This window comes from Primulina tabacum, chromosome 7 (assembly GCF_025594145.1).
Source record: "Primulina tabacum isolate GXHZ01 chromosome 7, ASM2559414v2, whole genome shotgun sequence".
NCBI lineage: Eukaryota > Viridiplantae > Streptophyta > Magnoliopsida > Lamiales > Gesneriaceae > Primulina > Primulina tabacum.
The window spans coordinates 36045587-36189330 of NC_134556.1; the positions used below are offsets into that span (position 1 = coordinate 36045587).

A 143744-nucleotide genomic window follows, 5' to 3' on the forward strand; every position below is an offset into this window, starting at 1 on the left:
CTAAAAAGTAATATTCTCAGTATAAAAAGTAATATTTTTTAATAGATGATCCAAATAAGATATTCGTCTCACAAAATACGACCCGTGAGACCGTCTCACACAAGTTTTTGCTCATTTGATTTAATATTTTTTTAAAAAAAATCGAATAATATCCTAACTGAACCCGATGTAATCGGGTGGGCATGGATAAAGTTTTTCGAATTTCAGGTTTTATTTTTTAGTACTCGACCAATCATTAAAACTGGTAAATATTTCTTCATTGTCAACTTACTTCATGGTGAAGGGTTCCTCAAACTAAGAATAATTAAAGTGACGTTTCTTTAAGAAAATAATTAAAGGAGGAGGATATGTTTTTGGTTCATAGTGGTTTTTGTTCAAATTAATTTTGTAAATAAAAATTTGGCTTTTGAGATTTTCAAAATACCGAAATGAATAAATTAATGATTTCCAATTTATTTTGGTATAAAACATAATTAAAACGGTTCTTCTTTAATTTTATGATTTCAATTGATATTATGGCTTGTGTCATGTGTGATTTTAAAAGAAAGAACTCCATAAATAGTCCTATAAATTTATGTGTCTAATTTTCGTTGGGAAACTAGTCAGGTGACATTGGACATCATTATACCAGAGAGTTTTAAGTCCAACCAGAGAGTCATTGTAATCAGGTATGTTTGATAAACATACAAATAATCCACACCTTACTTCATTGGTTATTACACGATTATTACGGGATTCAAGCACATAAACTAGCTCCGGATGTTCACACGTGACTTACTAATATATTTTACATGACTGATGTGATTTACAGACTATTATGTAAGTTCAAAGGTTTACCTAATGTATACCAGTAGTCCAGTAATTTTTTGGAGCCCACCTACTATACATATATATACAGTCTATTATGCCAGCGGGCAAAATCAACCTTTCACCAATTGCAAAATAAAACTGAAACCCAGCCCAACAATCAAACTCCCACAAATTGCAAAACCAAGGTCTTAAGAAAAATAAAAGACACTATTACTTTAATTCCTCAATATACAGTTCTCAAAACATTTCGCACAGTAACTCTCTTCAGGTATGATTTTTTTTTTAAAGAATATCATTATTGTGAGTTATTAAATTCTTTTGATTTGGGTAGAAATACAACAAATTTGTGTATTTTTTTTCTTTTATTTGAGGTAAAAATTTATTGTTGGAGAAAATTGATATTTTATAATTATGTGATGGTTATTATCAAAAGTTTTTTCTTCTTGTGATTAAGGATCGAATTGAATTGCAAATTTAATATTACTTATTACTAACATAATTTATAATCATGATTAATTTTCAAGGTAAAAATTTATCTATTTGGTTCGAATATTATATGCTTTTTTAAAAAATTTTCAAATGCATTGTTTTATGTATTTGTTTATTTTTATTTTTAATTTTATTTTTTTTAGATTTATTGTCATTCTTTATCATTCATTAGCGCTTTCTTATGTTCTGATTACTTGTGATATTTTACTTGAGTTGTAACAAATATATATCACATTTTCCATAAAATGTCTTGATGAATTCTGGTGATATAATTCAAACTTCTTAGCTTAGAATTTGAATTATATAAATTTGTTTATTGATTCACGAGCCTTTGAGGATATGAAAAGTCATCTGGCCCGGTTACCTATCCTGTAAAGCCCGAGCCAAAAGAAAAGTCACTGGTTTATCTATCTGCAACCGAGCATGCTGTCAGTTTAGTCCTTATCCGAGAGGAACGACCTGATCAAAAGCTTGTCTACTATGTCAATCACGCCTTCAGAGGATCCGAGTTCAGATATACTGAGCTCGAGAAGGTAGCCCTGGCCTTGGTAATCACCGCAAGAAACTTAAGATCCTACTTCTTGTCTCATCCTATTATTGTTCTCATCAACAATCCATTCGGAAGAATCATGACCAACCCGGATATCTCGTTAGATTGGTAAAATGGACGGTGGAGCTAGGAGAGTATGATATTGAGTACCATGCAAGAACTATTAGTGTCACACTTCTTGACCGAGATGTCTCAGCTCGGGCTGAAAAAAGTATGGATGATATTTGTCGACGGTGCCGCCAACAAAGAAGGCAATAATGCAGGAGTTGTTCTAATCTCTCCGAGCGGGGAGAAGATTAAGGGTTGCGGTGAGGTTGGATTTCCAAGCTTCAAACAATGAAGCTGAAAATGAATTTGTTGTAACGGGATGAAAACAACTCGAGAAACAGGGGCATATATGTTTAATCTTTACATATATCTCTAATAAAACGGGTTGATGGATGATGGATCCTTCAAAATTCAAAGCCTTTATTTTCTTTATTGATAAAATATTCTCCTAAAAAGACTGGTTTAATATCTTTCCTTTTCTTCTGAAAACTTGTTCTGTGAGTGGGGTATGTGCCCTTCTAAAATTCCACTTTGTACACCTTTTTTCAGTACGTCCTAATGGAATAAGACGAATAGATGGGTGTTGTACATATCTGTGGATTTTGTTCTGGAATCCATATATATATATATATATATATATATATATATATATATTCTCTGATAAAGAAAGTTACTTCACTACACAAATATATTCCTTTGTGGGTCAATAATAAAAGTCATGTGAATGTCAGTATCAATAATTAAAAGGTTACATGTATGTATCCGATGTAATGGGCAACTCCATAATTTTGATGAGACGTGACTTTAGTTCATGTACTTTGTGCCAAGCCCTTCATATATACTTGTATCTTTTTACATAAATATTGTTAGGTTTACGTAAAATTTCGGACTAGCTCTCGATTTAGTTCAAGCCATTAGCGTGCGGACAGCCGGACTTGATTGAAAGTTAGCTAGTTAATTTTAATCGAGACTCGACTCAACTCAACTCGGCTAGAAAGCACGATGGCTAGTGGCACTGGCTCAAGAAATAACACACGAGGTAATGTGGCGTGATCACTATGTATATAATATGTTGGATCATTAAAAGCGCCGAGTGAATGCTATTAAGATGGAGCACGTGAGTTGCATGTTGGGATTTGGCTCCCTTTACATCACGAGCACTGTGGTGTTTTTATAATCTCCTTCATGCACCATAATATTATCCAATTTACGAAATAATTAAAATAAGCTTGACTGATTTTGTTGTTAAACGTCGTGTCGGATATGTTGTATTTGGATGAAAAGATTTGATTTGGAAAAATAGATTTCGAATGACACTCTCTCAATTAATTATTACTAAAAATGTTAATTTAATTGATAGAGAGTGGATTTGTAATCCACTTGAATTTAGACCTTCTAAACAAGTTAAGTAATTTAAAATCGTTAGATAAAAAAAAATACATCAATTCAAACACAACATTACTTATTTAAATAGCTAATTTCATGAAATAGAATAGACTTTATATTACATACATACATACATGATACATATATACACACACATTTCGATTAATTCGTTGTAGACTTGAGGTAGGTGGAAATCGTCAAATGAATAGCCGTAGGCAGCTTGATGCATACATATAAAAATGTTTAATTTATGAAACATGGCTTTTCGCTATCACGAAATTGAGTGAAAGTATATATGGTGCATGCATGTTAAGCCATTCACTCATCGCTTTTAAAGCCATGATTTTTGTGTGTTAATTGGGCTTAATCAGTACAAGAAATGACCACTTAACTTCAGCACAAATATTAATTAATTTTAATTAAAACTATCAAAGAGTTAGATATTGAAAAACAATATTGATGCTCACTGAAAATTTAGGGTCCGGTTCCAACAAATGATACTAATCCAGACGTAAGTTTCGAATTTACCCTTAACCTGAAATCACGAAAAAGGCTGTTCAAAGGGGGCTAGGAGGGTGTCCCGGCGTAGTCCTTCCGACGCTAAGTCAGAGACTGAGGATATAAGGGAGGAGTAGCTAAAGGTGCTGCTGAAAAATAATATAGTGAATATATATGAGTTGGACAATCAAATCTGATATTTATAGGAGAATACTTGGGTCTGTCATGGGTCTTCTACCTTGGTTGGGGATGGGCCAGGGGTCCAAAATCTGGTTTGAGCCTAATCTTAATGGACTCATCCATGGGATATCAAATATCATATGTTTAGTCTCGGTCTGATCCAGACATTGTTGTTATTTCAAATGGTATGTCATTTTTAGTTCGCTGGATGAGACGATGAATGATCTATAACATAAAATAGATAAATATATCTTTAATCATTTGTAGAATTTGAACCAAACGTTGGATACGTAAAACGGTTAATAAAAAAAATATTGAACCATTGTTGTAACACAATAAACTACTGATAAAATTTATGAAAACCTCGGATATGATGAGATATTCATTGCCCAATCAATGAAAAATAAAATAAAATAAACCGAGAAACTTGCACCTTCCGATCGTATTCTTCGATCATTTGGTTGAAACGACAATTCAAATAATAAAGCTTACCTTTAAGTATGCTTTGGAAGTAAAATGGACGTGAGAGGTGGGCCTCTAAATTGCATGAAATGATGAAGAAGATATTGATGGAGGGACCCCTTTTTCACTATTACAGATTATGGGAATATAATCCCTTGGTTATTCCCCATGAATTTACTTCTTAAACATAACTATAACCATGTATAATATTTATTCGATCAAAATCTAGTCTCATGTCAAAAATGTATGGTGTCATATCAGTATTTCGACGTAATTCGGACCAACTATACTATTTAATCCTATGGATTTATAGTACTCCAAAAAAATACTTTGGTTCTTAAATGAATGGGATTATAAATTTGCACTCATGAGGTGTGGGCTCCAGGTTTAATTACAACCATCTTTTTTTTCTCACTTTTCTTTCACTCAAATGGTTTATCAGCCACAATATAAAAAGAAGAGAAGCAGAAGGATATCTACAAAGGAAGGTGATGTGCATGTGATCCAACAGCCTTTATGTTCCACTCTAAATTCTTGACATATACTGATAAATCTTCTTTTCTGCTGAATCATATATGGATCGATCGTACGTTATAAAATTTCATGCACATGTAATAAAAAGCAACACAGACAAAAAAAAATCTATAATTAAAATTAAAGGGGAGGTGGGGAGAGAAAGGAAGCAATAAAGAAGATAAAAGAGAGAGTAGCCTTGGTTGAGTTGTTGCCATCTCTCCTTTTAATGCATCTCTAATCAAAAGAGTGTGTTAATATATTATATGAGCCATGCAAAACTTTAAAACTTTTACTGCGGAAAACTCCCTTTTGAACCTAAACATTATACATATATCTCGATTTTCACCTGACGATGAATTCGCTTTTTGTTGTCTTTGCTAAAGGAACTTTTGCATGGAGACAATATCTTTAATTTTATTATCCCAATTATTATTTCGATTGCTTTCGCGTCTAATCAAGCAATAACCAATTAAGATGGATTATTGGAATTGTCAAGAATGGAATTTGGAGCTAACTCAACCCCAAAAGCTAGCTCAAGGGGGGAGGATAGTCCAAGCTCATATATACAACTTCCAAGTTATTTATCCAACCAACCGATGTGGGACAATTAACACACCCCTCTCGCGCCCCAGGAATGAACATCTGGAGCGTGGAGTTTACAAATGACCCAATTATGGGCAGAACGGGTGGCCTAATTATAGGCAGTCCAACACATAACGGTGGAATCCGGGCTCTGATACCATGTTAAGATTGGCACTTGGACCTAACTCAACCCCAAAAGCTAGCTCAAGGGGGAGGATTGTCCAAGCCCATATATACAACTCCTAGGTTATTTATCCAACCGATGTGGGACAATTAACACACCCCTCTCACGCCCAGGAATGAACATCTGGAGCGTGGAGTTTACAAATGACCCAATTATGGGCAGAACGGGTGGCCTAATTATAGGTAGTCCAACACATAACGGTGGAATCCGGGTTCTGATACTATGTTAAGAATGGAACTTGGAGCTAACTCAACCCCAAAAGTTAGCTCTAGGGGGGAGGATTGTCCAAGCCCATATATACAACTCCCAAGTTATTTATCCACCGATGTGGGACAATTAACATCGTAATCATGTCGTGATTATTTGTTTAAAAAAATCATTAATGTTTATGCACAGTCATTAAAAAGTTAAAATTTCATGAATTTTTTGTACAGTTGTATATGAATCCTGATCATTTCAGTTTAAGTTTGACAAATTTTGAGTAAAGTTAAGTTGATATTTTCGGATTCTGTTTAGAGCTAGTCTTGAATTTATATTGGCAAATTAAAATTTCGATTTCAAATCAAGCAAATCCTTTGCTTTATTAAATATATAAATAAAAACCAATTTTTAAATAGATTCAAATTAAATATAGAGTCAATCTATATAGAAGTCTAGAAAAACAAATATAATTTTAACGAATATATTATATTTTGAAACCAAAGAATTATTTTTTATTTCACAATTGAGCGTGATGCATAATCACATCGGTACTCCGATAAATACAACTAAAGGCGAAAAGGAAAAAAACAAAGTTTTTGCACTGAGATCAAACTTCGACTATATAGAAAGTCAAAATTGAGAATCGAGAAATTTGCGGGTCCAATTTAGATATTTTACCAAATTAATTTACGACTCATATTATATCAAAACTAAAATCATGCGTTTTTTCAAAAAAGATCAACAATGTATACAAATATTACCTTGCTAGAAAAATATAATTAAAAGCAGCCATACACATTGAATGCAAGTGGCGAGGCATGAAATACAGAAGTCTACAGAACCACGTACTGCAGCAATAACAGAGTACAAAACCCACCATTTCATTTATTCCCATTTCATTTATTCACTCTAATATATTATAAAGTAATTATTTTGATGCTAAATTTATTTCTTCTCAAAAGGTTACCATGAATGGGAAACTCTTTATATGGGTCAAGATCTTTTAATCAAGACAAGATGATAAATTGAGGGATGTGCACGAGTAAGTAAAGATCCGAGAGAGGACGGTAAACACCGACTCCCAGAAACATACCAACACAATTTCATTGGACAATATGCTTCAGACGAGGATCAAACGGTGTCGGAGAACATTTTTCTAAGTCATTCAAAGTTTTACCAAATCACTTATATCCATGTTCTCCGTTTATTTCGCTTTGCGTATTCCTCGTGGCCTCACTCCCTAATGTTATAATTAATACTCTCACCAGTGGACACCCCTCGTGACCATCCAAATCTTGCCTAAATCATAAGACAACCTATATTAATTTGACCATCGGTTACATTAAATTTTCCAAAAGTTGTTATATTCAATGTATCATCAAAACAATAATAATCCTTTCAGAAAAAAAAATATTAAATAAAGATTTCATATCATTCGAATTAGTAACGGTTGGAAATGAAACTAAAGTCTCACATTGAAAATACAAGGAGGAAATCATGAGTTAATAAAACGGAATGATATCTCCATTGGTATAAGATCTTTCGGGTAAAGACCAAAAGTAAATCCATAAAAAGTGAGACCCAAAGCAAACAATATGACATGTAACTTCCATGACACAACAATAATAGATTAAGGAAATTTTAAAAAAAATTCAAACATATAAAAATCGTGGCTGGCAATAAAAACAGAGACTAAATTGGATCAAAAATCGTAACATGAGAGACAATTATGGTACGAGACAAACAAAAAGGACTGAATCGAGAAAAGTAATGAATCTTCTCGTACCAAATTTTTTTCAAAATCCGAGACAAACCAAAATATGTTTATTCGGAATTCAGAAACCTATAGCTGGCGCCCATATCTCCAGATTAACCATGCTTTCTTGTACTAAATATCGTATCATTCCGAGATTTAAAAGATTAAACAAATATTATTTGATGTTATTAAAATAATAAGCTTCCCCACTGCAGCAAGAGTCCAACAGAATGGACAAAAGAGAGTGTGAGAAGAGACAGCCCGAAGAACCTTGTAGCTTCTCGTGCACCATAATCTCTTTGATTCTTCCTCTCGTTTTTTTTTTTTTTTTTGCCTTTAGTCGTGTAGTTAAACAGGGAAAGCGTGCCTTTAATATATTATTAATATATATTATACAGAAAATATATTATTATACGGTGATACACACACACAAAAGTGTATATTTCTGTGACAGATTTTTCTAGGTTTAAGAGTGTGATCATGTATTTTAAGCTGTCTTTCCTAGAAAATATCGCTATGTTATTATATAATTATGATAAGCATTATATATATATATATATGTATGTATATATATATGCATCCGCAATGGTCGTGCATGTGAGGACTGAGGAGGTGGTGGGGTTCTTCGAGGACGGATCACAAAGATATACGTGGAAATTAAATTATGAAATTTTTATTGACGTACATGCATTCTATCCCAATTTTTAGAGTGATCAAATTTAAAAAAAATGGTTGGTGTGTGTGTATATATATGTATGTAAATGAACAAAAATTCATTTAATACATTATTTGACTTTGAAAATATATCCATTTTAAATAGGTTGGCAGTCTTAATTTTCTTTATATCATATATATTATTGCATTTAGAGTCATTTGTAGGTTTTATTTTAATTTTTTCCACCTAAATCTGAGTTAGTAGTCAGCGAGATAGACATATATGGTTGTGCCTCGTTCCTATTAAAGAACATAAATTCTCACATGAAAAATCTCAAAAATGCCCTTTTAGATATTATTATTCTTAAAAAGTCACATGGAAAAACATCCCCCAAAAAAATTATCTAAAATTTTGTAAGCTGATATTGTGATGGGAAAATTTATTCGTCTGATTTTGAACTTGCGCATTTTTCGTTTTTAGTTTTTCAATACGTCAATTCACACTCTTAGTTCACTAATATGCACTCTCTTCAATTTTATTCATTTTTCTGTCGGAGTGCTTCAGACACATCAGCAATGTTGATACCACGTTAACAATATCCGGTCACACATCAATACATCATCATTTTCTGAAGGCATACAATTATTTTCCGTGTCATGTTAGCACTCACTAAAAAGGACTAAAAAATACAAATTAGTAGACTAAAAATGTGAATTGACCATATAACATGAAAATCTTAAACTAGATTTTATCTCGATGACTAAGCTATCCTGGGTCATTAACCTACTGTTGGACTTGAAACATTCTTAATTACTATTCATATCACATTATGTTGCAGCACTACAACACAAAACATTGTTTAAAATATGGAAAATTGCATTTTTCATCTGTCTCTTTTCAATTTTGATCATTTAATTGTATTGTGAAAATTGAGTTGTACTTTTGTATCTTTCAATTTTCACAATTTTGGTCATTTTCATCGGAAGTACTGATGTAGCATTGAATACATTTGGGTCATTTCGGCACTATGTTTGTGTTACATCGACGCTGTGTCGGGAAAAAAAAACAAGGATATCATACTAAAACTGAAAGTTTAACGTAAGACGACCAAAATGGCAAAATGACAAATATAAAAATATACATGACAAGTTGAAAATTCCTTAAAAATTTTGTTAGTACACAAAATAAAGTTAAAAATATTCACCAAGTGTTTTCTCTGTAATTAAATTTCTTCTAAATTTTGAATTATAATGAAGCAAAAAAATTACAATTTTGGTTCTATATATTATCCAATTTTATTGTTAGTTATGCATCTTTCAATTTCATAGAAGTTTCAATGTCATGACACTTACACAACAACGTCATGTCAGAGGCACATAGGCGTTGCATAGATATCACATCAACGTATGTTGGAAAAAGAATTAAATTTAAAAAATAACAAAGCTAACAAACCAAAACATAAATTTGATAATATAAATAACATTAATCACATAAAACAAACATATAAAACCAACAATATTACAGATTTCCCTTAAATAAATGCATACAAGAACTATTTATATCAATGATATGCACGTAGTTTGTGCTTTGGTATCAGTATTTATTGGAAATTAACAACTCAACCGCTTGTACATTTAATTGGAAATATATTGATGAAGTATATTCAAATTACACACAGTATCCCACCCGAAATAATAATTAAATCTTCCAAAGTCATTTAAGAAATGGACAATTTTGTAAGATGAAAAATAATATCTATCAGTTCAATTGTGTTAATAAATCTCTAAATTATCTTCGTGCCCAAACCATCATTTCTTAAGACAAAGCTTCTAAACAAATCTATAAAAAGAAGCTGCTAAATTTTTAAATTCAGACAGATTTAATATAATTAAGACGGTCAGACATCAACTTTATTTTAATTAATGATACATTCATGGGCGACACTTTAATAAGTAAAAGCTAGTCTAGATACCTAGCTATATGGAATATTTGGACATTTGACTTCAATCACAAAAGCAATAGTCCCACTGCTAATCACATGACAAGCGCGCATATACGCATACATATACATATATGAATCATGATCGTGATCATTAATAAATCGATTTGATTCATAAATTTTTTGTTGTAGTTTTTAATTATTATTTGAATAAGGATAATACAGTTATATTAAACAAGTGATTTGTAAAGATAATTTTTGAATTTTTAAAGTGGATTAAATATTGTAGTTATTAGGGGTGGTATACCGTACCGTGCCGCACCGAAAATCTTATATCGTATACCATATCGAAAATTACGATATAATAAAAATCATACTGATACCGTACCGAAATTTCAGTATACCGAAAATTTAGGTACATATAACTAGCATATCGATTATACCGAAATTGTACGGTATACCGAGATTTCGGTATGGTATCGGTATATACCGTTTTATAACGAAAAAACCTTACATTTTAAATTTTTATAAATTTATTGTTTTAAAATATTATATATTTTAAAAAATTTGTATATTTTTTCGGTATTCCGGTATATACCAAAATTTTTAAATTGAATACCTTCACAATACCAAAAAAATTCGGTATGTTACCATACCGTACCAAAATCTTCGGTATACCGAAAATTCGACATTTTCGGTACGATAATCTCGGTATACCAAAAATTCGGTATTTTTCTCACCCCTAGTAGTTATGAGTAAATTATATAAAAACATTACTTATTTAAATTAATAAAATATTTTCATAAAAACTAATCGGTGTCATAAAGTCGGACCACTAAAGACCTCGACCTTTATAATATATAAAGTCGGACCACTGAAGACCTCAATCTTTATAATATATCCAATGTGTATTGAGGAAAACGGAGAACAACCAAAAAAAAATCGAACCAGATAAAAAAACAATGTTAATTGTGGTGGTGGGGAACTACGAGAGTTGTAACTTTTCCCATATTAATAATGAGTGGTATCAAACGCATTTTCAAAATATAAATAAGTTGTGTATCTTTAGGAAATAATTACTCATCATTATATTTCCCTATATATATCTTTTATTTTGGGACATTTAGCGTCCCTACTAATAAGTATTACTCATATATCAAACATGAATCAATGTCTACATTACTTTTTATTCCACAATCTGTATACTTTTCGTATGTCATTCCCTAATTCAAATAATATGGCCTCTACAACATATGAGCAAGTCAACCGAATCATATTTATATGGGTAATATATAATTTTGATAATCTCTTTTTCTTTATATCATTTTTGTTGTCGAATTTCAATTTTAGTCTGCTATGTTTGTTTTAATTGAAGTTTTAGTCATTTTTTTCAACATGAATATGACATTATGCTGATATGTGCAGAGTCACATCAACACTCTCGTGAAAAAATGATTAAAACTATCAAAATTTAAACTAAAATCCAAATTTGATAACATGGATAATCAAAACTACGTAGAAATATACATGATCATGTCATGATGTCTCAAAATAATGAATATTTGGGATATACTGACTACAGTGAATATAGAATGAATAATTCATAGGATATAGTACATTTAATATATATATCAAAAAACAATGTAGGGAAAGAACAGCAACAATATATATATATATACATATGTATATGTATATGATCAGAAAAAAGATTCCACAAATGGAAAATGGTCCATGAATTCACACAACAGAAGGCAGTGTATATCTCTGAAAAGTAGAGTGTGCAGATAAGAGTATATATGTCTATATGTCCAAATAAATATTTAGATGCATTGAAAATTGAAATAATATTTATTAATTGAGAATAAAAATAACAATATAAGAGGAAGAAAATAAGAAGATGATGAAAGGAGGAGAAGATCTAAGAATGGTCAGATTCTCGGGCTTTGAATCCCATCACGTCACAGATATATGTATAGACACACATGCAAACAGCTACACTAATCAATTATAAATTTTGAAAGTATAATTTATTTTTTATTAATTATTTGGTAAAATACATTTAGGTGAATAATATGGATGATAATACTCATTGGGCATATAATAATTAATGTTCGAAGATATTATATTTTCAAGGAAAATTGATTTTTTTGGTCTATTAGCTAGTTCAGTTTTGAGTTTTAGTCGATTAAGTTTTAAAATTTGGTTATGATAAACTAAATTTTAGTTTTAGGTTATGTTACTCCAATTGCTGACATGACATACGACAAGTCATCAATTTTAGGTTATGTTACTTTAATTGGTGATGTGAATCCGACAAGTCATCAATTATCATACCAAGTCATGATTTTTCAGTGCCACATGAGCAATTGGACTAAACAGCCGAATTCTAAAAGTTAATGTATCAAAACCAAACTTTGAAAAATTAGTTAATCAATCATAATTATGCTTTGGTCATCCAGGCCAAAATTTCCAATTACGACATCAGAAGGGTGTTTGTCGATTTAGGTAGCTCCATCAATGTTTTATTTTAGGAGGCTCTGGATCAGATGGATATGAAGATTACAATTTGGAGCCCGTGGAGACAGCACTCTTTGGTTCGCCGGTCACACCGTCCACCCCCTAGGGAAAATCATGTTCCCCATAACTATGGGATCCGGGGAACTAAGAAAATCAGTAATGACCATTTTCATTGTGGTCAATGCGCCATACTCTTACAATGTTACACTAGGGAGGCCGGCCATGAATGCCTTCAAAGCAGTGGCTTCCACCTATCATCAGAAGATTCGGGGAGGTGCGAGGTGATCACCCTTCTTCTCGAAAGTGTTAGGCGGAGACAGTCTGAATTGAAAAGAGGAAGGCAAGGAAGGATGGTGATAACGAGAGCCCTGGAGGGGAGGTTAGTGTGGTGGAAGAAGTGCAGGCCATCGTAGAAGAAGAACGTGAAGAAGTGACTTTGATTCCTGAACTTCGGGGAAGACCACCAAAATTGCACGGGATCTGGATCCTTCCACCCGGACACAATTGTTGAAGTGCTTACAAAGGAATGAAAGTGTTTTTGCTTGGTCCCTGGCAGAGCTGGTGGACATCCCGGCCAATGTAGCCGAACACAAATTGAATACCCTGCCAAGCGCCCGGTCGGTGGTACAAAATAAGCAGCACTTTGGATTAGAAAAAGTTAAAATAATTGCAGATCAAGTGGGAGAGCTTTTGAAAGCTAGCCAGATTCGGGAAGTTCAATTCCCAATTTGGCTCTCCAATGTGGTGCTGGTCCAGAAGGCCACGGGTAACTGGAGAATGTGTGTTGACTTCAGAGATCTGAAGAAAGCATGCCCCAAAGATTGTTATCCTCTGCCGAAGATTAATCAGCTAGTAGATTCTACTTCTAGCTATGGGTTGCTGAGATTTGTGGATGTCTACCAGGGGTATCATCCAATTCCCCTAGCTAAAGATAAGCAGGAAAATGTTAGATTCGTAACCTCTGGTGGTACATTTTGTTACACTGTTATGCCGTTTGGTCGAAAGAATGTAGGAGCTACATACCAACACTGGATGGATAAGATCTTTCAAGAGCAAGCTGTGAGTAACATTTAAGTCTTTGTTGATGATATTATGATTAAATCGGATAAGACAACATCCATTATTTCTGATCTCGAGGAAACATTCTCAACCTTGAAAAAATATGGGGTAAGGTTGAATCCATCCAAATGCAATTTTGGGGTCCGGATTGGAAAGTTCTTGGGCTTTATGGTAATAAAAAAGGAATAGAGATTAATCCCAAAAAGGTCAAAGCCATAGCTTAGATGACATCTCCTCGATCAGTAAAATAAGTGCAAAAAATGACTGAGAGAATTGATGCCCTGTCTCGTTTCATTTCTCGGTCAGCACACCGGAGTTATCCATTTTTACAAATTCTAAGAAAAGTTCAAAAGTTCAGATGGGACGACAAGGCTGAGCAAACTAGGAGAAAAATTGCTGATCTATCTATTGGTCACATATGGCGTTGTCAGTTCGGTCCTTATTCAAGAAGAAAGAATAGATCAGAGGCTAGTCTACTATATGATTCATTCGTTGAGGGGGCCCGAGTTGAGGTACACTGTGTTGGAAAAAATAGCTCTTGCCCTAGTCATAACTGCGAGGAAGCTGAGGCCTTGTTTCTTATCACATCCTATTGTGGTCCTTACCAACAGTTCCTTGGGAAAAATCATGACTAACCCGGATATCTCAGGAAGACTTGTTAAATGGAAAATCGAGTTGAGAGAATATGACATCACATATCAGCCAATAATTTCTATAAAGGCCCAAGCTCTATCTGATTTTCTCACAGAAATGGCACAGCCATGGCAACCGAAGCTGTATTGCTAGCAGAGATCGGACAAGCTTAAGCCCGAATTCAAACTTACCCAGGATAAAATGACATGGCCCAGACTCAAGAGTTGGGTTTAGTAGAAGAAAAAAAGGGAAAGGGCTACTATCAGAATGGAATTTTGTAGGGGGAAGATTTGTCAGAGCCTATAATCAGCGAGTATGACCCCGAGAATTTCAAGTTGGTGATCTGGTCTTAAAGAAAGCCTATCCAACTGGGAAAGTAAGTAAATTGGAAGCCAAGTGGGAATAACTTTACAAAGTAATCAAAAAACTCAGTACATGAGCATTGTATTTAGAAGATAGCCAGGGTCGATCTCTGAAAAGATCCTGGAATTCTTTTCATTTGGAAAAATATTATGCTTGAAATGTACCTATTACTTGAAGTAATAATAAAGTTATTTTCTTCTCAAAAAATTTGAGAAGAATTATATTTAAACCCGGGAAGAATGAAGCCCGGTACTTTATGTAAACCCGGAAGGCATGAGGCCTCAGTAATCTGTTTAAACCCGAGAGGTATGAGGCCGTGGTACTTTATGTAAACCCGAGAGGCATGAGGTCCCGGTAATCTATTTAAACCCGGGAGGAATGAGGTTCCAGTACTTTATGTAAACCCGGGAGGCATGAGGCTCCAGTAATCTATTTAAACCTGGGAGGAATGAGGCCCTGGTACTTTATGTAAACCCGGGAGGCATGAGGCCTCGCTAATCTGTTTAAACCCGCGAGGAATGAGGCACCAGTACTTTATGTAAACCCGGGAGGCATAAGGCCCCTGTAACATATTTGAGTCATGAGGCTCCGGTAATTTCTTAGAATTTGAGAAGTCTGAGACCTTGATAACTTATTGTGATGACAAAACTATCCGGTTATTCTATAATACTTAGAAATTTTCTAAGGCTTTAATATTCCACTAGGAGCAGCGTGTGCTGGGAAGAAATTCGGTTATTATTCAAGGCTTGAAATATTTTTAAATTATCATTTAAGTTCAAGACGATTTTCAGTTTGGAGTATATCGACAAAAGGAAAGAAGGGAAAAGAAGATTTCATTAAATGAAAGACCGAAGGCCAAAATTACATAAAAAGAGCCAGAAAAGAAAAATTACAATCTTATTCTAAATTTATTTCACTAGGACCTGGCTGTCTTCCAGCCTCCTGGTTTTTTTATTCAGCCTCCTTGGGAAGGGATGCTATAGCTCGATCAAAATCGAGAAAGTTTTCCCTATCCTCCGGAAGAAGCCCGGCCTCTTCAAATTGCATCCTCGGGAGATCGAGGCATTGTAGTCGATTGGATTAATGGCCCCTCCTTACTTGGCCCGACCATTTCAGTTATAGCCCGGGTTTCTTCTTCACCAACCTCCCGGGCAAGGGTTTCTTCTCAGTAGCTACTATCTGAGCCGCCTTTTTATTCTTCTCTGCTTTCTCGACGGCACACATCCACGCAAAAACAGCCTGCATTTTTTTTTCACCAGCAAGATAAAGAGGCATGATTAAAATTTTCAGAATATAAAAGTACGGATAAATGAAGTAAAAAGAGAAAGAATTACCAGGTTGAGCGCCCGAGATAGCTACAACATTGATTACCTTGTCGATAGAGTCCTCTGCCCGGGCACTCAACCAGTAAGCTAACAAATTTTCTTCTGACAGGAGGACAAAGGAGGAAAATTTCTTCCCTTCCACGAGCTCTTGGATTCGAAAGTAAGGTTCTTCAAATTTAAAGCCGCGAGGAACATCGGGTTAAATGGGAAGGCTCGGCAAGAAGCTGGTCAGGCAGAAAGTGTTATCGCCAAAATGGCAGACGAAAAGTAATGTAAAACCAGGGGGTTAATGAGGAGATTATGCATTTTGAAAATTATATAGATCGAGACAATAATCCGGAAAGAGTTTGGATAAAATTGATTGATGGGAACTCCTAAAAAATGGGCCACATCAACTAAAAAGAAGGAAGGGGGAATCTAAAGCCACTGCGCACCTGGTCTTTGAAAAAAATGTAGAAGTCCTCCGGGGACCTATCTGCCCGATCGGAGGAAACAAGGAGTCAAATCTGAAAGGAAGAAGAGATAGATCCTAATACTCTAAGGTTTTCCTCCGCCTCGAGGCGAAGAATGCTTCCCATGGTGGAAAACCAAGGAGCACTCAAGGCGTCGAAGGGAAGAGAGCTGGGAGCTCGGACTTTACCTTTCTCCTTCTTGGATGCCCGGGAAGGACCAGAAGATGTAGGACTGGTTCTTTGTGTTTTTGGTTTTTTGGATAAGCGGATGAAAGTAGGTTTTTCTACATAAGAAGAAAGAGAATCGGAACGTGCCGCTGCAGACTCGCACTCGGGCGAGCCATGCGCATTCGCTCCAGAAGTAGATGAGGTGGAGTTAGACATTTTCTAAAGAAATGTAAGAGCGAGTGGATTAACGAGTTGTGTGAAAGTTTAGAGACAGTAGCGGTCGCCGGAGTAGAAGCACAGCACGCCGGAAAATAAGAGAAAGTGGAGAGAATGCGAGAGCGAAAAATGACCACTGAGGATGGTTCATCGTTTCATATAAGCGAAGGAAATTGATCTCAACAGTTGATCTAAAGATAAGCAGACGGTCAGGATGCATCTTGGAAATTGTGCAGGGATACGAAAGGGCAGGCTCGAAATACGGAGTGTCTCAGACTGTTCACCTTTTCGGAATTCGAGGCATTTTGGGCCATTCAACTTCTAGGGCATATATAATCATGACATCAGCCCTACTGTCCCAGAATATGAAACGACACAAAATTTCCATGAGCGAGAAAAAGAGAGTTATCGGGACAGCGAGAAAGACGCTAGCCCGATTATTTAGATAGGGAATGGTGATACCGCCCGCGGAAGGCCCGGGTTTTGGGTACTGGATGATCCCGGGTCATGGGTTAGGTCCTGACAAGCTTTGGGCCGGTTTGGTAATAGCCGGGCAAGTCACTGCTCGAGGCATCATCTCCCTAGGATGCCAGAAGCCGGGCTTCCAGACGAGTTCGTGGGTGATGGTTATCTACTCGAGTTACATCGATAATATCACCTTACTCGAGTGCACAAGTATAAGAAACCTCATCTTGATAATCATTACTGAAAAGTTACATGGAATTGACAAGGCGAAAGGGACAGTTTGACAAATTGGTGTCAGAAAAGCAGGGTATGGGCAACCATTTTGCCATAATTAGTAAATGGACACTGAAAACAAGGTTATCATTGACTATTTTTTTATATAAATACGAGGTTCGCATAAACATTGAGGGATACATTTTTTTACATTTTTCCTACTTATTACAAAACTATTTATAATCATTAACTGATTTGAGCATCGGAGTGGTCACATCGGAGAATCTTTCGTTACCATTAACGTTCTTTCTCTCTTAAGAGTGTAGGTCCAGGTGCCCGGCAACCATCTCCAGCTCATCAACCCGACCCGATGAAATCGCCTACCAAGTTCTTACTCAATTCACCCGGTCTTCATCAGGTATCATTAACAAAATGAGAGAGGATTGATACACACTCATTTGATGTGAAGTGAAACTAATGCAATCCATTAATTAATTTCTTCCTTTCTTCTTATTAATCAATTACTCATCTTCCATTTATTTAGTTATTTTATATTTTATATTAAAATAAAATTTCATCAAGAAGTATTTGAAATTCATCACGATTTTTTATAAAAATAGCTGAATTATGAAAAATGACTCGAATCGAAATTTTAATTAAAACAAACAGAAATAAATCAATCCAAACACACTCAACCGGTATTCATACATGAAAGATTGAGTGAATCAAGTTTGTTTATGATAAACCATGAATGTTTCTCTTCTATATTTGATATATATGTTGATGATCTAAAGACTAACATTTGACCGTGTTATAGGAAGAGAAATACTTCACATGTATAGAACAATCCGAGTGAAGCTAACTAAAAGATAGTGAAAGATTTATTGCTTAAAACATTTCATTATTATGCGAAATTATTTCTTAATGATGCCTTACTTTTTTTCTGCTTGGGGCTTAATAATTTTTTTTTAAATGCAAATATAGAATAAGCCAAATTAATCCAGTTGGTGCAGTACAATCGTCCAGAAAAACAGCGTCTCAGTGATCCATACATGAAATACAAAATAAACACAAAAACAAAAAAATTAAAAATTTTCCTAAAAAATATAAATAAATCAATAAAAGACAGTATAAAGAAACAGAAGTGTACCCCCCATTATCCATCTCTTGTGCGTGATTTTTTCTAGTGTGCGCGCGCGGGCGGAAGCTCTAATATAGTACACATGAAACTATATTATAAAATAAATATGAGAGAGGTCATATTATATTAATATAATATATAATAAATAATACCAAAAAATAAATAAATAAGTGAGAGAGAGTGGGCAAGAAAATATGTCACGGGTTTGTCTAGAAATGCCCTTAGTTCACAGTTCTAGACACACAGACACATATTCCTCTCTCACTACATACCCGAGGTCTTCTTGGTAATTAAATATGATTTTTTTTTGTATATATATAAAAAATTGAAAACCAAGAAAAATAAAAAAAATTATATAGAAATTTATATCAGTACTCCCACTCTTCAAATTTGAAACCCCACATCTCAAAAACCCTTGTTCTCAAGGAAAGATAGAATATATTATTTTTCAAGAAAGTTTGGCTTATTTTCTTGGATTTTCCATGGCCTTGATGCTGGATAACTGTGAAGGGATTCTCTTAACCTTAGATTCTCACAAATCTGTCCCGGCTCCATTTTTGACCAAAACTTATAAGCTCGTTGATGATCCGAGCACGGATCACATTGTTTCTTGGGGTGAAGATGATGCCACTTTTGTCGTGTGGCGTCCGCCGGAGTTTGCTCGTGATCTTCTTCCTAACTATTTCAAGCATAACAATTTCTCTAGCTTCGTTCGTCAGCTCAACACCTATGTGAGTTTGTGTTTTTATGATATGTGCAGGAAATGATGATTTGTGATACTAATTTCTGATTTGGGTTTTCTCTGTGTTTCTTAAATCATGGTGAAATGATGATGAAACTAGGGTTTCCGGAAGATTGTGCCAGACAGATGGGAGTTTGCGAATGAGTATTTCAAGAAAGGTGAGAAGCATTTATTGTGCGAGATCCACCGGAGGAAGACGGCTCAGCCTCCTCAAGTGTCCTTCAACCACCACCCATCTCTCAGCCACCATTCCACTATCAATGGCCAGAGTTTCTTCCCCTACTCTATCCGAGATAGCATATCGCCACCGGACTCTGATGAACAGCAACCAAACACATGGTGTGACTCTCCGCCAGTCGCCTCCCCAAATTGTAACGGCTCCGCTTTGACAAACCTCGCAACCTGCGGCGGAAACGCCTTATACAACAACGGCAGCAGCTCGTTTATTGCACTTTCCGAAGACAATGAGAGGCTCAGAAAAAACAACACCATGCTTGTATCTGAGCTATCTCACATGAGAAAATTATACAATGATATTATATATTTTGTGCAGAACCATGTGAAACCAGTGGCTCCAAGCAGTTCTTATCATTCCTCATTTTTCCCCAACAACTCAGCAAAATCTTCTTCTGCAACAAATCCCTTCAATGGCGGCTGCTCCTCAATGCTGCAAAAGCCACTGAATCAGCTCATAGGGTACAGTCAAATGGCATCAAATCCCCATCAAGGTAATGCATATTTGGGATCCATTAACATCAACTCCTCTTCTCCTCCAACCAGGATTTCTCAGACCAGTGTGACCATTCTTGACGAAAATGAACACAATAGAACTAAACTTTTCGGTGTGCCGCTGCATTCTAAGAAAAGATTTCACCCAGAATACAGTTCTTCAATGGAGACAAACAAGGCCAGACTTGTTCTCGAAAAAGATGATCTAGGATTGAATCTCATGCCTCCATGTTGACTAATTCGACCTATTTAAGATTAGTGCTAAATCTCTAGATTTTGTGCATCTTATGTTTATCTATTTAAGTTCTCTATTTAATATTCTCCATGTTTAGTCTTTGTTTAGTCCATCTGTTAGAACTAGAAGTTATCACCAGGAAAGATATATCTCTTTATGCGTACGTACGTGTTGTGTATATTTCCCCAGCCGTTAATGCAGGTTGGTTTTTGTTTAGAGTGAATTAATCATCTTACGAATCCTCCAACACCATGTCTTTCTACTCTTGAATTAGTTCTAAGTTTCTTTTCATCTTTATTTCTGTTCGCCGCATTTAATTTGCCCTCCATAATTGGACCAGAACTGTTCTTATTCTCCTTGCCCTTTTGCCTCTCTTTCTGGTTTTGTTATCTGAACAATTCAGTCAGATAAATTAATGCAAACATGGAAAAGAGGGAGAGAGAGCCAGCGAAGAGGCTGAAGCTGAAGCTTTTTCCTTTTTCCGGTTTATTTTTGGCTTTCTGGGATTTGTCTGTTCTCTTCATTAATGTATCATACGTACATGTATGACCATATTTCCAATATATATATATATATATATATATTAAAATTAGTGGATCTAATACATGTATGATTCTGTTACTGTAGCAGTAAAGGTAAGTAAGTAACCAGCTAGCTATGTAAAACTTTACTCAAAAGAATGTAATTATTGCTGTAATTAGTACTACTATTATTATTACAATAATGGAGCTATGATTATATTTGGTTGAGAACTCCATTTTCTCGTTTCTGTTAATTAATTTGACCCCTGGTGTACAGTCTGCAGGCACTCAAAAGTGAGGAAACGGACACAGAGATAGCAACAAAAATAAATGTGTAAAATATTAGTGTAACGAGGAAAAAAGGTGGGCCGGGTTCTATATTTTAGGTATGAAAGGTAAATATATATAGGAAGAAACTGACTGAAAATGTTCTTTGAAATGTTACTATCAAGGCTTCTATACTTCTTCTGATGACCAGAAAACCTTTGCTTTTTCCTTCTTTTAAGTATCTGTTCAACCTCTCTTTAATACTTGTCTGAACCCTCTCCCCCCACCCACTTGCTCTATCGCAGTTTTGCTGCAAAATTCCAAATATACTGCATAAAAACTTAAAAGAACGGAGTGAGTCGACCGAGAAGAAATATTTTTTTATATCATAGTTATGTTAGAATCTGTATATATCATCGATAGAAATCTATCACATTTATTGATTATGGAAAATTAAAAGAAGTTACAACTCATTAATTAGAAATATTATATATAATGATATGGATAATGTTATAGAAGATTTAAACGTGATACATTGCATAATTTATGACTTATATCATCGACTATTTAATATTCATTTGTAAATATACTTAATTAAGTTGCTAAATGAACCAATTGTACGTGTTGCCTTTAATGGATATGTGATATGAATATTAGAGTAGCATGAGCTGGGTCTATCTGTGAAGAGATACATGTAAACCATTTGCAAATGGCAAAAACTTGTGTTAGACGATCTCACGAGTCGTATTTTGTGAGACAGATCTCTTATTTGCGTCATCCATAAAAAATTATTACTTTTTATCTTCTTCATCTCAGTCAGCTGGCTGCTCATAAAAACAAATAACCATGTACATCATAATTTTAGTGTGAATATCGGTAGGGTTGACCCGTCTCACAGATAAAGATTCGTGAGACCCTCTCACAAGAGACCTACTCTTTGCAAATTAAATGTTTCCGAACAAATTTTATAAAAATCCCAAACCTTTTTTTTTTAAATCTCATCTTTAGATATGCTTGTAAATTAATATAGTATTGGTTAATAAATGTTCCCAATCAAATTTTATAAAAAACCCAGACGCTTTTTTAAAATCTCATATTTATAAGTCCGATGTTATCTTCTGATACGATCTCACGAATCTGTATCTGTGAAATGGGTTGACATGTTACATATTTGTAGTGAAAAACAATATTTTTCGCATAAAAAAATAATATTTTCCATGAGTCGGGTCGTGTGTGAGATATGTCTCACAAAATTGATTTGTGAGATAATCTGTCATGTGTTTATAAGTAGTCTTCAAATTGTTAATTTATTTCTCAAAACAACATAACATTTCAAAACTAGTTTAAGATTCTTCTGAGTAACTAAATTTTTTTTTTAAATATAAATGGTAAGAAAGAGTAACGAAGAATGGGAATTTGGTGGGAATTTTAGATTATTAATACATCTTTTGGTTTAACGATTTGGTATCATCATCATCATTATACTACTAAAGAACAACCCTAACCCTAGTTTTGTGTACACATAAAGTATAATTTTCTTGTCTTTTTTGTTGAGAGTGGCACGTGACCACGATGCTGCACGTGCATCGTAGATTGATGCACAAAATCGTTCTAATATTATTAAAAAATTTATTAATTTGGATTATATAAATTATTTAAACATAGTGATAGTGATAGAGACAATCATGCAAGGAGAAAAAAGTGGAGGATACTAAATCTCAAGGTTTTCAATCAATTCATCGCACAATATGTGAGGGTGTCCCCTAGGGAAATTAATTTTTTTGGTAACTTGTTTAATTTTAGATTTTGGTCTATTAATTTAATACACTAATTTTTAATTTTCGACTATTTTGGTTCAATTAATGACATGACATCCGATAGGCCGAAAAATTTCGATGCTACGTTAGAATTTTTAGATGTCACGTCATCATTTTTTGGTGTCGCATCAACAATTGGATCAAAATGACCGAAAACTAAAATCAAATTTTGAAAATCCAGTCGACCAAAAACAAAAATGGAATAAGTTAGTGGATTAAAAAAAGCTATTTTCTCAAAAAAAAAAAAAAAAACGTTGAATCAATCCTATAAACTAACATAATTTAGAATTTTGTCTTTTAAAAATTGTAAATTTATATATGTTAATTTCTTTGCATTTTTAGAGTATATTCATGTGACAGAGATTATTTCTAACATGATATATGATAATGCTGACTTGTCCACCATATATATGATATAGGGTTCTCTTATTAAATGTATTTACGAAAATTCATGAATACTAAAGGACTCAAATTTCTTACAAGAATATTTGACACCATAACAATCCAATAACTACTTGTTTTTAAAAACGACTTTCAATTTTCCTTAAAAATCACAATATAAATCCCTCAATCGTCAATTTTCAAACTTATTAAATATATATTGTCAAGAAAAGTAGTAGAAATTAATTAAGGTGCGTGCACAATTGCACACATATATTTTAAAAGATACAGAGCAAATAAAGAAAGAAAGTGAAATTTATGGGGAATCAAGAGATAAAGACACTTTAAGAATTGTGTGTTTTTGTGTTGCTTAACAGCCGAGTTTTCGAAATTTGGGAAAGGAAAAAGGCAGAAATTTCAAGAATTTTCTTTTGTTTAGTCTTTTTAGTGCACTTTATTGACATTATATTTGGTATCTGATCACTTTATTGACAATTTCGAACATTTATATTTTATGTATTATATATTTCTGTATATTTATACATACATATTTATACACGAATACCCAAAGTTTTCCAAAGACTTTGCTTTAATGGAAGGTGTAAAGTTTTCTATTTTTCCTTTTTTTCGATAATTTCTTTCAGTTCCTTTTTTAATGGTTTAGTTTTCTTTGTGAATGGTCTCCTATCATAAGGCAATGGGAATTGTGAATTACGTACTTTTCTTATTTAAATAAACCGGGAATTTTAAAAAGTGGCATAATTTGTTGTTTTCAATTAATTACCTCTAAAATTTAACTAAACAAAGTTCAAGGATAGATATTAAAAATAAAAGTTTCGAATATACACGGCTACTTCATGGCTAGTGAATAAGATGATGAAAAAGGCATAATGTAAGGATGAAAAATATATATAGAAGGATATAATGGTACACTACATTATTTGGTACAATTTTCTGACTATGAATAACAAAACTAATAAAAAATGGTTTATAAACTCATGAGGTTATACCCTCAACAGACAAGATTTTGGGATGAAACACATCTTGGGTTTATAACATAACATTATTGTTCTCATTGAGAATCGGGTAGTGGAAAGAAAGACCTAAAAAAAAGATATCATCTATAAGGCCCGAGATTTTATCATTTTAATCCAAGATTATTTAATTTATGAATTAAAGGAATGTTGAGTCATGTTCCATGGTTTTAGAATTCCATAGGATTGACATTGAGTTAAAAAGAGTTGTGAGGACCAAATTGCAAATAGTGAAGATTTCAGGGACTAAAGTGCAATTAATGGGATTTGAGTGGGACACTTGTCTTTACCATGCATTTGGATATATAAAAATCTCATTTTTCCTTTAGATGAAACAGCAAGAACGAAATAAAGCTTCAGGGAATTCTCGAATTTCTTAATTTGCTTCGAATTTGATTTTATAAGCTCCGGTTATCAGAATTTTGATCCGAACACAGTTCTGTGATTCTCTCGTCGACAGCTACTACAGGACGTAAGTTTTATTGATTTCTGATGTGATTTGAAATTATGATTTTGGAGGAATTGTGATTTGATTATTATTATTATGTGTTCTGGTGATATCAGTAATCGTATATTCGAAGTCAGATCGAAGATCAGACTATTTATACAATTGTTATGATTTTCAGAATTGATATGATTGAGATATACAGATTTGGTATTGAAATTGCGATTATTGATTAATTATGAATTGTAATTGATATCTCGTATTGTTGAGTTACTGGGGACATCATTCTAGTATCGTTATGCCATTGATTTTGAATCAGATTAAGATTGATCAGAACAGATTTGATTTGGATGGTATATTGATATTGTATCTGTCGAATATGTCATTTCAGATTGTATTGACAGCTTTGAATTCAGAACTTCCATTTCTTCAGACCGAAACTACGAAAAAGAAAGTTATAAATCAATGATTGAACAGGGAGAATGACTCGAGTGAGATGTAACTTGAGTTTCCCTAAACCTCATACTTATTTGTTATTCATTTGATATATTTGAATTCATTGAATCTATATGCTTGTTATATTGATTTATAGAAAGCATGATTTAGACGATTAATTTGGGATAGAGAGTCTTTGGCATATGTGCCAAGTCGTGACAGAGTTATTGGCAGAGGTGTCAGGTCACTGGACGTTTGGTTTATATCGATGTTGCTTAGAATGCATATCAGCTTCTATTGTAGATATTCGATATAGTATACCAAAGTCTGGGAATAAGAACGTACCACCATCTAGCTGAGGAGAGTAGGTGAGTTGTTGCGTTCTTATTCAACCGAGATCCCTAGACTAAGCCAGATTGAGTCGAGTCAAAGAATAAGAGTCATAGCTTGATTTACAGACTTGTATCGATTATGTTTCATAGATTATGTTATATGTTTATATCGATTTATGTTTCAGATTATGATTCATGCTTTTAATAAATGTGTATGATTTTATACATTGCATGTATACATTGTTTATACTGAGAATTTTATTCTCACCGGAGTTATCCGGCTGTTGTTATGTTTGTATGTGTGCATGACAACATGTGGGACAGGATCAGGGTCAAGAAGAGAATGAGAGATGGTGATTAAAGTGGTGATTCCGGACTTAGATGTAGAACTAGTAGTTTATCACTGGTTATGTGATTGAGATGACACTAGTTTGTTTATGATTGTACTTTGAACATATTTTGTATTTTAGATCATGATGTAGATATTGCACTGATCGTGTATTTAAATAAAATGGAATATAACTTGTTGTATAGATTTGTACACTTGTTTATACATGGCCCAATTAAAAAAAAATTTATACCCAGTTTAATTAATTGATCCAATTATTCCCAAAGAACGATTAAGAAGATGATTAGCGTCCGGGTCCCCACATCATCGGAGCAGTATCAACAGTTGCAATTATAACGTGGATTAAGGTGTATGAAGCATGCATTTAATACTAAAAGGTTAGTGAAAGTCGTCTAGATTGAGTTGCGGTGGACATCGGCTTTTCAAGAGGCCGATAATGTGGATGGAACAAATTTTGTGTTTATAACATAAAATTGGTGCTCTCGTTGAGAGTTGTCGTAGCAAAAGTGGCGACTTTGAAAAGGGATATCATTGGTTCAGCGTCGCAGTTATAGATTATATTAAGGTGTATGATTCATGCACAGAATACTGAAAAGTGAGTGAAAATCGTCTAGAGTAGATCACTGTAGACGTAGGCTTCTCAAAGATCGTATGTTACAATTGTCCTACATTGAATGACAAAACTAATAAAAAGTGAATTATAAACTCATGGGGTTTCACCACACAATAGGCAAGTCTTTTGGGATAGAACATCTCTTGAGACTAACCTAACATTAATCATTCGTAGAACTTAGTCAAACATTAGACAAAACAAGGATTTATAATCGATCATTGTCGTATCCTCAGCACTAAGCGGTATATTTGAATATTTTTTAAAATATATGTTTTTGTGTTTGTTTTTTTCTTCGAAACCTCTATTTTACTTCAAATCAAATTCTTGGAATTTTTATATATAAATATATACTATATTATTAAGTTTGAGACCAACTTTTGGTATCATAGTCTGTTTTAATAATTATATATATTAACAAAGTGCTAAAACCTTAATGCAAGTCACATGTAGCTTAGCCAATAGAATCTTTGTTTTTTGAACATCAAATTGTAGATTCAATTCTTACTTTGGTCTTTTTTTTACCTTTCTTTTTCTATTTTTTTAAATTCATATATCAAAATTACAATATAATCCCTCACCATTTCTTATAATTACATTTTGATCATAATTTAAATATAAACCAAATGAATTATAAAAAATATTATACAAGCACACAACGTGTGGGTCGGTACATTAGTATTACTTATGTGTGTAGGTAAGTGGATCGAGAGATTTATATTCTAATTAACATTCCTTCAAAAATAAACACAAATTAACTTTCGCAAATGGGGGTCTTGCTCTCATATCCATATGGCATAAAATAATTGGGTTAATAAACGAAAATTGAAGAAGCCCAATTATCAGTTAATCTGACCCAAGTAACAAAAAACTTGTTTCTTAGTTGGTCCACAACGTATATGATACAATATTTTTTAAGAGTAAATTGTTTTTTAGTCCATTTATTATATTTGTCATCTTATAATTTTAGTCTGCTATATAGTTAAATTATAGTCTTTATCCTATATATTTAATTTTTTTTGGTAATTTTGAAAAATCAAATAACACAAAAATTTTTTAAAATAAAATAAAATAAGTCGTTCAAGGGATTCAAAAGGCATCCTCTTCCCAAAATCCATGGAGTAAGTCTTTTGTGATACGGTCTCACGAATCTTTATCTGTACGAGTCAATCCTATCGATATACACAATAAAAAATAATACTCTTAGCATAAAAAATAATATTTTTTCATGGATGACACAAACAAGAGATCTGTCTCACAAAATACAACCTGTGAGACCGTCTCACACAAATTTTTGCTAAATCTCGATGTCCCTATTTTGAAGTCAAGCTTGGGGTCATCCTCGGATGTGCCGGGCGAGAGGGTACCATTGGAAAAATGGGCACATGTGGGAACATCTCTACTGACGAACCATTTCAATAGTACGGGTGCATGGTCGCTAAGAGGAATCCGAGAGCTCAAGCCTTGATCGATTTGGTAAATAAGGGGAACACATTGCGCTTTTGGCTCGATGATTTGTTTCAAATCACAGATCTTTTTGTGGACGATACTGCTTATTCTTCAATATTGTTGACTTCCATGGAACTGCTGATAGAGGGAGATTCGCATGCATTCACAGGTATTAGAAAGTACATAATATGACAATACTACAAAAAGTTCTTATATTTCTAAAAGAAAATATGAGAACGAGGTGACCTCTTTTCTAGAGAAGCAAGGGTAGAATGGGGGCGTGGTACAAAACTAATTAACAAGTTTATTTGTTTGTTTTACAAAATTTCTTGAGAATGAATTTCTATTTTCAATTAATTATTTTTTTAGTTATCGATATGAATTTGGACGTGATGCAAAATTATAGTTAATTCAAATTCATAATAATTTCATTGGTTTTTTTAACAAAGCCTAATTGACGATAAATATCAAATTCATCTAGTTATTTTTTGTGTCATTATGATGAATTCTAAATTCAATTCGATATAGACATGTTCCCGGGACACTTTTAACCGTAACCCATCTCGGACCCATATTTTGTAAATTGCAGAACATTACACCGAAAACTTAACCGTCTCAAAACCTACTAGTTTCCTCTTGTTTGATAAAATCTTCTTTAAAATTTCCCGTAAGAGGACATTTGAGCTAAAGCTTCTGCAAACGGGATATTTATGTATAACTTCTTAAAGATCTCAATAAATTTTGAGAATTTATTATCCAGTTGCAGCTCTTTTGCTCTTTGGGGAAATGGTAGAGAATTGATGTCAATATCATTATTAACCATAGAGTCTAGATATTTAGCTTTCTCTCTTGCATTCTCGTCCTTCTTCTTAGATGACACTTTCTCCTTGTAAGTTGCTTCAACATCAACATCATTATCCTCATTCTTCAATTGCGTAGCCACTGTGATGATATTGACACCTTTTGGAATTTTTTTATGTCACTAGGTAATGAGCCTGGAGCTCGTGTAGCAAACTGGTTTGCCAACTGCATCGATTGTATTTATACCCTTTGCATCATAACATCATGATTTTGTCGTCTCATCTCATTTCCAACTATATACTTTGCAAGCGTATCTTCAAGATTTGACTTGCTCTTAGATTGTTTGAAACCCGGAGGCATAGAAGGTCTAGTATTTTGTGAAGGTTTAACAGTTTGTTGAGGATGCTTTTGTTATGGGGGATGCTGGGGAGGATTGAAATAGTGTGATTCAATATGATTTTTCGTTGGCTTCCAACCAAAATTTGGATGACTTCTCCAACCTGAATTATATAAGAAACTAAATGGATTGTATTGTTGTAACCCTTGGTTCCCCACATAATCACCACACGTTAGGGCAGTAAAAAATGACCATGGTTTTTTTTTTGGCATTTTGAAGCTAGATTTTTTTATAAAATTGACTCGTGAAATCATCTCAAAATTTTTTTGTGTTTTTAAATTGTTCTATTTTAATATAGAGTAAGTCTCTTGTGAGACGATATCATGTATCTTTATGTGTGAGATATGTCAAATTTGTTTATATTTACAATAAAAACTAATATTTTTTAAATAAAAATAATATTTTTTATGAATGACTTAAATAAACTATTTACCTCATGAATTGATTAATAGAATGATGTCACATTAATTTATTGTTTAATATAATCTCGGTCCTTTGGCAATATAAAATTCGGCTCTGGTAAATTGGGAGAAGTCTTAACATGATCTATCCACCTCGGTTAGTGTGCCAAATGATAAAATATATATATATATATATATATTTATTTACACACGGAACTAGCGTGTGGTCCCCACTCTATTTTGTTTTATAAATGCAATAATAAATAAATAGAGAGTTGTTTTTTGTTTTTTCAAATGATAACAAGGGGATGGATTAGAGAATGTATGCTTTTAAAAAGAAAAGTATCTTTTCATTTGGTGTAGATAGAGTTTTAAGAGAACTTTCTTAAAAAATTTATACTTTTTAAAAATTATAGATTATGAAAGTGGATATAATCAAAAGTTGATAGTGTTTGAAAATAAAAATGAAAAGTAAAATTATTTTTAAAGTGAAATATTTGATAAATAAGTTATTCTCCTCCTATTACTTCCTTCTTATCTTCATTTATTTGAATGGATGCACATGACAATTTTAGATTAAGTAAAAATATTGAGAAAGAAATTTCTTTTATTTATCAAATCATAATCACTTTTAAAGTACGTCTCTTGTGAGATAGTCTCACGAATCTTTATATGTGAGACCAGTCAACACTACCGATACTCACAATAAAAAGTAATACTCTTAGGATAAAAAGTAATATTTTTTCATGGATGACCCAAATAAGATATCTATCTCACAAAATACGACCCGTAAGACCGTCTCACACAAGTTTTTACCTCACTTTATAGAATCGGAATAAGCATGAGACCTCCATTGGAATTTTACTTAATTTGACCAGTATTAAGAAACAATTTGTAGTTAAAAAACACCAAAAACTTATTTTTTTTAAGCTAAAAGTGAATAATTTTTTTATTTTTTTAAATTATGAACACTTTCCTAAGTCCTCAAATCATTCAAACTTTGATCTTGTGACAAGAAATTGAAATTTTCTTTTGTACGTTTATTCTGATTTTAGCCGAAATACTGTGATGACGTCAAATTTTTTTTTTTTTTTTTTAAACCGATATGTCTTTGCTAATATGAGTACTCCAGCAGAAAACATTCCACCTCCAACTAGAAGAGAAAAAATCGATTTTTTTAGCCAATTAGAGACCAAAAAACTGTACAGGCCTCCTTGTAGACTAATTTTAAATTTTTTCCAATTATTGAAATCAATATATATATACACACATATACACACACACACATATATATTTGAAAGTAAAAATATATTTGAAAATAAAATGTCGAGAAGTGGTTGATATTATTGTAAAAGGATATTATGCTTAATATTATAAGCATAATATTATATTTAAGGAAAATCATATATTTGGTCATTTATATTTGTATCATTATGAATTCAGTCATCTATCTTATTAAATTTCAATTTTAATCAATTATTTTTGCTTTTTAAAACAATTTTAGCATTTTTTTACGTGACGCTGACATGTCTATTGCCACGTAAATATTTTCATAAAAATGATTAAATTGCAAAATGCCCAAAGTTGCACAGACAAAAAAAATGAAACATGCAGGACTACAGGTCTATTCTGCTAACGTGGCAGATCAAAATCGCAAAAATTCAAATATAAAAGACAAATCAAAAATAGCAAAAATTCAAATATAAAGGACAAACCAAAAAATTTAATATGTGTTAGTTCTTATAATTGTGGAACAAACAATATGTAAGACTTCTTTTATACTCTATCCATTTCAATTATACATGATTATTTTTCTCTTTTGGTTGTATCAATATATTATCGAGTATATACACAAAGTAGTATTTTTTCCTTGTTTTTTTACTAATATATAACTGAGTCTCGAGATAGTTTCAACTATTTTTTGAATGAATTAGATAACAATAAAATAAAAAAATTTATGTATTACATTAGGCTGTCGTCTAGGCGAATTTTGAGCATCCTAGATGGTCGATTTTTTTAAATAGTGTCTAGAGACATCAACTTTCTAAAAGACGAGACAGTGTGTGATCGCCCAACACTTAGGTAATCCTAGACGGTGCCTTTTAGAATATGTTGAGCTAGACTTGTAATTATAGGATTCGTAAGATATAGTTTTGATAATCTGTCCATTCCCATGTTCATTGCTCAGGTGACACTCTTTTATTAAATATAATAAAACATGTCAAATTTGTATATCTAATAGATTAATGACACCTCAATGATGAGTACGGCAAATGAAAAAGACAAATAAACAGCATGTCAAACTAAACATAATATATTTGTCTTATTCGTTTGGACTCTTGTTTGAACTAGGCAGATAAGAAAGATATAAGTGGACTGTAACAAATAACAATCACACGCAGACACAAGCTCTGCATCAACTCGAGAGATCGCCAATCTTAGAGAAACAATCTGATAGGAGACTCGGAGGTGATGAGATTTATCCTCTCCAAAATATGAGGAGGTGGTTACATGGATATGTAATATGTAAATATTGAAAAAGTGTTATTTAAACTCTAAATTTTATTGATCACAATTCATTATACTTTTTATTTAATAATATGACCAAAATGCTCCCACATGTTAATTTCATTTATAAATGTATTCTATTGAGGTAAAAACTTGTGTGAGACGGTCTCACGGGTCGTATTTTTTAGACGGATCTCTTATTTGGATCATACATGTTAAAGTATTACTTTTTATGCTAAAAGTATTATTTTTTATTGTGAATATCGATAGGGTTGACTCGTCTCACATATAAAGTTTCGTGAAACCGTCTCACAAGATATTTACTCTTTCATTAAAACTAAATAAATGCTTTTCCATTTTATTCATATAATCCAACAACATATATTTTTCTCCTTCACTTATTTTTGTATCATTGATATCTTTTAAACATGTTTAATATTTTTTATTTTCACATAATACAAATGATGGTTATAATACTCAGTAATATATTTAAGATTTATTTATAATTAATTAGCTAAAAATAAACAAAATTTTTAATATTTAAATATTAAATGATGTTAAATATAATTGGCTAGCTAATTTCTGTACACAATTTTGAAATGTGATATTGATATTTTCTCTTTTCCATCATATATTTTTGGATTTCAAAACTAATTGTTTTTAATTTCAATTTAGACTAATTCATAATAATTACTTTCTATTTAAAAAACCTTTTATTGTTAAAAAAATTCATTTTTTTACAGTACATTCAAAAAATTAAAATTTATAAATGATATGTTTTTTGTGCATTTATAATAATAATTAAATTGCTATATAATATTTTTTAATGATAAGAAGTATTGTTTTGTTGTTAAAATAAGTTATTTGTATTTTTTTTCTTAAATAAAAATAATATAGTATGATCTATTGATCTCATAAAATTTTGATACATAAAAATAAAATATATAATAGGATCAATTGAAGGAGAATCATTGAGCTGCAATAACTCGATTATTAAAATATTGAACATCGAGAAATTAATTAGAGTTTGGTTTACAAACAAACTGAAGACAATCAAAATAATCCCTCTAGAACTGATTAAACATTTTGAAAAGTATTTAAAATAATGTAAGTTGAATGTATAAAAACGTTTTGATTGAAGCATTTTATCAAACACTTTGCATACAAAATTTTTGTATTTGAAATACACACAAAATGTTTCAAAAATCCATACTAAAAATAGTAGTAAAAAATAAATGCAATAAGTAAATAAACACAAGTTTTTTTTATGGATATTCGGAAATTAACAACTCCTACATGAATCATTCTTTCACTTAGGAAGGTATCAATAGAAGATTTTGATTAGTACAACTCTTTATATAAATTCATTTCAACTTAGCACTTATACACTGTCTAATCGAAACTACTAGTACACTCACGATTCTAGGCCACAACACCACAATCTGCAAATGTTTAATGTCTCTTATATCAAGACTAAAAACATAATCATTAATGTCTTTGTGTGAAGACTCAATCATCTAAACCTTGAAACTCAACTCTCATGTATATGTATGAGTGATTGTGTGTAATAATTTAGTCTATTACAGTGTATTTATCTCTCAAATGTATCATCACACACAAGATAAAAAATCTCATTAAACTGATATATCTATTAAGACTTCTCTTTTTGGAGTTACTCTCATTATAGATATTATTTAATCATATAGGTTGTCATGTTTTGAATCATCTTCCAAAGATTGTATTTGATCTTCAATATGTTATATTTATGGCATCCAATAATGATATAAACGTTAGATATAAGGATATGACCGTTTGAAAAAATTATGTACGGATTCTAACATTGCAAGGGTCAAAGTCGTAGTTCTGGTCATTTTCTGAAACTGAGCTGATCTGACCAACTGAGATGATCTTATCTGAGCTAAACTAATTTGTCTGACTTAGATGATCTTATTAGCTTGAGCTGTTGGTTTGATCTAAGTTTTTCCAAGTAAGTTGTTCTTTTCTTTTGATTATAACTATTGATTCATCGAGTTTTAGGCAAAGTGATAAACATGAAAATTGTAACTCTTTCTCGTAGCTTTCCATAGAATTATGAATCACTTGATTCCAAATTTGTATGAGAGAGATATGCTTGACAGTTCATACTATCTGTAATCTGGAACTCGTTCTTCATTCAGTGTAAAACCAATAAATTCATCGTGGTTTATCAAATTTTTATATTCTGATTCAGATTTTTACTTGTGAAAATGATTTGTATATCATTCTCTTAGATTCGTAATACATACTGAATCGTTCTATGTGAATAACCGAGCTGAGATATATGATCAAAATACCAAAATTGGTCAGACCGAGCTAATTGTTGTTACCGTTTTCACCAGCTCGATCTTGCGACTAATATTTTGCCTAGATAATTTTCGAACCAATTGAGTTGTTGTGAAATATGACATGTGTAAAATTAAGTTTTATATTCATTAGTTTTGGCCGCTAATCCATTGCATCACTGAGCTATGAGATACCATCAAAAAATTCAGTTTGCCAGAAACTAAGTTATGCTGAAATCATATTTCAGCAATCTTTCACTTTTAATTTGACACATTTACTGCGTACTTAATGAAATATGTCACCAACACAATAACAAGTTTTGTTATTATCAAAATCAAGATTTTTAGTATTCTGTAACCCAACAATATGAATGTTTTTAACTTGAATAATATATTATCATGAATTTTAAATATGTATCATTTGAATTTATGGACTGGGACATAGAAATAATTATATTTTTTTCACTTTCTCTCCAAATATCGAGTCGTGTCCCTCCTGAAAATTTTTAAATTTTTTTTGCACCTCTAACCTATATTTTCTGGCTCCGTCCCTAACTAAATATATTATATATGTACCTATATATGAACGTTTATGTTTAAAATCAAATAAACACATGTATCTTATTGTAATAAAATATATTTAGTTGTGTTGAAAGTATTTGAAAATAAATTACAATATACAAAATTAAAATTACAAAGAAGCAGATTGACATGTCCTTGAAAATCATAAAACAATTATATTTGCAAGAAAAATTTCACCAACTTTATGACAATTGCCATTATTATATAGTTTATAAAATAATATGATAAATGATTATATAATTTAGATATTATATTATAATATGATAAAGTGGTACCACTTGTTATGTATTCATTTCCCGCTGGCTCAATCTAGCCTATTCCCAAGAATCACTACTTTATTCCACATTTCCCCTTCAATATTTCGTCTTCCAAAACCTAATTCTGGTGCATTACTGCAATTGCTCTAGTTTTCTGATACAACACTTCTCTCCACCTTTCCCATCCCTCTGCGCATCAGTTTTATCCTGCTTTTGCACGCTCTTGTTTCTCCCAAAAAACTAGCTTTGTTCCCTTTTCAGAACCCCGTTTCTTGAAAATTGTTCACTTGGATGAAGAGAATTTTAATTTAATCAAACAGGTATGGATATTGGATTCTTGAAATCTGAAGTTTCGGATCAGATGGAACTGATGCTGATGGAAATGGATTTCTCCGGGGCGGCGTGTGATCAGATTCCTGAGATGGGATTCAACAGTCATCAAGAAAACAATAATGGTGGATTAATTCACGTGAATGGTAGCTGTAATGGCGGTCTAGAGAATTATCATGCTAATTCACCTGCATTAATTAATAGTATCTCGTTTTCCGGAGCTTCAAATCATCAAGAGCAACCGGGAACACCATATTTCCAGCACGATTCAGGCTGGGAAAGATGGAAAGTGGAAGAGTGTTGTGGAGAGGCAGCTGGGGAAACACGGAAGAGGAATTCATCGATGGCAGCAATGCGCGAAATGATCTTCAGGATTGCGGCGATGCAGCCGATTCATATAGACCCGGAGTCTGTCAAGCCGCCGAGGAGAAAGAACGTGAAGATATCGACTGACCCGCAAAGCGTGGCGGCGCGTCACCGCAGGGAGAGGATAAGCGAACGGATCAGGATTCTTCAGAGACTGGTGCCCGGTGGAACTAAGATGGATACTGCGTCCATGCTGGATGAAGCAATTCATTATGTCAAGTTCTTGAAAGATCAGGTTCAGTCTCTTGAAAGAGTGGAGGCGAGTAGGCCACCAGCCGCCGGGATGGGATTCCCCGTTCCGATGTCGAGTGGGAGTTACATTCCGGTGGCCTCTAATGGTTATCATCAGTCATCTCCTCAAACTGTGCAGAATTTGACAGATTCTTGATGTAGTTTAATTTTTAGATTGAGGAGTCGATTTTTCTTGCTGAATTGTGGGAGTACACGTGAATTTCATGATTTAGTGTCAATTGTGTCATGCATGCCCATTCTAGTGGGTAAATGCTTTAATCTTGAGTTACATGACAAAATCCTATTTAATATCTCCCCATTTTTTGTGTTATATTATGTATTTGTGAGACGGTATAATGAATCTATTTCCGTGAGACGAATCAATGTGATTCATAACTATAATGAATAATGATACTTTTCGCGTAAAATTAATATTTTTCATGATTTGAGTCGGGTCGGAGATCCATATCGCATAATTGACTCTAAGACTGTTTCATATAAGTTTTTGTATTATTATTTGTCCATAGCCATGAGATATTATGTGGATCAAGAATTTGATATATTTTGGTTGTTAGCAAATAATATTAAGAAAACTGATTTAAGAGAAACTGATACAATTAAACAAAATTGATATGCTTCTAAACAAAATAAATAAGTTTAAAGGATTTCAGTTTACCAAACCTCGGTTTTACTTCGAATCAATCTACGTCAGAATACTAAACTAATGTTCATGACATCAAGCATTCTGAATGCAGTTGTTCAAATTCCTTATGATAAGCAAGTGATTACTGTCAAAAAAGAGTTGGCATGAAATAAAAACAAGTCAACTGACACTTTTGATTGAACGAATCTATTTCTGAGAGAGTATAAATAGAGGAAAAGTTGATTCCAAGAAAGCATCGATCATTCGTTGATAAAATTAAGTCTTCAAAATCATTCATATACGTGAGCGAAACTGAATCAGTTCAACACACCTTAAAAGAATTTTATTTGATCATTTTGTGCTAAGTTAGTATAATTGTGTATTACTTTTGTATAGCAGTTTGCAGTCTGTCTATTAATTTTTTGAGATACTAGAAATTTCAGTTTGGCAGGAGTGACGTAAGAACTTCAATTCTCTAAAGTCTTCTAGTGCGAATCTACTTGTATTATCTAAAGTCTTCTAGTGCGAATCTACTTGTATTATCTAAAGTATTCTAGTGCAAATATTCTTATAGGAAGAAGGGGTGACATAAGAGCTTCAATTCTCCGAACATCCAGAAATATATCTGTCTTTTTTACACTTCAGTTTATCCCTTCCCATTTATTCTATGATTTGTTCTAATTTATCAGTTTAGCTTCTTTACGCATTTATATGTTAGTAAACTGACATAGATACTCGAGGATATTCATTTTAGTTGTCAATTCATCTAAACTAATCGAAAAAACTTACATATTTTGTCGATTGTTTATTTAACTCTCTTTTAAACATTCCATCAATCCTAAATATTATAAACCATATTTTATGGGGTAATTACCAAAATTATAATGTAATTTGGTTTTTTTTGTATTCATGTCTTTTAGGTTTGAGTTATATATAAAAATATATAAAAATAGGTCAAGTACTAGCTAGGAAGAATTTCATAATTTCTCCTGTTTTGATTATTTGGTTTGAGTTATATATAAGTGATTCTACTATTAAACTAATTAGATAAATCAATATATAAGATAATTGAAATTCAGATTATTGAGTAATTTAAATAAATATGAAAGTAAATATTGCATAAATTCTAACTCTATCTTATAGCTTTTATAATTAAAAATGTCATGCTAAAGCATTATTCTTTAATAACATAGTTTAATATTATTTGGATGCACAGCCACTACACTAATGAAATACTGATCTTAAATCTATGGAGTGGACAGAAAATCTCAGAGATTCAATTTTTAAAAAATAAGCGCAAAGTCAAATTTAGTAATTCTACTTTTCAGTGCCCTTGTATATTTAATCTTTAATATTTTAAAGAGGACAAACTACATTATCATCTCAGTAAAATTTAAAAAAATCAAAAATATGAAAAAAATATCTTATGGAAAATTAATTATATTTAAAACCTCGTTTTTAAAAAATCAGCGGTAAAATCCCATACAAATCGGTAAATGTTAAATGTACTTGAATTCTTGAACACGGAGATTAAGTGTTCTTAATTTTTTAAAATACAGTATATATATATATATTCACAAAAACTCCTACGAGACCGTCTCACGGGCCAATTTTACGAAACAGATCTTCGATCATATATACCTATGAAAAAAATGATATTTTTGATAAATATTATTTTTCTATCGAAAATATCATTTTTCATTACGAATATAGACCAGGTCGACCTAGATCCGTGAGACCGATTAACATTAATATTTCACATTAGTATATATTTGCCTATTAATATTTGGACGATGATAGACATCAACGATGGGAGCGAACTAAAAATGGTCAATGAGCCAGTGACCTGATTTTATGTGTAAAATGTGTTTTCCATTAATTTTTGAAGTATTAGGAGAGCTGAAAATCTATGTTTAAAAAATTATACATATAAAATTCAGATTAAAAAAAAAAAGAAAAAAAAGTAAGATTAACATATAAATAATATATATAAATTTAAATTTGTAATATTAATAGTAAACGATTAATTATATGAAGTGTTGGCTCCAATATGTGGACTTATTGTGCACCAAAATTACCTTAGGATGTGTTTTGATCACGAAATTTGAATATGGACTCGAAAAGTTATCGTTTCTTTATTCTTTTGATGAAATAACATATTTATTTTGTAAAAATCTCATGCACTTGAAATTTTTAAGTTATTCGATGGATTTTTATTTTTTATTTATTCGGAAATAGTTTTATCAAAAACTAAATGAATAGCTGAATCTTTATTAAGAACAAGCATTAATATAGCGATGAAGTACTATAAATCTTTTGTTGTTATACTGAAATAAATTGAAAATAAGCTCAAAATGAAACAAAAAACTGAATGTTTTTCGTTTTATTAAATATTGAAAGTGAAAAAATATCGAAAATTAAATGTTCTTAACGTCATATTTCGATCGTTATTTGAGATAATAGACTATTCCTCCAACTTTATATTTGATATATTAAAATGATATGCTTCGAATGGGTCAGTTTGAATTAATGGCTTACGTATTAAACTAGGATGCAAAGGTTGATAGTTAGAAAGCACGAGAAATCCATGTGAAACGCTGACAATGTTGGGTCGTCTTATAACTCATCATCGTCACAATGTAAAAATAATTATTAAACCAACGTATATATACACGAAACTAGAGATATCAAAATCAGATACGACTCATCAATATGACACGATTCAACCCAAAAAAATCAGATTTGAGTTGGTTTTTGGGTTCGGGTTCGGGTCAGATCGAGTTGGACCCGATAATTGACCCAAAAAAATGATCGAGTTGGGTTGGGTTTGGTCCCGAAAATTTTAATTTTTTTTATAAAATTATAATTAATAAATATTGCCTACATTTTTATATATTGTATGTCTGAAAAAATATTTATTATGTATTTATATCATAAATTTTCATAATTTAATATTTATTTTAAACATTTTTTTTATTTTTTAAACAATTGTTTATTTGATTAGTAAATATATTTTATTTTTCTACAATTAGACTTTTAAATTTAAATCATATATATATTTAAAAAAATTGTTATTATGTGTTTAAATTAAAATATTATTTTTTCTGAATTTTATTTAATTTTCTTTAAAAAAAATTCAAAATCGGGTTGATCGGGTTTGAGTTCTGAGTTTTCAGGTTGGGTTCGGGTTGAACAATTTTTTTGAACAATTTTTGAATAATACTATTGTTCAACTCGACCCAATCCAGTCGAATTGACCCCTTACATGAAAATGAATCATTAATATTCTGATTTAATTTTTTTTAAGACATGAGATTGGACTGTCACTCGAAGTTAAGCTTGCATACCATCTACATGGTGTTATCCTTCCAACGTATTCGTCCCTTCGAGAAGATTTTTTTAGGGTTGAGATAAATATCTATTTTCTACAATAAACCAATAATAATATCGTTCAAAATCGATCAAACCAAAATACAAACAAAAAGCAAACATAGTTTAAAATACGAGGGATCAATATGATTTAATTATTAAGACAGACAATCCACCTTCATGACTAAAAGTTGTATATATTGATTTGGTAATCCTCTTCTATGAGCTCGTTTTGGGGGTTTAGTTAGGTTCAAGTCTCAATCTTAACAAGGTATCAAAGTCTAGACTCACCGTTATGTGTTGAACTACCCATTGTTGGACCACTCATTAATATCTCCATGCTCCAGTTGTTCATTCTTGAACGTGAGTGAGTGTTAAGATGTTCCATATCGATTGGATAGAGTTATTGAGAATTGCATATATACACTTGGACAATCTCTCGTGACTGATTACATAGATGGACTAACACAATTTTCCTCTCATTAACTAGTTTTTGAGGTTCAGTTAAATTCAACCCTCAATCTTAATACCGATCATGTTGGGATATGAAGAGAATTACACCCACTAGAAGATAAGCTAACCCATATTTGTTGTGGTTCTATTGTGAATATAGGGCAAATGTTCATAGCCAAACGATGGTGCTGGAAAATATTACAAATAATTATAAAAAATTTAACATTTGGGGACGTAAAATACATAATATGATCATGAATGCACATTGTTTTTCAACCTCAAAATGTATAATAATACAGTTGAAAAGAATGGGGACAACAAAGTCCTAGGCATCAAAGTACTAAGCATATGAACATTTGAATAAAAGTTAACAGCACCAGTACAGATCCATCCACACCTATGGTTTCCTTCGAAAACATAATGCATCGAGGAAGATTAACTGGTAAGTTAATCCATAGGATAGCAAGTAGAATGGAGCTCTCGGTTAGTCTGATTATTCGTCGAGATAAGATATATGTATATCTATGCATGCAACAATAAAAATGTCACCATCCCAAAGCATCTCTACAGCATTTAGTGTATCCATCTTCAGTTGTATCGTACACCCTTTTTACTTTTTCCTCGTTCCTAATCAAAAGAAACGGAAAAATGTTTTAAGCATGAAGGAGCAGAATCAATCCTATTCTTCATCGCATTTCCTTTAATTCTTGATTTCATTTTTTTATATAAAATTATAAACGAATCTCATACAGTGTAAACAGATAATGAAAAAGACAATGTAGAGAAAATAATAACATAATTAGTTGAACTAGAAGATCAAAATTAGAAAAGAAAGCAGAATTATATAGAGGCATATTGCAACCAAGAACACCTGACATGTTTAAGCTTGGTAGCACTAAAATGCATGACAGGTAAAGCAGCCACCAAACAAGCCAAACTGGTGGGTCCTTCTAGAGGACAATGCTTTGATGGAGGGCCTTTCGATTTGATGAGTCTGATTAGTGAGCATAGAGCTTCTCATATCTTGCGCTTTTTTTTGTGCAGATCTCAGTTTGTTCATGATTTTGTCCACGGATGATGATCTCTTCTTCTCCAATTTCATCTGAACAGTAAAAACCAACCAAATTATGAATGAATCAGGAATAAAAATCATCTTTTACAAAACAAGTAAATGTACCTCTAGTTTTCTTATGGCAGCCTCAGCCTTTACTTTTTGCAGGTTCTCCCATGCAGTAATTCTGTCCTCCTCCCGCCTAATCCTGAAACAGGTATAAGAATAAAATAAAATGGCCAACATACGTTTGTTCTGTGCACTTTGCCAACAAACTTATTATTTTATAAATCAGAAGCATGATGATGTTGAATGTACAATAGCATGAAACGATATCAGGATCTAAGATAATCCAGTGGAAGTATGGAAGCTCGTTCATTTAATTTATTTTAGTACTTAAGACGAGCAAATCAAAGATTGATTGTGAATAATATTACGTTGAAATACTCTTGGATGGCTCCGTGGAATCACCCCAAGTGGCAGAGCCGATGTTTAATGCTTTTCTTTTCCAGTCATCCACATATCCACTGCCCTTTTCCAAACTTTTGTTTCTTTTCTTTTTGTACCACCTTGTCATTGTGACATGTCCATCAACCGTCACATCACTGATCTCTGTTTTGGAGGAACGAATGCTCTCCAATTCTACAATGGGTAAAATAGATGGAGTTGCAAGAGAGAACGATAATCGTCTCCCAGATGATGAGTGTACACTACTCTCTGGACTCATTTGAGTGGCCATATCCCTCCTCGAACAACCACTGGACGCATTTTTTTCAGCAGTTTCGGTGTCATACTTCTCATCTACATCTATAACATGAAACCGGGCAACAATCAGGCAATCAAATCAACTAACACATAGTAACATTCTGAGGCAAGATCAAAGAGAAGATGACTATGTACCCTGGTATCCAAGAAATAATGACTGGTTTAATATTTCCGAACATCCATGTATGCTAATTGACCTCACCATTGATGGCTCCATCACTGGAAGAAAGATGTCATTGCCTTCACAGCCACCATGTCGAATTGATAAGGCATCCTTAGCCATCACACCCGTCAAAAATGGAGAATTTGCAATTAGTTTTCGAGTATTCCCACCTTCAAACATAGAAGGGGCAGGAGAAAACATCCGATAGTAAGCAACCCCGGGAGGCCCAAGTGGCCCACTCTTAGATTTAGGCCGCCTCTGTGACTGCTGAACTGAAGTCCTTATGGCACCATCTCCCGACATGGGACTAAAAATCCACCTCTCCGCATCTTCCCATTTCGAAGGCAAAGTCCTACCATTATTGTAAGGTGGAAATGCAGAATTCACGTTCCTCTTATTAGCATTCATGTGCTGTGGAACACGTTCGGAACTCCATCCTTTCTGAACCCCAATATTTGAATGCTGATTAGGTGTTTCAGGACTAGGGAATGTGCTGGTTCTATGAGGTGCAGTAGATAGTTTCTTCATGACACAAAGTCTGGGCGAGGAAGAGCTTACAGAAATAGTTGCTGAATAGTCATGATCTACAGAGGCAGGCCCTCGGTGATCAGATTTTTTCATTAGAATTTCAGATCTGAATCTTCTGTCTTGGCATTCTAATCAAACAAAACCCAGCAAGAAAGAACGGTAAATTATTGAACACAGAAGTGGACATTTAATTTGCAAAAATATATGCATATATAATACCTCTAACAGAGCGGGAAAACGATTTTTCCACAGAAGCTTTTGCTACATTTTCATCCTCCGTCGTCTCAGCCTCACTCCCATATGGTTTTTGAACTAAGTACAAGTCATATTTTATTACAAATAGTAAGCATTATTGATCCAAAAATTTCAGTATGTCATTCAGCATTCGAAGGAGGTGAAAGCCAGTTAACACAGAATCTAAACTAAATAAAAGAAGGGCAAAGACCAAGAATTACCTTCTGAATATTCTTTTCTACTGAGATGAACACTATTATTGATTACTAGCGTCGATTGATTTGGATCTAGATCTGAGCAACTCAAATCCTCAGATGATTCATGCCCTGCCAACTTCTGTTACAAATTACAAATTTCAACTCTCCAGCTTCTTGAATGGACACTTTTTGGGTTTCAAAAAAAGTAGATACTTTATGAATCCAAGAACTACATTTTACTATAACAATAGAATCTGTTGAACGCTAAAAACCAAAACCCTTCTGTGAAATCTAATTGAAAAATTCTTTACCCATTCCCCACATAAACGAAAAGGACATACTGAAAACTGCATTGACAGTGCCGACCGACACCGACAAGCCAGTTGTCCGTCAAACAACCCATCAAATTTCAATCATAACATTTGAAAACCGTAACTTTTACTTTCAAATTTTCAACTACAATAAACATATTTTCCTATATAAACGTAATAAAAAGTTTCAGGTATGTTCAAGAATACACATGTATGCACACATTTGAAATCCATTTTTTTCAAAATGCATGTGAAGAGTGGCTGAAATATAATCAATCAGATGAATAAAATGTGATGAAATCCATCAGCATTACCTGAGAAACAAGGGAATCTTTATCAGGAGCATCAGAGGCAAAAGAGCATCGCTCGACACTACCTGAAGCAGGAGAAAAGATACTAAAATTTGATTCAGCATTAAAAATGACAGAGTTCGGGCTCATCTCTCGGGCCCTGAAACCCGAGCTCAAATCTTGAAAACTCAGTCCCGGCATCCTCAAGTAGAAAGTAGAAAGAGGGAGTGGTGGTAGAATCACAGATCTGAGTATATGGAATATAATAAAAATGGAGTCTTTATGGTGTTTTTTTTAATGCGGCTGGTGTGTGGATGTACGTGAAAGACAGCGCTTTTAGGACTTTAAGGGACGGAGTCTGCATCAAAATTATGATGTTCTGTGAACAAATTTTTCCATGCCTGCGGAAATCGGGTCCCATTTTCCACGGCTATGTCTGAAAATTTGACTAGAAATTGAAGGGTTATTTTTGTGTAGATCGGAGTGACGATTGGATTTTAGATTTCAAACACGAAACTTCGTCATAATATTAAATATTGACGTCACAAAAGTTACTTATTTTCTTAATATTAGGGCACCCACAATACCACTATTGTGGGAGCCATGTCATCCAAATATTTTTCACTATCAAATATCCACAATTGTGTCCTCTTGATTTGTGTGCAAAGTGAATAACCGCTTATGGCATCCGCATCCGTCCACATTAATCTATGTTATTAACTTTCCATCTCCTCAAAAATTATGGAGTCCACGAGCCACATATTCATTACATTAACACTTTCCCATTATTATCACACACTCACATTCATTTAATATCAACTTTCATTATTTATGGGTCCCACTGTCCACTTACTTATTTTTTTTAATTTTAATTAATTCAATATCTTTCTAATTTTGTTAAAATTTTACAACAAATATTATTAAAAATAAATAGTATTATTATTTTAAAAATAACTTAATTTCAATATTCATTAAAATATTATTAAAAAATGATAAAAATGTTGGACTCTTTTATTTAAAATATTATTTAAAAAATGAAAAAACAAAATTTTAATAGTTTTATTGATTATTTTACGAGTTTCATTTATGTAAACACTAATGTAACTAGCCGTCAGATTCAATGTTCTCAAAAATGCAGATTCGACACAAAAATGCTGATTCAATGTTCTCAAAAATGCAGATTATTTTACGAGTTTGTGAGAAAGCGTCGCAAGTAGCGACGGGTTTTGAGAAACCGTCGCAAGTAGCGACGTTTTTCAATTTGCGACGGTTTACGAAAAACCGTCGCTATTTGCAAAATAATGCCGTTCATTCTGATGAATTTCTTGGCTGACATAGCAGCCAAGATTAATAATTCATGCACTAACATTGGTGCATGAATATTAATGGGTGTTAATAATCACCCATTAATGCATCAATGTGGGTGCCCTTACAAATTTGTAAACGGTTATTCATATTTTATTTTTATTTTTTTAATATCTTTTAATTAAACTTTCTAATTTTAATAATCATTTTAATATTTTTTAAATATTCAAAAATATTCAGAAATATTTTTTATATTTTTTATAAAATTGTAAGTTATTTTATTTAAATGAAAATAAACTATTAATTAAAGTGACAGTGTGACTCATAAATATTTGATTGGTGAGATATTTGATTGTGAAATGTGAGATATTTGTGAAATATTTGATTGATGATGTGAACTATGAGACCCACAAATATTTGGAGGAAATATATTTACTGCTGTGGATGGCCTTATGTGCTACTGCTGCACCAGAATATATTAAGAATCAAAAATCATTCCCAAAAATTTTTTGTTATACAAAATTTATATATATATAAAAGCAGAGTTTTTGTTAAAAATAGTAATTTACCGCCAAAATATCATTTCTAAAAAAGGAAAGATTTACATGAATATTGACACATGTGTACTGCAATAAATGATCACTTCAATTATTGTTTACATTGATTACATCAATTCATTTAATTCAATTTTGAATTCAATTAATTTTTATATTAATTCAAATGTAATTTATGTATTATATGTTTTTTTATTTTTTTTCTCAAATTAAAACTAAACTCTATTAAAAACATAAACTATATTAAAAATTTTACATTGATTATATCAATCAATTTAATTAAAAACTGTATAAATAAATTTAAAATACAAATGATTACAATGTTCAGTATCACTCATTAGATAAATCATTTAAAAATAAATTTTTCTATTTTAAGTAATTTCATGCCCAAATTACTTGCTAAAAAAGAAATACAATATTTCATTAGTTAATTTAATTTTTCTAAAAATAAAATTGGTTGAGTGTAAAAGTTATCACTACAACAAGGTTTTTCAATGAACATTAATTTACCATTTAATAATCATAAATTTTTATCCCAAATACATATTATTTCGAAATTACCTTAATTTGAAAGAATTAATGCATTGTAATTTTCTTCCAAAACTATATATATATTGTATATCTTGAATTGTCGTCTTAAAAATTCAAATAAGAGAGCACAAAAAAATTAAAAGAGATATATTCAAAAGAGTTTCAAATGGACGTTAAATTACTTTCAATAAACATGTATATTACCTTCAATAATCAGAAATGTTTGACACTCAATGCATGCAATTCGAGATTTCCATAATTTGAAAGAGTCACGTTAATGTATGGTATAATTTTGTTAAAAGCATACAATGTATAATTTTTGTCCCTTGAGATGTCTTATTTGAATTTTAAATTATAAATAATGCAATATTGCATATTATATTAGAAGTCAATTTTACTCTATTTATCTTACTAAATTTATCTACTCCAAAATTGAATTCTGAAATGGCTCCTCTTTTCAGCACCATATATGGGTTGAATCCTTCCAAGATGTAATGTTCGTTTAAATTTAGATTTTTTCGTTGCTATGAACTACCTACATATGGAAACAACGAGAACAACGAGACATTAAGTTTGAAATCTGTCTTTCATGTTCGAGAAATAAAAAAATATTATTCATCTATTTGTACAAAATTTTAGTTATCACGTATTACTAATGTGACAATTTTCTTCTATATTACAAAGTTCACGGATACATGATAGTATAAAATTTCCCGTAATGGAAGTGATTAAACCAATTCTAAAGAAAGTAAGCATTTTATTAGAAGACACGTTATAAATTTTATTGACATTGTTTTGGAATACATAATAAATGTGAATTAAATAATTTTTCTGATTTATGCATTATTTACTTAGAATCACATGTTTCATTTTTCTTTCAGAATAATACGCTGTTGTGTATATTATGAAGAGATTTTGTAAATAAAATCACAATCCATTTGGATAAAGATATTGATGAAACAATTATTGTTATCATTCAAATATGTTGAACACATGTCGTGTCACAAAATTGTTTGTGAATGTGGATTTAGACGAAATTACTGAATTTTTAAAAAATTATTTCTCATTAATTTTATTGAATGTGATTTAAAAATATTTTTTATCACATGTTAAAAAATAATAATATATAACTTCTCGAAAGTTAAAGCATTAAATATGTATTAAGGTTGGTGGCCGACATCAATACACTAAACACGATAAACATCATGTCATTGTCTTAGACTAACACAATCTAAAATTTTGATATATGATAGTGATTATTAGTCAAAAAAATTAATCGATATGTGTTGTATTTAAGAAATTTTTTAAAAATAAACGAAAAATAGTTTTTATTTTTATTTTTTTAATTATATTATTTTTTCAATTTAAATATCTATTCATTTTTCACTAATTTTTAATAATATCATCTTGTGCATCGCACGGATTAAATACTAGGAATACATAATCTACAAGTATTCGCATTGAAAATGAGAAAAACCTAAAATATTAATCCTTAAATTTTATTATTAAATTATATTTAGACTCTGAATATTTTAATTGAACACTTCTCATCTCATAAGTCATAACTTTCAAAAATATTATATAATTAGTTATTATCGTTAATTTTATGTTAAAATTAATGGTTAAAATTAGTGATCAAAATATTACGTTAAAATATTTAGAGACCCAAAAATTATGACAAGGATATTGGGAGTAGAAGAAAAAGTCCACAACATTAATCAATTTATTTTTGTAATACTTTAATTATGAAAATATTTTTTAAATTTTAAGTTAATACATAAATATAAACATTACGTATATGCACACACACATATAGATAATAAATAGTAAGAAAATTAATTTAAAATCAAATATAATAATTATATCCTTATTATTTATTCTATATATAAAAAACAATTTTTTATTTTTTGTATAATAACAAAGTATAAAGATAAATTTTATTTCAAAAATAAGCTTTATTACTTGTTTAAAAAATAATTAAATTCTAATAAAAAAATTGATAATTTTTAATGAGTTTCAGAAATTTAATACCCTTATTGTAAATAATAATAATCTTTTTTTATATTAAAGAAAAAGATTTAAAAAATTTTAATCTCTCTATATTTCAAAAACTATTTGTTACATGAGCTTTTAAATGTGAATTATAAAATTATCAAACATTTTTACTTAATATACATATGACAAAAATTAAAAATAAAATAAATAGATTCACTTTAAAAATATGGACTCATTCACATAGTTACCACAGTATTTTATTTTTAAACTTTAAAAAAATATCACAAAATCAGTTATTTACGTTTAATCATGAAATTAATAGTGACATTATTAGGTAACATTTCTTTAAAAATTAAAGAACCACGATTTGAAATATTTAATAACAAAAAACGTTTTATTATTAGTATATTATTTTATTTGAATGAAAAATAGTAATCTTTTTCAAAAAAAAAAAATAGTGTAGAAAATGCCGAGACATAAGCAAGGAGGTATATTGGCTACTGGCTAGCGGGGTTTCCAGGAGAAATAAAGATGAAACAATTTGCCTGCAACAAATGTTTGCTATGGCGGCCCCCTACAAGAACCTGCTCACATTTTTCACTCTTCTGGTCGCATTCATTGTCTTCTGACTTTTCCGAGAGAGGGAAAGTTAGGACAGGATTTACCATTGCATGGGACACGTAGAGTTTATTACAAGTAAATTTCGAACTCGAGACCTCGTTTTAAATTTGAAACTTAGTTCCGGCTTTGAAGAGCATGCTTCCACAATTCTAGAAAATTTTGAACCACACATGAAATTGTTGTAAAAGAAAATTCCATAAATAATCCTCTAATATTTACACACTTCATTCGTGCTCTATGTTACATGCATTGATATGTAAAAGCTCCAATAAGTTTATCTTGAAAGTTTATGTACAAAAGGAGCATCATCGACGGATCTTCAACTTCGGAGCACCAGCAAGATTTAAAAAAACTCAAGATCTCCCAAAACTCGGAGGTTCACAAAAGTACGCGGTAACAGCCTTCAACCTGTCGTTTAAGAAATTCTTTTCCACCTAAAATTAATAGATTTAGGTATCAGAAATGTGCGGACATGGAAGGAGAAGTCGAGTGAGTGGTTTCTTTAACAAGTTAATTGAGAGCATAAGAAGGCAGGTTCTACATTTGACCCTAACAGAAGGGAATGAATCCTCGACAAAAAGCAACATATTTCTTTCAGATAAAAGCTACTAACCTCCATATTCCTCAGTTGAAAAAATGTATACAAAGAAGATGAAATGAAATGCAATTAAGGGGACCGTAAAATACCTCTAAAGACCACGGAGGGGTTGCAGCTAAAGACAACTCTGCTAATTGGTTGATATCTATATTTCTAGGGAGGAACATGACAATCTTGGGAGCAATTCTCTTTCCAACATCAAAAAGAAATTTCCTGACATAAATAAGAGAAGCATAAAATTAGCATCTCAGAACAACTAACAAAAGCGCACACACACAAATAGCAAAAAGTAAGTAATACCCATCCTTTGGCTTCAGCATGGTATTGATGTCAAACTTCTTCACTCGGGTATAATCAGGACCTCCCCAAGGTGGTGACATGAAGACCGTGTCTGCCTGAAAAAGAAAGTCAAATCGATGATATGAATAGAAAAATGTGTGGCCACAAACAAATGGAAGCACTGTTGTAACCACATTTTTTAGGCCAGAGTCTTGTGTCTACTGCCGCCCATTTTCTAAGTAATTGTACATGGAGGATGCCCTAATTTCAAAAATCAAAAGCCTTAATTGAGTTACAAACAGAAAACATGTGGATGGGTTATTCCAACTTCTATATTACATGCATTTAATTAACAAAATGCAACAGTAAATGTGCATTCAGATTTTCAGCTATATCAGCTCATCTATCTTGTTTAAAAGCATGAGCCTAAGGCTCTCATACATGGCAAGTAGCAGTACTCAATACAAGATTCAATACAAGCACATAGAAAAAAATAACATGTAAAATGTTATGAATCAGTCTCTCTGAAGATTCAGAATTTCCTTGCCTTCAATTTAGGAGCCAAAGAAAAGGAGTCACCCCTTACAAAATCTATCTTGTCCTCAACTCCATATAACCTAGCATTATGCATCGCAAAGTCGATCTTATTTGGATCGATATCAATGGCGATGACATGTTTACTCCTGTAACGAACCAAGTATAATATCTTGATCAATGTATAAAAATTAAACTTGCCAGTAGAAATTATTCATGTGAATATCGAATTCCCCAAAACTATGCATGAAAAATACATAGTTATTTACCCATGTGAGAAAAGAAAATGCATGATTATTGAATCCATGGCTATGACAACTTGGAGTATTGATGAGAATTATAACAAAGTAGAAAATTAAGGTGTGGCTCACCGTTGAGCAAATTGAATAGCATTCCCACCAACTCCAGTGAAAAAATCGATGATTGAACCACTGCCACAACGTATTGCATGATGCTTGGCTAGGGGCTCTGGAGTAACAGAAAACCATCCTTCTTCATCCATTTTAATACCATCATCAAATCTGGAGAACAACACATATCTTTGACACCAGTATTTGCTTATACTGGGAGCAGCTTCTAGCAGAACTCCTTGGAGGTCTAACAAAAAAGCCAAGAATCAAGTCAAAGCTGTATTAATATCCGCAACAAAGTCAAATTAGTAAATGTTTTAAATACCACCCAATTTTGATTGGAAAGGAAGGAAAAAAAACCAAAATTACATGTATTTCAATCCCATCACCTAAAACAACTTCAACCCTTTCTAGTGTACATGTTTACAAAAAGGAGGTGTATTATGTTGCCAACTTGCACAATGTCAAACATTACGAAGCTTAAATATTGAAGTAGTAAATTGTATCTAAAAATGCTATAATGCAACAATAGACAAGGAATGTAACCATGGGAAACATTTGGAAAATGCGTTACTTATTGATTTAGAGAGTAACAAACTGATTACCTCTAAAAAAATAAAAATAAAAATAGCAAGCTTGAATGACAAAATGTTAGCAACTATAAGACCATCTCCTGCCCATTGCACCATCTTAGTGCATGTTTTGCATCAAATTAGTGCAATTTCCGCACCAAACAAAATAATTATCTCCCATACACCTACTTCAAACTTCACTTTGAAATAAACATTCATATTCCATTTATATAATTATAAATTTATTAACAAATTTACATATTAAAATTATGTTTAGGTAATTTATATAATTAATTGAAATCATTTAAATAATTAATTTATTTTAATTCAGTAAATAATTTACTTATTTTAAAATATTAAATTGATATCAAAAATAAAAAGTGACTTTAAATTAAATATCAGATAGTATATACAATTTTAATTAATTTTAGCAGGGCCAAAACGACACCTGGTTCGAAATACTCTATGCCAGACTTCAGTAACTCCAAATGGACGATAGCTAAGGCTGATGATATTTACCAAGAAAAAACATATTATTGACAGACAATATTTGAAACCCACTGTTCATAACTAGCAGGATAATACATCACAAACACCCACACTGTACAACATATCCAAGAGGAGGAAGACAATCACCATCCGAAGTGGTAATCTAAACCAAATTGGGGGAAGGACTAGATAGTCATGAAGACAATAACATTGAAGTAAGAGTTACCACATGGAACATTTATTCAGAAATATGGTGAAGCAAAAAGAGTTCAGACCTTCATTTGAATTGGATAGTTTCCGGTCAAATTTTGTTCTCCTGACTCTCTTTTTCTTTTTGTTATTCCTAATGCTAGAAATACAATCGGACAATATCCAACATCCTGCAGATTGATCAAATTGTAGGCTCGATAATTTATCATCTCTCAATTCTTTAGAGAAGTAGAGGTCAGGTTGTAAATAACAAGTCTCTTGCAAATCATCAAATTTTCTGCTTTCCAATTTTTCATCATCAATTTCAGCAATTTCAACCAATTTATAACTGCTGTCATCAGCAGTAACAACCGGTACGTGCTCCGTTCCCATGGGAGGATCCCACGTGGTCTCCTTTGTTATGACATTATAGTAGTAGTTTCTCAAGTAAAAATCATCCCAATATGTTATCCATTCTTCAGAACCGGTTTTTTTATGATCTACAATAATATTAGTATGGGTTGTTGCAAGAAATTTTGAGCATGCTTCTAAATCTGCATCCTGCATCATCTCAATACTAAAGCCATTTGATTCGCCTTTGGTGTCATGGTCCACTACTGAAGGGATTTCGAGATTTACAGACTCCATTTCTCTCTTTAACTCGTTTAAAAAAATGGCATCATTTGATAAGCAACTTCTTGCCGAAGATCCATCCTTTAGCCCTAAACTAGCTGCCATTTTTACATTTTTGGACATTGTAGCATCACTTTCATGCAGAGAAATGTTGCTGAGTCCAGAACTGCCCAAATTATTTTCAAATCCAAGATTTGATACCTCGTCAAAAGAATCATGTTCATTGGTGATGTCGCAGGAACATGCAAATGGACTAATTGAGTCGTCTCTTTCAGCAGAGAGATTCAATAATATGTCAACGTCTGCTAAATTTCCATGGTTCTGTATTTCACTTTGGTCAAGCATCTCAGAAACATCAAATGCATCAGAAGGAGATCCATTCTCCTCGCACTCTTTTACTGAATGCAGTAAGTCATCATCAATGACTTTGGGAAGCAGCTTATTATTTTTTATTGTAGCTTTCCTTCTCCCACTTATCAATCCATTCCTCTTCTACAAGAAACAATTGAAATTTATATACCAAGAAAAGGAAATCAACAGGTATTAAGAATGGAAATGCAGCAGAGAGAGATGTTGAAGCGCGTACACCCACCAGGCAAACTTCAACAAAAAGAAGTTCAAAATCATTAGTATCTTAACACATCCCAAAACATTTTGCAGTCAAATCGTCTCCATTTTTTCAAAGGATCAAAGCATGAACCATTGTTCATATTGAGATCCAAAAAGGTTGTCATTTGTAACTGGGAATTTCTATTCCTCGGTGAAAACGGGAATTTCCAACATCATTCCGAAATTTGATCAAAATCACAGTCATTAAAGGCACACATGTATCGTGGAGCCTAGGCACTAGGCAGAAGGCACAAACCAAGATCGGTGTGTTATCAGACTAAGGCGCATAAAGAAATCATATTCAAATTACATATAAGAAGAAAATTAAGTCAAACAACATCCAATATGAATGATACAAATCATGGAATAACAATAAAGAAGTATTAATCAATTAACAAACAAATAAGAATGGCTATAACTTTGGATTTGACCTAAAATACAAAATCCTTTCAGGCGCACTTACAAAATATCTTAATCCCTTTTGGCACACCTAGCCAATGCGTGTGCCATTCACCTTGTGGGCTTTCAATAAATATGATCAGCATAACTGCTCTAAGATAAAACAATATAGCTTTTCTAGCTCAAGAAACTGACATAACTATAAATCACAAAAAAAACAAAAAAAAGTGGTATTACCGCCTTGTTAGTATGGAAAGATAATGGAAGCCCTAAACCACTCAGTTGTTCGGCTAGTTCAACATTTTCAGTTGCCAAGCTAAACCCTGAGATCCCAAAAGAACTCCAAACATTAAACAACAATCATCCACCCTAAATCCAAATACAACACCGTCAACCTGTAAAAACTTCAACAAATTTACACTTATAAACAATAAAACAATAAATGAATCTTACCATTGATTCTCGCGGCGTCAATCTTTGCACTGACATAATCAACGTCATTAGACTTCTGCAGTTCCAAAAAAATAAAAAATTGTACAATATAAATCACAGAATGCACGTAAAACATAAATTAAACTAAGATTACATTTTTCTAAACTATTGCAGCCCCAAAAATGGAACAAAAGAAAATAAACTTACAATGGGCTCTAAATAATCCGATGCTTCCTGCGCTTCACTCGAGCAATAATCCCTATGTATTAAAAGTGGGACAAAACAAATTTCACAGACACAAAATCTTGAACGTGCATAGATACATCTAAAACGTGTAAAACATTAATATAAAATAAAAGAAAAACTGTTCTAACCATAAGTGAACTTCAGTTAGCTTAAACAGCGGACCGAGAGCTTTGATGGCAGCCGACTCATCCAATAAAAATCCCATAAAGCTTCGATTTTTGAAATGGGTTCTGCAAATAAATCAGTGGCGTAAAATTTATGCGAGCGTTAGGGCACTGGAATTTGGAGAAACAACAGGCTTTCCAAATCTCGAAGTCAAAATTCAGTCAACCCTGTAATATTTCGATAATTCAACGCGATCACAATGAGGAAGCCAAAACGTTGTCGTTTAAAAACCTTCTCCTCCAAGCAAAAAAAGGTGGCTATCTACGATTTCTTTTTTACTTTTTAATATTTTAAAAATTACAAACACGTCCAAAAATCTACAGAAACCTTAAAGTTTTTGTATTTTAAATAAAATAATATCCCAACGAATCTAATGATTATATTATGGGTTATAAATAAAAAAACGATCACACCAATCAATTTTAAAAATAAAATTTTCAATCTTTTCATGAGAAAATTTTATATTTTATGCTTAGATTATTGTTTTTCACTTTTAAGTATAGATCGGATTGATCTATATCACGAAAATATATCTATGAGATCATTTCACAAGATACTTATTCATAAATAATAATATCTCATTCTAATTTTATGAATCATATTGGAGTGACAAATTCCAATGTTTTTTCTTAAATCATGAACAATATCAAAAATATAAAATGTATACGATTTTGTTAGGTTAGCATGCTTATTTTTTTGCAGGATAGGTATCTTGTGAGACGGTCTCACGAATCTTTATCTGTGAGACGGGTCAACTCTACCGATATTCATAATAAAAAATAATACTCTTAGCATAAAAAGTAATATTTTTTCATGGATGATCCAAATAAGAAATCCGTCTCACAAAATACAACCCGTGAGACCGTGTCACACAAGTTTTTGTCTTTTTTGCATGATATGTTCATAATTTTTTTAAAAAAAAATCTAGTACATCTTTAAATTATATGATCGACGTATGTATGCATTGATGTACATTGTACACACACATAAAAATATGAGAAATATTTAATATTCGCAAAATGTAAAGGATATATAAATATTCACATAAAATGTGAACGACTTTTTTTTCCCAAAAAAAACAAGAAGAAAATTTACTATCATGGAATTTTATTTTATCTAAATCATACATATTGCGTACCTTTGCAGTAATCAGGATTTAAAAATTCAAAATAAAAACAAACTCTAAGCATAACGCTATTTTTTGTGAATTAAAATTTTTAAAAAAATACATAATCTTTTTAATTGGAAACCCAACTTAATTAACTCTTTTTTCTTGTGATCTTTCAAAGGAAGCAAGTATAGTTGTTACAAAAATGAAACACATCAGACATATTATTCAAAAATGTGTTCATAAACTATCAACATAGGACATAACAAGATAAACAAACTATATACAACAGGGAGAGTATGATGCTCTCAAACTGAAATTCTATGGCTTTTACAAAAGTTTACTGAAGTTGTCTACCATTGTTATCTGAAGATACAGAGTAATAAGAGCAACGTGTGTTAGTTAAGTCGGGCAGATTTCGAGCAGAAAGACTGCGTGTGAAGGAACATTCTGACGCTAAACAGAGTGTCCCTGGATATGGTTTCTTCTGATCTGTAAGCAGAAACATGTCATTATAGGCTATTTACGTCGAGCTATATTCTTGATTTATATCTTGGTCATGAATATGATGCATTGTTTACCATGGACCTGTACACGTCCTTCGCAAGCATCGCCTCTTTGTGCCGTTCTTCTGGTGTTTCGTCATCTCCAACACCTATGACATAGAAATTGAATTGAAATAACAATAAATTTACATTGGATGTTGTTAGGTACGAAGAATATAGATGTTAAGTACCTGATTCTTCTGTATTTCAACCATGTCTGCCTGCAGGTTGCAAGACCAGAGTGTAAATATAGAAAAGGAAAACATAATATTAGCATATGCAAAAGGAAAGAAAGCACATAAACAAGTACCTGTTTCTTCTGCAATTCTTGGTTTTCCTCTTTAAGTTTAGCAACTTCTGCTTCCAACTCCGTAGTGTACGCCTTCAAAGATTAAAAAAAATGAATTTACTCATGGAAATTCGATCTAAGCCCGAACAAAATTTAGATTTACTTTCGATAAAGTCACACGAACTGTTTACCTGCTTTCGAGCCCGTGATCTAGCAGCCGACTCCCTGTTCTTAATCATTCTCCTATGCCTCCTTTCGACGATCTTCTCAACAGCAGCTACTTTTCTCCCTCGTAAACCACCATTGAACATGTAAGGGACCGGTGTAACCGAAGAGTTATCTCTGTTAACCTTCGTGAACCCCTCTGTTGGAACTGCTGGAGACCCAGTCTCGACGCTGACACTGTTTGGTCCTACTCCTAAACCGAGTATCCCCATTCCTCCACCCTGTAATGTCGTATTTTGGACCATAGTATTATTCATCGATGGATCAGTTATCCCCATAAATCCTGCACCGATTCCCGGACTATTCATCTGACTATTACTCGGAACCGCCATTGGAGCAGTATATACCATGGCAGGTTGCTTCGGAAGTAACTGTTGCTGCTGATTCCCAAACTCATATGCAGGAGATCTTACACCGTTTACACGCAATGGTAAGTTACCAGATTGAGTAACAATCTGGATACTACTTTCACCAATCCCACCACCTCCCATCAATCCTCCACCCCCATCAGCAGCCTGCTGATACCCAAACCCGAATTCCAAATTACTCGAGAGGGGTGGTGTCAAATCATTAAGTGACACAATAATGTTTGCATTCCCATCCAATCGTGAGCCTGTCTCTTCTCTCACAGCTCCGGCCCTCGTCAAGAATTCCTCTAGTGTCATCTGCCCGAGAGTTGGCTGCCTCTGAGACATACTAAAACCACTGATGCCGCCGCTCAGGTCCGTGGCCCCAATATACTCTTTCGACATATCCTTCCAAACCTCATCGACTGTCTTTAAGCTTAGCGTTCGAGGGAGAATCAATGATCCCTGCCTATGCAAAGAACCGCCCATTTCTTGGCCACCAGTATTAAGACCACTAGTGGGTCCAATGTTCTGATTTTCCTCGGCACTCCATATGTTTTTTAGCAACTCATCCATGTTCATTGACCCAAAATCTTTGCCATTTGCTCCTACTGCACTTTGGAACTCGTCAAAAGTTAGCGAATAGACCGAGGACTGTCGTGTTAATGGAAAACTAAACCCTCCACCTCCGTCTACATCCATCGGCATATGTTCAAAATTCTTGAAATTTAAGTTACTACCCATTTCAAGGCAAATCCAAACCCCTTTGTTGTACACAATTAGCAAATTCAGACCCTTAACTCTCTCTCTCTCTCTCTCTCTGCATAAACACCGAGAAATGCATGTAAAAAAGTGAACATTTACTCAGACAATGACTCCTACAGTTACCATAATAAAAAAATATGACCGCGGGAAAAAATAAAATTACTGAGCTAAAACCATCACCGATCCTTCGACCACAAAACCAAAGTCCAGTCAATCATCCATTATATTTTTCCAAGAACACTGAATCTATACCACAACTATTCACTTCACAGCAAACAACATGAAATAGTAAAGCACACGATCTCCGTACATAAATCGCATGCAAAACAAAGTCTTTACACATAAGCAACTGACTTCCAAGAATCCCACCAAAAATTTCCCCAAAAGAAAAGGAAAAGAGAAGGCTACAACCAAAATCACAAAGTAAAAACCACCAAGCCCACATGCATCGATCATCCTTCGAATTACAAACCAAGAGCATAATTCCTAAAAAAAGCTCAAATAAAGGCCAAAACATATACAGGAAACTACGCAAGAGCTTCAATCATTGGGCCATATTTACGTCCTAAATCCTAATTAACAGAAAAATACAAATTTAACCATAATGCAAAGTACATAGACAGTATAACGCAAGAAAGATACGTTATTCTTACCAGAAAAACTGAAACAATTTACCAGATCTTCTGTTTCGCTGTCCTGCTTCAACTTGCCTTGGCTTGGGCCTTCTTTTTTTTCCCCAAATAGGGATAAAGCAATGCAGAGAATAATAAAATAATTGCCATGCGGGGCCCATTGGGCAGGAACCGTGGACCAATAATACTTAAGTAGTCGGGTTGAATGACCTCTCAAATGAATGAGAATCGGCGAAGTGGGTTCATCCCAACCGTCCACGTATCATTCAATCAACTGTCGGATTTTTTGTTAGTTGTTTGTCTTACTTTTGTCCTTTTGTGCTTCGAGTGTGGCCCCATGACACAATCTTATTGAGAAATTTCTCAAACTTTTGGTGATGATATTCACACTATCCATCTGATTTACATGAATTACGCCCGTGGTCTTGAGTTCGAGATTCAATTATAAATATTTTAGATAAAATTATTTTTTCCCATAGATTTATAAGATGTTATTTAATGTAGTTTAATTTGATTGATTTTGGATATATAACAGTTAAATATGTCAGATTAATAAAAGAGTAGGTCTCTTGTGAGACGGTCTCACGAAACTTTATCTGTGAGACGGGTCAATTTTACCGATATTCAAAATAAAAAGTAATACACTTATCATAAAAAGTTATATTTTTTTATGGATGACTTAAATAAGATATTTATTTTATAAAATACGACCCGTGAGACCGTCTCATACAAGTTTTTGTCTTAATTAAAAATGAGAAGGTAACTAATTTACAGTGTTTGTTGTTAAATTAATATTCCAGAAAATTGAATATATACTGTATTATATATATATATATATATATATATATATATATATATATATATATATATATATAGACACACACACGTGTGTGGGTGTCTGTGGAGGTTGACGATAGGCGATGTTAGCCTCTAATTGCTCCACAGTGTAAAGTTTCATTAATTTGGTAAGGAGCAATCTACATAAATGTAGTTGTAATCGTGGCAAATGTTATGTTTTTCAACAAACTGTTTTTCAAAAACTTAAATATTTCGTAAATTTTCCAGTAATTTTCATTTCGGGAATTCGATATATTTTAATTTTTATATATAATAAGATTACGTTTGGAAACACAAATATATGTGCATGTTTTGCCCTATAAAAAATGGAAAAAGAATTCATTATAATTTTTTGATAATCGATTTTTGAAATTTAAATAATATAATATTTTAATTATGTAAAATGTAGATATAATGATATTAACTTAATATTTTAAACAATAGGGTTATTGTATGTGATGTTTGTTTTGTGACTATGGATGATCTAAAAACCGTCTTTATCTCTGTTTCAATGTTGTTTTTTCTAAGTGGGTATTCCATCCTCGGTTCCATATAATTAGAAAATCCTCAACTCCGACCTTGCGGATGTTAAATTCACATTTTTGTTTCAAATAGTCTAGAAATGACAATGGGACGAAGAGAGTTTCTCATCCGCACATCTTCGACCATGTGGGGATTAAATCTTCATCTTCATCTACATTGGCCATCATCACTTCAAATATCAGTTGAGTTGACCCAAAAAGTCTTCAAATTTACTTAACGATATTGATACAATAATCTCATATATATATATAAATATTAATATTACTTAAACAATATTACTTAACCATATTGATACAATAATTGTTACGAAAAGTTATTATAATAATAATAATAATTATTATTATTATTATTATTATTATTATTATTATCGAGACGAATTCGGGAATGAAGATAACATCTTTATATCATCTCCTAATTTGCAGCAAGGATTTGAAATATCTCATAACGGAATCCATACCTAAAAACCAATCTCCGAACGTGCTCCGTTTCGGGTTTTCCTGAAGAACTCCAACGTGCGAGAAAAATTATCATCTTTGTTTGTGACTAATATAGTTACTAAAAGACGTTCGTACTTAATCAATACTTTAAGTCGTCATTTTGATACGAATGATAATATATTAAATAATAATATCATTAATCACCAAATGACACGAATGATAATATATTAAATAATAATATCATTAATCACCCAACATTTTGATTTTTTAACATATTAATAAAATAATGCATCATTCTATTAATCATTTATAGATGAACTTATGGTCAGTGAAACCACTATTTTTTGTAAAAAAATAAAAATAATAATAACCCTCTCCTATGTATTTTTTTTTATAACAACAGTGAAACTCACAATGCTATCATTCGATTTACAATGAGTAAATTATGGAGCTAACGTAATAGTCTTACAAATCACACTAACCATGTCAACTTTACTGAAATGAGAAAGTGTTGGTAGGAAGAATTGAACTCATGATAATTAATTAAGAATTCACCAACTTCACAAACTCAGACACCGCTCGTATCTCTCATATGTATTTAAATATACGACAGAAGTTTATTTAAGAAAAAAATGGCACACAATAGATCCTTTTAAAGTAATATCCAATATAATATATAATCCTCATGTTATACGTATATATGTGTATGTATTAATTTATCGATAATATATAGATGACATTTATAGAATTTTATTCAAATTTTGAGCAAAATAAAAATATTTAATAATTAATATCTTATCATTCAAAACGTATATCAATTAAAAAATAATTTTAATTTTTGTCCTTAGGTGGTTTTACTTTGACAGAACCGTCGAACAGTTCCACTTCCCTCACACATAGAATAATAATTTCTTGTGGTGACTAATCCCAAGTGGTGCGTCGTGAAGTTTCAAGCATTAATTCAAGGCAACGCACGTGATTGAGTATTATTAAAAATTAAGTTAATATATTATCTTACGACATATGATTTATGATAGTTTCTAGGGCCCTAAAATTATGAAATTTTTACGACAATCAGAGAAAAAACGAGTCCAAATCTACAGAGAAAATTACAAGAATCATTGAAAGTTGCGATTCTTACCTTGCTTCTTGTTCTTTGGTAGCTAGGCTTCGATTCATGCAAGATTGGTCTATCAAACATCTCTTGTAATTCTTGATAAAAGTACATTATATATTGCATGACTTAGTTTTTATCGTTTTATCAAAAATATATTATTAGGAACGGTGTAATTCAAAACTTTTAAACTATACAACAACTCAAACATCATGTTTCGATTGTTTTCCTCTCACAGACAATTATTACACTCTAACATGTATCAAATTATCCAGATATTTATATCAAATTTTCTTTTGGATGATGTAAGAACCATCATCCATTACCTTTCGGTACGCATTGAGGAAACATTAGGACTAACACGGTATCTTACGAATTACGTCATTAAGATAAATCGAACTGGAAAAACCATGTGTAACAGGCTCGTTCGAGAAGATGTTGGTCAGGAGAATCGAACGTATGAACATTGATCACTTACTCCACCAACTTGGATATTCTATGGAGGCAATATTTTTATCATTTAATTAAACAAAACGCGTGTATTCATTTACGAATAAAATAAAAATTAATTTAATTGTTGTTTCGCGCTCAAGATATGAAGCTAAAAAATAGTTTTGAATTTTTAAGAACTAACTGGTTGAGAATTTGTCCCTCCCTTGACCGTATAAATCAAGTTTGTCAGATCAAGCCTTGGCTAATAAGTTTAACTGCTTTTTGAAAAAGGAAAAAGTCAAAGAAAAAATTAAATAGGATATCCTTAATTTTAAAGTGATCGTATTCCGAACTTATCAAAAAAGGGGATCACAAAAATACAACAAAAATAATCATAATTTTTAATTGTTAATTAAATAATAAAATAGATTTCAAATATACTTCAAAGACTCGTCATCCAAAAGTAATATAAAAATTCGGTAAAGGTCTAAAGTAATAATTTATATTTAAAAATTATTCTAAATACTATTTATAATGTTTTTCAAATATAAATTTATATCTTCAAAATAATTAATTAACCATCTCATATGCTACCATTATTATTATTATTATTATTATTTTATTTTATATTTTTTTAAAAATAAGGTGGTCTCGGCGACATCTGGATTCATCAAACAATTTAATAACGCATGTATTCTATGTGAAATGAATTCAACCAATTGTTTACTTCTAGACACATCAAACTACTAAAATAAAGGTTAGCTGGTTGAGAAATTTTCAATCAAATTTATTTATTTTAGACGGTTGGACGGACGGACGGACGGACTAATGGACAAACGAACTTAACCAAGTTTGTATCTAATTTGACGGGGTGAGATGGGTCGATCGACCCACAAGTCACTATCAGGCGAGACGATACAAGGAAAACATAGGTCTATTTTCAAAAATGGAGAAATTAGTGGATTACTAATTCAACCTACCTATTTTAAATTTATAAGATGTAATAACCAATAGACTAACTCATTTTAACATCTCTGATTATTTCTGAAAATTTGAACTAAATAATTTTCCTATCTATGCAATATCTTAAATATATATTTTCAATAAATAAATAAATACGTATTATTTAATTGCGGATAAAAATATCATTACATTTTGTTTCGAAAGTGACCGTTCAAGTTTGACAAAATCGCATTTGGCGTCATTTGAAAGAACAACCAACGCACGACACTTGTGATACATTAATGATTGCTTATTCATTTAAGTTTTCATGTTCTTTTCATTAGTGCAAGTAATTAGTAGTTAATAGTTATAATCCAAAAGAAAATTCAAAAAAAAAATCAAAAAAAAAATAAAAATCAATGTGCCCCATAAACTGAAGTGACGACCTTCTTTAATTCTAAGTTTTTATTTAATTTACTCTTAAAACATTCGAACGAACAATTGAAGCCATATTACGAAAATAAGTAAACATAAAATTATTAGAAAATTGAATAATAATTTCCAAACATTCCCTTATTCAAGTGTTGTATTTATTGGATCGGTCTTTAATATTTGCATGTTCTTGATAGTATTTTATCGTTTATATGATGATATATAATCAATCATATCAAATCAACTCGTACTCGAGACTTGAATAACATAACATATGAAGTTTTTTATCCATACCAAAAAATGATTTGGATTTTTGAATCAATCAATTCAAAATTCATTGTATTTATTATATGTTTCCTTATTTTTTTTTCTATAACTTAACTTGCATTTTGTTTGGATCGATATCGACGTAAACAATCCGCTTGATTTGGATTCTAACGTCAGTTTGGTATCTTAATTACTAAGAATAAAGTCGAAATAACATACTTAACCCTTAGAGACACAATAGAAACATAGAAGACATATATGACATAAAATTAGTTCTTTGTCTTAGCCCAAAAAAACAGGTGATTTCCGACAGTGTTAGCTTTTACCCGATCGACTAACTTCGTGGTACTGGTACCCAACCATATTACCAAAAATAGACACTTGGCTTCGATTTGGCTTTGGTGTTCCATTTTTCCGTCACTGATGATTTAATTATAAAAAATGTTATTATGCGCTTGAGTTCAGATTATTGGATTTGACCCAAACATTCGAAAATCCCTTGATTCATTATAAAATAGACACGTATGTACGTTCCATAAATTTTTTTTTTCGAAGCCGTTATGGTCACAAAATAAAATAAAATAATATTTGATTAATTTCTAAAAAAAATCACCAAATAAATTTAAACACCCCTTCGTTTTTATCTTATAATGTGTACTGTTAATATAGAATATGTAGCTTGTTAGACGGTTTTACATATCTTTATTCGTAAGATAAGTCAATTCTGGGCATAAAAAATAATAATTTTTTATGAGTGACACAAATAACTCATGAGACAATCTCATAAGTTTTTTTTTTTTTTTTGAATAAGAACAATATTCGTCTCAAGAAAAAAAATGAAATACATTTAATTTTCAAACTATCATGGTTATTATTTTCTTCTAATATTTTAATTTCGATTTTCAAAACTAGATTTTGCTACCCCAAAATCATCATCAACAAAAGAACACAGAATCATGGTACTGCTCGCTATATATTTATCTTTTTCATATATTTAGATTTGTGTGTGTTTTCATAGTTATTGAAAAATAAATGTAAGAAATAAATTTTCAATTCTAACCTCATTTATTGAATATTTTAATAAGATAAAAAAATATGGTAAGTAGTTAATGTATTTAATTATACAGGTAGATTGTTAAAAATATAGATAAAATAATATTAAATATAAAAATTGGATTATATATTTGAAAGAAAAAAACGAAAAAATTGTAGTCTTTGTATTTGAGAGGGAGGGAGCACAAGAGTTCTGATTAAAGAAGCCCATTTTTCATATTGCCAGAAATATCAGTACAGAAGATGCACAAGAGGGAAAGCAAATCAATCTACTCTCTCGACCTATACATCAAACATTTGATCCAGCTCGTGCTTTTGCGCCATATTCAGAGGTCAAATTCAAGATTGTCTCTTACAACAAACAATACAAATAATGTATTTTGTCAAATAAGTGAATGCTAATGTTTATACAGGAAGCAGCTATTTTAAATCGATACAATCATCCATTGACTATGTTCTTCGAGTGTAACACGTAAATACAAGAGTTTTAGAAATACGAAAGTAATGACAAAAAATTTCTTGACACAGCGGACTAGGTAAGTACTGGTTTATGATTTTTCCTTTCAGTCATTACGTCTACGCCTCCGAAAATGCTTAAGAATAAAACTATCTGCATACAGGGAATACTTTTTTCTGATCAGACCCTTCAAGCATTTCCAATAGGAGAAGTCCTCCAATTCCCCATTCTTTCGAACTATGAATAAACATCTCGAGCTTCCAAAATCAGGATGATACCCAATCTGTGAAGTAGATGGGAAAATATCTGCATTTCAATTACCTACCAACATTGAAGGACCAAAGAAATACATGCCTTAGTGTGTGAATGCGAATGAAGTAGCTTTCATCGACATACTACAGTGGAACTCTCAGATAAGAAGTATGCAACTATTTGATTGAAATGATCTCAAAAGGAAGTCTTAGTTTCATGCATTCCCTGTGTTAACTCTACTTTTCATTGAAATTGAAGGCATTCAGTAAAGTCACAAGTTACCAGTTTTTCACACGTCGATTATCTAGCTTAACAGATTTTTTTTTTTATAATTAAGACAGTACCTTTAAAATCTTACAGTTATTTAATTCTGACCGTCAAAAGAACCACTTTTCACTCTCTTTAAGCCACACGTTTAATAACAGCAGACAAAGACTAACGAAAATAAGAAGAAAAATACACTGTTGTCGATGTAGCTCCCTTTGTTTCCCCTTGTCCATACAATACATTTTTCAAAGTTTATTTGTATTAAAATGTAGTAGACATTCAGTGGCAATTATCAGTTGCACTTTTGCGAAAAAGTAACCTAAATGTATCATCATATGCTTCAGAAGTCAGAAACATGGTACACAAGACAAGTATCTCATGCATAAGATCACAAAGATCAGTTGATGATGGTTGATGCACAAGTGATCTTTCTTTTTTAAAAAAAAAAGGTTTAAGCACGGCAGAATCCCTTCAGAATAGTTCTACTTATAATTTAAATAATTGCATCCCGGAAACGCAAACGCTAGTTTCTCACAAGGAAAATGCTATGGAAATAGAAATTATAAATTTAAAACTATGAAAACTAGAACATCTATCTTCAATACTCAGTATCTGTATCAAACTATTCAAATAAACAAACTTATAACTATGCTTTGTAGGAAAAATGACATCAACTAAATTTAGAGAATTCCTCCAAATGGATATTGAAAAGAATATATCATTATCTGTTATCGTAAGTTTGCCCCTATAACAGCAAACACACAAAGATGGGAAGAGAAAGCAACCGTGATATAATCAACTCCACATCCAATCTTCTTCGCATATTCTGGATGATAAGCAAGCAACCTCTCAAGAATTGTTTTCTCGTGTTCTGGACTCAACCTATCACCACTTTCGTATCTTCAAAAAAATAAATTAATAAATAAGTTTAGTTCATAAAAATGTGAATAACCAAACTGAATGTAAAGCAAAAGCTTTACAAACTCGCGCACTCACGCCAGTTATCACAAGTGCGGTTAACAAATGGAAGTCACATATACATTTCACACACAGAAATCAAAATGAGATCCAGCTTGAAATCAAATCCATAATTCAGATTTTATATTCTTATAAACTTGAAGTGCCCAAGCATCAAGCAATTGAACAACTTCAATCTCAACCAATACGACTACCAAAATCCTCGTCTTTGAAAGACAGGAGGTGAGCATAAATCCTGAGACAATAATACAAATTATAGGCCCATAAGCATTTTTTAAATTCGCTGGTTTGATGAAATCCGCAATACAAATTTAGAATCTTTGCGTTGGACAAATGCCGAATTCGAATATGCTCAACCTAACATCCTACTAGTACAAGAATCGAGTTTGCCCTCCACAACTCTTATAAAATATGTTTCACTCTGTCCACCAACCGAGGTGGAAAATAGTATATTCGTATAAGTATTACACTCATTGCAATTATTCTACAATATCAAAAGGACGCACAAGAGCAGGACAACCTTAAAATCCCAATAGCAAGCTATTTTTTCGCCTTTTCCTAAAGAATACCGTGTGCTTGTCGTCTATAAGTGGCATACCCCGAATTTTTAGGGGTTGTTCCTTCGAGGAATACCCCAAAGAAAAAAAACTTAGAATCTCAATAGGTGTTAAAACTAATCAATCAAATTTCCTACCATTATAAATAGCAGTTCTAGCCGCCAAAAAAGACCTAAAAATAGCACCATAGCTCATTATCATACATATTTTGTTAAAAAATATATACCTATGTATAATAAATGGAAGCTCCCATAAAACAGGAGAATGAAATATCATACCTTCCAGAGTGAAGGATCATTCTGACAAAACCCACGAGTGGTACAGTATCCTCCAAAATCTTGTCTTCCCAATCCACCCACGTTTCACCATCTCCATCGGCCTTCTTGTCACTCATATCATCGGAATATTCCTTCTCCGGTTCCTCATCGGCCGCGGGCGATGCCGCACGTTTCCTGGGAGACCCATAAGTAATCGCCTCCGTACTGTTTCGACCCGCTTCGCCTCCATTCAGTTCAGTCTTCGCTGCAAAGTTCACTGGCAATCTTGTGCTGTACAATGGAAAAGATAATGACAATGTTGGCAAAACGAAGTTACGCGCTATGGGTTTCCCGTGAAAAGAACAAATTTGTGGTGACTTCGAAGAATGAATTAAAGCCATTCGATGAAATTATGGGAATAATTATAATTATTCTCCAACTATATTAATTCTTCCAATCAATCATTTTGTTCATACTCTTCAGAAATCAGAACTTCATTTAGCTGGAAGTGTAGAAGATAGAATAGGATGCTTCGTTTGGCGGGCTGGATTTTGGAAGACGGGCACGGGCCGTTTTTAAGATAATCCGACCCGGTATATAGTCTCAAAGTTGTAAACATATAATAATGTAGACGTCATAAATAATAAGAGTAATAGAGATATATGAATACAGAGAATTCATATGAAAAAAAAAATTATGTCTAATTTTTATTGAATTCAATCACCTTATTAATAGGGTAAAATTACTAAATAAAAATCTTTTTATTTTGACATATTTATCATGATCACAAATCTCTCAAATCTAAGAATATATGAATAATCATCTACAACCATAATATATTTATAACATTTCCTCTGAAATGATTATTTGTATAACAACTAAATCGTCAACATCTCCATTTGGCAGGATGGATGCTTGGTAAATTCATCGGGACTCAAATGCTACATTGTTGAAATCTTAACGATAAAACTTTGTGAAAAAAATATGAGCGAAAAAAATACAATAATAAATAATTTCTTTTAAAACTTTACAATGAAAAACTCATTGAGACAAAATCCTAATAAAGAAAAAATAGCATGATATCTCGCTACTTTATAATTGAATCATTAAAAATTTTGTTATGAAAAACCGTGTGGGAAAAATCGTCACGGCCCGAGACCGTGTTAGTCGATACCGACGTTGTTCAATGATCACATAATCGACAAACAACAAGCCTCGTATTTCAGTATAAGCCAAAACCAGTCTATTTCATAATTAACTCAAAATAATGTTGTCTTACTGCGATAAATTCCCAAAACGAAATAAAATGTGCGAAAGCGTTATATAATTTGAATCAAAACTTAGGAAGAACATAAGCGAGTAATCTTCATGTCTCGAAATCACCAACTCCAAAACATGTCATTATTCCTCGTCTACTTGATCTTCATTATTATCTGGAGAAGGTAGAGTGAATGTTTGGGGAAACACTCAGTAAGTGGGGGTCGATCGGTCATAGTTGATAATAAATGCATATATATATATATATATATATATACAAGGCCAAATCAAATATCAAAATTTCTTGACCATTTCAAATGCGAATCATAACAGTGACTTCAAAAGTATTTTTCTCAAATATGCTTGCAAATGTTATTTAGCAAATCGAATAAATAACATATGTCGATTGTATTTCAAGAAATATACATAATTTATTTTTGCACAAACGTGAACATACTTATGAAGAACAAGTATGTCGATATATATATCAAATAGTATACTTATAAATAATTATATATAGCAAAAGCCTACTTATCGAACAAAATGAGTGTGCAAACTTTATCGAATATATATATATATATATACATATATATATATATACATATATATATAAGCACACTTACAAAGAACAAGTGTGTCAAACTTTATATATACAAAAATAAAAACTCGGTTAGAATGAAAAATATATCAAAAGCTCATTTACTCTTAGTTCTAATGTACGATTCAAACTTAACCGATACTTGGGTTAAACTTGGGTCGAACACGAGCAGCACTTCGACAGTATCTCGATCATGATTTGGGCAGCAGTTGGACAATACTACAATGGCCGAATGCAGCCTCTCCTCTTTGCTTGAAATGGTCAAGACTTATGAGCGATTTGAGAGGATTTTTGGTGTGATTTTACACTGAACCAAAGCCTCTATTTATAGACCTCCAAGAGTAAGGTGAATGGTAACTCCATTCATTGTCATTTATCTCACCTTAAATGTCATTATTTATGGTCATTAACCTCCTCTTAATGGCACATGTTCATGACCATTAATCTCATAATAAAAACACATATTCATGGTCATTAATCTTCTCTTAATTATCATTATTTTGCTCTTAATATAGATAGTTTAGTGACTAATTTATTGTGGTTTAAATTAGTTATTAAAATGGTGATAAATGGTCAATAATGAGTGGAATATGATTATTCAAATTTTCAAGATTATGATTACATGGAACTCGAAAATATTGTGCCAAAATGAACTGAAATTTCCTATGATATATACAAGTCTTCTCTTTGCAAGATTTCGGGTCTTCACAAAAATCATAGACGAAGAAAAAAAGTACAACTTTGACTGCTCTCCCTATTGTAAGCATCACTTGAAAATATTAAGTTGCCACATTTCTATCTTGTGTATTGATTTGTCAAAAGTTTATGCAGATGATAACTTTGTAAGAAGATTAAACACATTATCTTCAATTGTTGGTAATATCTTTATATAAATCCATAATCTCACTATTACACTTTGTGAAGTATAAGAATGCATAAATTGTGCTTAGATATGATACTTCAATACCAAATATTTTTCTTCGTCTTTAAATATTAAATGACCAAAGAATCATCAACACATGATAAAATATAAAAGTATTTGAGTATATCTTCTTAGTACTATAGCTTATTAACATATATTTCTGATAGGAAATTTTCAATCCATAATTCTAAATATTTGACCATTTTAGTAAATTTTTTAAGGGTATTAAGCCTAATGTATCATATGTAACATGATAATTTTAAATCTTATAATTACATGATGCTTTATTGAAATTATAATTTTAGATGTCGAATCTAATTCTATTTGACATCTCAAATCTTATAATGATTATCTATATATTTCACTATAAAGTTAATTCATTCATGACAACTAAAAATATTTTCTCATAACCGACTTTGAGTTAAAAGCTTTGAGTTAAAATGTGATCATATGTCACATTTTTCAATCTTTTTTATTGACAATCACTACAATCGTAGTTCTAGATACCGAGTATTTTGTATAATAACAAACTACATATTAGGAGAAAAAATAATCATAGATAATTATATCATTTCGATCTCAAAATTTATGCGATAACACATAATTTGTTAAAATCTCATCTAATATATATGTTATTTTTCATGAATAATATTAACCAAATTGTATTCATTGAATTAATTGGTCGATCACGTTTCTAGTGTATTTTACATTTACTTACAAGTAAAATAAGATATGAGCTTAAATAAAAAAATCCCAGATTAGAAAATTCATCATGAAATTTCATATTTCATGCAATGTCTCTTGCAATTTATGATTAATATAATAGATTCACAAAAATGATAAATTATTTTATGTCTTAATTTTTTTTAGATGAATCAAATCAGAATACATGTTATAATTTTCTAAAATTTAGTTAAATATATTAATTCACCATAAAAACTCGAGGAATGTTAGAGCAGTGATATGATCGATTGATGGATAATCATTGAGATACAATTGCTTGGTTCTTGAAATATTGACCATCGATGAATTAAATCAACTTTGATTTCAAAACAAGTGGAAGACATTCAAAATAATCATTCATGGAAACCGAATAAATATTTTGGTGAAATATTTAAAAGATATACAAGTTGAATGTGTAAAAACGTTTTTGGTATAACCGTTTTATCAAACACTTAATATGTAATATTTTGGTATTTGAAGAACACATAAAAATGCTTCAGCAATTTATATTAAAAATAGTATTAAGTAAATAAATTCAATAAACAAATATACACGAAAATTTTTATGGATGTTTGTAGATTAACAACTCTTACATCACCCCTTGTTCTCCTAAGGAAGTATGCAATAGAAAAATTTGATTTACACAGCTCCTTGTAAAAACATATTCCGATGCAACTAACGAGAGCTCTTCCTCCCCGAAGGACTATTGATCACCAAATTGAGTTGGTTCCAGGTGCACTTAAGACTTATTCATTGTCTAATCGAAACTCGTAACACACTCTCGATTGTAGGTCGTAACCTCACAATCTGTATAATGTTTAATGTATCTTATGTCAAAACTATAAATCCAATTTTTGATGTCTTTATGTGAAGACTCACTTATCCAAACTTGAAGCTCAACTCTCATGTATATTTGTGAGTGATTGTGTGTGAGAATTTAATTATTTACTATGTATTCATATATCAAATGTATCCTCACACTTGTTCTTACTCTCATTCTAGCTTATTTCTTCATGTAAGATGCTCATACTTTGAATCCCCTCTAAAAGCTTATATTTGATATTCAAGATGTTGTATTTATAGCCTTCAACAATGATATGAACAGTTGAAAAAAGAATATGACTGTTAGAAAATTTTTGTACTGTTTTTGATATTGAAACGGTCATTTCCGTCTTGCTGGCTATTTTTCCCGAGCCTAATTGATTTAGAGGTCTGCAGTCAGTTGGATTCGTCAGCTAAACCGATCATTCAGTTTGGCTCGTTAGCTAGACTGAACCAAACTGAACCAAACTGGTGAGATATACAGAGGTATGATGAAATCTGCAAGGCATATTTCAGTATGTGCAGAACTAGTATCTTTATCGTCATTTATTATCTTAAAATTTGATTCAAACTTTGAATTGTGTAGATAATTTTTAGATAATCATCTTAGCTTTGTAACATATACTGCATCATTCCATTTGGATAATCGAGCTGATCAGATTGACCAAAATATTACAACTGCTTATGCTCAACTGATTGTTGTTCTTGTTGCAATCAGTTTGGTGTTGCAACCACCAATTTGCCTATAAAACATTCGATTTAGCCCAACAGACCTGAATACGACTTATCCCAAATTGAGTTTTCTATAATAGTTTTTGTAATGCCAGAAGTAAATATCACAATTTGTTGATTTAGTAATGTGAGATTAGTAAATAATTAATAATTTTTAAAGAATGAAATATGACATATTTTGGTCATTTGAAGTTCAAATTATTTGAAATTTAGATATATCGTAGAAAACTCAAAGATATAGAAGTTTCATGTTTTGAGTTTTATAAAATTTGATCGTTTAACTGATCCAAAAGGATATACCATTGCTAAAATGTTAAATATATTATATTATATTATTAATAATATAATATAATATTTAAAAGTGGAAATTTAAAGTTAGTCGGTGGAATTGAAATTTAAATTCAATTCAAAGAGTTTTCAGAAGGTGACGGTAGAATGGAGAGTGGAGAAAAATAAGGGTTTCTGATATTTCTTTTCGATCGTGTGACTTATCGGTTTCTCCAATCGATGAATCGATTTTAATTCTGGAATCGTTGATATGAGGTCTTCGATTTGATGTATAAATTTTGTAGTTTTGATGATATTTGAAATTCGTCGATTTTTGGAATAAATCTGATAAATTATTAAATTATCCATAAATTGAAAATTGTTGAGTAGTGTATGATTTTAACTAAGAATAGAAGATTATAGTGGTGTTATTTTGAATTATTCCCAATTTATTATAATTAAGGATTTTAATTGTTAAGTTGAAATTGGTGAGCTGTTTTTCAGTTGTTATTAATTCTGATTATATATTCGGAGTCTAAGAAGTATATACTACATGTTAGTATAAAATTTTCGTAGTTTAACGGATGTTGTAAAATAGCCCATTATTTGAAGTTAATTTATTAGGGTGTATTTGATGTTAGTATTGTGAATTAAATACATCGAAATATTAATTGTTGAACGATAAGAATGTATAATCGTATATTTTGTTGAATTAATTGTGTTGAACTATTTGATGTTATATATTGAGGATGTTATGACTGTGTTGATACGGCGACAATGATCTGATAGTTGTTGTTGAATTATTTAGATACGTCACAAGCCTCAGGATCAAAGAAATATCTAGATTTTATATATATAATCGATTATCAGGTACGTGTTGATGTACGATCATATGTTGTTATTGTTTAGTATTGATAAATACTATTGTGTTGAACGATAGTAAATATTTGGAATTGGGTGATTTGATATTATATTTGTTGTTGTTATTATTGTTGATGATGTTGGATGTCGTTGTTGGGAGACGTATCGTTGATGTTGTTCGTTCGACGATATTGCTGTCGTCGGAGTAGGGGTGCGACGTATCGTTGATGTTGTTGTTCGTTCGACGATATTGCTGTCGCCGGAGTAGGGGTGCGACGTATCGTCGATGTTATTGTTGCAGTGTGATGTTGTTGAGGTTATTGATAGCTGGTTGTCCAGAAACATCAAAGGGGGTATTTCTGTTATCATTTCAGTTATATTTTATGTTGTTGTTAATGTAACTGTTATGTATTTCGATTATATGACTCGTGTATACTCACCCTTTGGGGGCTGTTTCTGTTGGACAAGTTACAAGACTATTGCCGAGATATGATAGATGTGAAGGACTAGGTGTGTCTAGTCAAAGAAGTCATATAGTTGATAGTGGATAGAGACAATATAATTCATCGTTGTGTTTGAGTTATATGTGTGTAATTATTATCTGTTTCTACTTCACTGATGTAGATAGTGTGATAATTGCACTATTTTGTCTTATATGCATATCTTATTACGTCGTTGAAAAGAAAATTTGAATGCATATGACGTCATATGTTGTATGATTACGTGACGAGGTTTGGGGCGCCACAGATTTGGTGGCTAGTCATTTACATCGCTGAGCTGTGAGATATCATCAAAACATAAAAAATTCAAAATCAAGATTGTGATAATTTCTAAACCCAACAAGCAATAAACAAAAAGCTAAAAATATACCAAAATAAATTAGTTTAATAATTAAATAAATAAATAACTCAAAGTCATAAATCAACCTACAGCCATCATCATGCGTAAGTTACCTTCATTCTCGTTTCCCATTATAAATTATGGTACCACTTCATTTTGTTTAATTTTTATTTTCTTTTTCAGTTGATGATGTTCTGGACTCACTGTCACACATTTATAATTTTTATTTAATAGCATATGCAGTTCTTCATTGAACATAAAATCACTATTCATAAGAAATAGAGACAAATAATAAATCATGTTTCTTCAAAGCATTGAAATTAAATCAATAACCTCTGATAAATCTTATATCTTTAATAATCTTCCTCAAGAATATTATCAATTTAGATCTTATATCAAAATTATTTTAAGAAATTGTAATGAATTTCTCTACTTGTCAGATCCTCAAAAACTCATATAACAAAAAATACATTAAATCCATTATTTTTCAAGAATATGGTTAAATCTTGGATCTTATATTGATATTATTTATTAATATTAACAAATCTTGTATCCTTTTATCAATTTTTTTAATTAATATTGATACACTATGACTTTAGAACTGTGTCTTTCAAATATTTATATACATATACAACGTGATCTGAGTAGGTCTCTTGTGAGACGGTCTTACGAATCTTTATATGTGAAACGGGTCAATCCTATCGATATTCACAATAAAAAGTAATACTCTTAGCATAAAAAGTAAAACTTTTTCATGGATGACCCAAATAAGAGATTTGTCTCACAAAATACGACCCGTAAGACCGTCTCACACAAGTTTTTGCCTAAAATTATTAGCTATTAATTAAATAACGGGAGTGGATTATAGAAATTAATTTGGTATTATTGTGTTAGGCCGGAGTAATTAAATATTCACTTGAATATACTACTTGATAAAATAACTATATATATTTCTTTTAAAACAAGTGTGTGCCCCAATATACCATTTATTCATTGCGCTGCACCTAACCACAGTGCTCGCTTGGCCTCAAAATTACTTAACTTTGATTAACATCTAACCAAATACCAGTCAGGTCAACGGAAAAAATATAGCCAAATCGAAAGTCCAACCATCTTTGCTAAGAAATGTAAAACAAAAATAAAACGTAAGAACTCGAAAATATGATTTTATTATTATCCATGGTTTATAAGCTTTTTGTTCTTGAACTAAAAGTTTAGACTCTGCCCACCCAACTGTAGCCTACTTCAGCTATGCTGCCTCCGAAAATGGTGGTTCTTGATTGTTTAAGATCAATGAATTTCCTGAATAAAACTGCGTACCATTTTTGAAATAAGTTGACGAAGTCGCGACATCATTCAAAAGTCAACCCTGGTGTTCATTTTCTCAGCCTCATCAGGAAATTCAAGTGATATTGATCTGAAGTATTGGCAAAGCAACAAACAACATGGTTTCTGTGTTGGTTTTCTTCTCTAGTTTGTCTGGTTTTTTTCATCCTCTGTCAGTAGTGATCATACATCATCATGTGTTCCATTGAAGGGGAGTCTCGGGGTTGTGATTGATCGGAACTCCAGAGTCGGGAGAGAGCAGAAGACGGCCATTGAAATGGCTGTAAATGACCTCCGCTATTGCTCATATCACTTTGCTTTGCATTTCAGAGATTCGCGTGGGCAGGGTCGATCTTAACAATATTTGGGCCTGAGTCTAACTTTTAAAAACAGACATCTGAATCATAATGTGTGTTCATATTATGATTGAGGAATTAATCGATAATAAGCTAAGCAAGTTCCATTTAATAAATACTTAGTTTTGGGCTATCTAGTAACTAGTATTATATATAATAAATTTTTTTTACATTTTTGGGCCCCAAAAGAGAGATTAGCCTGAGTCATTGGACTCATTTGCCTCTTAATAAGCACGGCCCTGCGCGTGGGAACTCTGCAGCTTCCGCGGGTACTGATAAACTTCGATCATTATTCATTAATAATGTTGACATAAACCAACTTTAACGTACGTGATTATATGGATAATCGGTTGGATACCATCTGTTGTATGTCTTTAATATTTTGTGAAATTTAAAAAGTCATATTTATTTATTATTATCTGTTATTTTTAGATAATTTGTGTTGTTTTTCTTATTCATTATTATCAATATTTATACAGGCTAGAAAGCCGAAAAATCCTATCAAATATATGCCACCCATATATCTAGCCTAAATATCCGTAACACCCCCCCTCAAGTTGGAACATGCAAGTCCAGAATGCCCAACTTGTCGAGAAGAAGTTCAAACTGAGTTTTTCCCAAAGCTTTGGTAAATATGTTCGCCAGTTGAACATATGTCGGGACATAAGACGGAGCAATAAGACCTTCTTGGATGGCATCACGCACGAAATGGCAGTCAACTTCAATATGTTTCGTGCGTTCATGAAAGACCAGATTATGCGCTATATGCAAAGCAGACTGGCTATCACAGAAAAGAGGAATCGTCTTTGGATGATGAACACCCAAACTCAGAAGTAAGCCTTTCAACCATTTGAGTTCACAAGTAAGAGAGGCCATAGAACGATACTCTGCCTCGGCTGACGAGCGAGCGACAGTATGCTGCTTTTTAGTTTTCCAGGAAATTGGCGAATGCCCCAAAAACACAAACCAACCAGTAAGAGAACGCCGAGTAAGAGCACATGCGGCCCAATCTGAGTCACACCAGCCAATCAAAGATAGCTCACTGTCTGAGCGGAGAAGAATACCTTGACCCGGAGATTTCTTTAAGTAACGAACCACCCGTAGTGCAGCATCCCAATGTGCCTGTTTCGGTTCCTGCATGAATTGCGACAGCACATGAACCGAATAATCCAAGTCAGGTCGGGTAACAGACATATAGATAAGACGACCAAGCAACCGACGATAGGGCTCTGGATCGGAGAGGCATGGCCTCGTGATGCACGTCAATTGATGATTCTGTTCAAGCGGAAATGAAGCCAGCTTTGAACCCAACAATCCTACCTCAGAAATAATATCAAGGGCGTATTTGCGTTGACATAAAAACAACCCAGACGAACTCCTAGCCACCTCAATGCCAAGAAAATATTTAAGCACACCAAGATCCTTCATATAAAAGCATTTGCTCAAATATGGTTTAAAGCTCGTAAACGCAGCGGAATCATTGCCAGAGATCACCAAATCATCAACATACACAAGGACATTGAGTTGGACGAGATCTTTAGTGTAAGTAAAGAGGGAGTAATCGGAGTAGGATTGAAGAAAGTCATACCCTTTTAAAGCTGTCACGAGTTTAGCAAACCAACATCGAGGTGCCTGTCGCAGACCATACAGTGTCTTGCACAAACGACAGACCAAGTTGGAGTCAGTAGATTGAAAACCTGGTGGAAGTTTCATATACACCTCTTCGTGTAGATCGCCGCGAAGAAATGCATTATGAACATCCATTTGATGCAACTCCCAATTCTTCGATGCTGCGACTGCCAGGAAAGTTCTGACTGTCACCATTTTTGCCACTGGAGCAAAGGTCTCGTTATAGTCTATTCCCTCGACTTGATGATTACCAAAGACAACTAATCTGGCCTTTAATCTTTCAATGCTGCCATCAGAGTGATATTTGATTCTGTACACCCATTTACTGCCCAGAGCTTTCTTTCCAGGAGGTAATGGTTCCATAGTCCAAGTTCCATTATCCTCTAAAGCACGAATTTCTTGTTGCATAGCATTACACCAGTCGATGTCCTTAACAGCTTCCTTAAAAGACCGTGGCTCAATCCCTGCAGTTACAGTTGCAAGAAAATTCTGGTGTTTCATAGTAAATTTGTCACAACCAACATAATCGGCTATAGGAAACGGCGTACCTGAGGGAGTTTGAGATGGCTGAGTAGGATGGGAAAGGGATGGACATTTGGTGATAACAGTGTTCGTGACGAAGTCGCATAAGATGACCGATGGGAGTTTATCCCGAAAGCCACGACCCAGTCGTTCCTCTCCCGGGCCGGCGGGAGATGTATCCAGAGAGGAAGGCTCCACTATTGGCGTTCCACTAAGGGTACCCTCGTGCATCGTCCCATGTTCGTCCATATCAATAATAAACTCGTCAGTGGAAGGGACTGGACCGTCAACAGGGGCGAGATTTGTGCCTTTGTCAATCAAAAATGGAAATACCTTTTCGAAGAACTTGACGTCTCTAGATACGAAGAATTCCTTTTTCTCAAGGTCAAATAAACTCCAACCCTTTTTACCAAACGGATATCCCACAAAAACACATTTACGGCTTTGAGTAGTGAATTTGTCACCCTTAGCTCGTTGATTATGTGCAAAATCTAAACATCCAATTATGCGAAGTTCGCTGAAAGAAGGAGCACAACCAAAGAGAATTTCATAAGGAGTTTTGTTGAGAAGAACGCTAGAAGGAGTCCGATTTATTAAGTGTGCAGCAGCCAAAATACATTCGCCCCAAAAGGAAATAGGCAAGCCTCCTTGAAAGCGTAATGCACGAGAAACATTCAAAATGTGTTTATGTTTTCTTTCCACCCTGCCATTTTGTTGAGGGGTACCCACACAGGAGGTTTGAAATAATATTTCATTTGCCACAAAGTATTCTTTCATGCAGACAAACTCTGTGCCATTGTCACTCCGTACAATTTTCAACTTTTGAGAGAATTGACGATCAATCATCGCAATAAAAGACATAAACATCTTAAATACCTCTCGTTTATCAATTAATAAATAAACCCATATGGCACGAGAATAATCATCCACTAAAATCAAAAAATAACGGGCACCACAAGAGGATATTTCATCATATGGACCCCATAAGTCACAATGTATTAACTCAAAAATCCGAGTTGACTTAGTTTCACTTGATGAAAAACTATTTCTAGAATGTTTGGCACGATGACAGACGTCACAGCCGGTATCTAAATTGCCCCTAGATTCATGTAAAAAAGGAAGCAACTTCACTACTTTCTCGGAAGGATGACCCAAACGATGATGCCATAGCTCCAAGGTCTTCGAACCAGCATCCACAGCCGCAACCGTTTGCACATTTAATCCTTGCCGTAGGTAGTAAAGTCCATCCCTTTTCTCACCCGTGCCAATCATCTCCCTCGAACGCTGGTCCTGTATGGCACATGAGTTAGAATCGAACTGAACACAACAATCTAAATCATCAATCAGTTGTGAGACCGAAATTAAATTGCATTGTAAATTAGGAACATAAAGGACATTTTGGAGCAGTATGGTGTCCGTTAGTTGCACGGCACCCTCTTCAGTGGCAGCCAGTGTCTGACCATCTGGAAAACGCACGAGACATGAAGAAACTGCTTTAATATTCAATAAACATGATTCGTTACCGGTAACGTGATGAGAGCAGCCGGTATCAATTATCCAATCAGCCATACCCAACTTACCCTGCAATCTGTTAGAAGAAGGAGAAGGAAAACCAAACGCGGCCGAGAATGCCGCCCATTGTTCGGCAGAGAAACTTGGAAAGGGTTGTGTAGCAGGGGCGTGGCTCAAGGTGGCAGGAGATGTACTGTGAGGAATTGCGGGTGTAGCAGCATTAGCACGAACGCCATTACGACCATGACCTGTCGAATTTCTTGTTGAAGAAGCTGACGGTTTCCCTTTCAAAGTTCCTTTTCCCTCAAGGGTAAAACCATATTTTTCCAAGTACCAATCTGGAGTGCCATGTATGTCGAAGCAGGTTGTAATATCATGACCCGATTTGTGGCATTGAGAACAAGTCAAGGCTGCCTTCGTCGTTTTATCGATGCGTGGTTTGGATCGAGGCTCCATTCTCACAGCAAAACCAACTGCATCGGGTTTCTCTTCGGTGATGTGTGTGATCCCCCGAACCCGCTCATCTTGAGCGATTTGTTGGAATGCCCGATTCAACGTAGGAAGAGGATCCTGTGACAAGAGAGTCGATCGCAATTGTGCATAATAATCAGAACACAGGCCAAGAAGAAATTGATGCAACCTGTCATCATCACGTCGTTGGCTGTGTTGCTTACCGACCTGACACGTACATTTACCATACTTGCAAGAAATCAAAGGCTCATGCTTATCAAGTTTATCCCATAAAACGTTCAATTTACTGAAGTAAACAGCAACATGCATAACTTTTGTTTGCTCACAACGATTAATATCGCCCTTAAGTTGGTGAATACGTGGACCATTCACAACCGAGAATCTTTCATGTAAATCATCCCATAAGCGTTTTGCATTATCGTAATTCGAGAGCATAGAACGTACCTCGGGGTCAATCGTATTCATGAGCCATGAGACAAGCATGCACTGAATCGTTACCCAATCATCATTCGTACAGGGAGGAACAATATCTGTGATTGTGCCGTTAAGAAAGCCGAATTTGCGCCGAGAGGAAAGAGCAACGCAAATAGCATGAGACCAATCATCAAAGTTATCGAGTTTCAGACGGATGAGAGTAATGAAATCGCCAGGGCGATCTTGTGGCCCTAAGTAAAATGGCGAGCTGGAATCGATTTTTGCAGGCGGCGGTGGAGGGGTGGCGGCAGCCATAGTGCCGAAAGAATTTGGATTTAATTTGGCTCTGATACCATGTTATTTTTAGATAATTTGTGTTGTTTTTCTTATTCATTATTATCAATATTTATACAGGCTAGAAAGCCGAAAAATCCTATCAAATATATGTCACCCATATATCTAGCCTAAATATCCGTAACATTATCCCAAAAATAAATTTGCTTTTTAGTTTTTATGAACTGAATGGTTCCATTTCCAAATGCTTATATATATTGTTATCCAAAATCCAGCCATTGAGATTATAAGCCACAAGCATGTTGATGCCATCCTTGGAACACTAACACAGCAAGAAGCAACATTTGTTTCACAGTTCCATAAACATACTGGCAGCAGCATACCCATCATTTCCATATCTCTTACATCTTCTGTTTCAGAACAAGCCCCATCAAATAGTACTTCATCCTTCATCCAGATTAGTGCCTACATCAACTATAAAATGCAAAGCATTGCCGCAATCGTCGGCTATTTCGGGTGGCGAAAGGTGATAACGATAAACGAAGAAGGAAACCGTTTCTCTGCAGATTACAGGCCCACAACTCTCCTCTCAGATGCATTGCAGGCTGTTGATTCATCCATCGATTACCATTTAGCTTTCCCTTCTGTTTCTTCTCTATTAGACCCCAGACCATTGATGGAAAATGAGCTGCTGAAGCTAAAAAACATGGATGTTAAGGTTTTTGTCGTCATGCAGGCTTCTGTCGAGTTCGCCAGGATTATGTTTGAGAAGACAAATCTGTTGGGAACGATGGAAACGCAGTATGTGTGGATTGTATCAGATGAGATTGGAAACGTTCTTGATTCTCTTGATTTATATGCCTTAAAGAATATGCAAGGTGTGATTGGATTAAAGACATATTTTGTTGATACCAATGAACATTTTATAGAATTTCATAAGAGGTTTAGGATAAAATACAGTAAAGAATATCCAGAAGAAGAAAACTCGAACCCGATTTTATATGCTCTTCGTGCTTATGATGCAGTTCAAGTCATCGCCAATGCTGTGCTAAAATCAGAAGGAAAGATTAATCATTCCGCAGAGTTGGAGAATCAGATTCTTTCAAGTGATTTTGAAGGGTTCAGTGGAAGGATAAGTTTCGAGAACGGCTTACTTAGGCGAAAGCCGATTTTTCAGATTATTAATGTGATTGGAAGGAGCTATAAAGATGCAGCATTTTGGTCGCCTGGATATGGTTTCGTGGCAATGTAACCGAACTCGGTGGGAAAGAGATGAGATTAGGCGATGGAGTAGCGACACGATTGCGTTCAATTTACTGGCCAGGCGGTGAACTTGTTGTTCCAAAGGGATGGACTATGGGCAGCAAAGAAAGACCGTTGAGAATAGGAATTCCAGCTAAGGGTGCATTCCCCCAATTTTTTAAGGTTTTGTATGATCCGCACATAAACAGAACGGTGATCAGTGGATTTTCTATCGAAGTTTTTGAGGCCGCGACACAGCACTTGCCTTATCATCTCTACTTCGAATATTTTCCCTTTAATGGAACTTACGACGAAATGTTGGCAGCAGTTCACAACAAGGTACCACCTCGATCTCTAAAGCATTTGTTGCGATGTTGCTCCTTTAAAGAATCGCTAATGGTTCATGAACTGAATAACAGAACTTAGATGCACCAATTGGTGACACGGAAATAATGGCCGATCGATACATATATGCTGTATTTACACAGCCCTACATTGATTCTGGACTACAGATGGTGGTCACAGCAGAACCGAGCATAAAAGAGTCCGAATTCATCGCGTTTAAAGCCTTCACCAAGAAGATGTGGATCCAATACGGAGTCATGAGTCTCCTAACAGGAGCCATCGTCTGGCTGAGTGAATATGCTGCAGGCAACACCGAATTCCCTAGAAGACATTTTCTTCAACTGATCAGCTCCATCCTATGGTTTTCAGTCAGCATCATGTCCTTTTCGTATAGTAAGACAATTCGGCCTACTACATTACACAGATCCCAAACTAATTCTCCCCGCTGAAAAAAGAGCTTTGATTTTTCAGGAGAAAGGATAGAAAACGGTGCTTCCAGGCTCGTCCTGGCAGCCTGGACTGTTCTTGTAGTTGTCGTGGCAGCGAGTTTTACTGCTGTATTAAGTACATTGATGACAGTTCCAAGAATCCAGCCATCAATCCTGGATGTCGACTATCTTCTCAAGACAAATGCACCAGTCGGCTGTAATGATAACTCATTCATAGACCGATATCTGATTGATGCCCTCGACTTCAAACCTGAAAATATTCGTAAAATCGACTCCATTGATGAGTATCCCAGAGCTTTCAATCAGGGCGACATTAAAGCAGCTTTCTTTGTCGCCCCACACGCCAAAGTATTCCTCGCTAAGTATTGCCAAGGCTACACCACTTCGGACCGTAGTTTCAAACTAGGTGGCTTCGGCTTTGTAAGATCAAGAGTCGAAAGCAAATTCAATTCATTTTCTTGGAATTCTTACCATCTTTAGTCCATTTCTAAAACATCTTCACTTGTCGTGTTCTTTTTCTTCTCATCTCAGGTATTCCAGAAGGGTTCACCACTGGCAACTGATTTCTCAGAGGCAATTCTGAAAGTGACACAGAGTGGACATGTGAGTAAAATCGAAAACAAACTTCTTTCAAATTTTCCGAAATGTGCCAAGAATGCAGACATTATATGTCACGCCCCGGGACGGGGGTTGGTTGACACCGGCGTTGGTAAAACCAGATCTAACAGTGTCTTAACAGGTACAACGGAATTAACATAAACATAAACTGAGAACAATAATCTTCTTCACCAGCCCCAGAACTGGATCTGCTCTTCTTCTTCTAATATTTCTTCCTCGTTCTTATCTGAGATGTGTTTGGTGGGTGAGTGATATGAATGTCACTCAGTAAGCAGGGACGGGAATAACTCCCAGTTTTCGAAATCGTTTTCAACAGAAACAGTAATACAATAATATACAGAAAACTCGTATTTTCATAACAGAAATCAGAATTCAGAATTTACAGGTTTCAGAACAGAAATCAGAATTAGTAAGCACTGAGCACGTTAGTGAATTTCATGGCTAAACTGATATCAGTCCCCTATATGTTCTCTCCTTTAAGGGTGAGACCAGAATCAGAATCAGAATTCAGAAATGTTCAGAATATATATTCCTACCATTAGTTCACTAGGGAGTTTCAGTGCTTCAAAATCATATATCAGAAATCAAACATACAGAAACTGAACTTTAAAACAGAATTATCAAACGGATTTCAAGATATTTATATATAAGCCCACTTATAGTAATTTGCTAAATATTTCGGTTGAAGTCTGGAAATCTGTTTGCCTCGCTACTGGATTTTACAGCTTCGAAAAATGCACTCTCTTAGCTCTAATTTCAAGTGATAACTCAAGATTTTGGTAACATCAATTCAGAGATTGAGGGTGCTATTTATAGGCCACAATCTGACTGTTAGCCTTCCAATTAATGACCATAATCTGCCATTAACAGCCTTTATTCCATGTTAAATGCTTCAGTTACAAGTCCTGAGCAGAACCAGTAGCTATCTGCTAGAATCTCTCTACTGAACTCTTTTGCTGCTGGATTCTGTCTGCTGGATTTTGTCTGCTGGAAAAATACATATTCTGAAATCTAAGTTGTTGTTGGAATTGTTAGCTTCTGCTGAAATTTGCTAGCAGCTGCTACTGCTGGAATTTCAGGTTCTCACATTATAACTTTAGGCGAGGGGCCATTCGCTATTCTGTTCCTGGTTTTATAATGCTGCTTTGGGGTGGCACTCTTCACGGCCATTGCTAGTCTTGTGAAAATGCATTGGAATAACATTAGAGGAGCAATGGTTGCGAACAGAATTTACAGTTGGGCTGCAGCATCGATTCTCAGAGGGAAGATTGTTGGAGTGAGGGAGATCCAATTGACTGCCAACCATAACATTTGAGTCCGGAACGGTCAACTGAGATAAATTTCGTGCATAAAGTGTCAACAATCTTCCATTTCTAAATGACACTCGTTTGTGTTTGGCTTTAATTTTACTATAATTCTAAGAAAATAGTTATCTTATCATTTATCATTTTATCTCACGAGTTCAACGATATATAAATTATAAAGATGATGTAATTACATATTATTTGCAAAATTCATATATAATTTTTTTTAAATAACATGAGTTAGTTAATATTTTTTTTAAAAAAAATTAAAGTTTTGATTTATTCTTTTAAATGTGATTAGCATCAAAACTTGTCATAATTTTCCCTTCAAAAAAATATTATCCTAAATTTTATTTTAAATATTTGTCAAAATACTTTATATAAATTTTTTTTAACTAACATGAGTTGATTAATATTAAGAAGACTACATCAGTACAAAAAATATTCTACAATATGTTTTACAAAGTTAAGAAATAATAATACCTTCCATCTGTGAATAACAGTGTTGCTAAAGTTTAAGCCTTCCAAACATCTATATAAAACAACCCACGAAACTAAAAATAAATTGAATTTATACTCATTATTAAACTAAAAATATAACAAGCATAATAAATAAATAAGAATAATAATTTTTTCTACAATAAATGGGACATGAATAATAAAATCATAATAAACTAAACTAATACATTTTAAATGTTTATTACAAACTTCAATTCATTATTAGAGACAAAAATCCGTGGATTTCACAATAAACATATACTATTCACAAAGAAAACAAACAAAATAAAATTTGACTTGGTCAAAAATAAAAAAAAGTATTTGTGTAAATGATATATTTCTTTTTTGCATTAGTCTATAATCTATATGTATTAATCTTATGTTCTTATTTGATCACTCTCAACTAATTCCCATTTAAATAATTCAGATTACTAGTTTCAAAAAATATATCAGGAAAACTCTGAGTTTGGATGGAAGTATTTCAATTCTACGTATTCAAACGTATTAAAATGTATTTTGTTGTTTAGAGAAGTACGATGATAAACTTTAAATTCATCTCTTACATGTTTATATTGTATTTTATATTAATAAAGATGTATTTCAAGTTCACCAAACAATGATATCAATATATAAATAAATAAAATGTGAATTAATATTTAATGAATTGTTTCATCATAGACAATAATACTAACATAAATATATGGAAAGATTTGTTAGTTTCAGATGACATTTTTTCCAAAAGCAAGTGTGAATCTTTAATATTGGAAAGATTGTGATACTTTATAAAAAAATCATTTGTTTGTCTTGGAATTATATCGAATTTCCATTTTAGAAAATAAAAAACATGGATTTGAAAACTCTTATTAACTTTTTTTTTATAAAAAATTATTATATGGAAAAAAAACAAAAAACATTTGCTTGACTCAACTTTGAAAATACAAATTAGGCTTGAAAATTAAACAAAAAATCAGTCAGATTTACAGCTAAACCTTTGCTTGCACACTTTGCCAGTTCACAGTCCCATCATATACGTAAGGACAATACAACCAGGATCCATTGCTCATCGAAATCACAAAAATCAAGAAACTGCTTCCGTTTTGTCCCTTTTTTCTCGCTTTTTCTCTTCCTGTTTAAGGTACTTTACCTCGTAATCGCCTCCAGTATTTAACACACACAGTTTCCACCAAACCCCTTTCTCATTTATTACACACATCGTAGTATCTTTTTTTTTTTTGCCTCCTTAATTATATATCCTCTTGTTTCAAGGAAAGAGAAGTGGGTTGTCGTAACAACTGTTTTTGTGAAGCACTCGATCTGAGAAAGAGCAAATTAATGGAGGGCAATGGAGAAAGCCCGGTGAGAACGGAGGGTATGCAAATGAAGCTGCAGGCTGATCGGGCTTTCTGTTTAGAGCCTGATGTATCGGTTTCTTCGCCGGTGACGCGGCAGAAAGCTGCCGCTGCCAAACAGTTCATTGAGAATCATTACAAGAACCACCTGCAAGGCTTGCAGGATCGCCGAGAAAGGTGAAATCTTGGTGCTTTATTTCTTCAATTTTACCGCTAAATTACTTGATTTGAACACTTTAAGGATTTATTAAAAAATGGTTAAAAAGTAGATAATCATGCTGATAATATCTCATTTTGAGTGACAATAATCTATGTTAAAGGGTGTTTGTTGATTTTTTTGTTTCTGTTTGTACGTGTGATTTTTAGGAGGAGGGCACTGCAAAGAAGGGCACAGGAAGAGCAAGTCTCCAGTGAAGAGGAAGAGAGAATGTTGAGAAATTTGGAGAAAAGGGAAACTGAGTATATGAGGTTGCAGAGGCATAAAGTAGGGATTGATGACTTTGAGCAGTTGACAATAATTGGTAAAGGAGCATTTGGTGAGGTGTGTTGACGTTTTCATTTGATGCATCTTGATTTTTAACTTAGAGTCCTTACGGGGTTCTGGATATGGAATGAATCTACTCACCGGAGAGTGGAGATGCAGTTCAATAATTTAAAGGAACAATTCTTGTACAATTCTTATTTTACCAAGATTATTATAGATATAGCAAACTGTAGTGGTGATACTCCGGTAGATAATTAATAGAATGATCGACTTTTTCCAGATATACAGTTCAACCACAAAGGATTGGCTTGGTAATATCGGTTAATAAACAACCGACAACAAGACATTTTATTTGATCAAAACAAATTTTCCATTTAGATTTTAGAAAATTTCAGCTAGGCGCTATCATTTACTTAGTTGTTGGAGTTAATACCTTTCTATAATAAAATATGGCTCGAAAAGTTCCCAACTTGTACAACTAAAACACATGGTTAATATTTATATGTCCAGTGTCCTCAACAAGAACTTCTGTATTGCAAAGGCACACTTATGTTTGCGGCTTTGACGCTGTACCATTTAATAATCACTTAACATGCTTTGTATGTTAGAGTACGACTATGTGACTTGACGAGGTAATGCAGGTCAGATTATGTCGAGCAAAAAATACTGGAGAAATATTTGCAATGAAGAAATTGAAGAAGTCAGAGATGCTTAGCCGTGGACAGGTGTGAAAGCAGACAAAAAGTTGAAATTGAATATAATCGTATTTGCAACTAGTTGATCTGAATGTTATTGTAGAATAACAATTGTGCATGTTGATTAATGATAATTGTTGAATTATCCTCTGTAGGTTGAGCATGTCCGGTCTGAGAGGAATCTGCTAGTGGAGGTTGATAGTAGGTGCATTGTGAAGCTCTATTATTCTTTCCAAGATTCCGAGTTTTTATATCTTATCATGGAATATCTACCTGGCGGTGACATTATGACCTTATTGATGCGAGAGGATATCCTTTCCGAAGATGTTGCTCGGTTTTACATGGCAGAGAGCATTCTCGCTATTCATTCGATTCACCAGCATAGTTATGTTCACAGGTATGTGTGGATTACCTTTATTTGAAACTTTTGATGAATTCAACTTAGGAAGTTTACTATATGGATTGCGTTTACTTTGAAGAAAATTAAATTTAGCTAAGAAAAGAAAAGGAAAGGCCTGGCCTTTTATCAAGTTGAAGTATCTTTTTGCATATGATAAATTTGTAGTTTTGAAAAGATTTCAAAAGGTATTTATGATTGAGCGCAAGAAGACAAGTATTTGCTTTGTTCAGTGACTTGTAAATAAGACGTGGGTTCTGACTGAAATTATGTCAGTCACGCTAACTTTTTGTTATCTTATCTTTGGATATGCGGCATAAGTTGATGTTATATTTCATTATGCTTTGTCCTTCACAATTTAAACAGATAGTATCGTGCACCTGTCATTCAATTATGGATTTGCAGATTATGAAGATCAAAATTATCATGTAACCAGAACAATATCTTGATTGCCCTTATTTCTTCTGTCCACTCTTCCTACATAGCAGTACACGTTTTCTTGCCGTTATGAAACATGGAAAATTTGATGCCAATCGAGCTCGATGATTGCTTGTGTAGCCCTGTTATCCCTGAACTTTTGGTTTACCTATTTTTGCAGTATTATGTGAATACATGAACCCACATCAAATTTATTCTGCTTGCAGGGATATCAAACCAGACAACCTGATATTGGACAGAAACGGACACCTAAAGCTATCTGATTTTGGCTTGTGTAAGCCACTGGAAAATAAATATTCATCATTGTTAGAAGACGAAGATCTTACTTATCAAAATTCCGAAACTGAGAAAGAGGGGCGTGCTGGCGCTAATCATGCTCCTTGGTTAATGGCAAAAGAGCAGTTACAACAATGGAAACGCAATCGTCGTGCCTTGGTATACTTTTTTTTTTGTTTATTTTTTTAGGGCCGTTCTTCCCTTAACTAATCATATCTATTTATAACTTATTATGCAGTGTTCTGTATGAGGGCATAATACACATACTCTCTTTGCAGGCATATTCTACAGTTGGGACTCTGGATTATATGGCACCTGAAGTTTTATTGAAAAAAGGATATGGAATGGAGTGTGATTGGTGGTCCTTGGGGGCAATAATGTATGAGATGCTCATAGGCTATCCCCCCTTTTGTTCTGATGACCCCCGAATGACATGCCGTAAGGTATACCGAACTTAGTGATGGATTTTTGCAGTGTTGTAAATGGCGGTAGGCAGTGGCGCCGCCTCGGCCGCCTAGGTTGTTGAAATTATTATTTTTTTACTATTTTTTATAAATGATAATATAAAATCACGTGAGAGATGCATAAATTAAATGTGGGTGATTGGGGCTGTTATGTTTTGAGAGCGTAAGGCAAAGGCGATGCAGTCGATGGCTGTGCCTAGGCGTTCGCATCGGTCGTTATTTAGAACATTAGATTTTTGTGAAAGTGAAAATTTAAGAATCTGAAATTTATTATATTTATTTGCAATCGAATGAAATTTGGAATGGGATTGAACTTCAAATCCATTAAATACAAAAATATTAAAATAAGTGTAACAGATTTAGATCTTTAATCCAGACTCACAATTTGCCGGGGCCACCTTGCTGACATGGAAAGTTAGGAATTGCCTTTATAATTTTGTTAGCAATTTTAATGCATCCCTCTGTTTTATTGAAATGTCTTATTTCTCTTTTTATCAGATTATAAATTGGAAAACATGCTTAAAATTCCCGGAAGAACCCAAAATCGCAGATGAAGCGAGGGATCTGATTTGTCATTTGCTATGTGATGTTGATAAAAGATTGGGGACCAGAGGCGTAGATGAAATAAAGGTATGCCATGCATGAACGCATTTCCAGAGGAAATATATCTGTAATAACTTGGATTTATTTCTTGTTTCGTGAAATGGACTCGAGAAATACATATTCATCCTTCTTGATACTTTTAAGTTTTTGCTGATCTAATTTAAGTTATATTTTAATGTAAATTTTTTCAATTGGTTATTTTCAATGTCAGGCACATCCTTGGTTTAGAGGGATCAAATGGGATGCACTTTATGAAACTGAAGCTGCATACAAGCCTACTGTTAATGGAGATTTGGACACACAGAATTTTGAAAAATTTGATGAAGTGAGTGTTCAGAGTCAATTTTTATCAGATGACTTTGTTTGCAAGAGAAGTTTATGTAATTGTCTGATTGCGTATTGTGAGTCAACCCCAGCAAGCACGTGGAATTCTCAATTTTTTTGAGTTTCTTGGCCGTTTCAACAAGCTGTTGTCTTCATTTACTAATACAATTGCAAAGCTTCTGTCTTGTAGCTTTTAACGAGTTTATACTTTTGTCATGAAGATTTATTTATTTATTTTCAACTCTTTGTGCCTTAATGGCTCTTAATCAGGGTGAAAATCCACCATCTACCGCGCCAAGAGTAGGACCTTGGAGGAAGGTAAAAGTGCTGTCTTTTCCATTTTTATTGCGGCAACAGATACTCTAAAACAATAGGAGATCGGAAAATTATTGGCTTTGTTTTGAATCGCTATATATATTTGGCATACTTTACAAGAGATATATGAGATTAGTCTACCACTAGACTTATGGTATGTTTAATTATTCATGTGAAGTAATGAAATAGCTTCACGTGTAATCTTGTGCTCATAAATTGTTAAGCTGGAACATCAATTTCCACTACAAATTGGGATTTTCAAATATGTGTGGCCGGATTAAATAAGATACAAGTTCTCTTGTGAGAGATTGTATGTATTTGTGTGTGAAAGAATGTATCTTTTATTGAAACACTGTCAATATGGTGCTTAATAGAAAAATAAAATGCCATATGGAAAACTATAGTTTGGAAAAACGTCATCGTTTCCTTATATTTCGATTATTTCTTTCTGATATACCATGTAAGACAGGAACTACGAAATTCTGAGTCTGTGTTAGGAATCGTTTTAGGGTTTTTTTCCGTTAACAGAATGGTAGTCAAATAATCATTTTGTTGATGTGATTTCTTTGAGCAGATGTTAACATCAAAAGATGCCAATTTTATTGGATACACTTACAAGAAATCAGATATCATAAAATCAGCTGGCACTGCAGGTACACTCCAATTCAAGTTTGATTGTTTTTTCAACTGGAATTGAGACGCTAAGTGAATCCTGACTTGAACAAGACTTCACATGCCTAGACTCCTATATGGTTCAATGACATATGTAAAATTCAAGAGTCGTTTAATCTTCACATTTTTCTTATGGATATTACGACACTTTGGTGATCATGCAGGGATAGAGGTGAATTCAAATGAATCTTCGAAGCCTCGATCCTTGGTTTCCTTATTTGGTACGCCGGTTTTTTCACATTCTTTCCAGTTTCCACAGTTGGCAGCATGAGCCTTGTAGATTTTAACAAATGGCCGTTCTAGCTCCAAAAATATTATCTTTCAGCCCAACTTTTCTTTATTTTGATGGCTGAGCTGAAGGTAAGTTTGAATCTTGGTCTTGTTTTTTTCCAAGTGCAGGTCAGATAGAGCTTCAAGACGATGTAATAGCTGAAGATGATCCCACGAAACCACTGATTTGATACATAAAAAATACTTTAATTCGAATTTATTACACAGGATTTTGATTTTTTAAAGCAAGAAGCGGCTTTTTTTTTTCTGTATAAAAAGAGGAATCGATCAATTTGCAGGTTGATTCAATTTTGGACCGTTCTTTTAAGTTTCTTTTGTATGTACAGCTAAGTGTGTTGAATTGAAGAAGTTATTACATCTGCAAAAGAACTACTCTTTCAACATTATTCAAGCCAATAATAACGCCATTAAATCAAAGCTCGAAACTTTTCACTTTGATTGCATTTTCTCATGCCAGAAATGGTTTGAAAATTTAGAAAAACAAACTTATCAAACTTTGTTTTCATATTTGTTCGAAAACAAAGTTTGAGGAATGTTATTTTGCTAATTATCTCGTTTTTGTTGTGTTTTGTGACACATGTTCATGAATAGAAAGAACTCAGATACAATGGTCGGTGTCTTGAGTCTGATATTTGTTTGTTTTGGACACATGTCAGAAAATCAAATGTATGATTGGCTAATTTCATCTTGAAATTGATTGGCTAATTTCATCTTGAAAAATCTAAACGTCCCCCTTACTTCGATTGTCCGTGTAACACGTGTGTTTTGATTTAAAAGGAAGGAAGCAGACAGGGAAAAAATATTGGTGTCGACGAGTTATTTTTGACACGTGCAATGGAACAACTCAGTAATACTATCTGTTATTGGGCACCTCTGATTACATATATGTTTTACATTAATACTTTTTAAATTATATTTTTAACACATTATACACGCAGCAGAATGCACCTTAAAAATAGATTTTTCATCTTAAACTAATTATATATTTATGTAAATCAAGTGAATTCAATTAATTTAAAAATATTTGAATTGAATATTCAATCCCATTGCCTAAAAATAGATAGTTTTCGTAAATTTGAAAATGTTTAATGATGATCGGGTATGATTTCCATTCTTATTTATTATATATATCATCATCGGATTATTATCTTACTCAAATATTCTATTACCACATATAATTGAATTTTCTCAAATTTAAATTATTTCGAGTAAGCTGTGAATATTTAATAAATTGACGAGAACAATGAGAGAAAAAATAAATATAAAAATTATCATATTAAACATTATAGAAGAAATAACAAAATATTATAAATAATTTATAATAATATTATTATCCTAAAAAAATAGCACCAACTCTATACTAATAATTTTCATCATCCATCAAATTAATATCATTCAATAAACATATAGGTTACGTCTAGTCGAAAAACAAAATATATATATAGATATATATTAATTTAATAAGATATACGAGTTATGTATGAGTAAGATTCTTTAAAACCCATCTCTATTCCCATACTCGAATATCTTCATATTTGATTATATATTTATTTAATCGGATAAATTGCCATCCTTGACAAAATATCAGATTCTCTATCAACTTTGGAGGAAATTGCCATCCTTGACAAAAATTTACATAATCAATGCCCTACTTGGGTAAATTAATTGAATCAAAATTTAAAAATTGTCACGTCCCGGGACGGGGGTTGGTTGACACCGGCGTTGCTCTCAAATTTACATTCGAAAACAACAAGCCTCAGAAGTACAAAATTCAGAAACCAGTCTTTTATTCATAATACTGAATATTCAATGTCTGATACAACTCAATTAATAATATTTTGCAGCGGAAATGTAAAACCAGAATTACAATATCTAAACAGATGCAGCGGAATTTAAAATATAAATTAGAACTGAGAACAACAATCTTCATCACCAGCCCCAAAATTGAATCTGCTCTTCTTTTTCTAACTTTTTTTTCTCGTTCTTATTTGAGATGGGTTTGGTGGGTGAGTGATATGATTGTCACTCAGTAAGCAGGGGCGAGAATAACTCTCAGTTTTCGAAATCGTTTTCAACAGAAACAGTAATACAATAATATACAGAAACTCATCTTTTCAGAACAGAAACTAGAATTCAGAAATCACAGGTTTCAGAACAGAAATCAGAATTAGTAAGCACTGAGCACGTTAGTGAATTTCATGGCTAAACTGATATCAGTCCCCTATATGTTCTCTCCTCTAAGGAGTGAGGCCAGAATCAGAATTCAGAAATGTTCAGAATATATATTCCTACCATTAGTTCACTAGGGAGTTTCAGTACTTCAAAATCATATATCAGAAATACACATACAGAAAATGTATTTTAAAACAGAATTATCAAACTGATTTCAAGATATTTATATATAAGCCCACTTACAGTAATTTGCTTAAAGAATTTCGGTTGAAGTCTGGAAATCTGCTTGCCTTGCTACTGGATTTTACAGCTTCGAAAATGTACTCTCTTAGCTCTAATTTCAGTAATAATCTCAAGATTTGTGTAACACCAATTCAGGGACTTGAGGCTGTTATTTATAGGCCGAAATCTGACTGTTAGGCTCCCTATTAATGGTCATAATCTGCATTTAACAGCCTTGATTCCATTTTAAATGCTTCAGTTACAAGTCATGAGTTGGATTAGTAACTGTCTGCTGGAATCTCGTTCTTCTGCTGCTGGATTATATCTGCTGGAAAATATCAACTTCTGAATATCAGCTGATGCTGGACTTGTTAGCTTCTGCTGGAATTTTCCCTTGCTACTGAATATTGCTAGCTGCTGTAAATATTAACTTATGCTGGAGTTTTGCATAGCTGCTGAAATGCTGGAAATTCGGGTTCTCACAAAAATAATATATAATTAACTAACGCAATTATTTTGAAACAAAATCGTTATAAATCTGTACCCCAAAATCACATTTAAACTTGATCATATTACAATACAAATTATTTTAACAAATTCTTTTAATTTTAAATTATAATTGGTTTTCAAACTCGAGATTTCTTCCAAAATCTGGGATATTGACATAAAAAATTATATCATTCTAGCATGATAGAACCCGTAATCGTTATTTTTCAAATAAATTTCGAACTAATGTAATAACTCACGAGTAAGTCTCTTGTGAGACGGTCTCACGAATCTTTATCTGTGAGACGGGTCAACCCTACTGATATACATAATAAAAAGTAATACTCTTAGCATAAAAAATAATTTTTTTTCATGAATGATCCAAATAAGAGATGTATATCACAAAATAAACATGTGAGATCGCCTCACATAAATTTTTGCCAAAAGTCACAAACTTACATTCGCCAGACCTCTTATTTCTTCTGTTTCTAGTGTACTTAGAAAGCAACGTCCCAAACATCTATTGTTTTTTTAAGCCAACGAATTTTCTAATTTACGTGTATATTGTCAAATGGCAGATCACACCACAACCTTTTATTGTCCGAAAATCGTAGAATCCCCTGAATTCAATTCGACTCCATTCGCCTGCGTAAAATCTTCGATCTTTCCCCCCTCACATTTCTCCAAAATTCACACCCGGGTTCGAACTAAGAATTAATTAGGGTTCCCAATACGAAGAGATCTATTCGTTTTACCATCAATGCCTCAATTTAATCCCGTATCGAAGATGGCGCGTTTGTTTTCGCACCGGAATTTGTTCCGGCAGAAGAAAGTTAATCGTGCCAGTTATGATCAGATTCGATGTTTGACTAGCATTGCTGTAACCGATGCATTTTCTTCGCTGGATAAAATTGTTGGCTACGGTTACAAGAATTATAATCTCCGGGATCATGGAAAAAATTCTAGTGCTAGTATCGTGGTTCAAAATCAAAAAAGGCGGTTCTTGGGATGTGGTGATGGCGAGGTTGGGAATATGCTATCCAAAGTACATGAAGAAAGACGTGTTCTAGGGTAAGTTCCGTCCCAATTGGTAATGATTATTTATTGTTTTATCGCATTATATTTTTTTGTTTGCTGTTTTAAGCAATTAATGAATATTCATTCCATGGTTTGAAGATACAGTTTCAAATTTGGAATGAGATCTTTAACTGCAACATTTGAAGTTCTGTGTTTGAACTCAGTAATTTTTTAATTGTATTCTATGATCATCAGGTGCATTGACAAACAGTTTTATGGATACCTATGAATTTTGAAATGCTTCAGAGGATTTCATATCCAATAAATTTCACCTTTTAATTTCAAGTTTGTGAATGTCATACACAATCAGATAGTTGTAATCGCTGGCTGTTTGAGCTAATTTGTCTTTCGATATTTAGATATTCACCTGAACAATTGTTCAATGTGGTTGCTGCTGTTGACATGTATGAAGATTTTCTTCCGTGGTGTCAGCGGTCACAGATATCTCGCCGTAACCCTGATGATGGATCATTTGATGCTGAGCTAAAAATTGGGTTCAAAATTCTTGTTGAAAGTTATATATCACACGTCGAGCTGAAAAAACCGAAATTTATTAAGGTGAAAATCAGTTATTGTTTGGCTTATATTTCATTACTTTATCTTTTCCTTATGGAGTATATTTACGTTATTGATAATTATTGCTAATGATTTAGTAAATTTCATGATCATTGTCCTCGTTGGGAATGAAGTTACTAGTTACAAATGCCTAAGACTGAGCATTCTTTTAATGAAAATACCCTTACAATTGAGTCCTGACTATCAGATTGGAAATATCATATATGCTAGACCTGGTGGTAATAATGCACGAACTGGCTGGCCGTTCACTCTTGGTCTTAGGCATAAAGACAATGACAAGTGTTTCACTTGTATTCCTTATTTTCTCAATCTTTTTCTCGTGGAGAATGTTTGTGATATTAATATTTACTGCTAATGTTTTTGTAATTTTCATGATCATTCGCCTCATTGTATTGACGTAACTGGTTGCATACTACCACGTTTGAGCATTCTTTTTTTCTTAAAAGATCTTTGCAATTGAATCCTGAGTGCCAGGTTGGAAATAATATATAGCTATACTGGCTGGTAATAGTGCATGAACCAGCTGACCATGAGCTCTTCATGTTAAGCTTAAAGACAATAATGACCAGGCTAATAGTATTGGGTTTTTCAGCATATAAGCTTCAAAAATATTTTTTCGTTATTAAAGAATTTTGTAACCATTAGCGTCTTTCATTTGCTTTACATGTTCAATGTCACCAATATGAATAACAATTAGTTTACAAAGTGAATAGCTTGGGAGAATGTTACGGCTCTTCTGGGTGTGGGTTGTCAGGAGAAATTTATGTCGTAGAATATTCCAATACAGATTTGATTCTTCTGGGGCTTGAAAGTTGAGAATTTAGGCTTCTTGAGAAATCATAGCAGTAAATTTAAGTGCCTGAGATTGAGATGATCCATCATACATGATGCATCGTAGGGTGTTTATGTCAACATTCTTGATGCTGCGTAGTAGTTGACCCTGTTGTGTTCTGTGCCTTGTTTTTTTCAGACAACCTCATCCCAGAGTAGTCTTTTTGATCATTTGATAAATATCTGGGAGTTCAATCCGGGAACGGTACCGGGAAGCTGTGACCTTCACTTTTTGGTGGACTTTAAGTTTCAGTCGCCGTTTTACCGTCAGGTGAGTTTTGAACAACTTCATGTTTGATCATTAATTTATTGTAATCTTCCAAGCCTATTGTTACATGAACTTAGGCATACTTTTGCTTTCAATAATATGTAAATTTTTCTATGTAGTGACATCCCTATGTTTTGATGCTTGATATCTGGATAGCAACACAGAAATTTAACCTGCATTTACTGTATATAAAAAAGTATCTGTTAATCGAAGAAAAACTTGCACCATGCTATGATAACATTATTTTCAACGGGATTGCATAGAAACATTCATTTATTTTGACGTACGAGGAATGATTTAAGTCAAAAAATCACGTGTAACTGGTTGCACGGACAAATTCAACTCAAATTTAATCCACTCAGACACTTTTACCTTTATGGGATTTGAATTGACCTTAAGATTTATTCGGTTTAACATAATAAATTTATTGCTTCTTTGTATGTCATTAACTTTATGTCATGTGTGATCATTTCCATCAGCCGTAGTTAAAGCAGATTGCAAGTTCTTCTTTGGCATATGTTACAAACTTACAAGTACTGTTCAAGTCATGAATGTGTGAAATCTCCATGAAACTTTGGTGGGGACAACTTTGTCCTTGCTTTTCTGTAAAAATTATTTGAACGTATAATCGGATAGATGATAAAAATTCCGATGCCCTCAAGGAAAGTGGGGCAGCCAAATATACAGACATCATATATACCGAGCCACTGACACAACTTTATCATCATAGAATGACTGTGATCAACATGTTTGTTTTTACTGTACGTGAAGGAAGGCATGCTAACTAACAAATAAACAAGAAGAAAACCAGAGTGAAATTTTTTTCCTGATCAATTGATGTAAAATGTCTCTCTCTCTCTCTCTCTCTCTCTCTCGATTTTGTTTGTTTCATGTTTCAGGTATATTTGCAGTTTATTTGTTCGTAGTAAAGCAAATGCATCTCTGATACCTATTCTTTTAATGAACTCAATTTTCTTTAATATTGGCCATTCACAGATGGCAAATATGTTCTTCAAGGAGGTGGTGTCTCGATTAGTTAATTCATTCCATGATAGATGCCAGCTGATATACGGACCTGGGGTGCCCGTGGTTGAAAATACTCGTGTGGTGAGAGCCTGAAGGTTTGGATTTGTGTGGTAATGACGCTGTCCAATTGCACAGGAATAACATTCTGAAAATTTTAGCAAGGTGGCCTCAACATCAACAGTGTAATTGGACAGCGTCATTAGAAAATTTTCGGGAGGTGACAACAGAGAGTAACGCTCGCCTTTTTCCACGGGGTGTTTTTCGTGCACCCATTTCCTGTTTCCTGTGGTTTGTGGCTCCTAAGATTTGAATACCCAAAATAAGTAACACACGCATAAAGCTAGATTTATTTTGTTCCTCCCTTTTGAAAAGAATGTAACTTTCTTCCTGTCTGAATCCCATCTCTTCAAGAACACTTGCATTTCTTTTAGGTTACGAAAACAGCTGTAAAACTATTGTGTTCACCACTTGAATAGCACAATGACTCATATGCAGGGAAAGTTACCTCTTCCTTTTTTTTTACGTATTCATGTCTTGTGACGCATTATATTATATTTTCTAATTCACATTCTACTATGTCTTCTAGCGCGGGCTTCCGTTAAACTCGATGAACTTCCTCATACTTGTGTCGACACTGTGCTTTAGCTAGTTTCGGTCAAGTATGAGTCAACCGGGGCTTGATCAATTATAACGTACGGCTTAAATTTGTTCAATTAAATTATTAGTACTCGATATATTAGTGAGCAAACTGTTAACCATCCTCCTAAGCTCTAAAGTTTGGACAATCTCTACATTTTAGTGCCAAAAAATCAAGAGAGCTGTAAATAAATTGTAGTCCCTTTTGCTTCCCAAAAGACATCCAAAGATCCAATCTTGACACTATCTTTTTATTTTAATTTTTTTTACAAGTCTTTACATTATATTCAGTATGTCGTGTTTAATTGTATTAAGATCAAGTGTTTTCATTAGGTCAAAAGTTATAACTGTTAGCCAATGTGTAAAAATATATTTTTATACTTATGGCAACGCAGAGTGCAGTTACTTGGGTACTAATGGGTCAGACTGTTAATTGCACTTGGGTACTAATGAGTCAGGTTGTTAGGCCCATGAGTATGAGAAAGTGCGTGTCTATCTGATGTTGTTGTTTTATATCCTTAGAGATCAGTTTTATAATTTTCTTACCGTCAACCTTGTCCTCAACAGAGATAATATTATCTGTTAAAATCTTGCGTAACTCTTTTATAACCTATCTAAGCAACAAAATTAAGTGGCGTAACGTCAACAACTTAATGCACAAAAACTTCCGATGAATAATTTATTCACTTTAGAATATCCCTCCTGCTGTAAATTAAATTGTTTCACGTACCATACACATACACGAGAAAACATAATACATCAAAACAGCTGTAAAACTATTGTGTTCACCACCTGATTTTATTCTTAATGGAGGTTGTACATTATAATGTTGTGATTTCGAGAAAGCAGTGTCGTTAACGTCATTCTGAATATTTTAGTTGTATATTATTGAATTAATGTTCTCTTTTTATATTTCACCATCGAAGAAAAATTTAACAGAATTTTAAAAATATATGTGATCTGAAAATTTAAACAGAATTTTGATCCATTCATATAGGTTTTGTTATCAAATGAGGTCATGAAACCATTCCGTCTAAAAACAAGATACACTACCCATTTATTGTTTATGTATGCTAGACTAGGAAAGTGCACGTGTTTTACACGTGGTTGAATGACAATCAAAACATAATTACGAAATTTAGATATTGTTTAAAATCGTTTGAACAACATCATGTTTAAGAGGATTTGTCAATCTAAATAGATCAAACGCAATAGATAAAATAACATCATGACCATACATATATGTTCACGTGTTCATATGACAAACTTTTGAATCAACTTGATTATGACATAATAACAACTCTATAAAACCAGAAAAGATTTTTTTTCATCCAAATATCATTCATAAAGAAAAACAATAAATATAAATCAATAGAATAATGGATTTTACCAAGGCCCAAACCACAATGTACTTAAATGAAGTACACAAAAGGTAATATTAAAGGTCATAAGAACATAATAAACGCTTGAACCAAAAATAAATATCACAAGACATCAATTTCTACCAACATAAATACAATTGAATGATCACTACTAAAATGAATTAAATCCTATAATCTTAACATGGATAATGACTAAAATAACCCCATCAACCATGTCAAAATGCAAAACAAGAGGTCAGAATAGTAAGCTCACAAATGAAAAACTAACATAAATAAAATTAAATGATAACTACTAAAACGAATTGAATTCTATTAACTTTAACATGGATAATGACTAAAATAACCACATCAATTATGTCAAAATGCAAAATAAGAGGTTATAATAGTAAGCTCACAAATGAAACTCATATATTTATATGTATGTCTATTAACTTTAACATGGATAATGACTAAAATAACCACATCAATTATGTTAAAATGCAAAATAAGAGGTTATAATAGTAAGTTCACAAATGAAACTCATATATTTATATGTGTGTCTATTAACTTTAACATGGATAATGAATAAAATAACCACATCAATTATGTCAAAATGCAAAATAAGAGGTTATAATAGTAAGCTCACAAATGAAACTCATATATTTATATGTATGTCTATTAACTTTAACATGGATAATGACTAAAATAACCACATCAATTATGTCAAAATATAAAATAAGAGGTCATAATAGTAATCTCACAAATGAAACTCATATATTTATATTTATGTAGATAAGATGTTAAACACTAAGCGGAGAGCCTGAGATTTCAATATTTTCGGTGTGTAATTTTGATTTTTTTCAATTTATTTTGTTCAGATAAAAAATCTAATAGGAGGGACTGAAGGTATTGTAAAACAGACTTGAGAGTTTGAAACATCCCCGAAATGGGTTCGAGTTTGCAGGTTTTGTGTAACACAATGACAGTTGAACGGGATTTTGCCGTGGGTGATGAACAAATATTAGCAGGCAAGGGTGAGGAGTTGGTAATGTATTTGAAAAGAGTTGGATCAATAACAATGGAAGTGTTTTGGTGGAGGACAAGTGGGTTTTTGGCACAAATTGGCACTTGCAGACATTATTGTCCAACGAGTTCAAACCAATCATAGGTTATCAATTCATACGCAGAATGGTGGTGGTAACAATTTACAAAAATGGTGAAAAAATTGATGAGAGTGTCATTCTAAAATGTTTTTGGCGGAAAACTAAACTAATTTATGTCTACTGTTGGGTTTCAGAACGCTAACAATCTTGATTTTAATGATCATAAAATTTGTTATTGTGTTTCTAACATATTTGCTCAAATATGTAGTTACTTGTTCAAGTTGTTTACGCTTTCAATGCTAAAATCCGATCAACGAAGCTTATTTAGCGGACCTTAAATCAACATAGTAGAATTCAGTAACAGTTAGAATCATTAGCGGTCAAATTCAGCAACTAAACAATAACACGAATATGATTCGTTTCAATATCAAAAACATGACTATTGAAATCAATAGTGCTGAAATGACGAGTGTTGAAAAGCAGTAGATACCAAAATGCAGCAGAACTCAAACTAGTAGAGATGACTATTGAAAACTAGTAGAGGCTGCATCCAATAGAGCCCAAAATAGCAAAAGACGAGGAAAGTGGCCAGAAGCGTGAATATAAATGTTTCAATGTTAGCAATGAAACATAAATTTTATTAACAGTCATATTCTTTTATCTAATATTCGTATCATTCTTAGAGACCATACAACAACTTGAAGATTAAATACAATATTTGGAAGAAGATTCAAAACATGAGCAACCTACATAAATTAGCCAGAATGAAAGCAAATCCAAGTGCGATGATACAATTGAGATATACATACATTGTAAATGATTAAATCTCCACGCACAATCACTCACACATAGATGTGAGAGTTGAGCTTCAAAGTTTATATGAACGAGTTTTCACACAAAGATATTAAATATTATGTTTGTAGTCTTGACATAAGAGACGTTAAACATTTTGAAGATTGTGAGGTTGCATCCTACAATCGAGTATGATAAGAGTTTCAATTAGGCAAGAGATAAGAATTAAGTTGAAATGAGTTTGTACAAGAGTTGTATAAATCAGAATCTTCTAGTGATACCTTCCTAAGTGGAAGAAGAGATGACATAGGAGTTGTTATTATTCCAACAACCATTAAAGAAATTTATGCATCTATATTTTATTGTATTTAGTTATTGCTACTGTTTTGAAAATGTATTGTTGAAATATTTTATGTGTTCTTAAAATATCAAATTATTGCATATCAAATGTTTGATAAAATGATTCAATCAAACTGTTTTTACACTTTAAAGTTGTATATCTTTTAAATATTTTTCAAAATGTTTAATCAGTTTTTACAGGGGATAATTTTGCTTGGTTTGAAAATCAAACTCGATTTAATTTTTCGATATTCAATATCTCAATAACTAAACTATTATAGCTCAAAGTTTGTTTACCAATCGATCCTATCACTCAATGTGCAAACAAATAACTATTTTTTCATTGTTTTTTTACTATTTATTTGTCAAAATTGGTTCCAGAATTTTATTCATTTTTCATTAGTTTTTTATGTTGTTTTTGCGTTTCTTCAATATTGCTTTCACTTTTTTCCTGCTGCCTCAATAAAATTTAAATATTTAATTATGAAAAAGAAGTCATTTGATTCTGGTGTTTTTCAATCGAAATACTAGAAAATCATGTATATAATATTATTTTTAAGGCTAGTTATTTGATTTATTTGTTATAATTTATGAATTAGTTGAAATAATTAATTTATCCAATAATTACGAAATAAAATTTATGGTTATCAGGGTTTCTAATTTATTTTTTGCCGGGAAAATTTTTGAAAACAAAATTGTGATAGAACGCATAATTGGATAAGTTTAGGATAATAAAATGACTTAGTATAAAAAAGTTTTGTGCATGCTACTTACATGGTAATGTTCCTATCCACTTAGCATATGAGACGTATGTTGAGTGAATAAATCATGATAACTCATTCAACCATAATGTATGGATGAGTGATCATGATTCATCACTCAGCACACGTGTCATATGATGCGTGGACAAGAAAACTACATAGTTGGTAGCATCTATCAAGCCGTATAAAAAACTATAGACTTCAGACAACTTAAAATTTTAACATTATTTAAAATGAAGCAACTCAAACTTCTTTAAATATTAGCACAATTTGTTAAACATATTTTTAATATATTTTCTCACGTACAATGCACATGTGTTTCTTTTAGAGTGTGTGTAATGTGTGTGTGTTGCCCAGTTTATACAATTTATTTGATTGAACGTAATTGGTCAGCAATGCATCGGGAGTGGTAGAAAATTTGCACCAATTCAAATGTTTGAAAATGATAATTTCAAAAGGTCAATGGTTTGACGTGAAATATTTCAATACACAGCTACGAGATGTGTTGAAAATAAGAAATCCAGCAGTTGATATGCAGTGCATCAAACCAATAGATGATATAGTGATTAAATGGTGTCAAGTTTGATTTCTCTACCACTATTTTTTCGGGTGAACTTGATGCACATGGTTAGATCGGTGTGTTTTATCTATCTAGCGTGGCTGGTAGACTACTGCATTAATATGAGGGTTTGTCCAGTGCACATGAAAGAATAACGATTGCGGGTTATATTGTCATGAAAAAAGAGAGATAAAAAATGATATTCTAACTTAAGAATTAAAATATTAATTTTTAAAAATATTGTATGATTAATAACATTTTAGATACATTTTTATGGAAATAAATGATTTTAAGTCTTAATCCATTCCAATTCAATTCAACTATAAGATCTAAAGTTTTCCTTTTAGTTTGATTGATATCCTTACTAAGCAGGTTCATCAGGGAAATAGGGGGAGATTGTTGGAACTTTTGATCTAAGATCTAAAGTTTTCCTTTTGAGTTGATTGTTTATCCAAGTTTTGTGATCATCAAAAAGAGGGAGATTGTTGGAACTTTTCAAGTTCGCAATCTTGATTTTGATGTTAACAAAACTTGTTATTGTGTTTCTAACATATTTACTCAAGTGTGAAGTTGCAAACACAAGAAGCAAGCTGAAACTGAATTTTGCACAAACTGAATTTCTGGCGAGCTTCGGTATTTTGATGATATCTCTCAACTGGATTATCCAAATGACAATCCGCTAATCGGACTGATTAGAAAACTCAATTTGGAACAAATCGTATTTCACATCAGTTGGGCAAAATCGGATGTTATCATAGTCTAACTGATCGCTCAATTACCAAACTGATCACACGAAAACAGCAATCAGTTGGGTTTGAGCAGCTGCGGTATTTTGGTCATATCTCTCAGCTCGGTTATCGAAACGAAGCGATTCAGTATGCGTTGGAAAGATAAGACGAAGATCTACAAATCACTTTCAGAAGTCAAAGTCTGAATCGAAGCTTAAGATGCTGATAAATGACGATGAAGCTACTGGTTCTGCACAAACTGAAATCAGCTAGGCTGATTTCAGCACACCAGCTGACCAGCTGAACTGAACTGAACTGAACTGAACCAGCAGTTGACCAACTGAACTGAACCAGTTGCTGACCAGTTGAACTGAATGACCAGTTGAGTTGACTGTTACAACTCACCCTTTCGAATTCCAAATTTTGAGCTGCATTTCTGGATTCTTCTTTCTTGATTTTTATAGTTGTTGCAAGCTTGATCAAAATACAGATATGATGGCTGTTAATCTCGATTTTAAGGGTATTTAGTGGCTACTAATGATGGTCAAATACTCGTTATACCGGTTGTTACAACTCCGTCTCACAATAACAGATATTGGGTCTTTACAAGTTTAAAAAAAATCATTAAAAAGTTTACAAATAAAATATATTACAGAATAGTTTAATAATATTGTATATGTCACAAGAATACAACAAGTGTGCTCTATTGTTGTAATAAATATTGATTGTTATGGGCTGTCGCACAGAAGCTGAAGCTAGATATTATCAAATAGTGTTTGTAAATGTTTAAAAAATAATTATAATTTTTTTTGTAAAGTTGTAAAATAAAAGTCGATAATCATTATTTTTAAACATTTACAAACATAACTTTAATTGAGCACGAGTCTTACTAAAATCAACATAGATCATTTAGTCTTACTAAAGTCAACTAAGATCATTCTACAATATCTCTAGGTGATTCTTCTAAAATGCATATATATATATATTTATATATGATCTAATTGAATAATTCAATTACATATCATACACGGAAGTTAAAGTATCATGACTATTATTGGATCGAAATTTATTTTAATACTAGGCATTTTATCATATATATGTATGTGTATATATATATGTATGTGTGTGTGTGTGTGTATATATATATATAAATATATATATATAAGAAACTTGAAATTTTATAATTGGTGTATTTATTTGGAAAATCGACATTAATTAATTGAAAGAATTTATTGGTTTATCATAGATTAAGATTATTTTAGTTAGCATTTTGATATTGAAGAAATACTTTATTATCGTAGATTCATTCGTCCGTAAAACCATGAAATTTTTTATCAGAATTCAAATGAACGCCTAATATCTAATCTAAAGTTTATAATTTTAGCCATCGAATGAAGCTAGAGTTAAGATACTACTCGTATGATAGCATCGATCAACTCAGATTTCTAGTTAGAGATGCGTGTCGATTAAATAATTGGACATAAGAAGTCCCAACGTAAAAAGAACCGTGTGATCTTCTTTTATTATCAGTAAACAAATGTTAGAAGTCTCTAGACTTTTCTTGAGCTTGCTCATGTATAGTACACTGAAGTGCTCCCACACAAGACATGAGTCCAATTTATTGCAATGGGGGACTGTGGAGACTTGCGAGGCACCGCCCGCGACATTGGGGCATTTAGGGAAGGCACCGCCCGCCGGCTCAATTACATGGGGTTAGGCACCGCCAGCTCCCTGCCCGGGTTTATCTAACATATATAACATATATATATATATACATATATAACATATATATATATATATATATATATATAAAACTTTTAATTGTGAATTTTCCAATATACCCTTATTCATTTAATGTAGCAAATTAAATCAATAATTTTTTTGATAGGTTCTTTTATAATTTATTGTCATTTTAAATGCCTTTGGATATTAATGCATATTGAATTTATCAATTTACTCATAATTTTTCTTTGTTGCTAACTAAAATTTGTTGCAAAAATTAGTGTATTTTTTCATGTTTGTTATTTGTTAATGAATATTTAATATTTATATCTTATCTTTTTTTTAATTTTATAAATTGATTTAAGTAATAATTAAATAAATAGTTATTCTATAATTTAGTGCTTTCATTTATGATTCATTATGTATTATGATAATATTTTAGATAATACTGTTTTTAAAATTAATGTTTCTATTATTAATATTTTGCTATCAATTTTCAATTTTCAATTGCGTTTTAAACATAATACAAATTATGATTATATTAGTATTACTCTATTACGTGCATTCCATTTAAATACATTATGATTTTGATTTTAGTAAAATTTACTATTCTCTTAATTTTATTTTTATTGCGTTTTCATTGCGAATGATATTTGGATGAAAAATATCTTTGTTAATTTGAGAGAGCTGTCATTATGTTATAATCATGCAAATTGAAAAATGTTATATAAATAAGTGAATATATTTGATTTATCGTCATGATGTATTTTTATTTATTGTGTTTTGATATATTTAGATTAATAAATACTTATAAACAAGATGTTATTCAAACGATTTTAAAAATTATCTAAATCTCGTTATTATATTTTTCATTATTAATCACCCACGTGCATAACACGTGATCATTCCTAGTGCATATTAGTATTCAAGTTTAATATGTACAACCCCGGCTCCTAAGAGTTACTATAAACATATATTTTAACCTTTTATATATATTAAAAAGACAGGGGGAAATTTTATTTTTTTTTACAATTTACTCTGATACTTTTTTTTTCTGATATGGGTTTCATAATAATTATTTGTGTTGAGAAAAATCGACGAAACGATAGGATGTCATGTGCTTATATTGATGACTATCGACAGTTGACATCTAATGTATTTCGATGTCACATCAACATTTTTTGATGTATCAAAATAATCAAAAATTTAAAGTTAAGTATCTTGTGAGACGGATATATGATCTGACCCGACTTATGAAAAAATTATTTTTAACACAAATATAAATCGAATTGATCTATCTCATGAATATAAATCTCATGACTGTTTAAAAAAAAAATTAAAAAATTACTCGATATTAAAATAAAACTATTATTGAGGCATTGCTTATCACGTTTCAACGGCAAATGGATAAAAATAAATTGCTGGATATCAAGTAAATAAAGCAATCACTTTTAGGTTACGAGATCTCTCAATATTGGTACAATTTAATTTTTAGAAATATTTACTTAATTCACTTTTAGGTTACGAGATATCTCAATATTGGTACAATTTAATTTTTAGAAATATTTACTTAATTCCTTTTGTCTTTATCCATAACTTCCCGCCTATATAAACCCATTATTTTCTTCCATTCTTTCTCATTAACATGTACAAGATTATGTGTAATACAAGGGAGAAAGTTGAAGAAAAAAACATGGAGAAATCAATTTTCTTTGTGCTTGTCTTAATATTCTTCTTTACTATACTTTATTGCTATGTTGTTCTATTGAGGAAAAAGAAAAAATACCAGGAAAATAAGTCTACACTTCCTCCAGGTTCAATGGGGTGGCCTTATATCGGAGAAACGCTCCAACTCTACTCTCAAAGTCCAAATGTCTTCTTTTCTGACAGGCAAAGAAGGTTTGATTTTCTCTTTTTCAATTCTCTAGCTTAAGTTCTTTCTTTCTTTACGACAAGAAAGTTAAAAAAAATGATGTTTTTTTTGAAGGTATGGAGAAATATTCAAGACAAAGATACTAGGATGTCCTTGTGTGATGCTTACAAGCCCGGAGGCGGTCCGGTTTGTGCTGATAAGTCAGGCGAACTTGTTCAGACCCACATATCCTAAGAGCAAGGAAGATTTGATAGGGCCTTGGGCTTTGTTTTTCCATCAGAATGAGTATCATATTCGCCTTAGGAAGCTCGTCCAGGCTTCGTTGTATCCGGGGGCGATTCGCAGTCTCGTGACAGACATCGAAGATTTAACAGTTTCTGCATTGAATTCGATGGCTAATGGCAGAGTTATCAGCACTTTCAGTGAGATGAAAAGGGTTGGTTTTGTTTACATGAAATATCATGCATGATCAGAAGTTCATTCTAAAGTTAAATTAGTTGGTTTCTTTATTTTGTTGATTTTGCCCGCTTTTGTGCAGCTCTCTTTTGAAGTCGGTATATTGGCTATTTTTGGCAATTTGGAGCCTCACTATAAAGAAGAATTGAGAAAGAACTATATTCTAGTTGATAGAGGTTACAATTCGTTCCCAACAAATTTACCAGGAACCCGATATCGTACAGCCATGAAGGTAAGAACACTGCACCAAGAATTTATCTAAAAATTTTGTTTAGTCATTCTCCTTGTTACTGAAAATCTAGTGATCCAAGAAATGACGAGTACTATATATATATCATGTTTTCTGTCTTTAATTCTTGCTGATTGATATATCCATTCGTTGAAGGCAAGAAAGAGGCTAGGTGAAATTCTTAACAGCATTACTAGAGAAAGAAAGGAAAAGAATCTACCAGATGCAGGGAAGGACCTCTTAAGTTGTTTGCTGAATTCGAAAAACGAAAGCTGTCAAACTCTTAGCGAGGATCAAATCGCTGATAACATAATTGGAGTACTTTTTGCGGCTCAAGACACTACAGCTAGTTCTTTGACATGGGTCATTAAGTACCTTCACGATAACCCGAAAATTCTTGAGGCTGTCAAGGTGTATATATATAGTCAGACACGTTAAAGAAAAGTACTTGTTTACTTTGATCGTTAGCGTGTAGTGATTATGTCCGATTAATCTTTGCAATGTGCATGCAGGCTGAACAGAGGGAGATTTACATGTCAAATGGTTGTGGGACGAGGCATTTGACATGGAATCAGACGAGAACTATGCCTGTAACATATAAGGTAAAGTATGCTTATGCGTACATGATCGTGAAAGCATGTTAAAGATGTGTGTTATTTCAAGAAAAGATGCTTTCAGCGGAAAATTCATGAAAAAGGTGGATTTTTCAGGTGATTTTGGAGAGTTTGAGAATGGCAAGCATTATATCTTTCGCATTTAGAGAGGCTGTGACAGATGTAGAATATAAAGGTGAACTTTATACAGGCCAAACCTCACGCTAATTCAGTTTTCACCCCCCACTGAATTCGCCACAAAGTTATTCGAAAATTTCATGGAATGGAACTTAATCAGTGGGTATATATTGATACAGGATACCTAATTCCAAAAGGGTGGAAAGTCATGCCCTTATTTAGAAATATTCATGGCAATCCAGAATTCTTTACTGATCCTCAGAAATTTAACCCTTCAAGATTCAAGGTATATACGTGCACATTCCATATTATATATATAATGTAGTATTCCTATGCCTAATCTTTCGCAGATTAGTGAACCTGTTATCAATCCCATATTCATGTTTCCACACACTGCAGGACACTGCACCAAATCCTAGCACTTTCATGCCATTTGGTAGCGGAGTACATGCCTGCCCTGGTTATGAACTCGCCAAGCTTGAGATGCTAATTTTTTTACATCATCTATCCTCTCGATTCAGGTACACATACATACCTCCTACTATACATACAGTACAACCAGACTCTATAACCAAAAAAACCATCCTCGGGTACCATTTTCCCCATATCGCCCCTTCTCAGTCGACTCGATATTGGGAGAGTAGCTATGGAGATCTTGTGGTGAGTGGCATTTGTGATGTCTGATGTAATCTTGTTGCTGATATGTTGTGGTTGTAGGTATGAATTGATGGGATCCGGAAGCGATGGGATTCAGTATGATCCGTTTCCAGTCCCATTTCATGGGCTACCAGCAAGGTTTTGGAAACAGGAAGAACCCACCAACTCAAGCATGCTTCCATTATAGGATGGTTGACATGCAATATGTCACATTATTAAGCCAAACTTAGCTTTCATATTTTTTTGGCTCTTTCATTTCCAAACTCACAGGGGATATTAATTAAATAATTTTTTAATTTCCCCACAGACAGAGAGTTCTCTTTATATCAATCAAGAAGATAATATTCCATTAATGTCTCCATCATTCATAATTCACACCATTAGATTTCGATCCAAGTCACCAATAATCGACACGGTGTACTTTGGTCTTGTGACGATTTGAGTGATGGGAATGTGGTAAATTATTGGCTAATTTGTCATTTTCAGTTCGATGATGTTGATGTTGGTGAATGTGTGAGAGACAAGTGTTGCGATATTTTTGTAGTCCTCGAAAGTAATGATTGACCGGAGACACAGCATATAAACAGGTGGTGCATGTCTCATTGGTTAAGTACCGAGAGAGAAGACATGGCTGGCGCCCTTATAAGCTGGACAGCATATATATTACACATAGTATATACTTACAAAGAACATGTACCGCTTTATCGACTGTGATCCCTGCCACAAAGGGCCAACACCATTTGAAATATATTCCCTTATCTCCTAGTATCGATGGCTAAAACTTTGAACATATATCCAGATGAATCACTGATTGGATACATGTTCAGATGTGATTTTGACAGAAGTATAATAACTGATGTCACCTGGTAAATTGGGTGAGTCGAGCAAGCAATTGATCAGGTTGGATCGTGTTCTCTTCTTGAGAATATTGGCAACCGGGTAAGAGTATATCGGGTTGAGCGATCTGCACACTTGGAAAGCAAATAATATCAGTGGGACGTTAGAAAAATTTTTAGCGTGTCACTCCGACACTTAAGTTAGTCGAATATTCACACAAAGGAAATGAGAATGCTACATATGTAGTATATAGTGAGTGCTTGTGATAAATGTTAATTGAATTCAGTGTTCTGTGATCAAGTAAACTTGAGTATTTATTTATATGAGAAAATGTAATATGACATTGTTTTCACTGGTCGGCTATTTCTCATGACAAGATGGATGCCCATGCCTTGCCCCTCTGACACCGTCCTATCCGACAGTCCATACCGCTTCTAGTCTTGTCACGTCACCACTATGTGTGCTGAATGAAATGCTAATGATTTCGGATTATGGTCTTCCATACCTGTGGACCCAGGATTGACACCTGTCCCAAAGTGCTCGAGTAGTGATCACGATGTGAGGACACAAACATGGTTCCTGATTCACTAAGTCTTTTTATATTGATCTGGCTAAGCTGATAGCTCGAGCTCGTTTGATTAGGTGCTAGTCTGATCAGCTTTCCTGGTTGTAGCAAACCTCAAAATGGTCTATAAAAAAAGCACTTCATTTACCAAAGTTGGTTCTTACCCTGATTCCTTTATCTTACTGATCTATCCTCCTGCCCGAGTACTAGGATAAACCGGATGACCCGAGCTCTTTCCGTGGATATCACCAATATCTTTTTAGTATTGCTAGCTCTACACAAAGTAGTCGTGTCAATGGTGGCAACAACAGTCAAAACTTATACGTTAGTATCAGGATATTATTACCCGAACATCCGATGATCAATAATAATGTAACATGTTAGATCCACAGAAAAAAAAAAAAATCATAGACCCCACTAAAACATCACAAGAGATTTGGAATATGGTTTCTTTCCTACTGTCTTCAAATACCTCTGGTCGTTGGAAAAAATTTATGGATAAATTTGGAGAAAATTATTTTATTGGTTATATAACTTATATGTTTTTCATTTTTGACCATGTTGTCAATCGATTACATTCTTTGTCCACTAATTTGAGAATTTTTTTCAATTTTAGTCTATTTTTATTGAAGTGCTGATGTAACACCGAAAATATGATGATACAAATAAAGTATCACTAGAAAACGCTGACGTAACAACAAACATTGCTGACGTGAGCATCTCTTCAATGAAAAATGATTAAAATTTTGAAGGAAAAAATAAATTTGAAGGACTAAAACTGAATTGACCTGACATAAAAAAAAAAAAGTTATATTATGTAATTTTCCTCACAAATCCGTTAGCGATTTTAAATTTTCACGAAATTTCTTTAGATGGAAAATAAAATGAAATTTGCATATAACTATTGGACAAAGTATATTATATTCTAGGATAAATATGGTTTAAAAAGTAGGTTTCTTGTGAGACGGTCTCACGAATTTTTATCTGTGAGACGAGTTAATCATACCGATATTCACAATAAAAAGTAATACTCTTAGCATAAAAAGTAATATTTTTTCATTGATGACCCAAATAAGAAATCCGTATAAAAAAATATGATTCGTGAGATCGTCTCACACGAATTTTTACCTAGTTTAAATTACCTGCCTATTTAAAATAACTTTTTGATGGCCTATGGCTTTTTACAGGTGGCAAAATGGTAAGAAAACATGCATGTTCACGATTTAAATGCTACTTTGGCCCAAAATAGGTAGATTTTTTAATGAAAGTAATTTTTTTTCTCTATCTTCATAGCCTAAATGGATTTTAACCTCGACAATGATCCAAACACAATGAATATAATGTATGTTATATTATTTACGAATACTTATGCTATAAAACATAGTCGGGCACCGATTAAATAGGTGAAATTGAAATATTACTTCTTATAATATTCCTGAATTTTATTCGTACATTGTCTTCTCAAAAAATTTAACCACTCTTTAATCAATTCTTACTTTGCCCTGAACTTTATATTCAATGAATTGTAAAATTTAGAAAGAAATAGATATTATATTTGGAAAAAACTTGTATGAGACGGTTTCACGAGTCGTATTTTGTGAGACGAATCTCTTATTTGGGTCATCCATGAAAAAATATTACTTTTTATGCTAAAAGTTATTACTTTTTATTGTGAATATCGGTAGGGTTGACTCGTTCACAGATAAAGATTCGTGAAACCGTCTCAGAGACGACCCGCTCATTATATTTTTAGCTAGATGGTACAGGCAATTAAGAAAGTTATAAAAAAAACTAAAATATTATAGATGGTTATTTTTATAGAGATATTTTAAGAAGAATACACAAAAACATACCAAGAGACAATATGATTATTATGTGGAGATGAGGTTTTAATTTTTGTCGATTAAATCGGTTTGTTTTCGGTTTCGTTATAAAAAAATCGAATTAACCGATTTTTTTTAAAAGAATTATATTATTTTTCATATAGGCCATATTTGTAATATTTGTATGGGTCTTGGGCTTTACATTTTTTTAAAAAAACTTGCTTTCCTTAGTTTTTTTATTTATAAAAAAATCGATCAGAGAGATATTAGACCATGGAATAATGGGCCTTCTTTAATTCAATATCTGCAAATTTCTCGAAAACTTTATGCAATCATACACTAGATTTAATAAATTAAATTTTCCAATATTGTTTTCAATTAAACCTATATATATTAAAATAATCAAGAAGTATAAAATTATAATTTTCTCAGAAGTGATATGGGTGCTTTTTAGAACAAAATACAGCTAATCACATTTTGCAGGAAAAAAAATTGAATGTCTATCTATGTTAGGAGTAATAAATAAAGCATTTTGAGGAAAGATAAGAGAAGTGGCAATGGTTCAAAAAAAAGAGGATAGCGTAGGTTTATTCTGGACCTTGTGTTTGCATCAAATTCTTTCTTGCCATGTGTTTGGCAAGAATTTGATCGAGGTACAAAAAAAATATGAACTTTGCAGTGGGAAAAAGCTCCCAAATTCTAGCTCCTTCCGGCTCCTTTCACTTCCCTGGAAACTTCGAAAACACGACTGCATTTCCCATATCAAACATCAAGTTTATTGGAAGAAAACAATGTACTCAGCTCCGCGACAGTTCAGTGATTCGGGCTCAGAACCGCCCCACATGGTTACCAGGACTCGAGCCTCCGCCATATCTCGATGGAACGTACGTATGTATGCAAGATTCGTGGTTTCTCGCTTATCCACACACACACACACACATCATTTTGTTGATGTGAATGTGGTAACAATATTGTGATACATTTGTTTTGATATGTAATATTGTAGACTTGTGGGAGATTTCGGGTTCGATCCCCTTGGATTGGGTGAGGATCCTGAAAACTTGAAGTGGTATGTCCAGGCTGAACTTGTTCATGCCAGGTTTGCCATGGCTGGAGTTTTTGGGATTCTTGTGACTGATGTAAGTGACACTGTGATAGCATCGAATGTTATAAAGAAGAATACAACGTGTACAAATATTTTATTAGAGAACATGGAATCTTTAGCAATATATTTAATGCACTGTGATATTTAAGCTTCCATCAAGGACTTCGGGTTTGATCCCCAGTTAACCAAGATTCAGCATGATTGTTCCCCGATGAGCCAGCCATGCTCATTTCTTGAAGTTCTCTTGTGTTTAATTGCTGCTTCTGCAGCTACTACGCGTGACAGGAATCAGCAATATGCCTGTTTGGTATGAAGCTGGTGCCACCAGATTTGATTTTGCCAGCACCAAAACTCTTTTCATTGTTCAGCTACTCTTGATGGGGTACTGGCCTACCCCAAATATATGTTTTCTTCAGTTGAAATCTTTGAAAAGCAGAGTTCATTTCTTTTGTTAAACATTGTCACACATGCAGTTTTGTTGAAACCAAAAGATACATGGATTTCATGCATCCTGGATCTCAAGCCAAAGAGGGGTCTTTCTTTGGCATCGAAGCTGCACTACAAGGGCTGGAGCCAGGGTAATCTACACTCCCTAAAATAATTTTTTCTTTAATATTCTTAGAAGCCTGGAAGGGCAGAAACGATATTTTTTCAATGATTATATACTTTGTGAAAAGATTTAAAAAGAAACAACTGCTCCATAGTTCATAATATGATCGAAGTTGTATATGTTGTTAGGTATCCTGGTGGTCCGTTGTTCAATCCTCTTGGCATCGCTAAAGACATAAAGAATGCTCATGGATGGAAACTGAAAGAGATTAAAAATGGTTCCTTTTTTTGCTTCTTGCTGATTTTGGTTTCTTTTTTTCTCTGCCATTTTCCTTCAAATTTCGACTGAGTGTCCATTTTTCCTTTTTGCAGGAAGATTGGCAATGGTGGCCATGCTTGGAATTTTCGTTCAAGCTTATGTTACTCATGTTGGCCCTATAGACAATCTCGTACAGCACCTCTCTAATCCATTGCATGCAACAATTGTTCAAACTCTTGCTGGATCTGCTTCTTAATCCTCCAGAAAATACCCGTCTTACAATTTTTTAAGATGTTTCATGATTTAATGCTATTTTTCTTCATAAAAAATGCAATTATTCAAATTCACAAGAAGATGCAACTTAGAGCTTCTCCAATCGCGCAAAGTATTATTGATTATTTTAATTTGTAGATAGAATTGTGATCTAATTTTTTTAAATATTTAATAAATTATTTAAGTTGACTAGATGTGAAATTAGTAAATTTATGAATAATTATTTGATGAAATTAAATAATAAGATTCGAAATATATTATTTTTTGAGTAAAGTTCGAAATAGACGAGTTAGAAATCAGTTTTATATTTTATTTTTCATGTACAATCAACACCACCGTTTCTTACAGTAAAAAAACTGATGTTTACTATGATTTTGATGAATGCGACTTCTTTCTGGCCAAGAACATGAAGATTCGAGGGAAGAATGATTTCTTCTTTTTCTTGGTAACTCTTATTTCTGGAGATGGATTTGTGTCCGTGTTGCTCGTATATGAACTCTGACTTGGTCTCCGGTGTGTAGAAGAATCGGGTGAGCTTACAACATTCTTGGATTCTTTTTGCTCCTCAAAACTGGCTCTGGAACTTTTATCCAAGTTCCCTGCTGCTGCAATGGATTCTCCAGCTTTCCGTCTTTGCTCGTGCTCGGACCTCCACGTTCTTAGCTCTTGTTCGACTCCCAATTTTCCTTCAGTCGCCTTCTCGGCCCTCTGCAGAGAAACTTTCAGAGCATTCTTTCTTTCGGACAATTCATGATTGACTTCCTCTAGCTTTTTCAAACTCCTTGCCTCAGATTCTTTTGCTACCTCAACTTGAGAAAGAGCGGCTGCTATCCGTAGGTTTGCCTGCTCCTCTGCTTCGTGGGCTTTCTTGCTAAGCTCATAGTATTCTTCCAAAGAAAGTGTTACTCCCGTTGGTGAATCCTCACTATTGTTCTTCTGAGCAGATTCGCTCTCCTCCAATGCATTTATAGCCGCCAGTGCCAATTTCTCTGAGGCCTTCGCAGCTTCAATTTCCTTTCGAGTAGCACGTAATCTACTTTCCAAGGTACTTGCTCCCGCCTTCGCTTGTTCCACTTCTTCCTTGGCCTTTCGAAGCTCTTCTCGAGCTGTTTCTACGAGTTCCTTTGCTCGATCCGCCTCTTGAGCCAACTCTTGTACTTGCTTTGGAAGGTCCAACAGCTTCTCTCTTTCCTCTTTCTCCTTCTTTTGAGCAAGAGATATTTCTGACTTTGTCCTTTTCAGCTCAGCTTCAAGAGATGCAACTGCAATTGACGCCATTCCTTCCCTTTGTTTAAGGGCGGCAACTTCCAATTTTTCTTTTTCCAGTTCCAAATTCAACGATGAAGCAGCCACCTTCAAGATCTTGACTTCATCAGTCACTTTCTGGATGTTGACCTTCACTTCTTCAAGCTCATTCTTTGCTGCAGCAATGGCCACCTCCATATCAGCACGGGTTTTTTCCATTTCCTCGAGTCCATCTTCCGAAGTTCCTCCTTCACCAGTTTCAATCTTTACTTGTGATTCCATATAGGCAGCCAATTCATCTTTCAAATCTTGCAGCAATGTTGTCGCAGAATCCAACTTTGATTTGAGATCCTTCACGTATAATATTTTCTGATTCAGTTGCTCAAGCTCCCCCTCGGCCTGTTCCAATTCCTTCTCCCAGTTAAGAGTATCCCGTTCTTTTGCCATTATTGCTCCGACTCTATGTTCCTCTGCTTCCAGATGTGCCCCTTGAGCAGATTCCAATGATTCCTTGGCTGTAATAAGTTCAATAGTCAGGTCCTCGACTGATTTTTCGATTTCTTTAGACATAGAGACAGCTTCTTCTGCATTTTTCACAGCGGCGTCTTTCTCGGCCAGCAACAACGTGTAGTCTTTTCTTAGCTGTTCCAATTGGTCTTTAACAGTCTTAAGCTCTGAAATGGCAGCCGCATGCCTCGCTTTGACGACCTCGACCTGTGCCTTGGCAGCAAAACTGGCTTCATCAGCAATCCCTTGTTCCAATTCTTCGACTCTGAGCTTTGCAAGTTCAGCATCCTGTTTTGCCTGTTGTTCATCGGTTTGGGCTCGTTCAAGATTAAGCTTTAATTCTTCTATGAGCCTTTTGGTGTCGTCTAGCTCTTTAAGAACTTGTGTTTTTGCCTCTTCAGCGGCTTCGGATTTTTTCTTACTCAATGGTATCTCATCCCGGACTTTCTCCAACTCTTGCTCGATGACTTTACGTCTCTGAATGGACAACCAGAATTACTTAGAGCTAAACAAATCTTGTATCAAAAGAAACGTAAAAATACACATAAGATGAAAGGTACAAGACATTAAAAACAAGATTACACCTCCACTGTCTGCACACGGTGAGCTTTCCAGTCGACAATCCCTCCAAACTTTGAAACAGCAGCTTTCACTGATTCAAAAGGAGCTGCTGTGTCAATTTGACCTCTTTTAAACTCCGAACTATCAGGAAGTTTAGACTGTTGCGCGGATTTTGATTTCCCACTAGAATTTGAGGGTACGTTTGGAATGAACTGCCCAATGCTACCATTTCTCCTTCGAGGGGATGTAACAGGAGCAATATAACCATCCTCCGGAGATGGCCTAGCAACTATTTTCGGTCTAATCGTGGCGGTATTATCGTTGAAGCTTTCAGGTGCTTCTTTAGACACATCGGATTCTACACTCCCACCTTGGATCATTGGGGCAACACTAACTGCTCCGCCCTCATCATCCGGAGATGAAAATAGGGGAGGCGGCGAAGAATATGGAGGTGCATTATCATTAACATTAGCTTGAAAATCTTTAGCACCCTCCATTCCAACAAAATGCTAAGAGGAGTCAAATCAAGAAGGCGCTAGTGAAAAGAGAACCAAACCTCAGAGAAATTTTAAGATGAACACGAGAATTCAACAAGACCAAATATTTAGCATCAATGCCTACGAAAACTACGAATTGAATTGCTTATTAAGATTAAAACACCTTAAAACGAAACTGAAAATCCTGACATCAACTTATTCAATTATTTTCTATATCATATTAACATAACAATGGTAAAAAAAAATTCTAATTCAACGGTTCATTTTTATCATCTCAATCAAATATTGGTCTCAAATTACATGCAAGAATCCAAATAATTACTGATAACATCTCAATTCATTGAATAAGCAACCAAAGATGCTCAAATAAAAAAAAAAGTTGCAAAATCCAATCCCAAATCCAATGCATCGCAAGACTTTTATCAATGATAAATTAATTAATAATTTAAAAACTAAAAACTAAAATTTCCCAACCAAAAAAATACAAAACAAACGATAACATGCACCTTAAAAAAGAGAGAAAGCGCACCAAGAATCACCAGAAAAACCAAGAAAAGCCAAAAGTCCAACGGGAAGCTGCGAAGGACCTCCCAGTATTAGCCCACAAAAAGTAAGAGAAGAATACAATTTTTGTCTTCTTATAACCTTCTTTCAACACCCCACAAAATCTGGGAAATTCTTGCTCAGCCCAAAAATAGTAAATCACAGGTAAAAAAAAAAAAAAGAGAGAGAGATTTAATCATGCAAAAGGAATATACGGAAAAGATTAATATACACTGCTCTGTTTCAGAGATGCAGATACAATGAGGTGAGTGTAATAAGTACACGTGTGTGGAGCCTACTTTTTCACACTCGGTCTTCTGGAATTCTATTTGTTTCAAGGATTTGGGAAAAAATATGTTCCTTATTCATGAATATTTATTTATTTATTTTATGAAGATTTATTTGTGGTGTAACAAGAGAGAATTAGCTTAGCAGTTTCCATCTTTCTTTCATTTTTTTAACATCCCTCAAATGATAATGACATGTTCAATTGTGAGATAAAGTTACTGGTTTCATCGTTGTATATTCTTATAGTGATGAAACGATGTTGCGATGAAGTTGAAATATTATTATTTTTATTTAAAAAAATGATAAAAATGCACATAGAATTTGTATGGAAAATTTTAGAGATTGTGTATGTGAAAGAATTTAAAATTTATATATGATATGAAATCAAAATGGATTTTTAATTAGAAAAATGTTTGAATTTTATAAAATATAGTTGTTGGATTTACAATTTTTTAAATTATTAACAACGATCTGACTCTCAGGTAAAATTTAAATTTTAAGAACATAAAAAAATTGAAAAATTATGGGCATATCATCACGCGCCGATAGTCTCCGCACAGAGCCCATCGCGGCCATCGAAGGCGGAAGAATCTGTGTGCTTCTTCCTCGCCCTTAAGCTAGACGGGCATAATCTAACATCGATAATAGTTCCTTTCGTCAAAAGGGGTGGCCTCCATTTTTCCATTTTATTATGTCGCACGTCTTCGTGTACTTAAATAATATAAAGGCATTTTTTTTACCAAAAAAAGAATTTTAAATGATAGATAATGTAAAATATTGATAGAAGGTGAGATTTGCATTATTTCGGACGTATTCAAGGAAAAAAGTACAACAATAATCTTTTACTAGAAAAATGCTTTTTCATATGCTACATGCATTTATGAGAGTGACACAGAGGTGAACCAGTAGCAATCTGCAATCTTGTGCAAGAATCAGATTAAGACATCCATACAAATACAACTCAAAGTTCGACGATGGGTTTGGGAAAAGACCTGGGCACGGGCCCGGGCTCGGTCTTGGTCTGATTGGAAAAGATCTCAACTTTTAATCGGTTCGTTCGTGATTAGTTACTGTCCGAGTCACGGAACCGGCGGTTCAGATCCGGGTCTAGATCCAATTAATCGTCGGTTTTGGGTCTAGTTCGACCATTATGTATTTATTTTTTAGAAAATTTTGAAAAATTAATTAATTTTTTCTTCTTTAAAGGTTTTTCTAAAATGTAATATTGTGAAGATTCCAAATTAATTTAATTTAATAAAATTGTAGTCAGCACGAGGCAGGCTGTTTAGCCCATGAGTTGGGAATTTTTTTTTCAAATAATATATACATATATATAGATCTTTTGTAGATAAAGTTGTAAATAATTTGACTAATATGTAGAAGTATGAAAAAAGAGATAATTTAAGGGGTAAACTTCTTATTTTCTAGTCTTACAATCTATTTCTTTCACTAAATTTTCTATGTGAGACAATACATAAGTATGTCGAAATTTTAATGAAACAAAAGGGGTTGCCATTCTATAAAATGATAAATTAATCTTTTACATTATCACAATTGTCATCTTTAATTTCAACACAGAGGACACGGTTAAAACGGCCAACTTTTTTTTTAGAAAAAAAAGTACGTGCGTGCTGACGAGTTTTTTTACTCCTAAACCTTAACCGGATGGTTCCAACCCCGGTGTGGGTCAAACCATTGGCCTGATTAATCGATCCCTTGACCACATGTTGGTTTTGGTTTGAGTCAGATCCGACCTTTGACCAGGTTTATGAGAATAGGAAGAGTCGTTTGTCCCTTAGTGGATTGGAAGCAGGGTTTTTTTTATAATTAATGTAAAAATTAAAAAATAATTACTTTTTTTTTTTTTCAAAACTACTTTAATCTGCGCTTACAAAACACGAACGCTCTACGTGGACGAGCGTCCGCGCTTACTCGCTTACGTGGACGAACACTGTATATTATTATTATTTATTTATTATTATTTTGTGATGGACACTCGTCCACGTAAGCTTATTATTATTACTATTTATTATTATTTTAAATAATTAATTTAATTCGAAATTATTATTATTATTTATTATAATTTTTAATTATTAATTTAATTCGAATGAAAAATATAAAATATAAATATTTATAATATATGTTAATTATTAAATATTTTGTATTATTTAGTTGATTGATTGAAAAATTAGAGATATGAGAGGATTGAATGGAGAAAATTAAAGAGAAATGAGAGGATTGAAGGGAGAAAATTAAGGAGAATAAAAATAGTAGTCTTTCATCAATACACCAATAAGAGGTTTAACTTTAGCATATAGTATCGATGAAACTTGCGCTGTATTATAATATTTTCATTCTATTCTTAAATTTACATTGTTTATTTTCTAGTTAAGCTATTATTCTTATTTAATTTCAATCGCAACATTAAAATAAAATATTAATCACAACATAAAAATACAATATTAATATATTATACAAGTAATTATTAATGCTTGCTTGCTTCCTTCAATGTTGGCCTTCTCATTTTTATAGATTGATTTATTTAATAAATCTATTAATAATAATAAATCCATTATATATAATTATATGTTTTACAATTATTTTTTTTTATGAAATATGTGTTTATATAATTTTGAGAGAATTCGAAATGGGTCTTCCTAAAATATCTTTTTGACCAATTGATTTTTTGTACGTTTTCTTGGAACAATAATTTAAAAATAAAAAATATTTTTCAATTCTCTCATATCTCTCATATTTTTAATCATCTCATATTTTTAAAATAAAACAATAATTTAAAATGGAACAATAAATATTTTTTCAATATAATCATATTATATTTTTCATTTGAATGATATTTTATATTTATCATTCGAATTATAAAATATTTAATAATTAACATATTATAAATATTTATATTTTATATTTTTCATTAGAATTAAATTAATAAATAAAATTATAATAAATAATAATAATATATTCGAATTAAATTATTTATTTATAATAATAATAATAATGATAATAAGCTTACGTGGACGAATGCCCATCACAAAATAATAATGAAATAATAATAAATAATAATAATAATATACAGTGCTCGTCCACGTAAGCGAGCATCCGCGTTTACAAAGCGCGGACGCTCATCCACGTGGAGCGTCTCCGCTTTGTAAGCGCAGATTAAAGTAGTTAATTATGAAAAAAAACCCATTGGAAGCAGATCTATGTATGACTTATTATATATGATGAATTAATAATACCATTTAATATTTTAAATTAGTGACTTTACAGCTTAAAATTTAATATTATATAAACAACATTATTTAACAATATTTTTTAAAATTAAATTGTTTTATAATTTTAAAATACTAAAAAGCATAGCAGAATGTTAATGCAATAATTACCCTTATTATGAATATTCAAATAAATAAATAAATAAATACTCTTATCATCAGGAGATCTAGCCATGACTCTTGAGCTATTATACAATTTAAAAGATTTGAATTGTAACGATAAATTTTGGTAAAGTATTAAATGTTATTCCCACAATTGGTGATAAGGGTCGTTTTTGCATTTTTTATTATGTTGTTTTTAATCCATTCCACGGTTCATTAATATGATTGCAATTGTTAAATAATAGAAAAACACTTTGTCACTATATTTTGTTAATTAGATTAATATAGGTCGACATTGTATATTAATAAATTATGGAATTCTATCAAAAACAAACTTACAGTGTTTATATCAAGGCATAATTGAGGTCATATGGAACCAAGACCCATATGTGATGTAAGTGCGTCAACTACTCTTTGATGAGTGCTTCTGAGGGTCAAGCCGACAACTAAAAATCATGCGTTACTTGAGAGTCAACCTAAGCGTGTTATTTCCGTTTTATTTATTTTAATTTTAGTTTTTTCATTGAGTTCTTGTTTCTTTGTGTATCTTTCTTAAATTCTTAAATTTTCGTGCAAGGTGTGTACATTGGAGGAAGTAGAAGATTGATGGTTTAAGAAATTCGTGCAAACGTAAAAATATCGATGTTCATCCGCAGTCCTCAAGCACACTGTCTTACAATCAACCATGATAGTTTTTGTGTTTTTTTCCCTACATTCAATTTCTTGTATTTATGCTTACTTGATTTTGTATCTTGTGTGTTGTCTAGTGCATTGAGGACAATGCATAACTTTAGTATGCGGTAGTTCTTTTCCTTTGTTTATTTGGTGTCGTTTTAAAAAACATATATCATGCATTTATTTATGTTTAGTCATGTAAAATCTACTTCATAATGATGGGATGGTGATATCTTACCAATGACAAATGTGAATTAATGATAGACATTCTCATTTTAATCTTTTTAAAGAAATTAATTTCGGACACCCCTGTGTTGAAGCATGAATTTTCTGCGTGAATGTTGAATACTTTTAAACAAATATGTTGCAACTGATGAATTGTGTGAACAATAAAATTCAAAATTTTTGTGGAGAATTTGATAAACATGAGGTGTTGGTTGAACTTGAATGCATGTCATTTGAAACAATATGCTTTCCAACAACATGAAAATGACTTAAACAAATTTTTCTTGGACTATTGAATTGAATTAATCCTACCTTGAAGTATGAAATCATATGAAGTTCATCTTTACATCGAGCCTCATAGTTGTATCCTATAAAAATGGAACCAAAAGTCAAATACTTATCCTAGGGAGTACATATATTAATAAAAATTGCATTTATCAAAGAAAAATTTCTTGAAAAAAGAAACTTTTCAAAACGATATGTAAGGTGAGAGAGAAACAAATAAAGAAGAATGTAATGAAGTTGATAGAAATCAGATGCACAATCTAAATTATGCAAATCAATCCGACATCGTAATCATTTCTTTTGTTTATCTTATCTTGTATTTGGTAACCCTCTCTTGAGCTCTAATTTACAACTAAGAAGTCCTAATGATCTGTGTTTGCTGGCTAGTAACTATTGGAGAAAGGGTGTATGAAAGGAAGACCTGCACCAATATGTCAATTGAGTTACTTGGAATTCCGGAGAATAAATCTATTTGAAATATACTCTACTACACACAACATAGCGTCCACACACATGTTCACGTTCAATGAAAAATGTGTAAACTTCAAGAGATATGCGATAATTTATGTTGTACTTTGATTGATGGGAAGTATGGCATATATTCATTTAGGCATGAATGAAAATACTATGAAATCACCATTGAACTACTTTTCGTTGTTTTTGTTTTGTGTTGTAACATATTTTACTCGAAGATTAGCAAAATGTTAGTATGAGAAAGTTGATAAGAGTCGTTTTTGCATGTTTTATTATGTTATTTTTAATCCATTATTGCATGAGTTAAGGATATCGAGTCTGCATTTTATCATTTTACTCATTATTTATGCATATTGTTCATCTCTCACATATTTCATATTGATTTGTAGGCGGATGTGATAAAAAAGAAGGAACTGTTGACTAGAAGTACAAACACTCGCCCCAGTGCGCAAAAGAAAAAAAAATCCAAATCTACGAGGAGCTCGTGCTAGAGCCGGGTGTTTTTGTCCGCCTAGTGTGTCTGATTGAAAAATTAATGTGAAAAAACTACGCTAGGGTGGTAGAATTAGTCCTCCCTAGCGCGACCCGATAAGGAAACAAAATCTGCATGATTTGTTTCAACTTTGTGGAGTCTTGGACGCATTTATATATGGGATAAGGGTGGGAACGAGTCAGGTTTTTCGGGTTTTGGTAGATTGGGTCGGGTGTTCGATTTTTTCAGGTAGTGTTTTACTACCCCACCCGACTCTGGTAACTATCCGACTAGTCGAGTACCTGATAGTGTGGGTTCGGAAGTGTGTGATAATTTATGTTGTACTTTGATTGATGAGAAGTATGTCAGAGATTCGCTTAGGCATGAATGAAAACACCGTGAAATCACCATTGAACTATTTTTTGTTGTTTTTGTTTTGTGTTGTAACCTATCTTACTCGATGATGAGCAACATGTTAGTATGAGGAAGTTGATAAGAGTCGTTTTTGCATTTTTTTATAAATTGTTTTAATCCATTATTGCATGAATATAGGATATCGAGTCTGCATTTTATGATTTTACTCATTATTTATGCATATTGTCCATCTCTCACATGTTTCGGGTTGATTTGAAGGTGGATTTGATAAAAAAAATAAACAGTTGACTAAAAGTACAAACACCAGCCTCAGTGCGCAAAAAGAAAAAAAATTCAGATCTACGAGGAGCTTGCACTAGGGCCGGGCATTTTTTCCCGCCCACCGTATGCCTGAAAAATTAATGCGAGAAAGCTACGTTAGGACGGTAGAATTAGTCCGCCCTAGCACGATCCGATAAGAAAACAAAATCTGCATGATATTTTTCAACTTTTGTGAAGTCTTGGAGGCATCTATATATGGGATAAGGGTGGGCACAAGTAAGATTTTTCGATGTTTCGGTAGTTTGGATCGGGTATAGATTTTTTCGGGTAATGTTTTACTATCCGACCCGACTTTGGTAACTACCCGACTAGTCAGGTACCCAATAGTGTTGGGTTCGGGTTCGTGTTTGTTTATTCACTTTTTTTGAAAAAAAAACTTAGGTTTCTCATTTTGTGGCTACAAAAAAACTATCAAGAAAAAAAAACTTATCAAAATAATCATGTCTAATTTTTACATCAAATTAAACAAGAAAAATCTATATTTGAAACTCTTTAAAATAATTAGCAATAATTAAAAAATATTTTTTTCAGAAAAAAACATAAATCGAGGCATCAAGCAGACTAATTAAAAACATATATAAGCTTCTCCGGCCCCGCTGTATTTCGGTTGTAGTTAGGGGGGAGACATGAGACATTTGTCATATATATTTAATAAACTTGCAAGGTCACTTGCAATTAAAAAAAAAAAATAGACATTATATCTTTTTGTGTCATCGAAGACCAATTCTATAATACGTTTTTTTAGAAAAAAATAATTCGGGTTCTCGGGTACCCGAAACCCTAATACACAACAATTATTTAATATTCTTCGAGATTTACTCATACACGCAGCCGCACAAGAGAGAGGGAATCACAAAGAAGAATTCAAGCGAGGAACAAGTCAACAACATTTTTCTTCTTTTCTCTTTTCTTTAATTAGGATATAATATATTTTTTAAGAAAAAAATAATTCGAGTTCTCGGATACCTCATCGGGTAGTTAGGATGCTACCAAAACCCCACAAATTACCCGATCCCGAAAAATGCACCTGACCGGGTTTGGTTCGGGTAACCCGATCCGATTGCCCACCCCTGAGAAACCCTAATAAACAAATATTATTCGCTATTCATCGAGATTTACTCACACGCAGCCGCACAAGAGAGAGGGCAGCACGAAGAAGAATTCAAGCGAGGAACAAGCCAACAACATTTTTCTTCTTTTCTCTTTAGGATTTAAGAGATACTATCCCCATTTATGTTGTGAATTCTTTTAAGATTGAGTTTTGGTTTTTAAGCATTCTAGATTATGTTAATGTTTTGGTTGAATATTTGGAGTATGATCAATTTTAAAGTGATTTTATGTGTCATGATTAAGACTGAGAGATGATTTTATAACATGACATGATAATATAATTTATGGATCTACAACTTGCATTGACATATGAAGTTGGATACATGTTGATAGTCATATACCGAAAATCGAAAATAGAGGATTCAACGGTTCATTGATGCGATTACAATTGTTAAATAATATAAAAATGCTTTGTTACTGCACTTTGTTAATTAGATTAATATAACTCAACATAATATATTAATAAATTATAGAATTCTGTCAAAAACATAACTTATGAATTGAAATTCAATTATTAAAAAAGATTAAGAGATAGGTTAACTGAAATCCTAACAATTGTTTATTTATAATTTTCAACTTAATTATTTATGTTGTGTTTGTTTCATCCTTTTACTTGATTATTAATTTATTTTATTAATTAATTCAATTATTGTTTTAATTAACTAAAAATTTTGACTTACGATAAATTTGTCTAATCAATTTATGTGAAATTGATACTCGTATTTTATACACTTTATTATAATTTGACTTGTACACTTCCGATTCATTTGAACTTTAAATGATTGATTTTACTAGAGAATTTATGGTGCAAAAAAAAAGTTCAATGAGTTGATATCCCAGGTCGATTCCCATGAATGGCAAGAAATACAATTAAGATACGGACTCTAAAGCTGTAAGTAAATTAAAAGGAAACGACAATTCAAGAATCAAACATGTCGAAGCGCCCATGGAAAAAATTATCAATATTTCATCGGAATACTTTCATATTCAAAATGAACGAAGGAGAACAGAAATGGGCTTTCCCGTATATTGCCCTGTAAAATGAGGATCTATTGTCATCTGTTATTTGTTAAAGAAATTATCGACCAGATGAGCTGAAAATTTGGAAATGCAGCAAAGGGACCAAGAGTCAGCTGAACAAATTTAACGGCTTGGCAAGAAGTTCACCTAGTTGCTGTCCCTTCAAATCAGGGAGGGGTGGTTCAGCATCGAAATCTTATACTTTTGTCTGCTCCTGAATGTGTTGAGAATGGCTTTTACCAGGTGGAATGAAAATCAAGTCTTCCCAGCCAGCGTTCTTTTCATTTATCTGCCACAAGAGAAGATGGAGCGGAGATTTCAAATTCAGCAGTGAAAATTATGGTCATCCGTTGTCACTAAATAGCATGACATCCACTAAGACAAGTGTGCCTTCATAACAAATGAAGTGCTATCACTATGTTAAATATGATTTGGAGTAAACTGAGAGTTCCTAGTAGTATGCAAACTGCCCTGCAGGTGTTTCAAGTCAATTACCTCCATTTTCTTGAGGACATCTTCCAAGCTTCCCACCTGTTGAAATCAAAATTGTGACAGAAGTAAAATGCATAAAAAGGCGGAAGCTAGAGTCCCAAAAACTTGAATCACATGGATCAATAAAGAGCTAAGAATTCAACAAACCGATAACAAGAATTTTAACCATGGCTAGTTTGAATGCCAAGAATCGTGATTCTCTTTATGTGATTTTTCCCATCATTCATCAGACTCAAAAAAAGTGAAGTTACTTTAATTGATAAATTTTCTATGCCATTTTAGGACTGCAGAGAAGGGAAAGAATGATTATGACTGTCTTCATTTAAAGCAGCAATTATACAAAAAGAGTAACATGGACCAACTCATGTTGGTAGAGAAATATGAGCTCTTTTTTGAGCTATTTAGTCTCATATATCCACCCTCAGACTGCTTCAACATTCAAAACCGAGGCAAAAAGTTAATTCACACTTCATAATACCACGATGTGCCGAGAAACAGAAGATCCTCTGGATACCCTGGACACTGTTGATAGTGCTTTCTCTAAATCTTCCTGTGTTGAGACAGAAAAATTAATAAATAAGAAGATTTGTCCATGATCATAATCATAATTCACCTGAGTATGAGACACAAAGAGATTACCTTCTGAAAATATATTGGGCAATACCGTCTATTATTTTTCTTCATGACTAGGAGGTCTGACTGCAACCAGGAAAGGTTCGAGTAAATTATTAAGAACAGGCATAGCTGGAAGGGAACTAGGCTTCATAATGCGGGGAAGCTGTGAAACTATGTCAGTATTAAGAAAGAAGGATAATTAAAATCCAGATGCTTGATTTTTAAAAGTATAAGCAAGAATGCATGCATATACCCCTTGAATTTTACATTATTCTAAACTCTGTTTATTAAGCTCCATCGAGTGGCTGAATTCTTTGTATGCATTGTTCTTTTGATACCAATATGCAAATATCACCATCAAGATGACATAAAAAAGTAGAGCTTCAGATGCCCACATCCCAACCAAAGCATGCATGAATGAGTTATCATCACAAAAATTAAACCCATTAATATTAGACTTGGTGGAAGGACTTGATTTGGCAAAAGAATTCAAGCCTCGGATTTTGAGTAATATTTGATGCGGTGCATTTCAAATCTATGCCAATTGTTGATACGAGAATTTCAATTGAGATAGCGTGACTTTGAAATTTTCCTAACCAAAATCATCCAGATACCTAAGATGGATTTGCAATCATATATACTTTAGTCTTTGGTTTACGATGACCCAATCCGCTCAAAAATATTGGACTCTTTGATTTCAAATAATTCGATCCAAGCACATCCTTAGTTCATAAATCTCCACTCTGTTTATCTTTCACCATTTCCTCATCTTGATTCAAAATTTTAAAACAAAGACTTTTATTTGCATCTATATCTGCAAATATAGCACCATCCATGAATTTCCCTCTCTGAAATAACTTGCAAGACCATTCAAATAATAAACAGAAGATGATTACACCTTAGCAATTTCAGGTGAAGTATATAACCCGAATAACCTCAAAATTAACATTTAACCATTTTCACAATAAGTACATGAACGTGAATGGGGTACTTTGGGCAAAGGGTGTTAGCTATATAACTGACATCGGACGAAAATCTAAAAAAAGCTGCAATATAAATCTGCATTGCCTACCTGAAAAACAGGAACTCCGTCAAATCCACTCTTGGTATCTGCTGCTCTTAGCTAGCATTGAAAAATGTGCGGGTTAAAAAGAATTAAAAAACAAGAACAAAATGCTGCTAGTCACATTCATCAAATTATATTAAAAAAATACTCTTTTAAAGTCGCCACTTGTGGTGGTGATTTCACAATCAAGTTCCACCTCAAGTTGCAACTTGAAATAGAGTGTAGAGTGCTTTGAAAATGTAATACTTTTATAAAATTTCAATTTATTTATATTATTTTGTTGAAAAACCTGTGTATGAATAATGTACACAGTACCGATTGAGTATCCCCGGTTTGCACAAAAATAAAAGTCGGGCACAAATGGAGGTTTATTAAGGACTTCTGGATTCGCAATCTTTTCATAATAATGAAAGATTCACATGCATGCTAATATGCTATTAATCATGAGAATGCTTTACTATAAGCTTGCATTCTGTGTTTTTCTTATATATTAAAGCCATACGCTAGCTATGACTTTTCATGACAACTAGGAGCTAAGTGACGTTGGGACTGAGTGCTTCTTAAGTTAATTTCAATATAACTCAATTGTCATCACATCACTTTAATAACACAGGTAACTCAGCTAGAGCTTTGGACATGAGCAATGTTGTTCAACAATTAAACAACTATGACGGAATTCCCCATCTGTTTTTCGGGGCTTCTACTCTATGGCCATTTCTAGAACCTATAAGCTCTTTTGGAAATTCCTTAAAGATGCATTTGAATTGCAAGAAAAGCTTAAAATCTCCCTCAAGACGCAACAAGCCGAAGTTGTCTCATGTACCAACCTCCATTGCATTTTTTATTTGAACAGGATCAGGTAAAAAGCGAAATGCTATTCCTTCAACTTTCAACAAATAAACCTGCAAAGATTTCAAGGGACAAAAGCCAATACATACTTTAAGTTCACTGAACTTCATAAACTAATCGACCAGCTATCACAAGCACAAAATTCTTATGTTTGTTTTGGGATACACTATAAAATTTTGGATCTTTAAAATTCCTACTAAAGTACATATTGCACCATCAAAACAGCAATCTCCAAGTCGTAAACTACATAAAATGTACACCTGGTCCAGTGTAATAGGCACCACTTTTGCACCACCTCTTACAGCTCCTTTTCTTGACCTCACCTGAATAAAAACATTTAAAGACTAAAATCAAGAGCAACCCAAGAATAAAACGAGTTCATTCAAGCAACATTATATACATCCCTATACGAATGACAATAAATTTGCAGAATAGTTTATGAACACTCTCGTAAAAGCAGACAAGCAGGGGAGCAAGTCACCTGCTCAAATGAAAAAGGAAAGCCAAAATTTTACCATAGTTTCGAACCCAAACCCAAAAAAATGGCTATCTCCGCCTATCATTGAATAAACAACAATGTCTACTACCCCTCGCATGCAACAAAAAATCCAAGATCTTATACCAGGAGCAAAAAGACGATCAATTTATCATAATTCAAAAATAACCTGAGCCAGGAAAGATTCCGCATCTTCCCGTCGAAAACAAAGCAATCCAATGGACTTAACACCCTCCGCATCAGATATCAGCACAAACTCATTGTTGGTGTTGCTCACAGTGTAAACTGAAGTTCCGGAAAGCCTTCTAGCCACGTGGTTCGAGTTGAGCGTAGCTTCCGAAGAGGAGTTTTGCTTGCCCTGTCGCTGAGACACGGAAGCGAAAGGCAAGGATACTGGCGGTAGCGGAAATGCCTGCGGCAAAGCTGCGGCCGCCAATTTTTTGGTATCTTCGAGTCGACTTACGAATTGCGAGCCTATTCTGTGCATGAAAGTGGACAGCGAGAGAAGAGGGTTCGGAGGTGTGCCCACCGTGGCAAGGTTTGATGTAGAAGAAGACTCCATGGTTGCTTGCGATTACAGATAATTTGGTGGGCTAAATACCATATTTTTAGCGTATTGGGCTTTGGGGTAGTTTTGGCCCAATTCTGGCCCAAAAATACCTTTTAGTTGGTAAAGGCAATATGTAATTAGCAATATTATTTTCTCTTATTTTCGACGAAATTACGGGTGAAAAATAACCAATATTCAAATTAAAATTTTGTAGATTTTACATTAAAATATAAATTATTTTATAAAAATACTGTAAGTTGCATCTCCATTCAAAACATGTTATTATTGAGGTTTTAATATATATAATATATAAATATAAAGTATTCAAATACTTTGATAGTGGCCTAAGCTTCTTCGAACTGAATCAGATTCTATATATTTGCCAAAAATTGATAGGATAAGTTCCATATAATATATATATATATATATATATTAAAAAATTGTGAGACAGATCATCTATTTGGCTCACCCATAAATTTTTTTATAATAAATGTATTATTTATTATTGTAAATACGAACAATATTGATTCATCTCACGGATAAAAATATGTGAGATTATCTCACAAAAGACCTAAAAATATATATCTAAATTGTATTTCCAATATATGAGTGTCAACTCATTGTTGGCATGAAAATCAGCACGATGAGTGACAAATAATATGAGCAGCATATCAAAACGATATATATGTATGTATATATATACATGTATATTCAAATTTTCATACGTAATTATCATATGGTAAGTTTTTTGTTAGATGGTCTCATATATCTATATAAATGAGATGAATTGAGCCGATTAATATTTTTCATGTGTCATATCAGATATTTCTTTCACAAAATTGGCGAAATTAAATTTGGAAATTTTTATTATTATTCCAAAGTCACATGAAGTTAAGCAACCAAATAATAAAGCTCATGTCAACAAGCCCAAAGATCAAAGAATGATTGGCCCATGTCAATTGAAGGAGTACTCAGTTCATTAGCTACATAGGGTTACGCATAGAATTTTCTAGAGTTGGATTCTGTTAGGTTTGTTACGATAGCTAAGGACACATGGCAACCATTGATCAGTGGTGTTTTGTATAAATTTGAACAATCTACAGTGTAAAGAGTGAGGAATACAATACAACAAAAACACGTTTTTCTTCTTCTTCAAGTTGGTATCAGAGCAATAAATGGCGGAAGCCAATTCAGAGTCCTCGACGGCCATTAATGGTGTTCCCACCAATCCTAACCTTCTCCTCATAAATCCAGCTAATCAAATGACCTCCGTCAAGCTAAATGATGATAATTATTTACTATGGAATCTGCAAGTTCTTGCTAGCATCCGGGGCTTGGGACTTGAAATATTTCTCCTTGAGGATCCTCCGGTTCCTTCACATCTTACGCCTTCAGCCATAGGAGAAGAAACAATCAATCCTCTATATATTACATGGTGTCGACAAGACCAACTTCTTTTCTCCTTTCTGCTAGCTTCCATGGCAGAAGGTGTTCAGGGACAAATGATTGGATGTGAAACCTCTTCTCAGCTATGGATGCGAGTCACACGTCTCTTTGCTTCAAGATCCAAAGCAAAAGTAATGCATTATAAACTCCAACTACAAACACTCAAGAAGGGAGGTATGAGCGTGAAAGACTATCTTAGCAAAATGAAAAATTACATGGATATACTTGCTGCCTGTGGTCATCCGGTTAAGGAAGAAGATCAAATTCTCTATGTTCTTGGAGGAGTGGGCATAGAGTATGACTCAGTGGTAGTACACATCACCTCTAGATCTGATAATCTTAATCTGTCTGATGTCAGTGCATTGTTACTTGCACATGAAGGGCGCATTGAGGCTTATAATCTCTACGGCAACAACACAGCTTCTGCTGTTAATGTCTCGACGCTTGCACCTCAAAGGAAGACAGAGAACTCTCAGTCCCAGTTCTTTCGAGGTGCATATCAACGAGGGAGAGCACGTGGCAGGAATATAAGAGGTGGAAAAAGATATTGGCAACCCAATCATGGGAAACCAGTGTGCCAAATCTGTGGGACAATTGGTCATGTAGCAGAAATATGCTATTATCGTTTCGATAAAGATTATGTTCCAAGAAGAGTAGCTCCTAGTCCACCATATCAGCAAAGAGATAATGGCTCTACCTCACAGTTTCCAGCAGCAGCTTTTACCACCACAGGTACAGCCTCTGAACATCCCACTAAAGATTGGTGGTTTCCGGACTCATGGGCTTCTCACCATGTTACCAATGAACTTGGCAATCTCTCCCTTGGCTAAGAATATTCAGGAAGTGGTAAGGTTCAAATGGGAAATGGAACAGGTTTGTGTATCTCTCATCTTGGACACTCTAAGTTTCTTTCATCCTCTCCCCCTCGTTCATTCCTATTATCCAATCTCCTTCGTGTACCACAAATCACCCGAAATCTCCTCAGTGTCAGCAAATTCGCGCAAGATAATCAAGTGTTCTTTGAATTTCACCCACATTTTTGCCTTGTGAAGGATCTAGTGTCGCGGGAAGTTCTTCTCAAAGGGAATTTGCATGATGGTTTGTACAAGTTCAGTCTGGGAAAGCTTCTCCCTCCAGTATTTCCCGCACAGTGTCTCAACTCTACTTTATCCTCTACCAACAAGGATCCACACTAGACATCTGCCAAGGGATCTTCTCATCTATTAGATCAATGGCATTTTAGACTAGGTCATCCAAGTTTACCTACTATTAAGCATATTTTGTCCTCTTGTAATATTCTGATTCCACGAAATGAATATATGAGTTTTTGCTCTGCCTGTGCACTTGGGAAAAGTCATCAACTACCATTTACTTCCTCTTTAACTCGATACTCTGAACCTTTTGAACTTATATATGCTGATGTCTGGGGTCCAGCCCACACCACATCTCGTAATGGCTTTAAATATTACCTAAGTTTTGTTGATGCATACAGCAGATACACTTGGATTTATCTTCTCAAATTAAAATCCGATGTTTATCAATGTTCATTCTGTTTAAGAAATATGTTGAGGTTCAGTTTAAGAAAAATATTAAAGTTCTTCAAACAGATTCTGGCGGAGAGTTTCGATCGCTCTCCCATTTTCTCCATGATCAAGGGATGGTTCATCGGTTCTCTTGCCCACATACCTCTCAACAAAATGGTGTGATAGAACGCAAACATCGTCACATCGTTGAAATAGGACTTTCTTTACTTGCTCATGCTTCCATGCCTCTCAAATTCTGGGAAGATGCTTTTCTCACTGTTGTACATCTCATAAATCGACTTCCCACTGCAGGTACTCAAGGTCATATCCCTCTTACACTCCTATATAATCAAACCCCTGACTTTGCATCTCTTAGGGTCTTTGGGTGCCTTTGTTTTCCGTGTCTAAGACCTTATAACAACCATAAACTTCAGTTCAGGTCTACACCCTGTACATTTCTTGGTTACACTAGCACTCATAAAGGGTATGTTTGTCTAAGTCAAGAGGGTCGTGTTTATATCTCGCGCAATGTTACATTTAATGAGCATATATTCCCCTACATTGACAAGTCTAAATGTCACGAGGTTCCAGAATCAGCCTCTGAATATGTCTCCCTTTACTTACCACAATCTGCTACTTTTCCTGCACCACAAACATCAAATCCTCCTGAATCCCCTCCCATTCCCACCTCTATTCCCAGTAATACCTCACCTTGTTCTTCTCCTGAGGATCGCACATTTACTGTTCCTGCTTCCATGAATCTGCATCCGATGACTACTCGCTCCAAGGCTGGGATTTTCAAGCCAAAAGCAATGCTGGCAGATTTTTCATTACGTCGGGAACCCTTGAATTTTCAGGAGGCTCAGGTTTCTAAAGAATGATGTCAAGCTATGGACAGTGAGTTTCAAGCATTGCAGCTTAATAATACATGGTCCCTAGTTGTTCCTCCGGCCAATGCACCTATCATTGGATGCAAATGGGTTTTTAAACTCAAAACTAATCCCGATGGAACCATTGCTCGACACAAAGCTCGTCTTGTAGCAAAAGGATATTCACAAACTCCGGGATTGGACTATAATGAGACGTTTAGCCCGGTTGTTAAGCCCACAACAATTAGAGTTGTACTTACAATTGTTATATCTAAGGGCTGGAGTGTTAGATAAATTGATGTTAATAATGCATTTTTGCATGGACAACTTCATGAAGTGGTATATATGCATCAACCCCCTGGATTTAAGTCTCCAAATGCTAATTCAATGCTCGTCTACAGGCTGAACAAAGCGATTTATGGCCTCAAACAGGCTCTTCGCGCTTGGTTCGAAAAATTGAAGAATGCTCTTAAACTACTGGGGTTTTCTGAATCTCGGGCTGATGCTTCTCTTTTTGTTCAATTTAGCTCAAGTTCTGTTACCTATGTTCTTGTCTATGTTGATGACGTGTTAATTACAGGGAGTTGCAATTCTCAAATTCAGAGCTTGATCACACAGTTACATAATCAATTCTCTCTCAAAGATTTTGGGGACTTGTCCTTCTTTCTAGGAATTGAAGTTCTCAAGAATACTACTGCCGATTGCTCTATATTTCTCAACCAAACAAAGTATGCACGAGATCTTCTTGCCAGAACCAAAATGGGCAAAGCCAAATCTTTACCCACTCCCATGGTTTCGAGTATGAAGTTGTCTGTCAATGAAGGTGATCCTTTTGAGGATGTAACCTTATATCGAAGCACAGTTGGAGCTTTGCAATATCTCACCATCACAAGACCGGACATTGCCTTTAGTGTCAACAAAGTATGTCAATTTATGCAAAGGCCTTTATACACCCATTGGAGAGCTGTCAAACGCATTCTAAGATATCTCATAGGCACTCTTGACTTAGGTATTCATATCAAACCTTCGTTCAGTCTGAATCTCGTTGGGTACTGTGACGCTGATTGGGGAAGTGATATTGATGATCGGAGATCAACTTCTGGATTTTGTTGGTTTCTTGGAAGCACTCCTATCTCCTGGAGTTCAAAAAAAGCAGGCAGTGGTTTTTCGGTCAAGCACTGAAGCGGAATATCGCAGCCTTGCTAATGCCACTTCTGAACTTCTTTGGATTCAGTCATTGCTGTCTGAACTTCACGTTTTATCGCCTGCTACTCCTGTCCTCTGGTGTGATAATCTCAGCACCATTGCGTTAAGCGCCAACCCAGTCCTTCATGCTCGCACCAAACATATTGAACTTGATATACATTTTGTTCGCGAAAAAGTGTTGTCCAAATCTCTGTGTGTTCGTCATGTTCCAGCCTTTGACCAAGTGGCAGACATCCTTACAAAACCATTATCAGCTATTTCGTTTCTCAGATTAAGGTCCAAGCTCAAAGTACAAGCTCAAAGTTGGTATCAACCCACTGTTGAGCTTGAGGGAGGAAGTTAAGCAACCAAATAATAAAGCCCATATCAACAAGCCCAAAGATCAAAGAATGATTGGCCCATGTCAATTGAAGGAGTACTCAGTTCATTAGCTACATAGGGTTACGCATAGAATTTTCTAGAGTTGGATTCTGTTAGGTTTGTTACGATAGCAAAGGACACATGACAACCATGGATCAGTGGTGTTTTGTATAAATTTGAACAATCTACAGTATAAAGAGTGATGAATACAATACAACAAAATCACGTTTTTCTTCTTCTTCAAGTCATGAGTCCACAATGATATTGCGATTGAAAAATAAATAGTGTGTGTGGGAGTATTATTATAAGAAAATCGGGATGACTTAGGTATTCTAATAAATAGCTATTTTGTCAATATTAGGCCCAACTTTAATAATGTAGTATTCATATACTAAAAAATTGGTATAAATTCAAAATAATCTATTGATAATCATTGAATATAATAGTCTCAACTATATTTGTAGAATAAGTTTCTAGTGCAACACGAAAGTAATATATTTGACATAAAAAATAATATTTGTGATTCATATATTACACAATATATTTTGAACATAGAAAGTAATATTTTTCATTCAAATCAAAATACATTACACAATATTTCTTCATAATACAACTAACAAAAAATATACTTTTGTAGTGACAATTAATGATTTAGACAGTTAAATAATATTTTTCGTGGGTCGAATAATTTCACTCAGATCAGATATCATACAACATTTTTTTTATAGTATCAATAACAAAAAAAATTACATTTTTGTAGTGAAAATTAATATATTAGATATAACAAGTAATATTTTTCAATGATCAAATTGAAGCTGATATTTGTTTTACAGAATTAACCTCACTTGAGTTTTTGTATAATTTTGTGCAGGACTATAGATTAATGTATATCTAAGATTTAACATACGACATCTACACAGGAAAATAATTGTTTGACTTCTTTTAAAAGTTGAACCTCTTATAGGAAAGAGGATATTTCACTATACCATATCGTGATGAATACATGTCTACTTTCGAGGATTCTAATTCCAACAGAAAGCTAAAGGTTCCTTGACTAATATAATTTTCCTCACACAAGTAAAATCAAACACATAGAAGGGGCCAACAAATTAGGACATGAAAAAAAATCTGGAATACCCATGCTCGAGGCGATGGGAAATACGAAATGAGCACCGAAGAGTTCAAGAAGTGGTTTAAGAAATTCGATAGCGATGGAGATGGCCGTATAACCGTGGAGGAGCTACAGAAGGTAATCGAAGCTAACGGTAGCTGGTTCTCAAGGTGGCTCAGTAAGTCGAAGCTAACGGTAGCTGGTTCTCAAGGTGGCTCAGTAAGTCGAAGGCGAAGCGTGGCATGAAGTTGGCCGACGAAAATTACAACAGAGTAATTGATAAAAACGAAATAACTAAACTTGTGGAGTTCGCTCGTAAGGAATTAGGCATTAATGTTGTTGCTTGGTAAATATCCAAACTAGCTATTTTGATTTGTCACCTCCTTTCTTTCAGTCCCTATATCTCATTAATCTGTATAATGAAGTATTCTATGCAATCTCAGCATATTCAACACAACCACAAGAGTACTCTTTGCACTTTGCACGAAGAAACATTACCAATCAAATTGTATTTGTATTGAAATTTTACGACATATAGTATGCAACCACTTTTAAGTCAATGCTCTACGATTTACAAAATCATGTTTACGGAATTTTACATCTTCCCATGTAAATTTACATAAAGAAATATGGGATCTATAGGCAATGTAGAGGTAAAAATATCTATAACTTGGTATTGTATAGCTTTGAACATTCCATTCAACACTGATTGAAACTGGATGACTTAAGTATCTGCAAGGATGATATTCGAATTAGTCGTTCACTAAAAGCCCCTCGGTTCTTTTCTTAGACTACACACAACGTTTTATCAGATTTCACAGAAACGGGGAGACATATAATTGTCATGATGGAGTTTGAAGTTACCTGAAACAGTTCCAGTCATTAAACATGTTGCCTTAGTTGCTTGCCTCCATTTCAAGTTGCTCGATGTTAAATGTCAACGGCTGGAGGGGGAAGTTTCCAGTAATTCCAGGAATTAAAATCTTCCTGTAACGAGATTGAAGGATTGAAATCTTGCTCATGTACAGGAGAAAGACGAAGTTTCAACTTTAGTAGAAAATCGAAGAGATAAAGGCTTGCACACCCATAAGTTGATGTGATTATTGACATGTGAAAACAGATCATTAAAATTCAAAGACACGAACCTGTTCACATGAGGACATGGAAGGAAACATGCCGTGTACAAGGGAGTGAAGAGATAAATATGATTTGGTGTCAACGCGCCGGTTTACAACAATCTCACCCTGTAAAAAACAAAAAAACCACAGAAAATTAAGACAACATTCTCACATATGGGAAGCCTCACAAACGAACATTTTTGGAGTACCTTTGGATTTATGATGAATATTTTACCCCTTGGAATCCCAACTTTAAGATAGCTAAACTCATCAGTGTCTCTATTTCCAAAGCCAGCATAAAATGGATTCTTATCAGCGGGAAACAATGGCTTGATGTCCTGGAAAATTTAATGACCAATAAGATAGTCTCCTCAGTTGCGTTAGTCGAAAGACATTATTAATGTTCCCAAAATTAGAACAATGCATTTGATAGTTGCACAAAGCTTTGGTACTTGCAATGATTTCAGATACAAACTTTAAATCATCAATATTTTAGATGGATAAACTACTAATATCTCTAATCAATTTGTGAGACGCTAAAAATCTATTGGTTTCCGCCCCGATGAGATAAATAATGAAGGGGCTGACCTCCAAGCAACCGATTTTGAATTCATGAGGGGCTCTTCTAACAACTGCATATTGGAAAACAGAAACTTCTCAATTAGTAGTTCATTTGGCACATTGAAAATATTATCCTTCATATAGCATACAATTTAGAAAGCATAGAAATCTTAAAGTTAAATTGAGACTTGAACTAACTTAACCCTAAAAAGCTAGCTTAAGGAGAGATAATTGTTTAAGTCTATATATACAACTTCCAAGAACTTGATCCAGCCGATGAGAGACATCTAACATATACACTACACGCCCATGAATAGACAAGTGGAGCGTGAAGTTTATATTATCGGGTGGCCCATAGGGTAGTCCAACACATAACGGTGAGCTTGGGACATGATCGAAATCTGTCTCTGATAACATGTTAAGTTTGAGATTTTGACCTAATTTAACTCAAAAAATCTAAGTTGAGAATGTCCATATATAAAACTCCTAAAAATTTAATCCAGCCGATATGAGACATCTAATACTTATTTTCAAAAACAAGTATCAATAAAAATGTTTCCCAATAGCCCTACCAAGCGGGAATACATGTGATGTACCCAAATTATTGGACAACATTGGAAAATCTTAGGATACTTGGGTATTCCTGTTCCCTGATGAGGTTAACCACGGTGTTAGGAAAATATGCAGCAAAAGTTGGAGGAATCAATGACCTTCTCGAAATAGAGAGGGAAAGAGTCCATCAGGAGAGATGAGGACAGGCCCATCTGGTAAGGCTTTTCCATCCTGAAAAAACAGATGAACACCCTCAAAGGACATGTGTGAGCAAGAAATTCAAAATGCGTGACAAAACTCATTAAAACCCCAAGAATTCTAAATTTTTGTTCGTTTTTGCTATTTGGATTGTAGTTCGCTGGTATAATTTGTGATCATCACTATTGCATGAGTGAAGGAAACTAGTTTAAAACAGACCATCAATGAAAAGAGACAAACAAAACAAAAATATTTATATCATATTTATCATGTGAAATGCGACTTTAGTGAAGGGTGTCTTCCTATGCTTATCTGAAAGCTGAGATCATTCTCTCAAAAAAGCCTGAGATCATAAAAAAAATACCTGCTTGATATTAAACAAGAACTGTCGAGTATGAAAAGCCTGAGAAATCGAACGTGCACTGAGGAAAAGTAACTGATATCCATTTTCCTACATCATGCAAAACCAAAAAAAGCATTATCAACTCATGCAAACTGAAAGCTTTCTTGATTTATGTGCTCTAGAAACTATTTAAATTCAGAACACGCACACGGAGCAAAGGAAACAATGCTATTGAGAATGGTACAGCATATATTAATGTTCTCCATAATACACACACACATATAGTGCATATAAAGATAAATATGATAAGTGCTATAATAAAAACTATTTTTGCAAGTTTAATTCTATTCTCAGATTACCCAACCTTTATAGCAGAGAAGAGATGTGCAACACCTATCTGGGACCAATCCATACCAACCAAAGGCATAACCTGTCCTAGAAGATCAGACCTACAATATTCAACACGACCAAAGTGAGACTGCTAGATAGAATAGATATGAAGTCATAGAGAAGAATGACAGAAAAAGTATGACCAACTTAACGACCAATACCAAGTCATTGTTAACACATTTTGATAAATTAAGTTTGTCTGTAGTACTACACAATTATGTTTTTGGTTAGAAAAATGCAAATTAGAATACTAAAAGATTTGATTCCAGAAAATAAAGTTTGCAAAAGCCGCAAAACCAAGTTCGCAAAAGTTCATAGTTTTTTCCTCGGAGCAATGTATTTCAAGTGATGATAAAATAATCAAAAGGCTATTTCCATAATTTAAGAAGGCATGCAAGAAAAAATCCACACCATAGCTTGATGTGCATGATAAAAAAAACTTGGTGTGTGCAAAGCAGAAGGTAAGAATATAAAAATATATTAAATGTCACAACAAACTTCATTGTGGAATTAAGAAGCCACAAGCGGTAAACTACTGCCGGAAAGAATCATTAAACCAATCCAAAAATGTGAATATCAAGATATTGATGAGAACTAGATAAACACAAAAAGTTTGCAAAGAAACGCTCAAGTAAGACGCATCATAGTATAACTGTAGCTAGATTTGCATCTACTTGAAACTTACAGCAACTTGAAAAGCTATGCAAAGAAAAAGTCACAGGTATGACAAGTATAAAATCGATGAATTTCAAAAAGACAAAATATCATTTGTGACAAATTAAAAAAATCTTGATTCCACATTGTAGTGTCGTAATGCTTTGCAGGGAAAGAAAAACAAGAATCCAAGGAAATATATACCGAGTAATTGTCCCATCAACATCAGAAATCACAATTTGAGTGTCCCATCTCCACAGAAATATTCGGGCGTCAACCTGGAACAGTGATATTCAAGAAGAAGTATTACAGTGAGGTGAACAGGCTTTAAAGAGAGATTCTCATAAAACAATGAGACAAAAGCGACCTGTTGCTTCCCCAGCATCGAAGTTGAGAAGGTGAAGACCACTATATTCTTCCCTTCTTTTAATTTTAAAGACATCAGTTGTTCAGATGTTGGAGTAAGTGCCTTTACTTTCTTCTTGTTTACCTTAACTTTTGTATTATCTTTCACCACCTCCGAATCGGCCATTTCCTCAAGAATCTCTACAGCATTAGAATTTTCACTGCCATCCAAAGATGGGTGAGAAACTTTCACGCTTCTTGATCTTTTAATAGAGAAAGGCCAACTTCTCCTGCTTCCTCTCAATGAATTAATTGGCTTAGGTGGGTTTCCTGCAAGATCTCTAACGGTCAACATAAAAAATATTTCTGCTTCAAATTTGCATTTTCAAGAAGAGCTAAACAAAGGTTACAAACTATACCTGATTCAGGATATACAAAAACAACTAATTTCCGTACTGACAACTAATCCAAGCTATATGTAAGAAACTAACAGCTGGCAAAACTATCATTAGAATTCACGAGTTGACAAGCTGCAAAAGTCCAGGTTTATCAAATGACCACTCATCTAAAAGCTTAAAATGTCAAGAAATAAAAGACATTGACGATTATTTTCTCCACATATAAGTTTTGTATAGTAATTCTTGTTGCTTGTGAGGTTGGAAATTTAGCACATAACGAGAACAAATCAACCATAAAACAGAAACTTAACCAGAAAGATCGAAAATCATCCAGAGATAATAATAAAATCCAATACATCAACAACTGGTTCTAGATTCGAAATCCTAAATCAGGCATTCACAAAGATACAACGCCTACATCAATATTGGCTATACTGGAAAAAATTAAACGAGATCGTTATTGGTAAAATGAAATAATTTTCTTACCATTGAACGTTTTAAGACGTCTCTCTTCACTCTCTTTTAGAAATTTAATATCTTCAGCTGATTTCACACTTGAATTCCGTAAAGGGTTGAAAAAATGGGCACCGTCACGTACTTGAAGATTATCATTCAGAGGCCACAAATGGGGAAATGATCGCACCTTTCGTGTAAGTTCCTTAGGTTGATCATGACCAGATGTGTCAATGCTAGCATCACT

General features: G+C 33.2%; 13 protein-coding genes, 1 long non-coding RNA gene, 1 other non-coding gene and 1 pseudogene across 25 annotated transcripts in view; 9 read left to right on the forward strand and 7 right to left on the reverse strand.

The window, feature by feature from the left end:
• Positions 1–19181: 19181 nt before the first annotated feature.
• LOC142551527 (heat stress transcription factor B-4) lies at positions 19182–20811 on the forward strand. Its single transcript, XM_075660805.1, has 2 exons — positions 19182–19539; positions 19651–20811. The coding sequence occupies exons 1-2, from the start codon at positions 19291–19293 to the stop codon at positions 20512–20514; spliced, it is 1113 nt and encodes a 370-aa protein (XP_075516920.1). The 5' UTR covers positions 19182–19290; the 3' UTR covers positions 20515–20811.
• Positions 20812–35448: 14637 nt separating this feature from the next.
• On the forward strand, positions 35449–36659 carry LOC142550916 (uncharacterized). Its single transcript, XM_075659961.1, has one exon. The coding sequence runs from the start codon at positions 35744–35746 to the stop codon at positions 36503–36505; it is 762 nt and encodes a 253-aa protein (XP_075516076.1). The 5' UTR covers positions 35449–35743; the 3' UTR covers positions 36506–36659.
• A 4405-nt stretch (positions 36660–41064) lies between these two features.
• Positions 41065–44798, reverse strand: LOC142551528 (uncharacterized). Of its 3 annotated transcripts, none has more exons than XM_075660807.1 (8): positions 44377–44798; positions 43776–43887; positions 43540–43632; positions 42765–43448; positions 42302–42671; positions 41991–42072; positions 41685–41915; positions 41065–41440 (listed from the first exon to the last, which is right to left on the reverse strand). In XM_075660807.1, exons 1-7 carry the CDS (start codon positions 44551–44553, stop codon positions 41709–41711), a joined length of 1725 nt encoding a protein of 574 aa, XP_075516922.1. In that variant the 5' UTR covers positions 44554–44798; the 3' UTR covers positions 41065–41440; positions 41685–41708. The 3 variants fall into 3 exon arrangements, with proteins under 3 accessions (XP_075516922.1, XP_075516924.1, XP_075516921.1); XM_075660809.1 differs by having other exon boundaries at positions 42302–42665; positions 43776–43890; XM_075660806.1 differs by having other exon boundaries at positions 43776–43890; positions 44377–44797.
• A 4744-nt stretch (positions 44799–49542) lies between these two features.
• On the reverse strand, positions 49543–55058 carry LOC142551529 (uncharacterized). The gene is made up of 10 exons (XM_075660810.1): positions 54817–55058; positions 54650–54701; positions 54464–54518; positions 54248–54333; positions 52456–53494; positions 51141–51366; positions 50783–50918; positions 50257–50351; positions 50046–50169; positions 49543–49792 (listed from the first exon to the last, which is right to left on the reverse strand). The coding sequence occupies exons 1-10, from the start codon at positions 54891–54893 to the stop codon at positions 49712–49714; spliced, it is 1971 nt and encodes a 656-aa protein (XP_075516925.1). The 5' UTR covers positions 54894–55058; the 3' UTR covers positions 49543–49711.
• A 1125-nt stretch (positions 55059–56183) lies between these two features.
• LOC142551530 (ABSCISIC ACID-INSENSITIVE 5-like protein 5) lies at positions 56184–58919 on the reverse strand. Of its 3 annotated transcripts, XM_075660813.1 has the most exons (6): positions 58786–58919; positions 56987–58183; positions 56817–56888; positions 56698–56727; positions 56543–56616; positions 56184–56453 (listed from the first exon to the last, which is right to left on the reverse strand). In XM_075660813.1, coding segments are annotated over exons 2-6 (1302 nt in total). In that variant the 5' UTR covers positions 58112–58183; positions 58786–58919; the 3' UTR covers positions 56184–56452. The 3 variants fall into 3 exon arrangements, with proteins under 3 accessions (XP_075516928.1, XP_075516926.1, XP_075516927.1); XM_075660811.1 differs by having other exon boundaries at positions 56184–56616; positions 56987–58185; positions 58786–58878; XM_075660812.1 differs by having other exon boundaries at positions 56184–56616; positions 56987–58181; positions 58786–58861.
• A 6227-nt stretch (positions 58920–65146) lies between these two features.
• LOC142551531 (protein DCL, chloroplastic-like) lies at positions 65147–68160 on the reverse strand. Its single transcript, XM_075660814.1, has 3 exons — positions 67611–68160; positions 66583–66697; positions 65147–65561 (listed from the first exon to the last, which is right to left on the reverse strand). Exons 1-3 carry the CDS (start codon positions 67988–67990, stop codon positions 65385–65387), a joined length of 672 nt encoding a protein of 223 aa, XP_075516929.1. The 5' UTR covers positions 67991–68160; the 3' UTR covers positions 65147–65384.
• Positions 67276–67409, forward strand: LOC142552413 (U5 spliceosomal RNA). The gene has a single exon (XR_012821746.1). It is a non-coding gene; the product is annotated as a U5 spliceosomal RNA (small nuclear RNA).
• Positions 68161–76214: 8054 nt separating the features above from the next.
• Positions 76215–83930, forward strand: LOC142550727 (glutamate receptor 2.7-like; annotated as a pseudogene).
• Positions 83931–86595: 2665 nt separating this feature from the next.
• On the forward strand, positions 86596–92206 carry LOC142551532 (uncharacterized). Its single transcript, XM_075660815.1, has 13 exons — positions 86596–86726; positions 86858–87117; positions 87307–87481; positions 88066–88149; positions 88275–88516; positions 89161–89389; positions 89509–89673; positions 90193–90324; positions 90509–90622; positions 90892–90939; positions 91511–91589; positions 91773–91829; positions 92008–92206. The coding sequence occupies exons 2-13, from the start codon at positions 86924–86926 to the stop codon at positions 92067–92069; spliced, it is 1581 nt and encodes a 526-aa protein (XP_075516930.1). The 5' UTR covers positions 86596–86726; positions 86858–86923; the 3' UTR covers positions 92070–92206.
• A 3146-nt stretch (positions 92207–95352) lies between these two features.
• On the forward strand, positions 95353–99074 carry LOC142551535 (uncharacterized). The gene is made up of 4 exons (XM_075660818.1): positions 95353–95850; positions 96216–96414; positions 97403–97534; positions 98528–99074. Exons 1-4 carry the CDS (start codon positions 95540–95542, stop codon positions 98648–98650), a joined length of 765 nt encoding a protein of 254 aa, XP_075516933.1. The 5' UTR covers positions 95353–95539; the 3' UTR covers positions 98651–99074.
• A 9146-nt stretch (positions 99075–108220) lies between these two features.
• LOC142551533 (abscisic acid 8'-hydroxylase CYP707A1-like) lies at positions 108221–111391 on the forward strand. Of its 2 annotated transcripts, none has more exons than XM_075660816.1 (9): positions 108221–108457; positions 108546–108867; positions 108970–109119; positions 109273–109527; positions 109629–109718; positions 109827–109905; positions 110027–110132; positions 110243–110368; positions 110565–111391. In XM_075660816.1, the coding sequence occupies exons 1-9, from the start codon at positions 108252–108254 to the stop codon at positions 110689–110691; spliced, it is 1461 nt and encodes a 486-aa protein (XP_075516931.1). In that variant the 5' UTR covers positions 108221–108251; the 3' UTR covers positions 110692–111391. The 2 variants fall into 2 exon arrangements, with proteins under 2 accessions (XP_075516931.1, XP_075516932.1); XM_075660817.1 differs by having other exon boundaries at positions 110027–110133; positions 110247–110368; positions 110565–111390.
• Positions 111392–114230: 2839 nt separating this feature from the next.
• Positions 114231–116018, forward strand: LOC142551537 (photosystem I chlorophyll a/b-binding protein 5, chloroplastic). Its single transcript, XM_075660824.1, has 6 exons — positions 114231–114613; positions 114736–114868; positions 115104–115216; positions 115308–115412; positions 115573–115661; positions 115756–116018. Exons 1-6 carry the CDS (start codon positions 114396–114398, stop codon positions 115896–115898), a joined length of 801 nt encoding a protein of 266 aa, XP_075516939.1. The 5' UTR covers positions 114231–114395; the 3' UTR covers positions 115899–116018.
• A 147-nt stretch (positions 116019–116165) lies between these two features.
• On the reverse strand, positions 116166–119523 carry LOC142551536 (protein WEAK CHLOROPLAST MOVEMENT UNDER BLUE LIGHT 1-like). Of its 4 annotated transcripts, none has more exons than XM_075660823.1 (3): positions 119255–119523; positions 118252–118737; positions 116166–118144 (listed from the first exon to the last, which is right to left on the reverse strand). In XM_075660823.1, exons 2-3 carry the CDS (start codon positions 118723–118725, stop codon positions 116282–116284), a joined length of 2337 nt encoding a protein of 778 aa, XP_075516938.1. In that variant the 5' UTR covers positions 118726–118737; positions 119255–119523; the 3' UTR covers positions 116166–116281. The 4 variants fall into 4 exon arrangements, with proteins under 4 accessions (XP_075516938.1, XP_075516934.1, XP_075516937.1 ...); XM_075660819.1 differs by having other exon boundaries at positions 118252–118763; XM_075660822.1 differs by having other exon boundaries at positions 118252–118763; positions 119232–119523.
• An 8306-nt stretch (positions 119524–127829) lies between these two features.
• LOC142551539 (protein TIC 22, chloroplastic) lies at positions 127830–132015 on the reverse strand. Of its 3 annotated transcripts, XM_075660827.1 has the most exons (9): positions 131590–132015; positions 131185–131247; positions 130903–130977; positions 130082–130132; positions 129034–129093; positions 128873–128944; positions 128398–128433; positions 128050–128191; positions 127830–127916 (listed from the first exon to the last, which is right to left on the reverse strand). In XM_075660827.1, exons 1-8 carry the CDS (start codon positions 131980–131982, stop codon positions 128099–128101), a joined length of 843 nt encoding a protein of 280 aa, XP_075516942.1. In that variant the 5' UTR covers positions 131983–132015; the 3' UTR covers positions 127830–127916; positions 128050–128098. The 3 variants fall into 3 exon arrangements, with proteins under 3 accessions (XP_075516942.1, XP_075516943.1, XP_075516941.1); XM_075660828.1 differs by having other exon boundaries at positions 127830–128191; positions 128876–128944; XM_075660826.1 differs by having other exon boundaries at positions 127830–128191.
• A 6430-nt stretch (positions 132016–138445) lies between these two features.
• Positions 138446–139310, forward strand: LOC142551540 (uncharacterized). The gene is made up of 3 exons (XR_012821581.1): positions 138446–138655; positions 138697–139132; positions 139170–139310. It is a non-coding gene; the product is annotated as an uncharacterized LOC142551540 (long non-coding RNA).
• The window catches only part of LOC142551538 (phosphatidate phosphatase PAH2-like), a 6987-nt gene continuing 2337 nt past the window's right edge, over positions 139095–143744 (reverse strand). The window contains exons 1-11 of the mRNA XM_075660825.1: positions 143531–143744; positions 142669–142976; positions 142506–142579; positions 141622–141706; positions 141279–141365; positions 140875–140947; positions 140192–140235; positions 139813–139941; positions 139631–139729; positions 139350–139472; positions 139095–139217 (exon numbers count right to left, since the gene is read on the reverse strand). The exon at positions 143531–143744 is cut by the window's right edge and continues 2337 nt beyond it. Coding sequence (XP_075516940.1) covers positions 139416–139472; positions 139631–139729; positions 139813–139941; positions 140192–140235; positions 140875–140947; positions 141279–141365; positions 141622–141706; positions 142506–142579; positions 142669–142976; positions 143531–143744 — 1170 coding nt within the window. The 3' untranslated portion in view covers positions 139095–139217; positions 139350–139415. The remainder of the gene's footprint in view (positions 139218–139349; positions 139473–139630; positions 139730–139812; positions 139942–140191; positions 140236–140874; positions 140948–141278; positions 141366–141621; positions 141707–142505; positions 142580–142668; positions 142977–143530) is intronic.

What these genes read in the sequence shown, in the direction of transcription:
- LOC142551531 (XM_075660814.1), bottom strand. Translation starts at nt 67,990, where the DNA reads ATGGCTTTAATTCATTCTTCGAAGTCACCACAAATTTGTTCTTTTCAC. An exon ending in ATGATCCTTCACTCTGGAAG is followed by an intron (nt 66,698 to 67,610) that starts GTATGATATTTC and finishes ATTTTTTTGAAG; the next exon opens with ATACGAAAGTGGTGATAGGT. An exon ending in GTGGAGTTGATTATATCACG is followed by an intron (nt 65,562 to 66,582) that starts GTTGCTTTCTCT and finishes TCTACTTCACAG; the next exon opens with ATTGGGTATCATCCTGATTT.
- LOC142551536 (XM_075660823.1), bottom strand. Translation starts at nt 118,725, where the DNA reads ATGGAGGGTGCTAAAGATTTTCAAGCTAATGTTAATGATAATGCACCT. An exon ending in ACCGTGTGCAGACAGTGGAG is followed by an intron (nt 118,145 to 118,251) that starts GTGTAATCTTGT and finishes TTGTCCATTCAG; the next exon opens with AGACGTAAAGTCATCGAGCA.
- LOC142551535 (XM_075660818.1), top strand. Translation starts at nt 95,540, where the DNA reads ATGCCTCAATTTAATCCCGTATCGAAGATGGCGCGTTTGTTTTCGCAC. An exon ending in GAAGAAAGACGTGTTCTAGG is followed by an intron (nt 95,851 to 96,215) that starts GTAAGTTCCGTC and finishes TTCGATATTTAG; the next exon opens with ATATTCACCTGAACAATTGT. An exon ending in AGTCGCCGTTTTACCGTCAG is followed by an intron (nt 97,535 to 98,527) that starts GTGAGTTTTGAA and finishes GGCCATTCACAG; the next exon opens with ATGGCAAATATGTTCTTCAA.
- LOC142551528 (XM_075660806.1), bottom strand. Translation starts at nt 44,553, where the DNA reads ATGCCGGGACTGAGTTTTCAAGATTTGAGCTCGGGTTTCAGGGCCCGA. An exon ending in GTTTTCCCGCTCTGTTAGAG is followed by an intron (nt 43,449 to 43,539) that starts GTATTATATATG and finishes TTGTTTGATTAG; the next exon opens with AATGCCAAGACAGAAGATTC. An exon ending in CTGCCATAAGAAAACTAGAG is followed by an intron (nt 41,916 to 41,990) that starts GTACATTTACTT and finishes TTTACTGTTCAG; the next exon opens with ATGAAATTGGAGAAGAAGAG.
- LOC142551530 (XM_075660811.1), bottom strand. Translation starts at nt 58,111, where the DNA reads ATGGGTAGTAACTTAAATTTCAAGAATTTTGAACATATGCCGATGGAT. An exon ending in GATCACGGGCTCGAAAGCAG is followed by an intron (nt 56,889 to 56,986) that starts GTAAACAGTTCG and finishes TAATCTTTGAAG; the next exon opens with GCGTACACTACGGAGTTGGA. An exon ending in TTGAAATACAGAAGAATCAG is followed by an intron (nt 56,617 to 56,697) that starts GTACTTAACATC and finishes TCTATGTCATAG; the next exon opens with GTGTTGGAGATGACGAAACA.
- LOC142551527 (XM_075660805.1), top strand. Translation starts at nt 19,291, where the DNA reads ATGGCCTTGATGCTGGATAACTGTGAAGGGATTCTCTTAACCTTAGAT. An exon ending in TTCGTCAGCTCAACACCTAT is followed by an intron (nt 19,540 to 19,650) that starts GTGAGTTTGTGT and finishes TGATGAAACTAG; the next exon opens with GGTTTCCGGAAGATTGTGCC.
- LOC142551529 (XM_075660810.1), bottom strand. Translation starts at nt 54,893, where the DNA reads ATGGGATTTTTATTGGATGAGTCGGCTGCCATCAAAGCTCTCGGTCCG. An exon ending in CGGATTATTTAGAGCCCATT is followed by an intron (nt 54,519 to 54,649) that starts GTAAGTTTATTT and finishes TTGGAACTGCAG; the next exon opens with AAGTCTAATGACGTTGATTA. An exon ending in CTTTCCATACTAACAAGGCG is followed by an intron (nt 53,495 to 54,247) that starts GTAATACCACTT and finishes TGTTTCTTGTAG; the next exon opens with AAGAGGAATGGATTGATAAG.
- LOC142551532 (XM_075660815.1), top strand. Translation starts at nt 86,924, where the DNA reads ATGGAGGGCAATGGAGAAAGCCCGGTGAGAACGGAGGGTATGCAAATG. An exon ending in GTAAAGGAGCATTTGGTGAG is followed by an intron (nt 87,482 to 88,065) that starts GTGTGTTGACGT and finishes GAGGTAATGCAG; the next exon opens with GTCAGATTATGTCGAGCAAA. An exon ending in AACGCAATCGTCGTGCCTTG is followed by an intron (nt 89,390 to 89,508) that starts GTATACTTTTTT and finishes CTCTCTTTGCAG; the next exon opens with GCATATTCTACAGTTGGGAC.
- LOC142551533 (XM_075660816.1), top strand. Translation starts at nt 108,252, where the DNA reads ATGGAGAAATCAATTTTCTTTGTGCTTGTCTTAATATTCTTCTTTACT. An exon ending in CTATGCCTGTAACATATAAG is followed by an intron (nt 109,719 to 109,826) that starts GTAAAGTATGCT and finishes TGGATTTTTCAG; the next exon opens with GTGATTTTGGAGAGTTTGAG. An exon ending in CATCTATCCTCTCGATTCAG is followed by an intron (nt 110,369 to 110,564) that starts GTACACATACAT and finishes TTGTGGTTGTAG; the next exon opens with GTATGAATTGATGGGATCCG.
- LOC142551537 (XM_075660824.1), top strand. Translation starts at nt 114,396, where the DNA reads ATGAACTTTGCAGTGGGAAAAAGCTCCCAAATTCTAGCTCCTTCCGGC. An exon ending in CCGCCATATCTCGATGGAAC is followed by an intron (nt 114,614 to 114,735) that starts GTACGTATGTAT and finishes GTAATATTGTAG; the next exon opens with ACTTGTGGGAGATTTCGGGT. An exon ending in ACTGAAAGAGATTAAAAATG is followed by an intron (nt 115,662 to 115,755) that starts GTTCCTTTTTTT and finishes TCCTTTTTGCAG; the next exon opens with GAAGATTGGCAATGGTGGCC.
- LOC142551539 (XM_075660827.1), bottom strand. Translation starts at nt 131,982, where the DNA reads ATGGAGTCTTCTTCTACATCAAACCTTGCCACGGTGGGCACACCTCCG. An exon ending in TGCCTATTACACTGGACCAG is followed by an intron (nt 130,978 to 131,184) that starts GTGTACATTTTA and finishes AAATCTTTGCAG; the next exon opens with GTTTATTTGTTGAAAGTTGA. An exon ending in ATGTCCTCAAGAAAATGGAG is followed by an intron (nt 128,192 to 128,397) that starts GTAATTGACTTG and finishes CTCTTGTGGCAG; the next exon opens with ATAAATGAAAAGAACGCTGG.
- LOC142550916 (XM_075659961.1), top strand. Translation starts at nt 35,744, where the DNA reads ATGGATATTGGATTCTTGAAATCTGAAGTTTCGGATCAGATGGAACTG.